Genomic DNA, 122,257 nt, shown 5'->3' on the forward strand with positions numbered 1-122,257 from the left:
AACAGTTGTAAAAATTCTTTGCTTTGAACTGAACCTTCATTGTGTTTTGAATATATTCTTTGCTTTTACATGGACATAGGATGTTAGTTCAGCAGCTGTTATCAAATCATTTATTTTTCACAGAGTCCTGATTATCCCAGATCATTTAGCAGTAGATGACTACAGATCCAAAGTAGAGCTAAAATACTTTCTTTTTACCCCTTATCATGTCAGACTGTTCCTCCTCGAGCTGGAGTTATCAGTGCCCCACAAAGCCATGTCCGTTCCTCGGGGGGAAGACCAGTACCCGAAACTCAGACCAAACCAGCTGAACCACCACGGGGTGAGTTTCCTTTGTAGGTTAAATATAAATGTCACAATTCAGTCAAGAGATACGGTCTCTGGTTTGAACGCATTGTTTTCCAATAGATGTCTCCACTTTTCACTAGAAATTAAGATTCTTGAATGTAGTAACACTTGGCAGTTTCTGTTAATCATCCACGAGTACTGTAAACCCTCACCAGATAATAATCTCAAGATCACCTGAGATCTTGACCCGTAGATTTCCTGGTATCAGGAGAAGCTATGATCAGAGTGCAGTATTTTGGTCTGGGCACGGTGATGTGTCCCTTCATGTTGATCACTGGACATTCTCTGGATTGGTAGTTCTGTAATTGTAAGATCTGGAATAGAATTTGTTTGACTCTTAAAACCACTTCCTAAATTCACAGTTTACAAACCCCCTTCATTAATATTAAAATATACATTTTATAATAGTGACTTCCAAAATACTTTTTCAATACTGCTGAGGTACATTTAGGAATGACATGGCTTCTGGTTCTCTGTTTTGTATAGAGTCACAGAATGGTTTATGTTGGAAGCAACCTTAAAGATCATCCACTTCCACCCCCCTGCCCTGGGCAGGGACACCTTCCATTAGAACAGGTTCCTCCAAGCCCTATGCAACCTGGCCTTGGACACTTCCAGGGATGGGGCAGCCACAGCTCCTCTGACTAACCTGTGCCAGGGCCTCACCACCCTCACACAGAAGAATTTCCTCTCAATATCCAATCTAAACTTGCTCTTTCAGTTTAAACTATAATAATAATTTGTGATGGAGATCTGCTGAGCTTCTGATGATTTCCAATCTTGTTGCCATGAACACTTGCTCTTCTTAGAGCCACCTGCAGTTCTCTCTGGTGCTTCCACAGCCATTTCTCCTCATCGTGCCATCCTTAAGGACTTCTGTTAATTCTTTATGATGAAAATCACTCCAAATGTACTTTTAGGCTCACCGTTGCTTCCTGAACCACTAAAGCCTCAGGCTGCTGCCCCTGCTCAGCCCAGCACTCCTGTGCTAAGGATGCAGGAGCCCCTGATTCCTGTGGTATCACATCCATCTCAGGCAAGTGCTCCACAAAGCCTGGAACCCCCACAGCCGCCTCCTCGTAGCCGATCCTCTCACAGTTTGCCTTCTGAACCTGCTCCATCCCAGCAGCAAGTAAGTAAAAACACTTTGGAAATACATTTTTTTTTTATTATATAAATTAACACAGCTTGTTATGAATGCTGCAGACTTGTGAGGAACTCCTAAAGCAAACACATAAACGAAAATAAAGGTCAAAAGAGTGGATTCAGAGGTCATCAGGTTCTAGTAGGGTAATAATTGCTTACGTATCCGTGAATAACTAAATACTAAATATTTAGTATTGTCCATGAATAACTAATACTGAACATTTAACTTAGGGTTTCTTGTGACAGTCTTACAACTTAAGGAGATCTCATTCTTAAAATTATGTTGTCATCTGGCAACTTTTTGTGGAAAAATAGTCTAAGAAATTTAATTTTATAATGACACTTGCATGACATAAGTAGCAAATAAGATTAGTAAGTAGCTAACAGGTTTTGAATAAGGTCATTGCATGATGTGGTGCTTTATTGTTGATGATCATTCATTGGAGAAAGACAATACTGATAAATACTTAACAAAAACAGATTCTTCCCTATTCCCCAGTGTCAGTTGAAATATAGAAACATATCAAAATAATTTGAAAATTTCATCCAGTAACATTAACATTCTGTTCTGTGGGACGATTTAGAATATTATTATAAAAGAACACCAACTTTTTCTAGGGAAAGCCATAGTTTCTTCCTACTGCTTAAAAATGCAGAATCAGGTTTTCAATGCTGCTCAGATTTTTGCTTATGCCTACACCTGAAGACCTCTTTTGCTACAGCAGTTAGTTAATGCCTATTTTGTACCATAGTAAAGCAGCTAAATTCAGTCCTTGGTGAGTTGATTTTGCATTCAAATTTAAAAAAATCTTTAAATGCTTTACCTTTCTTTCTACTGAACCTCTCTGTCTGCCTGTTAACTGGTTTTCATTTTGGAAACTTAGGCTAAAAAATACAGACGTTTCTGAGGAAAGTTTTTTAAATAAATACAAAGTCTTTTGAGAGGTAGTGGATTCCAAGCCCATCCTTCTATGCAAATCTTGATTGTGATATTGAAGAACCTGAATCTCTCTTATAAAAATAATTGCTTTTATACAGTGTGAATATTCAGGATTCTATAGATTACCAAGCAGTATATTAAAAGAGAGAGTTAGTTATTTTAAATAGATGTTCTTTATTGTAAAGTAAGGAGATTTTAATTTTCAATAGAATGAGAAGCCTTATGGTTTTTCAGCTTGAAAAACTGTTACTACAAGTGAGTGGCTGTCCCAACACAGTTCCTAGAATGGGAGTTATGGGGCTTTTCCTGTTAATAGGTGGTTAGAATTAGACCATCAACGCTCAAATTCTTATAATCCATCTCCAAAAAGTAGCTCAGTCAGCTGCACAGTGAGTCTCTGTATGGAAAAAACTTAGAATGGGCTTGAGTTGGTTTTTTGATTCATAATGGTCGAGCTTACAGTAGAATACAACAGAAATTCAGAATTTAGTCTAGTGTATAATAAATACTTGCAGTTTGTATTCATAGCTCAAAAAATGGCTTTGTGAAAATTTGTGGAAGTATTTTTAACATGAGGTTGCTTTGTTACTTGAATTTTCTTCCTAACTTTCTTTCCTTTGATGTCTGTTTCTCTTTCACAAGCAGGAGCAACCATCAGGGTAACAGGTATCTGACTATTTACCAATCTTGTATGTGGTCTCCATCTACTCAAGCAGAAAAGATGTATGAATCTTGTTTTCATACATCTGCAGTCCCATCCATGTTAAAAACCACCTGTCTGCATTCATGGATTGACTGTCATACCATAGTTTGCTTTTCCCTTTCATAATGCATTTAAAAGTGAGACTGCATTTATTAGTGCCAGAGCAAATATTTTGCTTCATCATCTTTTATGAAACAATTGGACCCTGACCTATGTTGCTTAATCACTGCTGAATCTCCTGGTTTCAGTCTATTTGGGGAAAAAAATATCAATTTTGGCATTAAATATTCTCTTAAGTGTAAAATTTTTTTCAAAATAAACCCCATATTTCACATCTTTCAAAGAGCAGAGAACTTACTACTACCCAAAGTAAAATAAATGGTTTGTTACAATTTTAAAGGCATTTGGTTCCAGAATTATTCAGATCAAATTTTTACTTACAATAAAGAGCAATTGGGATTCGTAGTTTCTTTGGGATCTTGCACTTCAAATGACTACAGGACATAACCAGCTGGTGCCCAGCTGCATTTGATTTCTATTCTTTCTGCAGTTCTGTTTTTCACATTTTCCCCTCAGTTACTCAGTGCCTTTGGTTTAATATTATTCTGCAGAACACTGACTATATATACACCCCATTCAAGCTACAACTGAAATTTTTTAAAAATAAATTGTTATGCTGCGTACACTGGGGAAAACTTGAAATATTATTATTATTATTCCCTAGAATCCCTAAAGTCTGTAGACTAATTTTATGGAGCTGCTTAGGTAGTGGATGTGTGGAGACACACTTCAAACTATGCACAATAAATGCAGTGAACCCAAGATGGATAAAGATGGAGGTCAGGCTGTAGTAATACTATGTATTAGCTCACACCATAGTTCAACAAAACACTAGTTAACAGAATTTTCAAGCTAAATACCCAAACTCTTTGGGTATATTAAGGTGATGTGTTAAAATGACAAACTTTTTTGTGAAATTTGAATTCTCAGGAGCTGTTTTAACTTAAGCTCAATTCATTAAAAAAGGGGAAGCTCCAAACCCTGTTCTGTCAGTATGCTGACTGAAAAAGTAGATATTCCACCTTTTTGGACAGTTCTTACAAGGTAAAAAAGTTGCATTGTTGTTAGAAGAGATGTAAAAAACAGAAATATGTTTTTAAAAGCTGAGAAGTTCTGCGGAGAAAACTCTGTCTTCTCCATTCAGTATTATACTAAACAAGGATAACTTGCCATTTTAAAATATGAAACCAGTCCCTTCCCATGCCAGGAAGCACTGGAATGCCTACGGATGCCTGTGTCTGCGTAGAAATGTCTGACATGCACATACTAATGACACTAATGTTTCCTCCCATTGTGATGCTTAAATACTGCTTGTAACATCAGTGTGACAAACAATGTAACCTGGAGGTCTTTGTTTTGTAGCTGTGCTGGGTTATCACTTGTTTAGAATACAGTAGCATTTCCCAAAGATTTTTCTTATCCAACATTCACTTGGACTTGGTGCCTTTCACTGGAATTCTGACCTGTAGGAAGTCGATTCCAGCTGTGTTGACCACCAGTGTGGTGTTTAACAACTCATAGGCTTTTTCTCAGAGAAGGGATTCAGGGTTGTTTCCATTCTAGTTACAGCTGAATTGTGTTGAAGTTTCAGCTGGAAGAGTGAGAAAGGGCGGGGTCAGGAATAACCTGGAATCAGCCACAGGATTATTGAGCACGTTGTTTCCTTTGCAGCTGAAACCCAGCTGGACGTACAGCTCCAACCCTGGCCCCCAGCTCAGCAGTGACCCTTTTGAAGACCTGTCATTCCAGCTGCTCATGTCCCAGATGCAGACATGTGTCCGAACATCACCCGCTCCAACCTTAAGCCAGGAGTTGACACCTTTGCCTTCAGCAGCACAAAGAAACGCTGATAATTTGAATACTATAAACTGCATGCCAGCAATGCCTCCTATTCCAACCTTCCACTCATCCCAGGAGCATAAGCGCACCTCTCCAAATCCATTTATTACTGGGCTGAACTGCACAAATCCATTCACTGAAAGGACTCCTAATGCTGGGAACCCGTTTAGGATGGAAACGCAAGGGTCCGGAATAACCTCACAGGTATGGGAAGGACCTGCGGTTTCCCATCCTTTCCCTTCCCTGCCCCGCCCCAGCTGTAACACAGCCAAGCCTCTATTTTCTGTGGATGCAGCTGAAAACACGTTTTGCTTGCCAAGTAGATCTCTCAAGGCAGAAAATGTGCAGCCCAAGGGGTGGGTGACATTTGATGAGGACGAGAACTTCAATCTGAAGCTAAAGCCATCTACAAGTGTCCCGGATTTTCAGAGACTCGGCTCCAGGAAGTCAGCCGGATCTCCAGGTTTGCTGGGCACTGAACAAAAGACTTTCCTTGGTTCAGACTTTAACTTTGGTGATGACTGGAATAAAAGCTCTACTGATTGCTTCTGTGCAATGCCAGCAAGGAGACCCCCTGCACCCCCTGTACCATCCAGAGCAACCAGCAACAGGTCCCCTGCAGATCCCTTCGCCTCCTCAGCACCCCAGGTGTCACCAACTCATGATTTTACAGAAAGATAGTTGTTCAAAGATACAACAGGTTGTATTTGTTGCTACATTTATCCAGTAGAATAATTGGGTATTTGAGATTATTCTGTGTGCAATAATTAAGTGTTAAATGCACTGAAACTTAACTCTACTCATAAACAGCCACTATTGCTTGTGTATAAATTTTGAATGTGTATATATGGTAGAGCACAAAAAAATTGTCTGAAATTTATTAAAATCCTGATGTAATAGTATTTGAACAGACAGAAAAAGAGAAGAAGGATGAGCTACTGATGTCATTAAAATCTACCAATCCTGGACATAGATTTTGCTTAGGGAGCTCTCTCATTTCTGGTCCCCCTTGTGGAATTCCACAGAAAGAGGCTCCCTGCTGGTAGCCTCCCCCCTCCCTTTTGACTGTTTTGTTTATTGTATTTATAAGTATTTACCAAAGAGCTGCCAAAGTTTATTGAGATTTGAATGTTGAAAAGTATTGTTTAGAAGTTGTTTTAATTTATAACAGAGGCTATGGATATTTGTAAGGCTTATATTTGAATTTGAGGCACAACGAAAGTAGTTTACTTTCAAAATACAAACAAAACTTTGCATATTAATATATTCAACTAATTTTCTGTGTCAGTACATTTCAGCTATTAAATCCTATTGTGACATACACTCACTAGCACTAATTCAGAATAATTGTTCCATATCATCTATTTATTCATTACTATTTTAACTATATTTTTTTTTCCAGAAATTAGAAACAACATATAGAAAAAGTTTTCCCTCAACCTCCTGAAAAAGATTCCCCTTGGGTTTTGAGATACAAAGCAGTCTTTACCAGTTGCAGACAATATAGTCTACCAGCCAGGGAGTGAAACAACACACTAACATTGTATTTACAGTAGCAAAATACTCCAGGGCAGTGCGCTTTTTAAATTCTCCAGTGCTATCAAGACATGATCTATAAAATAACGCATTGTTCCTTTGAGCAGTCCCTGGTTAACCATGAGCTGCAGCTGTGTAGAGCAGTGATAGTGAGTTTTATATGGCGCTTTTTTCTGTTCAGGTCCCTCAACTTGTACATTTGGAACAGCAGTGGTACCGTTTGTGCTTCGGTGTGTGAGTTACCTTGTTTTACGCTGTTGCTATAAACATCTGTGTGATCAGTGTTTTGGTATATTCCTACATTGGCAAGCCAATTTTGGGGGGAAACTTTTTGCTGGTGGGAGTCACGTGATAAATATGTTGTCGAATATCTAACTGCAGTGATTAAAAACTACTGTCTGAACTGTACCTGGTGTTAGGCACCTCTGCACTTCACAGGGCTGTGGGACTGGAGCAGCACCTCCAGGGACCACTGGGAATGCTCTGGAATTCCAGTATGTCTATAAATATATATATATATATATATATATACACACACATATATATATATATATATATAGGTAAGCTACAGTAACGCCGTGACGTGTGTTGTTGGATGGGAGCGACGACCAGCAGCAGAAGCCCTGAAAACAGGAAGAATTGAAGTGTGATGTGACGCGCTCCCCCAGTGTCACTGGGCGCTGTTCCCGGTGCTCCCGCACACCTCTCCATGGCTGTATCTCCCTGCCCGGGGACACCCAGGTGTCCATGAAGCGAACGTTCCTGCCCCTTGGTCCGGGTGCTCGTTCTCTCTCCGTGCCCCGGGGCCGGCCCTGGGACCGCCGGCCGGGGCGCGCGGGCCCTTTAAGGGGCGCCCCGGTGGCTTCCCGGGAGGGCCGGAAGCGGAAGCGCCGCCGTTGAGGCAGCTCCGGAGGGTCCCGGCGGATCCGGAGGGTCCCGGCGGATCCCGAGGATCCCGGCGGATCCCGAGGATCCCGGTGACAGCGGGGGCGGCCCCGGGAGCGGCCCCTTCGTACCCTCAGCGCGTCCCGGGTCACTGGGCGCGGCCGTCACCCCGCGTTGGCTCCTCCTCGCCGGTATCCAGGGACGCGGCTCCGTTGCTGAGGGGCTCCGCCGGGCCCGGCCATGGTGCGGCTGCACGTGAAGCGCGGCGGCGAGAGCCAATTCCTGCTGGAGGCGCCGGGCAGCGCCCGCCTGGCCGAGCTGGCGCCGCTTGCCGCCCGCATCCACAACGGGCGGCTGAAGGTGCAGCGCCTGTGCTCAGGTACCGCCCGGGAACGGCGCCCGGGCACCGGCTGGGCAGCGGGAACGCGCCTCCTCCTCCCTCAGCAAGGGCGGTGACCGCCCACCGAAACCGCATGGGAATTCCCGGCCTTGGGATTTTAGTGCGGGCACTGCATAGGGCTGGAAACGGACCCGCTACATGAGCCTGTGGTGGCTGCTTAAATCAGGGGCTGGAAGGGACTTAAACATCCAGTTCCACGCTCCCACACGGGCAGGGACACCTCCCGCTAGACCACGTTGCTCCAAGCCCGGTCCAGCCTGGCCTTGAACATTTCCTGGGATAGGGCAGCTACAGCTTCTCTGGGCAGCCTGTGCCAGGGCCTCACCACCCTCACAGGGAAGAATTTCTTCCTCATATCTCATCTAAATCTACTCCCCTTCAGCTTAAAGCTATTCCTCCTTGTCCTGTCACTCCATGTCCAAAGTTCCCATTTTGGCAGTGGAAAGGACTCCTTTGTGACCAGCAGTGTCCCTTTACACGTGAATGACACTGTTCCCTACCACGTACTTGGTGCAAAGCATCCCCTGCCATGTGATGGAGTGGCAGATGTGTCTGAACTGGTGCTGAGTTCAGTTCTGAGGCAGTTTTAAAAAATGTTTCTGCCCCTGCTGCGGGGCTGCCAGAGCTGAGATTCCCCTCAGCTGAGCCTGACCTGGGGGGTGCAGCCCACCCTCACCTGCTGTGCTCCAGCCACTGGGTTTGTGGCATGTCTGAGGCCTTACTGAGCCTGCTCTGAAATTTAAAAGAAAAAACAAACAGCTAAAGCTGATTAGGGAAATACCAAAAAGAAAAGTGTTGTGGCCAGCAGGTACCATCGAGGCTTGAATCCCTGCACGTGTATTTGTTATATTGTTGTATATGTATAGGAAATGTATGAATTTTGACATAACTACAGCATCTGTATCTATCTGTCTTTATATCCCTTAATATTTATTCCCTGTACTTAGCTGTTTAAACTGAAGGCTGGGGTTAAGGTTTGCCTGCACACACATCATGTGAAAGGCTTTTGAAAATGGTCTGTAATAACAAAGACTTTTAATCTTGTTCTCTAAACACTCAAAAGAGATGGAGGAGCTGGCAGTGCATGGTATTTCCTTGCCTTACAATATGCAAGGACTGACAGATGAGCAAATTGGAGAGCTGAAGTTAAAGGATGAGTGGGCAGAGAAGTGTGTCCCAAGCGGTGGGAGCATCTTCAGGAAGGATGAAATGGGACGGAGAAATGGGCACGGTAAGTCAATGTAAAGATTTGTTTCTTTCCCTGCAGACACAGACCATCTATAACAAACTCCTAATTCTGGACCTGAATAGCCAAAGTATCGGTTACATACCCAGGAGTTCTGTCTTGGGTTAGGGCCTGGGGTAATACTGATTTAAAAGCCTACAGAGCAGCATATCTCTTCAGCACACAAACAATCACCAGGAGCAAGTTGAGTGTCCATTGTAATTTACTCTCCCCATTTTGAAAATGTACACTTGAGAACTGGTTTTCTCCAGTGACTCCAAGATATATCAACAGGTTGTTTTTCTAATATTTCTCCTTTTTTCTCATTGACTGGGACTCAGACTCACTGAACACGTGTTTGTTAGTGAGAGGACAGCTTTATAATGTTGACAAATTCAGAATATTGAACGTGTGGATATATAGGCCAAACCAAATGCCATCAAGCACCTAAGTGGGAAATAAGCTGGGAATGAGTATGCTTTAATTGGATTTTTGTGTTTGAGGACAGGCTTTTTATAGCAATTAAAATAGATAAGTGTGATGTGATATGAAATGAACAGAGTATTTGCAAAACTGCCTTTGCTGTTAGATTGAGATTTTAATTAGAAAAAAGTCAGAACACTGTGAGCTGTTGTGCCCAGTAAAAGCACATCTGCCAGTATGGTTCCCAGTAGTCCAGCAGGGAAAGGGCCTTGTTTTATGTTGTGGAGGGTATGGGATTATGGTTGTTGCTTTCTACTCAGTAGCTTTCTACTCTACCTGTGTCCCAAATGAAGTTCCAAGTCACAGAATTGTGAAATCACAGAATGGTTTGGGTTGGAAGGGACCTTAAAGCTCATCCAGTTTCATCCTCTGCCATAGGCAGGGTCACCTTCCACTAGAACAGATTGCTCCAAGCCCTATCCAACCTGGTCTGGAACACTTGGGGATGGGGCAAATACCAGTCACATGTCTGGGGAAAAGTAAGTTTGACTGTCCCATGAGAAATACTGTTTTGTCTTGTAAGTTAGTGAGAAATGGGAATGAACAATCCAACTCATAAATAGGCTGCATCTTAGGAGTGTCTCTCCTGCTTTGTGATTCAACACTGTTTCATTCGCTCACAGTGGATTTTGGACAGGTTATGTGCTTGGTTTCTTTACAGTAAGTGTGGACCATGAAATATGTGTCTCTTATTTTTAGCTCCAAATGAAAAAATGCAGCAGGTTATAAAGAAGACAATAGAGGAAGCCAAGGCACTAATCTCTAAGGTAAATTTCCTCAAGTGGTATGTGGGACTTTCTTAATTAGTGCTGTGGGGTTGGGCAGCTTAAATAAAACCAGACTTCTTTCAGTGCAAGGGCTGCCAGCTCTTGAGAAATACCATGTAGTGATGTGAATAGTCTAATAAAAACTGACATCTCTGTTAATTATTTCCTTCGTGGCTTTTGGCAAGCTGGTTCAACAGGTTAAGGAATCAGATCCTAAACTCCAAGTGAATGCTGGCAGCCGAGCCCACGTGGAATGATTAAATCGCACTCAGGGTTTCCCAACAATTTGCTATTGATGTGTTCTTTGGGTGAATACTTGTCGTGCTTTCTGGTGAAAAATTAACTGGGTTCTGTGCTCTTCCTGGAGTCAACACAGCCTTTTGTGTTATATGTATACTTAATTGAAAAATGTGTTCTAATCTCTTAGATTATGACAGAATGGTTTGGGTTGGAAGGGACCTTAAAGCTCATGCAGTTCCAACCCCTCTGCCACGGGCAGGGACACTTTCCACTACACCTGGTTGCTCCAAGCCCCATCCAGCCTGGCCCAGGGATGGGGCAGGGATTAGGCTTTGGTTTGACAAGCACTTGGACTCATGCTCAGTCCCAGTGAGTCTGTTCAAAGACAAGTGTGAGGCCCTTGTGGGATGGTGCTTTCAGGTATTCAGCTTCGCTTTGCCAAATCTGTACATGTTCCATGTTGTGTGTCAACACTTGTATGACTTTGAAACACAAATTAAGTAATATTTATTATAAAATTTCCTCGTTGAATGAAATTAAAGATAGTTTGGGAAGTGGTTTGTTATGTACATCACTTTATAATGAAAATGAAGAAATGTGCATTTTAAGTTTTACAGGCTAGTTAACCAGATCGAGAGTGTCCACAAGGAGGCAACATTCTCGTACCTTATTATTTTAAATACTGAAACTGTTAAATCCATAGAGAAAAGCTTTATTTCTTCTCTTCCAGATGTATTATGTTTCTCCTTTATGCCTTGTGGCAGGGTTTGGAATGACCTCAAGTGTTTGATCATACAAGTCTCTCCAGTAGCTGTGCAATAGGACAAGAGGGCACGGTCTTAAACTGTGCCAGGGGAGATTTAGGTTGGATATTAGGAAGAAATTTCTTACAGAGACAATAATCAAACATTGGAATGGGCTGCCCAGGGAGGTGGTGGAATCACTGTCCCTGGAGGTTTTTAAGATGAGACTGGATGTGGCACTTAGTGCCATGGTCTAATAACCACGGCAGTGTTGGATCAAAGGTTGGACTTGATGATCTCAGAGGTCATTTCCAACCCAGTTGATTCTATGATTGATTCTATGAATATACCAAGCTTTATGCTTCTGCTCACATATGCTCTATTTTTTCTTTCAAGTTTTGGGCCCCTTCTTTATCCCTCACTTGAATTCTTCTGGTTTGAATCACATTCATGAATCACAAGTGCTTGGAACCAAAGCCTCTCTGTCTGATTTCTGTGGTCATACATGTCCTGGATTGAGTCCTGTGTCACACAGGCAGTTGGTGCTAAATGCCTCCTGCACAATTTAGTGGAGATCTCCTATTTTTGTTTCCTCCCCCGCCCCATGTAAGCAGGCTAAACAGAGGGGCCAAAGGGGAGTGATGTTCGCCAAAGTCCGTATTCCAACAAGGAAATTTGCACTTCTGGTATCTTTATGCAGTCCATTAGCTCTGCTCAGATATCCCACCTCTGAAACTTTGAACTGGCTACAAAGCAAAGTCTTCTGCAGGTTTGCTTAAATTGCCAATGATCCCTGTTTGTATTTCAGAAACAAGTTCAGGCCAACGTGTGTATTAATATGGAGATGGTGAAAGACGCATTGGAGCAGCTCCGAGGGGCTGTGATGATTGTGTATCCAATGGGATTGCCTCCACATGATCCAATTAGGATGGAGTTTGAAGATAAAGAAGACTTGTCAGGAACTCATGTATGCAGTAATGTATTCCCATTCTATGTAGTCCCTGGGTTAAACTTGTGCTATGCTGTTCTCCATCGTATCAATGAAGGTTGTTTTCACTTGCATTACAAATTTTGTTTAATATTTTAGTCTCACGGTTTACGTAAAAACACACCAATAGCTTAAGTAGAAATAAAATTATTTCTAGTTAAAATAAATAAATAAATAAAATATTTCAGCACTCAGGTAAGTCTGGATCTCATTTTAAATAGCTTGTCACCTCCAGTATGGAGAGCTGATTGCCCATAGTATTCACAGGAGATAAAGATTGAATGGAATATGAATGAATGCCATAGATGAGCATGAGGAGAAAGATGTAGCAGAAGTAGGTTTTGAAAAAAAGCAAGAAACAAATAGAGCAAGAAACAACACCCCTAACACTTCACCTTGTTTGTACGTCACAGGCTGGACTTGAAGTTATAAAAGAATCAGAAGCACAGTTATGGTGGGCAGGAAAGGAGTTGCAAGAAACAAAGTTGCTGTCTGACTATGTAGGAAAAAATGAGAAAACAACCATCATTGTCAAGATCCAGAAAGTGAGTATTGCTAGGAGATGTCTGTATAAGTTCTTCACCTTTGGCTGTCTGTACTCTGTGGAAGAGAATTGTCCATAGGTGTCTAAAATGGATTATATTAGTCCTGGCTTGAGTGTCTTAAAATGGCACATCTATTTTAAGGTTTGAATTTATTATATTCCAAATTTTTCTTTAGTAATTCCTTTGCCTGTCAGTTACATCCTGTAACTGGTATTATTACTTACTCCATAGCACTTTTGTGAAGTACAACAAAGAGGTATTTAAAAATAGATGAAATACAAATAGAAAAGTCTTATAGCAAATCTTGTCACCTGCAGGTGTCTGCAGTGCATCCCTTGGAGATAAGTCAGGTGATTTATGTGTCATTTAGAAGACCAGAATTTCTTTCTCTTTCCTCTCAGGGTGACTGAAAAACGGTGTGGCAGCTTAACAGCCACTGAGGTGTAGGTTCCCAGGGAAGTTGCTCGTTTAATTAGTTGATGGACCTCTTCAGAGGATGTGGAGTAGTGCAAGGGTTTCTCTCTGCCTAAACTGTCTCAGACACTTTTTGTTCTAGAGATCATTAGCCTTCTCCATGGAAGCTGCTCTGCTTGCTATTGCTGACAGTAGCTGTCACCAGCTGTTTTCTTCTCTGTGCATCATTTCTTCCAAGAGGACAATTACCTGAAAAATAAATTTTCTTTTATTTGTAGTATTTCGTAACTCCCTTCCTTCCCTGCTTTGCTAAGTATTATGCCATCCTGAGTCTGTATTAGTAGGGGAGCTAAAGATAGATGGACCTATCCTGAGATATCTAGAATGACCTTAAAACAGATTTATTGTGTCTTTTAAAGTGGAAGTTTAAGTAAACTAGACTCAATCCTGTTTGCATCTTCCACTGATGTCCGCAGAATTGACAGCATGACTCAGATGCTGAGATGAAAAAATAACCCTCAGTTGAAAAAACAACAATCTCTTCCCTGTGAGGGTGGTGAGGCCCTGGCACAGGTTGTCCAGAGAAGCTGTGGCTGTCCCATCCCTGGAAGTGTCCAAGGCCACATTGGACGTGGCTTGGAGCAACCTAATTTAGTGAAAGGTGTCTCTGCCTATGGCAGGGGGTTGGAATTAAATCATCTTCAAGGTCCCTTCCAACCCAGACCATTCTGTGATTCTATGAATGCAGCAGCATTTGTTCTTCTGTCCCGAGGGACCTTATTAAATTTGAGAAATCCTGTTGTCTGAAGAAAGGTTTTTGCTATCTTTGTGTAGCTTTTTGCTATCTTTTGAAGGTTTTGCTATCTTTGCAGCTTCTACTTTGTATCACAAATACCACCAACAGTAACATCTACCATTTCCCTTCCAGAAAGGACAAGGAGCTCCAGGGCGTGAGCCTGTGATTAGTCATGAAGAGCAAAAAGAGATGATGCTGTATTACTACAGAAAGCAGGAGGAGCTGAAGGTGAGTGTCTCTTTGGTGCTTCAGAGCTGTGGGAGCCTGGGCTGTGTCCCTCACTGCCTTCCTCTCCTCTCTGTTTACAGAAACTGGAGGAGGATGACAACGACTCATTTCTAAATGCTGAGTGGGCAGACAACCATGCTTTGAAAAGGCAATTTCATGGTGTAAAAGACATCAAATGGGGTCCAAGATGAAGCTCTGCAAACCCCTTCTTAAGCTGTTTGGTCAATACTCTTGTTTGCAGAGAGGATTGTGTGCAGTAGGTTCTTCTGTCAGAAGCTGAAGTTGTCACTTCTATAGCCTTGGGTGTTCAATAAAAGTTGACATTTCTCTGTAACTCCAGCAGCATTTGTCTCTGCAAAGAACTGAACCAATTCTCTTGAAGTTTCGTATTTTATTAGAAACTTGTAATTTGAATATTGAAATGTTAATCCATTTCCTAGATAACAGATCTACTAAATATGCACTGGAATGTTTGGTGTTGTTTGGAGTGGTCTTTATAGTTTCTTCTTATTCTTGCATTACTATTAGGTGGTGTGCCCTGTAACAGGTAATTTATTTTATGAGAAATCAGTTTTCCCAGGCTAATGCAGGGATAGTTAATGATTTTTATATGCTCATTCAAATTTCAACATAGCTAATCCAAACTATAATTTTTTTTAATTGAGTTAACCTCTTAACAATTTTTTAAAGGAAGTATTTTTGTATAAAGACAAATAACACAAAAATCCTTGTGGAATGCATAATTTTAATTCATTTGGTTTAGTTTTCACTGCTGGTATATAAAGGTTAACAGAAATCTATATACAAAAACAAGGGTCATTTGCAAGTAGATTGGATAAATAAAACCATGTTTAATAGGACATGATCTCTAAGATAGAAGTAAAAAATAATCATTTTCTGTATTACTGTGGTCAGAGACAGATGAAGTTAAAACTCTCAAGTGTTGGCTGAACTCACAGCTGGAAGACTGGATGCAGAAAAGATAATTAATGCCATTCAGTGAACTATTAATGGTGGTTTTACTTCAATCATTGATTTTATTTTTTTTTTTTTTTTACTCTTACAAAAGTTTGGTGTCTGGTAGTTTTTGTTGAACCTCAACTTTCCAGTACCATGGTGTTATTAAAAAAAAAAAAAAAATCTGCATGTGGGATTTTTCAAAGTTGCAGAACTTGCCCTGTACAGCTCTAGGGATTTTTAACCATTCCTGTAGCTGAAAGCTTTTTTTCCTAATGTGCTCCTTTGTCCTCATCAAAGGGTGGAGTGAAGAAAATCTGGAAATACTTAATTCTTAATGTCACTGGCATTGTAACCCCCAGTGGTATGGTGGATGTTTGTGATCCATAACTGGGATGGGGAACACTCCAGTGAAATCACCAGAAAATCACAGTTTGTTATAAAGGTTGTTGGTCACCTGGTCCAGCTCCTGGTCAGTCCTGCCCACACTGCTGGAAGTGTTGCTGTGGCTTTTAAGGAGATTTCTACAGATACAAACCCTTTCCCCTCTGCCTGTTGTGCTCTCCATAGTGGTTCCATGGGGATTGGTATGAATGCTGTCTGTTCAAAACAGGTTCTGCCTTGAGTAATTCTTTTGTTTGGACAACTATATGGAAGTGCTTCAATAAATAACCCAAATGACTTTGTAGATTAATGACTTAGGGTTGTTACACATTTGTTTTTCTCTTTCCCAGCAACTTCCTAAAATATTTACATCCTTTTGGCAGCCAGAAAAAAATGTAATGCTGTTTATGAGCTTTTAAAGCAGGTTGTGAGGCAGCCTGGCACTTTTTGTGTATGGGGGGGAGTTAAAGGGAGTTACAGCTCTGCTTGTGACAACAATTCCCCTCCCTAAAATCTCACCTCTGTTTAAGGAGCTGTCTGAGGACATGTGGGTTTTGTCCTGCCAACCTGGGAGGGAGATTCCCAAAAGATGGACTGTCCATATGCTCCCCAAGGTGGAGATCTGCACCAGGGCTGGGGCTTGCAACATGACCTTAAGCCAGTGGTGCTTGTTTATTGGAATTTCTGCACCCCAGAACAATTCCTTAGCAGGATTAATTCTTTGTCTGCTCCTCCTCATTTGAAAGTATCTTCTTTAAGTTACTTGTTCATAACTGCCTTGAGCTTTGTGACTTCAGCAGGGAGCTTCCCAGGTGTTTTGAATCAGTTACAGTGAATGCTTGAAAATATCCGACTGAATCCCTCTCACCGGTAGAGCTTTCATCTTCGATTAGCATTGTTTGAGGAGTTTGTTCTGGGAGCTCCCAGCCCTTTAAATAACTGATGTCATTGCTGGCTTTTGGCCATTGAATTTATTGTCCTTGATACCAGGAAAATATTCCATAGCAGAGGAGGCAGAGTGAAATAATGGAAGGAGTCAAGAAGTCTGGTTATCTGTCCAAGACTTGTTGAGAGTTACTCTGTCAGGGAAAAAGAGACTTTAAAATTACCATTGGACAGAGGATTCTGAGAGGGGGGGATGTTTGAACAGGACCTTTGGTTATGGAGCTTACAATATTCTCATCTCCTTTCTAAAAGTGAGGGCAAAGCAGACATAGGAAAATCCATTTTCTTCTGCACACCTTTGACTGATGTTCTCTGCTGTAATTGGTGCTGTTTTCTTCTTTAGCTGAGAAAACTTTCCGTAAGATCCGAGTTTTTACCACAGTATTTGTGGATCTGCTGGATTCATTTATTATGGCTGAAATTGAATGAACTCACTGCAAAAAGATTGAAGACTACAGGAACCCGGGAAAGCCTATAGGTATTTTAACTATCCAGGGATTTTGAGATGATGAGACAGAAACACCACACAGAGTTTGCACATTTTCTTTTAAACTGTTTATTTCTGGAAGTTTGAGAGCAGCTGTGCCCTTCCACAGGGAAAACCCATTCTTTGTCAAAGGACATGCAGAGTGGAATGTTGCTAAAATGTTTGTTCTGTGGCCATATCACCATCCTAATGAATGGAAGTGGTTTCCAGACCTAGTTTCACTCCTTTTCTCCTTTTCAGTTTTGCTTTCCCAGGTTGTCCCAGGCTCTGCTTTCACCCAGGATTCGGAAGGATTTATTTACTGCTTCCTGCAACCTCACCCAGGGATTCCTGGTGACAAACTCAGAGTATTTTCAAGGCAGGAGTGGGGAGTTCAAACAGCCATGCCAACACTGCATGTTGCCTTCCAGCAAGTTTAGGTGTTGATGTCATTTCATGTCATTTCCAAAGGCATGTTATTCCCACAGCCACGTGTGTGGCACGAACCAAATAGTCCATAAAACCGCCAGCTCTCCTCTGCAGTATTTTCTCCTTAGGCTGCTCTTCTGGGAAGTTGCAGGGATTTTACTGCTGTAACTCCATCCAGCCCTGAGTGCCCTCCCTGTAGTGCTGCTGCTGCTGCCCCATGGCACCCTCCCAAAAGATACCTCTGAGGAAATGGATTCCAGCTATGGCACTTCTGCTGGATTTTTCAGGGCTTGGGGCAGGTAAGTACATTCCTCATTAATTCTCTAGTTTCTCTACTGGATGCTTTTTTTGCAGAGGGTGTTTTTTCAGAAAGATTGGAGTAACTTCTGTTTCTCAGGCTTTTCCATGTTTGTCTTCACTCTGACTTTCAGACTGCTGTGAACAGTGAACATTTGGGAATGAGGTGAACCACTAATTGATACCTTTCCCCAGTTAGACTTGGAAAGTTTATGCAGAAAGAATAAAATAGCAACCCAAATTCAGACTATAAATAGTTTAGTCAAGGGAACAAATCCAGAGTGAAGCTTGACCTCCCAGCCTGGAGCAAAAGCTGCTTTCCCTACCCTACTGAGTTGCTCCTGGTGCTGGACTTCTGACAGGTTTTGTCACCATGTCTGAGGATCCATTTAAACAGGTATGCATTACTAAGCACTTTTTTTTTTTTAATTCAAAACAGATTCCCAGAGACTGTGGAATGCTCCATATTGGGAAGGAGGCACCTGCAGGAATCTTTCACTGTGCGCCTCCTGTTGTGGAGCCCAGCCCACTCTCCACAATCCAGTTGGATCAGTAAAAGGAAGAGGATAGGGTTTTTTTGACTAGTACAATCTGTCAGCAGGGGGAATTGTTGATCAGTCCCTTTCTGTCTGACTGGGAAATGGGTGGCACCTGACCCATGAGTCAGGAGGAAGGAGCCAGCTCCTGCCCAGAGCTGTCCTACACCTCCCCACAGGGCCAGGCAAAGGCAAACCCACCTTCTTCACCCTCAGGACCAAGGCACGGGGTTCTCCAGACAAAAATCTGTTCATCGATATTGTGCCATAGCACAGGCTACAATGACTTTCAGTGGGGAAGGGGAGAGCAGTCCCAGCGGGAGTGCAGCCAGAATCCTGGGCTGTGCCTGCCTCTCCTGCAGTTTCCCAGTGCTCTGAGTGACCTCAGCCCTCAGTCCTCTCCTCAGCCTTTCTTCCTTCCTCTGATAGGATGCTAATTGCTGCTGAGATTTTTCCAGCTGAGCACGGGATTGTGCCTTAGTCATCTGAGCAAGTCCCCTTCCTCCTTTAAAGTTTTCTCAGGCTTAATTTGACTTTGTATCAGTAGGAAATGACAAGTCATGTCAACTCTTTTCTTTCCAAGTGTTTCATACTGCTTGGCTCTACCTGGACGCGCAGCGTCTGAGCAGGGAAGCAGAATGAACCCATGAAGTATTCCCAACAGGAAGTGACATTTTTCCTCCTTTTGTTCAGTAAATTCCCTGTGGGCTGCAGCTAAAATATTGGAGACATTTTAAAGACAGGAAGCAGAACTTAACCCCCTTGTAATCAGAATCACTGTTACCAGAGGAATAGGGTTTATTAGGGAAAGGTTGAGTTAAGGAAACGGCAGAAAAGCTTCAGGAACTTGTGTTTAGTTTTGCTTTGTCCTGCACATGCCAGTAATAATACTCATATTTCTCATCAATAGAGCAAGTTTTGATGTAACTTATGAGCTGCAACACCCTAACTGGTTACAAGTGCCATCTAACGCAGAAAGTATTTCTCCATGTGATGTTTTTTTCCATCTTTTTTAATATTCCTTAACCTCCATGTGGCAGTTGATCCCAAATTACAGTGAAAAGTAATCCATAACATGAATTAAAACTATGAAAGTGTTTTTCAAAGAAGTATTTATAGACAGTCAAGGGTATGAAACTCTCCGTTTATTGCATGTATTTCATCTTATTTTACAAATAATTACATGGATACAAATGTTCCTTCACAGAAGGTACATTTCTTTTTTTAAAAAAAAAAAAAAGGGCTAGGGCATCATCCAAAATAAGCCATTTATTGTTCATTAATATAAAATGTATTCATATTTCTAGGAGGTGTCATATCCACACCACTGTTCATCCAGATTTCTTGTATGATCTGCTCCCTGCGCTCAATCCTTTCTGCCAGTTCCGCCGCCTCTGCCAAATTATATCCTGAGTAAGAAGGTCTGTAAAGTCCATCTATCTCATCCTGGGTGTCCAAAAGGGAATTCTCCTCCTCCTCCTGTTCACTGTTCTCGTACACTCTGGCACTCTCTGGCACCAACTGCTCCTCCTTCCTGTGTAATTTCCGGATGTCACTTGGGCACCACCAGCATATCACCAAGGCACACAGTGTGAGGATTAACCCCACACAAATGCTGGACACAAACAGGAGAGCAGCTCTTTCGAGGTGATCTGCAGGCAGAAAGCCAGGGCTTAAACACTTTACAAACCCTGCCAAGGCCTGGCTACCAACCCCAGCTGCTATTTCTGCAGCATTCCATAGCCATAATGGTGGGGAATCAGGGCTGAGGGGAAGCTTTTCCTGTCAGGCACTCAAACCTCCCTGCACTCACTGCCATCTCTGCCTCTTCTTTTGCTGGGCAAAAAAGCCAGCCTGATAATAACATTACAAAATAACAACAAATCCCATCTCTTTATGAGCAGCTCACTGGTGTTCCTAACCAGCTACCAGAATTCTGCACGCCCTTTTTGTTTTTTCCAGGCATCCTGCCAAAATGGGCCTTACCATCACTGCTCCTTGATGATCCCTGTATGTGTACAACCCAACATTCCCAAACATGCATGTCTCCAGTGCTGCTCACAGGTCAGGGCCAGGTTTTTAAAGCTACTGAACAACCGACAGTCCCCACTGAAAATATTCATTAAAATATATCTTGGCTGCAGTCTCTAAAAGAGTTTGGATCCTTCAAGATGGGAAATATTCCATAAATATCAATTATGCTGTAATTGTCCCATCCACAAGACTGATTATATTCTAATAATATCATTACCATAAACTGGGATTACTAGTTATGACCTTCGCAGGTGATCCTCCCTTTTCCCAAAATGTGCACCAGTCTCAGCCTCATTTTCCTACCTCTGATGTATGCAAATGTAGCCAGGTAGTTAGAGCTAAGAATAATTCCATCTTCCTTTGGAAGTCTTGATTCCTTTGGATCAAAGTCAACACCTATGACACAAGGAGGTAAAGCAAATTCAGTGAAGCTACTAAACTGTTGTTCACCCAATAACTTTTCAGCCAACAAGTCCACCCAGAACACAGGCAGGCCTGGGCCATGCTGCAGGAGCCTTGCACAATATTAAACCAAACAACGGTTGGTAAATTAAATAAATATAGAAATAAAGTATAATTAACAAAGCATTGAAAATACTGAACATTTAGAAAAGGGCAAATGCATTTAAAAGAATCTACTACCAACTGAAACCCCTTGTGCCTATTCCTATTGGGGTTTCTGAAATAATTTTAATTCCTGAAGCTTCACAGCTTTCCAATGGACTTCCCAGCCCAAGGGCTGCTGTGTGCTGCGTTACTGAGGACAGTGCACACACGAGCCACCTCCTTAACTCTGTGGCCTTCAAGAAGAGCAGGTGTTGGCATAACTCTTAAAAGATTATTCACCCTGTGAAACAACTGCAGTCTCACTTTTACTCTTCCCAGAAATGCTGGTTGTGGGCAGGCTGGGCGGGTCACTCCTCTCACAGCGTTGCTGTAGCTGCAGGGCTGTGCCTGCATCCCACTCCCAGCCTGTCCCGCTGCCCTCCAAGGGAATGAGCAGCTGTTTCAGCAGGGTTTCCACTACCTCGTGCCTCAGATGAAGCTCTGCAGTGGGAAAATGTCCTGTTTCAATCAAAGACAAAGGGAAGCAGCAAACCTTGTGTCTGTGATGGTACGTACCATCATTCTGGTTTATGGAAGACTTGTTATCAGGGACCCCGGGGTTGACAGCCATGAGGATAAATTTAGGAACTGCAAAGACAAAAGACAAATTGTGTACTGTTAGTTTTAGGAACCCTTTCCCCAGTTAATTACTGTGTACAGCCCAGGCACCACCCCCCTTGTTTTCAACCTCTCAAGGGGTGTGCCAACCCTGGACAGGAGACAAAATTGGCCTATAAATTCAGGATAAAGCGTGCTACAGTCAGATGCTAAGTTGCATCTAGATACTGGGTTTGGATAATTCACTGTAATTCTCAGATAAATGTTTAAAGCCTTGCGTGATGTCCTCTGCAAAGCCTCTGGGATGGAAGGTGGGGAGGATGGGAATAGATGAGGTAGGTGGGAGTGGGCTGCATCCTTTTCACTTCATTAATTTATTCCCTTGATAAGTGTTTGCAGTCTTCTTGAAGTAATTAAAAGCGCTAAAGGCGGGTGCATTGTGCAGACATTGAGGGTTCATATATTCTGTGATGGGTGAATGGGCCCTTCAGACACCCAGATCTCAGCACCTGTTCCTGTACTGTGTGAAGATTGATTGATTGATTTTCAGACTGATGTGAAGGGGGGGAAAAAAGGAACAAATTTCAAGTATGAACCTCACCTCTATCCCACACAGAAACATTTGCCAATAAATAGTGTTGAGAGAGTTAAATGGCACAGAGGAGACTGAGGTTTGCAACTTATCATAGTTTTCGTTTGGAAAACAACTAAGAATAGGATTTTTTTTCTAAGCAGAACTTTTTTTTCTGTATGGGCTCAAAGTCAGAGCTGCTTCCTTTCCTCATGAAGGAATATTTTTGGGACTCTTAGCTCCTGTTTGCAGTGGAAGGCAAACAGAGATAGGGGAGAATGAGCTCATTTCTATTTTGGCTCGTCCCTCATCATAATTCTTTGCTGTTTTCCAGCGGCAGAACACTTTCCTTGGTGTGTGGGGCAGACAGCCTGTACTCTGGATGTTCTGAACAAGTAAGTGCCTGTGTTGGGAACAACCTCCTGGGAGGATGCACCGTTCCAGTGCCGATGCGGGACCTGAAGCTCCCATCACATGGCCTGGGACTCCTTCACCTGTGCTGATGTTTCTCCTGCTCCCATCCCAGGGGGAACTTCCCAGGGCTTTGCTTGCTCCTTATCCCCTGTGCTATTCAAACATTTGTTGTGGGGAAATGTTTAATTCAAAACAGCATGAACAAAAAAAGCTCCTAGCTGCTTGCGTTGCTCCTTTTCATTATGAGGACTTTTAACTCGGATAGGCTGCACCAGGTTGCTGAATGGAGTAGCTGGTACCAGAACTGGAATTTTAATCAGGATAATCACATCAGTACTACAACAGCAGTACTTTGTCAGGTAGAGTGGGAGTCAGTCATCAAAGGCAGCCCACAGACAGGCTCTGGCATCCAGGGAGCGTGGATGCACCGTGGAGCATCAGGAGCCCTGAGAGAGCATTCGGTGACCCTGAAGCCCAGTCTCAGCAAAAGCCAGGAATGCCACCTCGGGCAGACAGGAGATGCTGCTGAGCAGGTCATCGGGGGACACTGAGACTGCGAGAAACCAACACCACCCAGCTCCTGTGATGCTTTTGCTGTCAGGAATTAACTGCAAAAATAAAACTGCAGCCAGACACACCAGGCCTAAACAGATCCTGACCGCTGTGGTGGGGAGTTACGATTTTTTTTCATGTTCCTGACCATGATGGAAACATTTTCAAGTGTGGCACAGCCTGTGGTCTGCTCTGCTGTGCTCCTGTCGCTTCAGGGGGAGGCCTATTGGCATTATCTTGGGAAGCATCAGGTTAGCAGGGATCTTCTAGTGAGGAGAAGGAATGTAAAATGTCATTCTGGAATATGCCCAAACTCTTCCCATGTTCATTAGATGATCTGTGAAATAATCAGATCTGCAGATCATTGGCTAATGCTTCAGATTGCACAGCTCAGTAGGATTTGGCAGAAGAAGAACTCTCCCAAATGTGCCAGCAACACACAAGACCAGTATTTATTACGCATGTGTTTTGCAAAACCACTTCCCTAAATAAAAGAATGCATAACTCCAGTGCAAACAAACTCGCTCTGCTTTTCTGGTGCACAGACGTGCAAGAAGGAACAACTTGTTGTAATTATCCTCACGCTAATTAAAGAGAATTCTGTTAACTTATTCATGAAGGGAACTGCACAATAATATAACGTATTAGTGCCCTCTCCAACAACAGAAAGCCTAATTACTGCACTGCCTCTCACAACCAACTCACAGGCAGACTGAAAATCTCCCATGCCAGCAAGGAAGCAGCTAAGGCTCATTTTCCTCTGATCTTCAGGTTCATGGTGATCTGGCCATCAGTCCTACACTGCTGTTCCTAAAAACCCATGCCCTTTGACTACTGCTCACTAGACATGCAGCTAAAGGACTCAGGTATGTCCCCGTGGAGCTGCTCCTATTGAAGAATTGTAAGGAATTCTGCTCTTCCCTTATGAAAATATATTAGTCTATAGCAAACAATATGGAAAACTGTTCCCTCTTGTCCAAGGAATGAGCTGAAATAGGCTCCAGTCCTGCAACAGATGTATAACCTCAAGCCCTTATTCTTCATGAACCTTTAGTTCCCTGTGCAAGGGAGAAGCTGTAGGTGTGCTCACGTGAATCAGGTTTCAGGACTGGGCTTGTGCACAGTCCTTCAATTATGCTGAACTGCTTTACCTGCACAAATGCCAGACAATGCCAGGTTATTTTTCCCAGCTCTGTTGCAGGTGAATTCTATTGAATTGTAATTTTGATAGTATTTCTCAAAAGAAACTAAATATCTACTTTATATTTTATTGTCAACTGCATTTTATGTAGGGAAAAAACCCTTAATGCCTGAGTTTTCATTAGATACAGCTCTTTCTATGGGGTTGTTCACATATTTTGGTGGTTCTTGTATGGCTGTGTCACAAACTTCCTGTATGAAAGGGAAGGGGAGATTTAGGAAGGCTCAGTGTCCAGATGTGTGTTTGTCATAGTTTTGCTTTGCAAGCAGAATGAGGCTTTAAAAATGATGGTGCCTTTGCTCTTACCACATGCATAGCTGACAGTGAGGGATTTTGTCACTCCAGGAAGGCATGGGCTCCCAAAATCCTGGCTACTGACAATGATTTTGCATCTCTGCTTCCCAGAACACCTCTTTGATAAAACCTCCAGCGCTGTGTAAGACAAACAGTCTGAAAGAAAAATACATACAATAAATACAAAACACTGCTGTTATCTGAAATGAGAGCTGCTGGATGCATGACTAGAGATACAAATCTGATCTCGGGCATAAGTTTGTCCAAGCAGGATTTCAGAGTTAAATGTTAAGATCTGTCCATGCAGGGAAGTCAGCTGCAATGAAAATGTGAACTTGCAGCAAGGTAGCTCTCCCATGTTGACTTCCAGGTGTAGTAAGAGTCATGTTGAGCTCCAAAGGGATGCCCAGTATAAGGTGTCTGTGTTCCCTTCATGATATCTTGGAGGAACTAAGTACATCCAAACACCATTCCATCTATTCCATCTCAAGACAGGTGTGCAAATCAAGGGAGATGAAATGCTGTTTGCAAGTCTTTCTCTTGGCCTCTGGGTTATTGAGATGAGTCAACTGCATGCCTAGTTTCAGTTCAACTCAGGTGAGATCAATTTTTGTGTCACAATAGCTCAGGCTACAGGGAAGTTTGAGGTATTAAAAGTGAATTTTGATTTATTATGAAGAGGTCAGAATGGGCTCAATATTTAGCCAGGGAAACATGTGGCAGCCAAAAATGGATTTTGCACTGAAACTGAAATCATTTGAGTGGGAAGATGTGTGAGTTACATTCTGTTTTTTTTAAAAAAAAAGAAAGAATGTCTCTAAATGTGATTAAATTCCTGGTATTGACATGTGCTAAACTCCAAGCCACAAAGCATAAATGCCCCTTTAGTTTGGTTTCTAAACAGAAAGGATGCAGAAATTACAAGTCTGGAGCAAGTAATTTTTCTGAAGCTGCTGCTTTCAGTCAGCATCACCGCAGGCATTTTGTGGCTTTCTGTGCATGATAGGTATGTCTCACTCCAGGCTTCTGAGGCAAGGGCACTCTGAAGGTCTGAAAATAAAGTTCTCTGGACATTAAAACAGTCCCTCTTTCTCTAACAGAGGATGGCATCTGGTCACCTTCCAACAAATGCTGAAGCTCATTTCTGCCTCTTTAGAGGAAGGACAGTGTTTGCAAAAGCACTCCAGAGGTTCCCCAAATCTGAAAAGAAGTGGAGGTTTGAGATGGAGTTCTTGACAAAGAAAATTGACATTTAATGTGTGAAAATGGTGCAGATTTGTGATTTTTAGAGTTAATCCCCTGACACCAACACTAAATAAGTCATATACCTGAGCAGAGCCATCAGGAGATACTGGGCTGATCTGTCTGACAAAGGCCTTGAGGGGTACTTTGGACATGGATTTTTTGGAGAGCAACTCTTCATTTGGCTTCTCAGAGACCTAAAATCCCAATGCCTGTGTGTCCCAAGAGGTTGCTGGGAAGGCAGGGAAGGCTGACCTAAAGGATTGGGCAGTTCTGATTAAGTAACTCAGCAGTTTTAGCTCCCCTCCCTGGTGATTTCAGATGAGTAAGGATACATTTGTGTGGACATTTTAGGCAGCCAGTAGCTTAGTTTGGCAAGTGCAAAAACAACAGGAGAGTATCAGGAGCAATTACTGGGTGATTCATAGATGAATGGATTGGGAGCACAACAGCAAACTGAATTATGTTTTCTACAGAATTTCCTGCCCTGGGAGCTACTCTTTGTGCCTTATAAAAACAGGAGGCTGCTGTGCTGATGGTTTTCTCCAAATCCAGTGATATGGCAAGTACATGTTTCATTTTGCCTTTGGTAGATGTTTGCTCTTGTTTCTGTGGGAGTTAATAGCTTCTTATCTTCTCTATCCATGTTGGATTTGGCTCCTCTACCTGGGGAGCCAGTTGTCATATGCCTGCAGGCTCTTGGCAGGCCCATTTTTGGAGAACCTCCAGGGATTGCCTGGTGTCACAGGTGAGTAAATGCAAACTGGTTGCATGGCTGGTTTGCTTTTGCAGGACACCACAGGAGTTACCTGGTAAGTCCTACAACATAAAAAAACCTATTTAACAACTTCCTGCATTCTAAAAATATTTTGGTTTTTAGTGATTCAGTCAAAAAATGTTCTTTTTTTTCCTATCTGGTTTATGTGCATCCTTGCTGCCTTCCCACTAGCTCTCCCAGCAGCTATGATGGGAATGACTTGAATAACATATCCTCCTAGTCAAACACCTTATTCCAGTGGCTGAATGAGGAAAGGACTCATTCAGTTCTACATCTTGAGTAAATGAGTCCCACAGAACAGCCCCAAAGAAAGCAGCAATGGGGAGATGAACATAAATACACAGAGTGGCTTCTTTCTGGCTGTCCAAGTGCTGCTTGAGCTGCACGTGCCTGTGGGGCTTGTTAAACTGGTACCATCCATTTACAATAAACTGCCTCTCGAAAGACACACTCCCAGCATGCTAAAAAGGCTGGTGGCATCCAGTGGTGGACAGGGCAGCGACGTGGGGCTGGGAAAACACTCCATTCCTCACATCTCTCTCCCAAAGTTGCCGAGGCTGTTGGTGGATCTTTTGTACCAGACACCGCTGTGGATGGCAGGGGTGTCAGGATGAGGTTCTTAGTGCAGTAATAAACCATCCAATCTGACTGCAGCTATTTAACAGTTGGAGTAGAAAGCCTTGTTTCTGGAGGAAAGGCTCTTTCAGCTCCCTAATTAGCTTTGTTTGGGAAAGTTTTGGCATGCAAATGACACGCTATAAATCATGGAGGTTTTAATGAGAAGCAATTTGTCTTCTGGTTTCTTAAAGCTTTTCTCAATTCAGACAGGAGGAGCTTTTCCTCCCTTTCTTTCCACCCTGCCACACAAGACCTGCAGATAGGTGATGGAGCATCTTGTGCCAAGCTCTGGCAACAGCATCCTGTCCCACCCTCTCCAAACATTTCCAGCTGCCCTGTTCTCCCACATCACAATGCACAGGGTGAGCACTGGGACTGGGAGGGCAGGGGATGTGTCTCAAATGTGGATCCACATGACATAACAAGTAACAGGCTGGTGAAGGACCAGGGCACACAAAAAAAAAAAAAACCTCCACAATTTGTCACCCTGACACTGAAGCCCAGCTGCTCCTTGCTTTCATCCCCAACTGCTCCTTATGCTGATTTATGTGTCCTGGGCTGTGCCCACCCCTAGAAGAATAAGGAGCTCGCTTTTAAAATCAACTGAAAGCAAAGATTTCACACCTCCAAATCAGGATGGCTTGTGCTTTGTGGAGCCCAAATATCAGCTCTCAGGATAAGAACTGACAAGGGAAAGCTGTGGAGTTTGGAGCAAGCTACGGCTGCAGACTCCTAAAGAAAGTTACCATAATACTATGGTAATTTATGCAAGAGCATGGCACACAGGGTTCTGCCTGTGCATCAGAAAAGGGCCATTTGAACCGCTGATTCCAGCAGAAACACACAATATGGTTAGCACCACTTAGGAAAAGTGTTGCTGATACCTTTATATTCCAGTTCCAAGTAATTGTCAGTAAACGAGGCAGGATGATGTGCCAAAAATCCTACTTACTGATAGTGCAGGCCATTCCCTGGAAGTGAATCCAGCACTGAGACTTCCTGAACAGCTGCACCCTTTCTCCCTCTCCCTGCAGTGCCTGTCCTGAGGCCCTGGAAGCCTGCAGGAGATTACCCCGTTGCCTGGTTTGATTTACAAGCAGCTCCAAGTTCAGAACTCAGTCAGTATTTTGTACAAAAAAACCCAAACCTGGTTTTTCTCTCCTCCTTGCACATGCATGTGCAGAGTGGGGGATCCATCCCACCAATATCAAGGGCAAGGGACAGGTGGAGCTCCCCACTTTCTGGGAACAGCAGGAACCAAATTCCCTGCTCCTGCATGTGCACAGGCAGGAGTTCCTGGGCTTGTTTTAAACTTGAGGGCCAAGTGTGTTTTTCCCAAACAGTTAAAAAATCTGAGCTATAAAAAACTAGACACAGGAAATCCCCTGAATTAATGGATGAAGTGATGTGCACCTCAGACTGCTTCAAGCACCTTCCAACAGCCAAATCTGACCTTCCCTGTTCATCTCAGCAGAAAGTTATTTGGACTCTAAAAATGGTGGCTGGTCTCTTCTTCCCTTCAAACAATCACTCCTCATCCTGCCACTGCTCTGAACACATCTTTTAAGGAAGTTTTGTCTTGACAAGATTTGTTGGGGCCAAGGGATGTAATGGCTCCTGCTGGCACCTTTTGGGGCCCCCAACACCTACCCAGCTTCCCAGTTTCCTCAGGCTGACATAGACAAGGACCTTTTCATATCTGATGTGTGCACACAGAGAGAGCTGACTTCAGGTTTGTTGTGGTGGAAGCAAAATCAAACTATTTTATCCTTACTTTTACATCCACAAAATTCATTTGACTGCTGTCTCCCCCACCTAAAGTGCCAAGGCAGTGTGTAAACATTCCCAGATCTGCCTACAGCCACTTGTGCCTTCTCTGCAGTTATTTCTGCTCTCAGGAGACTTTCCCAAAGGACTGGCTCACACTAGGAAGAGAGAACAGAAATCAAAAGCTTTTCAATCACTGTCAGTGAATAAGAGATGAAAGGCCCTTTAAATTGTCCACAATACTGATAAAAAAAAAATAAAAAAAAATTACAAAAAATCACAGCATCACAGAAACCTTTTATGTAAAAAAATTATGACACCTATGAACTAGAAAGAACCTGCAGGATTTTGAAAATCCCCCTTGCTTGTCTTGCTAACATCCCTTCCTCTTAGCTGAATCCCACTGGAAAGTGGGGATTAGGACAAAATCCAGCCCTAGGGTATGGTCATGCCATGGTGCAAGCTGTGATGAGAGTGTGTGAATTCTCCACCTCCCCTCCCAGCCTTCCAAAAGTGGGACCAGGTAGAAGAGAGGGCTGTGCTGGTCACTTGTGCTGGAAGGGATACACATCTGACCAGCCAATGCATACCCAGGTGAAATTTCTGGGAAGGATATTGCAGTATTCTACTTGCAAGTTGCAGCTGGAGACGACCCACTGGAGCCTCCTGTCAAGTATTTTCATGTATTAACAGGAGTAATTTATTATTTGAGAGGTGTTTGTTGACCTGAATCTTCCTTGTGCTTTCTATGGTAACCTGTTCTGGCGCAATCCTTTAACTTCTTCTGGCCAATACATTTTCTCTTTCCTCATGCACATGTTAGTACAAATATAAAATAGATAATGGGTCAGAAAAGGCAACAGCTCACACAGGAACAAACTGCTATGTTTTCCTGCTTTGGTGCTGTGCACAAGAGATTCATCAAAGCAGAACCATCTGCTACAAAACTGCACCCAGAATTTTCTTGTAAAGTTTTTGATAATCTCAGTAAAACAGGGAAGTTGCTCTCTGGAAATTCTGTACAGTCTTATAAGTGCCAGGCATTTGGACAGCTGCAGAAGCTGGTTTTCACTATTGAACTGGTTCAGAAAACCCACTGTACAAGTAGGGAGTCATGTTAAATGTAAAACTGAGGGTCAGAACAGGTGCTGCAAGGCCCATAGCAGAGATGGATTTCCTACATGGAGAAGAACCTTTAGGCTAAAGAAATGTTATGTTTTCTTGTGTTCCCTTTGAAGCAAAGCTCTGAAAATCTGTCAGCTGATTTGACCGGTGGCTCCCGGAAAAGTGATGGTTCAGAACACATCTGTGCCAGCCCAAAGCTGGTGTTTGTCACTGCTTATCACATGTAACATCAGGTAAACAAGATCTAGAGTAGTATCTAATTAATTCAATACCCAGTACCCCTGGCAGGACCATACCAGGTGTGGAGAGATGCAAAACTTGAGCTCAACAGAGACTTCCTATGCCTGGCATTAGGACCTACAACCTCCTAAAACAAAACTCTTTTGCATGGTGTAAAAAACCTGCCTCACAGTTTCTCTGTGATGCAGTGAAAGAACTGGAAAGGCTCAAGTACTGCCTTTAGGCTGAGAAGCACAAATGTGGGCAGAAACAACAACGAATGCGCGTGGGATCCAATTTAGCTTTTGGTGCAAACATAAACAAGTAAGTGGGCTCTGATTCAGGAAGGAAGAGCAGCTAAAGTAAGTTTTAAAATCGTCTCAAGTCATTACAATCATGCTGACATTCAAATTACCATTGCTTTCCCTGAGAGAAAGGTAGACAGGCATTTCAGAAGTCTAATCATGCACCCACTCACATCAGTAGGTGCTTAAATAACCACATAAGATTTAAGCTCGAGACAGACAGATCTGGAGTCAATTGGATCTGGGTCTTAAGTGCCAAGTCTTTTGTGATAACTGAATGTGAACTCCCATGCTGCACAGGTGCTCTTGGAAATTCTACTGCCTGCACAGAGTCACTGGTACTGTGCAGGAAGAGGCCAAGCACCTGGAAAATCTATACAAGGATCTACCTTCTGTAGATCTACTTTGTGTTTGTCTCAGGTTTTATGCTCTCTCCTATTACCAGTGTCATGGGTTGCTTTATAGAACACAAAGCCAGCACCAGCCAGGGCATTGCTCCAGAAGTGCTTGTACACAGGGGCCACAGCAAAGCTTGTTGCTGTTGCAAATTCTTTCTCTATTTATCCTGGGAAACTTTATCCAGTAAGAAGGGTTGGCAGAATTCTGGTCTGTGAACTGTAAGTGCTGACATTAGAGGCGGGTGATTTTTAGAGGTGACTGAAGTGCAAGACATAAGTATGAACCCAAGCCTTTCTCGATAAGCTGAGCCATCTCTGCCCTGCCTTGTATCATACACTGCCATGGTGAAGGATGTGTGGGTCTGTCAAAGACCTGCTAAAATGTTTCCTCCACAGAACAGACAGGCAGAACTAAGTCTGTGTGAAGGCCCACACAAGGTGTAAAATATAGACCTGGCAATATTAAATAGATCCCTGTCTAAGAACAGATCATGATTTTCAGCCAATGCATTTTTAATAGTATCTATATAACTAAATAGAAACACTGGCTTTCAGACAAAGGGCTTTTAAGATTAATTATTGATCTCTTCTTGATGTTCAGAGAAGCTTCTCATAGATTACACTTGTAGTATGTTTCTCTGGAGCAATTCTCAGCCTTTGCACAGGCTGGCATCAGTCATACAAGCCCTTCCCTGTCTGGTACTAAGGGATTTGAACAGCACACACACCTTGTGCTGGCCTTCTCCATGGCATGAAAATTTACCTTCATGCCTTCAGTGTCAACCACTGAACATATTAGTCAGTTCAGTACCACGTGCATAGGACATTCCTGCCTGCTGGACTTGGTGCCAAAGAGAAATCCCAGGCATATTTAATTTCCTGGTATACCACCACAGTCTTGGACTTCGGTGATACAGCAGCATCTAAGCAATGAACCCTGCCCTATGGGTCCTCTCCTTGCAGTCTGCAGCTAAGGCATGGAAGATTTGGCAGAAAAAGGGATCAGAAAAGAACGGAGCAGTAAAACACGGTGTTAGGGTCGCCTGATTGGTATTGGAAGCTGGAGGAAGAAGAGAGGCAAAGAGCTGATATTTAGTGCATGTCACCTAAGTTCAAGACAGGCAACAGAACTAGTTTTTGACGTTAATCATACTAAGGACTGATTAACTACATGAAAATTTATTACTTTTCTGCATTTCTTCCTCTATGTTCCTCACTCATGCTGGGTAATTCTTTTGCGTTTCAGAAATAATCTCTCTTACATTTCAATCACTGACCCTTTCAAAATGCCATTGCTCTTGCACCTGAAGCTTTCTCCCCATCTGTTTCCCCTCTTCTCTGTGCACCTGCTTGGAGAAGGTCTATGAGCAGTGTACAAACATACCAAAGGGGGGGATGTGCTCCGCCTCTGCCGAGCAGACGCTCTCCTCCTGGGCCCATCTGCCATAGGTGGCCGAGTAGATGATTAGGAACTTGGATTCCTGGCAGTGGAGTTTCAGTTCCTGGTTCTCACATGCTGATTTGGTTTTGTATTCAGCTAAAGTAGAAGCAAACAGCAATAAGGTAACATGAGGCAATTTATTCAGCTGGGCTGTTAATAGTAAATAGCAGCGTGACAGAAACCAGCTTTTCTGCAACTGCTGTTGCGAGTGACATGTGGCACCAGTACAACAGAGACAGAGTCAATAGCAGAGCACTTCCTCCAACTGAATGCTCCCATGTGATTATCCAGAGCCTTTGGCTCCTTTTTGAATTGAATAAAAAAATTAATTTTGCCAATCTCCTCTCCCAGTAGAACAGCCTCCCCCCTTCCTGCCTGATTTCCTGGCTTGCTTTCCACCCCTGCTCCACAGGAGAAACCTCATCCTTCCCTTTTGTGTCTCCCCAGGACACTGTTGCTCTACGCCCACCTCGGCTGCCCTGAGCACTCATCAATCATGGGCACGGCTGGCACCGCTCGGTGACAGCCCCGGGTGAGGGACAGAGAATGGGAGGATAAAGGCATGGGAAAGGGCTCCCCATCCCGAGCCAGGCACTGCTCCCAGCTGTATTTGCAGGGCTTCACCAAGGTCAGGGGGTTTGCCTGAGCTTCACTATCCAGCACGGGCTCATTGGAAAGTTTTGCTGACAAAGCAATGTGAATCAGGAGCCTGAGAAAAACACCCCCTCTCCCCTGCTCAGCTGGCACAGCCACATGGGCAGCACTCTCGGCACAGAGGTGGGGAAGTCAGTGAGCTCATCTCCCAGTCAGAATGGCTGATCCCTCCTGGAGAACCAGCTAAAACTGTATCTGGCCAGGGAAGCTATGGCTGGCCTAAGCAGCCGCTCTCCCTGTGGTATTTTACCTGCTCAAATCTTCCTGGTCTAACTGTGGTGGCAAACCTTTTTACAGCAGATAAGGCCAGGGAGAAGAGCTTTTTCTCCTCCTATTTTTTTGTCCTCAAAAATGTGAAAACAGGAAAAGGAGGTCCCTGACTGAGCAAGAGAAAGTGGAAACCTTATTTTTAGCGAATGATGTCCCTGTGAGTGGAGTGTGAGTGTTGGAATTGTAGAGAGAAAAACCTATCTATTAATTAAAAAAAACCCATTACTGTTTCATCCACAATAGAACAGATAAAACAATGTTCTTGGTAACAATCCAGTTTTTTCCATTCAAGCTCATCAACAGCCACAAGTTTAAGTCTAAAAAAGAGTTATTTTTAAAAAATACATGACCTGCTGCAGATTGTCACTTCTGCAGAAGCACCTGCCATACCACCCATAAAAATCATGCCAAAAACCAGGGGCTCTGCCCAAGGGCTGACAGGCTAAAGCTGTGTTCTGTGGCTGTGGCTGTGCTGGAGGGGCTCTGGAAGTACAGACAACAGAGACAAACTCCCAAGTGGTATCAGACAGGGTAAGATTTCAACAGAGATCTCTGCAGACATAGAGCAAAAATAATTCTAAATAGACGAAAAACAGCTATTTAGACAATTGCTGAAATGCCCACTTGAAGGCAAGGAGGCTGCAAAATATACAAGTTATACTCAAGTGATTTCCTGAGCAAGGAAGTTTTCCACTGCCAAGCCTAACAATATTGCTATCTTACCTACAAATATAAATTTCCTGTCATGAGAAACCATGTAGTTTGCACTGGAATTGGATTATTTCTCAATCTTGAGGGCAGCACTTGCTCTTAAATACATTTTTTACCAGCTTTTGTAAAATTCAGACCACAGAAAGCACTATGTAATCAAAGAAGCTCATTTCCAATGGGGAAAAATATTAAGCAGCTTCTGAAAGTAACAAACAGGTTCCCAATTCACTTCTGATTAGTAAAAAAAGATTTCTAATGATACAGACACAGCTATGATATTCAAATCCATCTACTATTAATAAGGCACTAATTGCAATATGTAAAAAAATTAAACTACTGATATATTAAAACAGATAATGAAAATTTTAAATGTCAGGCACTTTTTTCCGCTAATGGTTGGCCCAGTGTATCCCCCTGGGAGTTCTTGTGTCAGTGTTTTGCCAAATGTAACATCTGCCTCTCGTCTCTCTGCTCTGACTTCCACACCCTGCATGCATTGATTGGCCCTTAGTTTGCCTGCCACCTACTCCTGTTCCACCAGTGGTGTCTGTCTTGATGCCCTGGTTAAAGAAAATCCCTTTAGTGCTCCCTCCTGTGGTTGTGGGATAGTGTTTCTGAGTTGGCTGGTGAATCTACCCATAAATCATCATTCAGCTGTTTTCTTTGGGACCCATTTCAGCCACGCTGGGGATTAGCTGCCAAAAAAGGTGAGCCCCCAGGCTACTGGGGCTTGTTCTCATATACAATAGCAACAAGAAAAACAATAAAAAACACCAAGAAATGAAACCTCTCAATCATTCTTCCACTTTCTCATGTTTACAAAGCAGACTCCTTTTGAGGCAGGATTTGTCCCTTGACACATCAACATCAAATACCTGCACAGATCACAGGTGATTCTACAACATAGCCTGTAACAAAGTCAGCACATCTATCCTCTGGCCATCATTCTGTAAGTGGGAGGCATTTTTGAATCTTTGAAAGCTTTGGTCCCAGCTCCTTAAGTATTTTTGCATATTCCTCACTGTGATATCTTCTGCATCATCTGGATCCTTAGCCCCAGCATCTGGTTTTGCTGTTCATCCCTGTCTTTCTAATATGACATTATTAGACAATAATATGACAATATGACATTGCTATTTCTCTAAAAATAGTTTCCAAAACATTTTTCCTTTCTAGTCTGATGTCTGACGGGTGGTCCTACCAAACTACACTGGTCATGACACTGGCAGCAAGCACCCTGAAACTGCAAATACAGTGAGAGCTAAGGTAAAGTAGAAAAGAACAATTTGCTATCAATCCAAGAGCCCCAAAGCTCCACACAGATTTATGCAAAGCCTCGTGCAGTGGCATTTTAACCAAAACAAGCAACAAAAGACACAGAAAAACACATTTGCCTGATGTCGATTACTTACTAGGTTTGCATTTAAAGGAGACAAGGAGGAATTTAGTGGTTCCTGGACAGAGATCAGGCCCAAAAACCCGACTATTGACAAGGAGTTGGCAGGATCTCAGGTTTTGGCATTCATCCAGTACTTTCTAGAACAATGGGCAAAAAGGATAGGCTTGAAAACAAGGTATGAAGCTACACAGCAATGAGAACACTTAGTTGCGCTTTGTTCTATACAGGAGAGAAATCACAACTTTTTGGCTATAAACATGCAAGAAACATCTGTATCACTGGACCCAGGCCATATCTCTACTGGACTTAAGAGTCATGGCCAAATTTATGGGATCACATTCACCACGACAATGCTCACGGCAAATTAGGATGTTACCAATTTACTGTTGTTACTTTTCCCTTTGCCCCCAGAGGAGTCAGCCAAATTTCCCCAAGTGCCACCACAGCCTTGGTAGTGCAGAGCCCAGAGAAAGAGGGAACACACTGACCCCCCAGCTTTTTCCCTGAATGTGCCTGAGACATACACTCCTGAGCACATTCATGGGAGTGCAATGTCCAGGTGAGGCCTGGCAACTCGAAAAGAGGTCTTTTTAACCATTTTGTATTGATCTATGTCTGTGTACCTGATCATGCTCTGTAATAACCTTCACTTGAGAGAGTTCTAACTAATGGCTTGGTGTGTTGAGGGACACTGAAGCACAACCCTATGTTTAAGCCATGTGTTCGACCTCCTGCTTAAGAGACATTTGCTTCTTGCTTGCAGTTACACACATGATCAGATACTTGCTCAACTTGCCACTGAGCAAATTTCAGAATTGGTTTGATTGCAAAGCACAGATGTGCCTGTCTACCCTCAGCCTCCATGTCTTGTTTTGCGGGGGTTTTTTAACACTGTTGTTCTAAGGCCATATTTATTCCAAATTTATTGGCCCAGCAATATAAACTGGTTCTCTCTGTGCTGCTTCTCCTGGGATTGGCAACAGAGAAGGACAATAAACAGGTCAGCACAAAGGGCCATGTGGGCCCTCTCTAAGTCCTGCAGAAGGTCTGAGTACTCCTACTGCTCACACTGGTGCTCCCACTTCAGTGGGTTTGGAACTGAAGCTGCAGAAAATAGGAAGACATTGCCCAAAGTGAGTCTGTGTCCAGTTTTTAACACAGTCACAAGCCAAAGCACCTAAAAAAACCCAGTTTAAATGTGGCAGTGTACTCAGGAAATTCTTACCTTCAAAGCTCAGTTTAGAGAGGGCTTTTCTGACACCATTTTTGGATAGTCTGTGGTGTTGTGCCCAGGCTTTTGATTAAAATCACAGCAGGCTGTGACAAGGAGGGTGTTATCCTCAGGTCACCCCACCCTTAAGAGGACTAACTGTAAGATACCATTCTCTGGTAGTTATAGCTAGTCCCATAAAATGTATGGGAACTTTTGCATTGTTTCTCATCAGAAGTGGTCTCAGTCATACCAAGAGGTCAAATCACAAATTTACCACTGTGATAGCAGAAGCTGCATTCCTGTTTCCAGACTGAGAGAGTTGGCAGTGGCTGGATCTCTGCTGTCATCCCTGGAAGCCATCCCTCCCAGCAGCAATGACACACATTAGCAGTACATTGCAGTGATCCTGTAACACTCGCACTGACAGAAGGAAAGGACTTGCATCCAACACTTTTTGAGCATTAAATGCACTCTAAATTAGAGTTTAAAAGAGAAGGGAAAGCACAGCAGGCCTAATTTTATAAGTCAATTCTTCTTTTACAGAGTTGCAAGTCAAACAAATAACTCCTCCTTATTTGGGATGGTTCTGGAAGGGACCAGTGAAATAGAGTTACATCTTTAGCAAGTGGAGAGCTGTCCCCTACTGAGTCACCTTCTGTTTGCACCTCATCTGAATCATCTCCTGTTCATCTGTTTGTATTTTCTCCTGCTTAATGCAAACAGCAGCAGCATTTTCTGTCATGTTGCTGTGCACAAGCACGCAGACACAAAAACAAACAATGACACTCAAAATAGCACCAGGCTGTTAATATCTGGAGATGGATCCAGCTCTGCAGGGATCCCTCTAATGGGAGGCCGATGTAAAACGTGCCTGTTGTGCTTCCTCCTGGCTGCAGGGCAGCATCACACCCCACTGTGGGACTGCAGATTGGCTTCCAAAGGGAAGAGGAGGAGGGGTGAGATCACTGGTGCTCTTTTCTAAGAAGTCAGTTTACAAGATGTGTCTCTTCTCCTTGACAGAACAGGAACTCCCTAAGATGCAGAACGTCTCTCACGTTCTTGGCCTCACCAAAATGCTTTCATGCCTTTGATCAGTGACAGTGCCTGAATGATGATGATAGTTTATACAACAGTTATCCCATGCTGTGTTTTTTATATTCATGGAAAAAAACTGCCCATGGAGACCTCACAAGCCCAAAATAATCATTGGTGTCGCTTTGCTGTGGTCAGTAAAATGACACCAAGGATGCATCTGGCCTACTGTTTTTGGTGGGGAGAGGCACTTTCATGCGGCCTGTAGGTAATGTTTGGAATGTCTTTAGAAATTGCAGTACATTATAGGCACTTATAAAACTGCCCTAATACTGATTCTGGAGAAAGGATATTACTGCCAAACCACTCTATAGAACTCTTCAACCACCTAGGGGCAGGAACAGACACTCCCTGTTGTCAAGAAGGAATGTATGTGTCTGCTACAGGCACAAATGTTGGAAATACTCATCATAGTTTCAGATGTTTGCAGAAGCTTCTGTAGACCATCTGCAGCAGTTTCACCAACAGAACATGTTCAGAATCCACTGATTACTCATTTTTGCAATGTTTTGCTGAATTTGGCCCAACACTGGGGATTTTTCACTGTAATGAAGCAGTGATAAGTCAGATCTTCTAATTCGTGTTACGAAAGTCTCCACAGTGGAAAGTAATAATTGATGAAGTATAAATGATTTTAAGCTATTCTTAAGCAGGCCCAGCAAACAAACGATAAGATATTGCTGATACAGATCAGGTATTCACAGAAATGCAGATATCTGCAGAAATACTTATGATTTGCTGTTTAGCTGTCACTGTGCCTTTTCAGTGAGGAAAGACAGGCATGGAACAAGCCAGATGCCAACCAGAATACCATTTTATTCAGTGGATTTGTAACCCAGCTCTGTCCAATGGTTGTATTCTCTCCTGGGGACAAGGAGGGCCTGTGTGATAGATTAAGGTTGGTCAACTCAGTCACAACGCCCTTGATTGGAAAGGAACTATTTTAGGGAACTTCGAGAAGGGGGTTTCCAAGGCAATCTACAAAGCTCTCACAATCCTATGGTAATATCCTCCTGACCAGACAAATCCTTTCAGCTGTAACACTTTTGATGGTAAACTGACATAGGTACGGTGTCATTTCATTCAACGTTGCGAACACTTGCATGGAAACATTAAGAACCTTTACAACGTGGGGTACCTGCAAAGAGGTGGGTGCCACACAGTTTCTCGGTTCTGCCATCTTTGTTTGCGGCTCCTGAGTGCTGCACATGTGGGAGTCTTGCCCGTAAAATGCTGACTGAACACTGATGGTTGAGTGCCGAGGACAGTGCAGGCTCAGGTGCTCCCCATCGCAGGCATAGGCTGTGTGGTTCTGCAGGAGCTTGGTTAGGTAACCTAGAAAATATTCAGCTGTTACAACTAGTACAGGAAACCACAAGCTCGTCAGACAAAAAGGAAACCACAGTCAGTCTCCGGAAAGGGCACTGTAGTCAAGGTTATACACCTGGCCTGCAGCCACACGGTTCTGTGAATGGGTCAACCTTTCGTGCTGGTAAAGGTCAGGGCCAGGACACGTGGGGTGGTGTGGCCATGAGTCACAGCCCTCCCAGCACTCCAGCAGCAGCAGGATGTGTTGTCATGGACAATCCCTGGCCTCGGGCCCTTGCCAGTCATGGCTGTGCTCAGTCTTAGGTGTGTCTGCAGAGGTCAGAAGGGGTACTACTTGGTTTTGTGGGCCAGGCTTTTGCATTCCAGCTGGCTAAAGGTACTCCTTACACCTTGTCTTAAAAGGATGCTCTGCACTTCTGGACTTCTAGGCAGTTGTGTTTCACTCAAGAATAATGGAGAAACTGCCCCACACACATTTTCTTGTTTTGGTGGCTGAATCGGGGGGGAGAGGCTTATCATTAAAACAAAAACTAGTTTTCTCAAAGAAAATATTGAAAAGGAGTTTGCTCATGCCATTTAATTTCCACACTTCTGCCCTTTATAAACCTTTCCCCAAAGAAAAGCAATTTTTAAAGAAGTTTTTTAAATAGAAACTTAAGAATTCTAAGCAAAAGATATGAAACTTATAGAATTGTGGAATGGTTTGGATTGGAAGGGACCTTATAAATCACCCAGTTCCAACCTCCTACCATGGGCAGGGACACCTTCCACTGGGTTGCTTCAAGCGCCATCCACCTGTCCTTGAACACTTCCAGGGATAGGTCAAACATTTCGGTTCTCTGGCATTTTTTCCAGCTCTGACTGTGCAACTAGATAAGGAAAATCAGCTCCCCTATCAATTACTAAGTCTGGAGAAAGGAGAAGCCTGCTCCACTACTGCCTTTGCTGTTCCTGATCTACCCAGGAATCATGTAGATGCACCTTCTAGTGCAGCAGAACTGTACGTGAGTTCTCCACCTCCCCGACCTCAGTCTGAGCACTGGCACTGGAACCAGGGCACAAAAAATGTCATGCCCTGTATTTGCAGTTTGGATCTCAAGGAGACCATGGCCAAGCCACAATCCCCATGGCCACTCAGGGGTTAAAAAAAACCCCCAAACCCACAACCAAATCTATCTCCTACATTTTCTGTGTAATTGAGATCACAAATACTTGAAGTTCCGTGCCAGAGCCACTCCTCTGCCAGCCTGCTCCTGGGAGGTGCTGAGTGTTGCCAGGAAAATGGGCCAAGTGCCCAATTGCACCCAAGCGACTTTACCACGGCCTGATGCTGCAAAGGGGCCTCCAGTGGCCTTTGTTGCTGCTGAACACCTTTGGCATCACCATCGTGGCATAAAGGGCCTCAGTGTCAGAGCATTCAGCCCCACGTGAGTTGTGGGCATTCAACACCTTCAAAGATACAGCCCGATATTTGTAAATCATTTCAATTCTTCAGGTTTCAAGTTACTTGGAACCAAGAGTGCCACATAAAAAACAGTGCAGTATTCCCTAAAGAATATCAGCTATGCTGTGATTTGGATGAGTTCCCTGGCATCTTAACTGCTACTTTGATCCTGCAAATTCCTAATCCAGTATCTAAGCACCTTTCTCCAACAATTGCAACTATTCAATCTTTAAAAAAAAAATATCTTTATAAAAAATTTGCCCTGATTCCATTGGAGCACTATGGTTCACTTGTAAAATCAGCATTAGATGGACTGGTGAAAATAAGACATCAAGCTCTCTGGCCTTCCCAAGTAGACATGACTCTGCTGTTATTAAAATCCTCATGTGTTTGCACACAATAAAGGATAAAAATAGTAATGGAAATTGCTGAAACCTAATGTTCTCTGATAAGAGGAGTGGTGACGTATGAGTATCTAAACCGCTCGTCTCGCATGGCAGACCACGTAAACCTGCATTTTTTATTACTACACACACAGACCACGCAGACACAGGTGGAGTAGCCCTTTGCAGCTCACAGCCCATGCTGAGGAAGAATTCCCACTCTAAAAATTGTGATTTCCTCTTGCTCTTCCCTGAAAAACTCCAGGTTCTTTGCTCTCCTCATGCTAGCCCTCTGCATAAAACAGGGCACTGCCTGCCCTGCCCTCAGTGAGGGAATGAAATTTTCTCAGCAGCTGCTGCCTCTCACCTCGTCCCAGAGCACTGCTTGCACTGGAGGGAGCCATTCCCAGGCTACTTTCCCTCCTTCCCTGGGCAGCAATGCCTTGTAGTCACTCTGGTAGGAGCTTCATCTCCTTGAGACCATGAGCATCCCTATATTGCTTACTGAATTCTGCACAGAAACACATTTTCAGAAATCAGAACACTTACGAGTTACGGGGTTTCTTCCCTGAGCAAACAGAATCTTAAGCAGACCATATAAAAAAAAGTTAGATGACTTAATGTTGTTTATTTTCCTCATTGTTTTCTGGGTTGTTGGGTGATGGAGAGGGAGGTGGAGTTCAGCTGCAGCAGTCACTTTCTCATGTGTTATCTGCAACGAGGAGGACAATAGAGCTCCTCTTTCTATTTTTCAAAAATAATAAATTTCACTCTTTAAAACAATATGAAACTTTATACAAAAAAATCCACTACTGTGAGAATTGTCTAAATTAGAAAAACTTGGCAATACTGCAGTCTCCCAATAATATCTGTGTGAAAGCTCCAGTAGGAACTTTCCCATTAATCCAAGACACACATTCATAAGTGACGTATGAGGTGCTCTGCATACAAAATCATGTACTAAATGTTACAGACTGGCTCAGAAGTTAAGCCTGAAGCAACGGGCAACAAAAAGATCCCATTGATTTGAAGGCCAGAAGGTATCATCCCACGCAACTGTTTGCCTAACCCAGACTACTCACTCATTGTAACTTTGTACTGAGGCTCAAAACACCAGTGCAGAATCCAAGCTTAATCCTTTCTTCCAGAATTAGCCAAATTAGTCACAGTTCTTTCTGTGGCAGCTCTTTTTTTGTAATTGTGATGGAGGGCAAAATGTTACCCACAAAAGACACTGTTTATAAAATTCACGATGCTGTTTCTTGCCTCATCATTTTATTCTTTTGTGTCTAAGTACGTTGTAAACATCCTGTTTGAGTCATTCTAGCCACACCTGATCTCACAGTCTTTTATCAGTAAGAAATACACTTGGGCAGAAGCACTGCTTATTCTACTCCAAGTAGCACAACAGCTTTACTCAGCAGATCCACATACCTGCTTAATAAATGCTTTTACTGCATAGTCACTCATTTGATTTAATTTCCCTCCATGGCTTGTTTTTTTCAGTGTGCCTTTTTCCACTCTTCTTCTCAACCCTCGTACCCTTTGCTGGAGACCACCATCCTACTAACTTCATCCTTTCAGTTGTACTGCAGGAGATGGCATGAAAAGTTCATTTGCCATGCAAGGAAAATATTTTTTGTATAATCATTGTATTTTATCTATTATCTAAAGCTTTTTTGATGTGAGGATAGATGTTTACTTGAACAAATTAGTGATAATCTAGTTTCACTGATAAGCTACTGACCATGAAAGCCCCTTCCATTTTCAAATGACTACTTTGGTTTCAGAGCATCCAAAGCTGTTGCTTTTCTTAGAATCAGTCCTTGAGTTTTCAGTTGCCCAATTCTAAAAGACGTGAAGCTTATGAGATCATGACTTCCGTCCATCTGCCATTCCCTTATTCAACTCAACAACTTTTAAGCTCAATGGCCAGTTTCGAGCCTGAAGCACGCAGGGCTCAGAGAAATAACGTTCCTTCAAGTTTCATGAAAATTGAAGCCTGAGCTGCCACGTCAGAGTAAGAAGTGCCACTTTCAACTCAGTCTAAATGATTAATGCTGAAAGTCAACTGGCAGCTGGAGAGCCACAGGCCTGCTGCCAATGGAGCAACTTGTTTCTGCTGGCCTTAGTGACAGATGAAGGACTAAGAAAATACTTAAGTTAGTAGTGAAAATGCTTTTGGGATAGTCTGACAATCAAAGCAGGCATCAGTGATGAAGGTATCAGTCAGGATTTCTATGCTTTCCATGCTTTATCAACATGAAAGCTTTCCTAAGACTTCTTTTTTTCCCCCTCATAGTTATAGCTCATGGATCATAACATGGATCATAACCATCTTACTGAACCTAACTCTCGTTGTCGATCAAATCTGAGGGTCAAATTAAGCAAGAGCTTGGTTCCACTTAGGCCAGAGAAAGGATCAGGTAACCAGAAGATAATTCAGCATAAGAACATGTTCAAGGTCTAGTTTGAACAAGGTTTAGTCAGTGAGCAGCAGCACAGACAAGGAACCAAGCCATGAGCTCTGTCTGGAAAAACGAAACGAAAACGTCCTACAGAAAGAATAGACCTTGTGGAACTTTTTGATCATTGTTTCTCCAGGAACCACACAACCTCTTCCTCTCTGTGCCACTCAGCTCAGACATGCAGTTATGTGAATTAAACTTCCGTGGAGTGGGAAAACCCATGAATCCTGCACTCGCAGTCCACATGCCCATTCTCAGCCTCTCAGACCCTTCCACAAGCCTTCTCTTTCCTTCAGATGTACACTTTCATGTTCCCTTGAGCTGTCTCCTAGGAGCTATGCTTACTGTTGTTGTATCCCAATGGCTTTCTAAGGAAATTGGAGAGATTCCTATGCACTTCTAAACTTTTCTCACTTACTTTTTATTTCTTTTTCCCTTTTGTCTCTCTGGATTTCCAAAGATTTGGGTCTGTAGTAAACTCCACACTATGGTCAGTTATTCCATGAATCCAGAGGGGCAAACGCTTGTCCTGGGACCTAATATGGAACTACAGTAGAAAAGGAAGATTTTCTCCCTCCTATCTAAAGATGCTGACCAAGAGGGACAATGCTATTAAGGGAGACTGTGAGGCTCTTTTCTGCCCTTGCCAAAATTCCTTCTTTTGGCTGGAGACAGTAACCTCTTCTAGTGCCATTAACAAGAAGTAACAAGAGAAAGGCTCAGTGGGCAACTGCTTCTGTAGACAGAATGAGAGAATCATTATGCCCAAGAGACAGAGAAGTTATAATATTCCCAAAGACTGCAAGTAGGAGAACCTCAGGGACTAGCGGAAAGTATTTCTCTGAAAACTTGGATTTATGAACGTGAACCTCCATGTTCAAGTTCCCCAAGAAGGCCGAGGGGAGCTTTTCATTGCCAGCTCAGAAAACAAAATGCAGGTTTTGTTTTGCAAACAGAACTCAGACTCAAACTCTGCGTTTCTTGTATTCTCATTTATATTTGACACTCAAAAAATCAGAAATCTGGCGGCTCACGGATCTGCAGTGCTATGATGGCTTTACAGTACAGCGAGTCCAAGCTAGAAAAGCAAAAATGCACCCCAGTGCACTCCCATCACCTGATGATTTTCTTTATAACAACATTTCTTTGACCCCAACTCACTTTCAGCCTGAAGAAGAGTCAAAAATGGCAAAATTATTCTGAAAAAATAATGCTTGTCTTCCCAGATTAAACACTATGAAGAAAAAGAAACAAATATTTGTGGGTTGAGACCCTCATCAAAAGCCCAGTGAAACCTGTGGGAATCCTTCCAGTGGCCATAGGCTTTCAACTAGACGTTATATCATGAGTGATTTTTAAAAATTAATTCTAAATTAAGAGTCAAACCTCACTGGTATTTAATTTGTTGCCAGAAGCCACACAATAGGCCTTTGAAGCAAAACTCCTAAAATGCCTAGTAATTCAGATGAAATGACTCACCAATGCTGAACACATAAGGCGCAACCACGCCTCCTCCTGCTCTTCAGCTCCCTTAAAACACTATTTTCTCTGTGTTTGGTAATATATCAAAATATTTCAATTTTAATTGTAGATTATGGCTGGCAGATGACAGAATTCTGATAAGTGGTGACTGGTCAGACAGTGCCTTCTCTGTCTGGGGACACTTCCAACAAAAGCTGAGTATTTATTTGGAACAAGTCTGTAACCCCTTTCTCTAATAAAGCTGAGACTGTTTGGAAGCTCTGTCTCACTGGGAAGGGTATCAGCAGCAGATGGAGTAGGAAGGCAGGGGGGAACTAGTCCCTCCTATTCATTTTGAAATAAAATGGCATATGATATGTCAGGTGCCAGCAATCTGCACAGGGAGAACTGCCCCAAAGGTGTGAGAATCTGAATGACAGACCCAAACATGTTGGTCCCTGAGCAGTGAAGCTCAGGAACTCAAGTTTCCCATAGGTTTGTGTCACATCTAAATTTCCCAACATCTGTTGTAGGGGCAGGAGCACCACACTAAAACTCATTTTAGGAGAGCTTCTGAAGCAATATCCTTCCTTAGGGATGGAAGTAAGGCCCAGCTGCTTAGACTCACAAAATGTGTAGGAACTTAACAGGACCAAAGCTTTTGGATAATTAAATCTCATCAGTGGATTTAACAAAAAAATATTAGCACAACTAAAATGTGACTTCATAAGTTACACTTCCTCAGGAAAGCAGTGAGATCTGCAGGGACAGAAGCAAAACTTTGGATCTTAGCACCATGACCTCAACTAAAATCTCACTTCTGACATACACCTTTGTTTCACAGAACAAATCCCAGATCCAAACCCACTCCACTAGGAAATGCTTTAAACCAGACTTTGAGGTTTAACTGCCATATTACTGAAATGAAACATGTTTCTAAAATGAAATGTTTTCCTTTAAAAAAGCAACCAACACTTTTGCCTGACTTTTACAAGGCAGTATTAAGAAGATGCATCATTGCATCACTCCTTTTAGCACTTCTTTAAATATCCTGGTTGAAGGACATGCTCCAATTGCCACAGTGAGTCAACAGAATGGACTCAAGAAAATTTATATAGGATTTTATCTGACCAACACAAAACCAGCAAGAAAACCTCTGCATCATTGTGGTTGGTCCTGATTGATCCTGCCACCTTACTACAAACAAAGCATTTGTTAGAGGCATTTGTTTGCTTTCCTTTTGCCTGGGGGCAAATCTGGTATGGGTGAAAGCCACAAAACTTAATGGAAACTTTTAATGCAGAAAGGTCACAGAATCAGATTTTGTTTCTTGGGTGAACTGGTTTGCTTTTTCATTAGATCCATTTGTTTTCTATGGTTGGGTCAGAAGATCAAGTTTATGGAGTTAAACTGATGCCCAATTCTGTGTGAACTGTTCTGGAAGAAAAGACAGAAAAGTTGACACCAGTGGATAGAGATTAAAAAGTTCTGCCTAAGCAGTGGCGCTTTTTCTGTTCACATCCAGAAAGTCACTCTTCAGCCCAGTTATGCAATCACACAGTTACTTCATTTTTGATCTTCAGTTACAGCCACATTTCTTGAAAGCTGCCCAGAAAACCTGGCTGGGACTCAGGTAAGGAAAGGGAGATTGAGTGGTGAGTGAGTGAAGGAGGCCAGGTCAAGCCTGAGCCTGACCTTAAAGGAGCATGGAGAAAAGAAAGACAAGGAAGTGGCATCAAAAAAGGGGAATGGGGGTTCCTCAGTGTTGCCAGGGAGAAGGAGCGTGTTCCCAGATGGATAAGAGGTCAGTTCACTTTGGCAGCAGATGGGGAAAAGGTGGGAGAAGGAGCAGTGACAGGACAGAGAGCCAAGGCCTCTTCCCTCTGCCAGCAGGGAGGGCAGGGGATGAGAGAGAGAGAGAGCACTGATTCCTGCTGTTGGGAAGACACTCAAAATGCCACCGACCCCAGCCAAACCCCCTCTCCCTCAGCAGCTGGACTTTCTAGAGCACCAGGACACAGATGTAAGTGAAGTAGAAGTACAGTATATAAGTTTCCTGGTTTTGCCAGCTCCTTATTTTTGCCTATTTTGGGAATCAGTCCTTGAACATAAAAGAGTTGTGAGGAAATGGCTGTCATGATGCCTTGATTTCTTGAAAAATGACTCCTGTGACAGTCTCCTGGGAGCCCAGAGTATTCAGAATTTTAGTTCCCAGAGACTGGAGAACTAGCAAAATTCACAGCAGTCTTCAGCCTCCTGGACTGGGACCTGATCTGAAATGTGAAAGCTGCAAGTGATCACTGAGAAAAGCAATGGGAAGACAGAGCTTGGTCAAGCAGGAAAATAAATAAATATTTTGGTGAAAAGATCTGTTTTGAAGAGCACGCATGAGGGGAAGAGAATTCTCTAGGTGTAGGATCACACCAATATGCATGAAGATCTAAGGAAAGAACTGCGAATTACATCTCTTCTTCCAAACCTTCAGCCTTCAGTTTCAAATTTGGGCACAAATGCTTGGACTCCACATTTAAAAATTAATCACATAGAGGACTGCAGACCTCAGAGCACATCTCCACTTTCAGTAACCAATTGAATTAATAAATATAGAATCATAAGGGTTGGAAAAAACCTGCAAGATCATCAAGTCCGACTTTTAAATTTGTTAATTGCTGCCACCAAACTGCTAAAGAATCATAGATTATGCAGATCTTTAGGTATGGTGTGCATCAATAGTACTTTCAATATTTCCTGCCATTAGAAGGAGAAACTACTGAGTCATTCTCACAGGGCTGGATTTTGAACTGCTGCTGCTGTCTTGTTTTAGAACACTTATCTTCCCTAGAAAATACTAATTCACATACTGATCACAAAATATTATTGCACCATGAAGAAATGTCTCTTTAAAAAAAAAATCCACCAAGAAATTTTTTTTCATAGTTAAAAGCTGGACAGATGAGAACGAGAACACATTGCTCTACATCCTGGAAGAGATACAGACCACAAATACAAGTCAAACATAAAAAACCCTGTAATAATAACAACCCTTCAGTATTGACATACACTGTTCTCTGATCCCCTTTCCAGAACATTGAACAGATCCCAAGAGGGAGCATCTCTGGGTTGTTCCAAGCAAGCAGCTGGCTCTGGTGACTAACAAACAGGCTCTGGGCAGGTTAGAACTGCTGGCACAATTTAACACTTGCATAAAGAGAACAACAGAGATGACACATACAGGTGTTGGAAGCAGGCAGCAGTCTGGGAAGGGATTCTGGAAAGCTGGGGTGGAGAGAGGGGGAGAGGGGAACGCAGTTTGGGCTGCTGGGGGAGAGACCTGATGCTGAAAACACACAAAGCAGAAAATGCAATGACCCAAAAGAAGTGTGTAGCTGGTAATTTGAGTATGAAAGCCTAAAGTCTGTGAAAAGGAGGAAAAGGTGAAGCAACTGGCCTTCCAATTCTCTGTGCACTACTAAATTCCCAAGATCAGATCCAATCCCACAGAACACACTGAAGGAGCAGGTCACTGTTCCTTTTGCTCTGACATGGGCTGCCGGTGGAAACTTGTAACCTGCCTCCTGGAAGCTTTGGCCTTGGAAGGGCAGGGTTAGACCTGGCCCTTTCTAGGACAGGAAAAGTGCAGGTGGTTAGTTACAGTAAGAGAAGCTTCCCACTCCTCATCCCTCAGGATACTGCCCAGGTGCAAGGCTCTGTTCTTTAAACAGGGCAGATTTGTGTCCATGTACATTCAACAGAGTTTAGGAAAATCATGTCGCTGTTCCTGCCACAGGAGGGAGCAAATAAACAAAATCAACTCCAGAAGCTCATCTTGAAGCTGCTGTTACACAGCTTGTAATTCTTTAAAAGGCATTAAACAGCTTGGGGATGGCACTGCAGGGTGTCATCTCACCTCTGGCAGCTCCTGGTCCACAGCACCTCCTTTTGAAGCAGCTAAAAACTTCTCCATATGCTCTGGATACCTTTTTTAAAAAAAGTTCCAGTAACATTTTGATCTTTTCTGTCATTCTGGGTTAGATCTCCATGTTAAAAGTAAAATGTGAGCAGAATGTGTTCAGGCCTGGGAACTTACCAGTCTGGAAAGAATTCTGGAATCTGATTTTCTTTACTATATCTTATTTGCTGAAATGTCTGCATGACATCTCTCTGGGGTGAGCCAGAGTTTTTTTCTCTGGTCATTCTACCTATTTGGAAAGTTCAGTGCACAATGAATACTGAATACAGCTGTACTTCTGAAATGTATCTTGGATAACCTTATCTAAATAACTTCATTTGAAAAGTGAATGGACTTTTGTGAGGGGAACTGTCCTAGATAAAGGGATATTTTTTAACTCAGCAGCTATTTGAAAGGGAGAATTTGAACATTTATTTTATGTTCTTGTGGAGAACCACCATGTGCTTCCAAAACTAACATCTACAAATCAGCAAAGAAAAACACCAAAGAATGAGACAGTAAGAATTTAAAAGCCTTTTACATGTGAAAGGAATCTAATACAAGAAATGTAACTTATCAAGGATGTAACTCTGGTCTTTATATTCAGTGGCTGCTTGCTTAGAAATGTTCAGGCTTATGGTGCTGGACACAATAATAAAATGACAAACTGTATTTTCCTATTGCTGAGAAAATAGTTTTTACAGAACCCTCACCAGCATTTTGAACTGTAATAACACGAACTACATTAATATGCACAACAACAAATTTTGGTTGTTAAATATATACTAACTTTTTTCCAGTGCACTCAACTGGCTTTTGGAAAGTTCTGCTCTTTTCACTAAGGGTAAGATTTGCTTTCTGCTCGAGAGGGAGTTCCTTAAGCTTCCAACTTCCAGGAATATGCTGTGTTCACTGTGACATATAGAAAGGAGAGAAACAGCTCTTCTAAATAACTTTCTAACAGCAGTGGGATGGCCTGGAGCACTAGGAAAGGTACAAGAGTGCGGTTTTGTCAAACAAAAAACAGAGATTGCTTCTTTGTCCCAGTGGGAATAAATTTTCCCAGTTTCTGCAGTCATTTCAATTTGCACTGATGCAGCAGCCTCGCAGGGGTCACGGCTGGGATTTCTGGGTGACAACTGGTGCCTCTACTCCCTGGCAAGGGACTCCTCTCATCGTGGCGCTACGAGGCTTCTCCCCCAGCAGAGAGAAGTGCAGCACTCGTTCGCTATCGGAGTTCAGGACGGCTCCCTCAGGGCCCGACTTCAAGTCTCCAGGAGAAAGTGGGAACCTTTCCAGGGACTTCCACGCACTTTTCGTCAGGCCCTGGCCGATCCACGCGCAGCGTTCCCACGGCGCAGCGAAAGCTTAGCTCCCCGCGTCCCTTCCCACCTGGACCCCCTGGAAGCCCTTAACCCTCTCCTGCACCCTGCCCTCCTTCACAGCACATCCGACCCACACTCTCCCCGGGGTGCAGGCCCGGGACACGGCCCGAGAGAAGGAATACGGAGCACGGAGCCCGCCGGGAATACGCAGCTCCTGGCGCCGCTCCGGGCGGGGAGCGCGGGATCCAGCGGCCCCTGTCCGGGATGGTGGGGTACGGCGGGACGCCTCGGTGCATGCGGGAGGCTGGCAGCCCCTGCCAGCCCCCTGCCCGGGGGTGCCCGGCCCCCGCCCAGCCCCTCGGCGCCCCGCAGCCCCCGCAGCCGCCGGTCGGTGCCCGCCCCGTACCTGAGAAGTCGGCGAGCGCCGCGACCTCCGCGCCGCACACGAGGACCAGGCAGGAGAGGAGGCGGAGGAGCCGCCCGGGCTCTACCTGAGCGCGGCGTGGCAGCTGCCCCGCACCCCCGTACCTCATGGTGCGGGAGCGGGCGGCGCGGGGCGGGGGGGCAGCCCCGCAGACTCACATGGCGGGGGCCGGTCCTGGCTGGCGGCGCGGCCCCCCCGGCCCGCCGGGCGCCCTCGGGGCTGCCCCGACCCGCGGGAGGAGGAGGAGAAGGAGGAGGAGGAGGAGGAGGATGGCGAGGGCGGAGCGGCCCTGCCCGCGGGAGCAGGTCCGGCCGGGACGCGGGGGCGGCGGGGAAGGGACGCGGGATCCCGGCGGTGCCGCGCCTGGCACTGCCCTGGGCGCGCATCGTGCGGCCGGGCTGACTCAGACCCGGGGCACCTCGCCCGCCCTCTCCCGGCTCTCCCCACCCCTCTCCGGGCAGTTCGCGGTCCCGGCGCCTCCCTCCTGGCCCAGCGGCTCTATTTCGCCTTCTCTCCCCCCCCCATTCGTGGTCGGCAATGGCTGGACGACTGTCACAGATTTACACACACAGCCCGACTCGTGATATTTCCCTGCTTGTATTTTTCCCAAGACAGGTGCAAGGTGCTCCCCGTCACTCCCTGTGTCCCGCAGCGCACCTTCCGTGCTTCAGACCTCGTCTCCCCTCATGCCAGACCCTGCCAGGTTTGCTGTTCCAGCCCAACTCCCGCCCTTACACCTTGGCTCACCTGTCTCCGGGGGAACCCGGCTGATAACTATGCCTTGCAGGATCTCTGGACGAGGGATTTCAGTGAGCAAACAGCCACTGCCTCTTCCATGTTGCAAAAGAACTTCCCCTTTCTCAGTTTCCTCACGTTGTTGCCTGACACCACCTTAGCCAGTAGCTTTAGGACTTGAGTTGTTCAGCGTAGCTGACTTCTAAGTGTGTAGGCTTGGCTTAAAGTTTTCACTGCAAAGTGAGAAAACATCTTGAAATTACTTTGAGAGAGTTCAAGTTGTTCCCTGAAATCTTTTGTGAGAGTGAAAAGTAAACCAGTGGGAAGTTCAAACAAATTGTCATGACAACCTGCTAAGCCACCTTCAAATATAATTTGGAGCTCCTTTTAAAGGTATGAGAGACTAAAGGGAATAAATCAGGACACTCATTTCCCAGTTCCTGTAAGAGCTGCCCTCGGAAAGGGGAGCCTAGAACCAGCACTGGAAATGGGTCATGAAAGCATCCTCTGCCCTGGGGCTGTGGTGGGGTATAAAACTAGTAGACAAGAACACCCAGCTGTTTACATCCTGCCATGCATGTTCACACACCTTTCTCCTGAAAAAAAAAAAAACAACAAAAAAAATGAGTGAGTGGGTGAGAGATGATGGAACCAAACTAATTCTGTTAAATCTGTTCCTCTCCTCCTGTTCCAACTGAAGTTGGATCACATCCAGATTTGAATTTCCAAACTGGCACCTCTTTCTGGAGGTTACACCGAACTTTGACCAACTTGATCTTCATGTTTGAATCTGAATCCACTTTTGTTCCTCACCCTCTACCTCTTCACACACAGAAAAACAACTGGGTAACACAGTTATGCTTCCTTGGGCAGATAAAAGCAAACCAGGTTTCACATGAACCTGTCTGAGGTCAGGGACATTCCATCAAGCTTTACTGAACTCAGATAAATGGGATCAAAGGTGCGAAAATAACGGCATAAAACGGCTCTGAAGCATCTGCAACTGCAAACACAGATGGGAAGAGGGAACAGTAGCTCTGCCAGGTGAGGCTTTTCCTCCTGGCTGCTTCAGATAAGGACAGTGTTTACCTCTGAACTGAACCCGTTACCCTCTGCCTTCCAACTGTAGTATTGGAAGGAGACTTGCAGGAGCCTCCAGCTACTCCTCTCATGTTGCCCCTTGGTCTTTTCATACCTGGTCATTCAACCTGACGCTTCCTGTGCTTGCTGTCTCAGGTCAGTCCCATCAAAGGCAGAAATGAACGCCAGGGGAATAACTAGCACAGATTTTTACCCCACCGAAGAAAGCATTGGGGGGCCATACCTGGAGATTCTAGAAAGGTGTTTAGATGATTAGGGTGAACTTATCTGTCTACCTCAACTTCCTACTTGCCATAACTTCATGTCTACCATAATTTCAGGTTCTCAGAATTGCTCATTAATCTCTGGAATGTAGATGTCAACTCAGTCCACTGTGAGTGACTCTGAGTACACAATGGATCTGTGAAAAGTACACAATCAATGCAGAAGAATATATAAAACATCAAAAATCACTGGGAAATATCCTGTACTCCTGCTTGAAAGGCTTTAGATCCATCAGAACTGTTGCCTAATGAAAACATGTGAATCTTCTCTTCCCAGTGAATTGCTTCTTCTAGTCCAGTGGTGCTATAAGGAAGGGACCATCCCATGGTGCAGGAATGAGCCTGGTATGCTTTTGGCACTGTGCAGGTATAACCCAAAGGCAAAGGCAGTTTCCAAGAGGAATGATTGAATTGGGAGAGGTTCAAAATGTAGGTAACCTCCAGGGAGGTGAAGCAGTGAGGGTTGAATAACAACACAAGAGGCAGTTGAGTGCTCCTGTGTGTAGATATCTGCCTTTTAGGGAAGCCTTCCTGTGGAGGAAAGCAACTTATGGACACTGTGGCTGACAGGAATTGAAGCTTTCAGTAAAATGGCATTGACATTTATATATATATATATATATATATATATGTATGTGTATATGTATTTATATCTATACATATATATCTCCCTCTGAATGGGGGCTACTTTGCTATTCAACATTAACCTAAAGTCTGTAATATTTTTAGTAATTCCTGCTATTCCCTGCTATGGGTAGTGCTTAAATAGTAAACTTAGAGATGGCCATGTAAAACACAACGCAGGAAGGGAGAAAGTATTTATCCTGATGTGCAGAATGTGTCTTTCTGCCATAGCCTTGAAAGCACCTTTACAAGCTGGCAGTGCTCAGTAGTTGGAAGACAATATAACTAATCCAGACATGTTCAGCATGTAGAATCTCTCAGCCTTGGCATTTCTTCATTAGCAACAGGAGTTAGATTCCGTTTTTTTTTTTTTTCCCCCAAAGAAAAAAATCATATGAAAGTCCTTAAGTTAGAATCCAGGCTAGATAACACGTCTGCTTCACACAGTTTCTCTCTTTTGAACTTGGGCCGAAAAGAAACCATTTCACAGTGTCAAAAATGCAGGAATTGTGTTTGTTGCATGAAAGCTTTGCAAGAGCAAAGCCAAAATCTGAGCACTTAATTCCCCCCGCCCCATACTATTCATTTTTCCCTGAACTTCAGCCAAACTTCCAATTTGAAACTCATATCATGGCTTAGTGTATGGAAATTCCAATAAAATGAGTGCTGTCAGTTAGGAAGTAAACAATGTGAAATAATAAAAGTTAGAGTTAGTTGGACTAAAATTTTCTATTAGTGAAAAAAAATCACAAGATCTATAGCACAGTAACAAAAGTTGTCAGAATTATATAATCAAAGAAATACTTTTACACACACACACACATACATATATATACTTCTCCCCATTATACCTCCTACTGCTTTTTCTTCTCCTTTTCTCTCCAATATTTTTTGGGGGAGATGACATAAGTAACTCTCATTCTCTTCTCCCAGAATAAAGTTTGCAAGAAGCTCACTAATCTTCTCTTTGGCTTTTGTGGGTAAACAAAAAAATAAAATCTAAGTACAGAATCACAGGATTTTCCCACATTTTTAAACATTTTATATTCCAGCATTCTGACACAGACAGAATCTACAGGACAGTTGAAACTGCTCTGTTTCTATGGAAATCAGCGTCAGACCAGTTAAAACAAAGCACATGCTTTACAATAATCACTAAATAGCAATTATTTAAAATAACATAGCACATTTTTCACAATTCAAGCTCTATTTCTATGGATACAAGAATGAAAATAGTGGTAGAGAGGCCTCTCGTATTTTTTCTAATTCTAAATGGGTTTTGGATGCTGTAAGTTCTCACAGGGTGCTACAGATTTTAAGTTCTAACAAGATGTTCAAGTGTGCAGTAATTTGAACTTGAGAGGACCAATTCTGTAAGCCACAGTGAGGAAACATTCTCATGCATCCAAGTAGAAGTTTGAGTGAATACAGAGTACAGTACTTCAATCAGCAAGTTTAGAAGGAGGGGAAATATTTGCTGTTTTCTGCCATTTTTTGACTTGCTTCAGAGAGAGCAAAGTTAGCTAACAAGTACTGAGTTTTGTGGCCATGAGCTGCTTCTTGGCCAAACTAACACTGACGTCATAGAGACCCCAACCACTTCACAAAAAAGAAGTAAGATGTAACCCATGAAGCTTTTAAAACCAATCTCCTCATGTTTCATTCTGAATGAAATCTCACTCCAGTTTCCTCACCACACACAGCACAAAGGTCCCTGCTCCTCATCCTCCCGAACGCTGCCAGTTGTGCTGGCACTTCTCCTGTACACAGATTATTTTTCTAGCAGTGCACCTGGCACTTGTATAGACACGAAGTAAGAGGCATGTCCCATCTCACAGAGCTTACCTCTGGAAACAAGAGAAAACAAGACCTAAGGTGGCGGAAGAAGAAATACACCAAGAAAAAAGTCCTGGCTTTGTTGCTCGTGCCCTCTTAAAGGAATCTCTCATCACTTCCTGATATGACTCTTACCCAAAAAGGCTTTGTGTCTTGCTTCTCAGCTTAGGAAGGACATTAGGACAGAGTTGCTGAGTGGACCACAATCTTGGAAATCAGTCTGTTTGTTTAAGTGCCTTATTATGGATTTATGAGCCTGCCTTTGACTGGTTGTTGTCACTGTTTCCCCTTGAATATGTATTAAAGCTAAGATTTTCCAAAATGACTAATGATTGTGTGCTTGACATTTAAGACAGCAGCTTTTTAAAGCCACAGAATCAATGTCAAAGCACTGAAAAAGTGGTGGCTTGTCCAGGAGCCTTGAAAAAGTCAGGACTCAAGGTCTCTCAAGTTAGGTACGCAAAGGCATGGAAAACTGGTAGTATTTCAGAAATGAATATGATTATATGTTCATCTGGCAAGAATCACAGAAGTATACTTCAATTTACTGAAAACTGGGCACCTCAGGAGTTACTACTTGACTCATCCACTGCTTACATCTGTTGAACATGTAGGCACAATAGAGCAGATGAACTTTGTCTGAGACTGATGTCTCAGTCTTGGTCTCCACGAATGCAGCTTGCCGAAAAACAGACTTGGAGGAGGAAAATTGTCATAGATACAATAGAAAAAGAGAAAGAAAAGGATATAGGTTTCCAAATGCACAACAGCAGAACATGTAAGTAACCTGTCTTGAAGTAAAACCAACAGTGAAACCAACCCTCCCCATCCTAATTAAAGCCTCTAACAGCTACTGAGGCAGTGAGGGGAGAGAATAATTGAGCTTCAAGTTGAAACTAAAATAATTTTCACAAGCTTTTTGCAGTATTTTTTTATAGTACATCTCCTATGAAAGATGGTGTGATGGTAGCTATCAGGTTTGTGAGTCTGACAGCTAGGACTTTTACCTTGAAAATCTCGATATGGCTACTTCAAGCCTTTGAAAAGCTATGCTAAATCAAGGGGGTTTTTTTCAGTTCTATGAGCTCCAGTGTTCCTTTTAATCTCCTCAAAACCAAAGAAACTCCCTCCTGAAAATGTTATATACTTTCCAGATTATATGCCTCCCAATTTTTGGAATTGCAAATGTGCTTGTATATCTGCTTACCTTCAATTAAGTTTCAAGAAAACTGTAAGGTTGAAACGAAGGATTCTTATCATGAAGAACCCATCAATAATGTTATATGGAAGAACTGAACATTCCATGCCTTTACGTGAATTGGTGAATTCCAAAGATGGCACTGCCATCTTAACAAGCAGAAAAATAGTTTGAATGTATTGAATTTAAGTATTTCTGGCAATAGGAATTACTGGCACAGCATGATGTACCTCACAGCTTTCTAGCCATATTCTACTAAGTTACTTTTAAAAGGCCCTTTTACCTAATATCTAGCAATTCATATTTTCGCATTTCCTTTTTTTCCCTCCAGTCTCACGTACTCCTTTTATTTAACCCTTTAGTGCCCTCTAACATCTCCTTCATACTCCACCACCTGTTCTCAAAATATCGCAGCATCCTCCATCAACATGAAAGCATTTGTTACTCCTAAACCTTAGAGCGTCTGCGAATGTTGCCCTCTTCTGGATCACGGTGGTTTTTTTACAGTATTTTACTCGGAACAAAAAAAAATATTGATCTACATAACTGGTCTACTCTGGCCTCCAATCGGGAGGCCTGGAGACACACCATCTATAATGCTGCCGTTTCCTTTGAGAACGCACGCAGGATCACTCTCGAGGAGAAAAGACAACGCAGAAAGAATCGTGACACCTAAGGAGTCTTTCTGCTGTGCCTTTTGCAACCGGACGTGTCTATCTCGTATTGGCCTCATAAGCCACCAGCGTGCTTGTAACAAACGTGGACGGAGCCTTCCCAAATCTTCGTTCGCGAAGCCTAGCCATGATTACTCGGAACAACCTGGTCTAGTGGAAGGCGTCCCTGCCCACGGCAGGGGGGTGGAACTGGATGAGCTTTAAGGTCCCTCCCAACCCAGACCACTCCACGATAACTATTTTTAACTCTTTTTGCCACCTCGGGCACTGACTGTTCTGACAGTCCCCGCTCAGAGGGGCTCAGCAGCGCCGGGCTGCAACACCCGCCGGTCCGCTCCGCCTGAGGGCGGGACAGCGCGGCCCGCACCGCCCCCGGCCCGCCCCGCCCCCGGCCAGCGCTCCGCCCGCCCCTTCCTGCGGGCCGGCGGCGGTTCCGGGGCGGCACTGGCCGGGCTCGGGGACCGCATGGCGGGGAAGCGGAGCGGGCAGCCCGTGGCCGGTCCGCCTGCGGCCAAGCGCGCCTGTGACCCGCGGGACGATGAGTTCAATGGTGCCCGCTTCAAGGCGCTGCTGCGGGACCCCGCGGCCGCCGCCAGCGGTGAGCGGGGTCTGCCCGGGCGGGGGAAGGCGGGCGGGAGCGGCTCGCCGGGGCTGCTGCGGTGCCAGAGGGAGCTGGCGGGGATGGCAGTGACGGCGGTGGCGGTGGCGGTGGTGACGGTGGGGGTGCCGCGGACATGTGCCGGCCCAGAGCGGGTCCCACGCGTGGTGGTGGCTCCCCGGGTGACGCTCCGGCTCTGCAGGGCTGGAGACCTTCGTGTCCGTGGCCAAGACGCTGCCGTCGGCCGAGGTGTACGATGTCGTGGAGGGATACGTGAAAATCTCCATGGAATGCGCTGAGATATTCAAGCTTCTGGACGGAGAAAGGAGACCTGAAAGCGAAGTAAGCTGGGCGGGGGGGGTGTTGCAGTTTGGTGGCTGGCAGCTGCGTCCCACCCTGGAGAGGAACCAAGAGAAGGTCCCCCGGGCAGTGGTCACGGCCCCAAACCTGCCCAGAGATCAAGGAGCGTTTGGACAACGCTCTCGGGAGACAGAGTGGGACTGTTGGGGTGTCCTGTGCAGGGCCAGGGGTTAGACTGGATGATCCTTGTGGGTCTTTTCAAGCTCAGGATATTCTGTGGTTCTGTGGATAAATGCTTTGTGGTGTAAATAAAGCCCTTATAGTTTAGTATGGTTTTGGTTTGGCTTTTTTCTGAAAGTCACAGTGGCAGAAGCACTTATCAAGTGGGAAATACCATTTTCAGTTCCAAGTTGTTCCTGGATTTAATGATATGCACAACCAAATAGTCTTGTCCAAATCAAGCTGTTGAGGTTCTTTAAACGTTATCAAAAGACCTTTTGTGAAATAAGAGGATCAATAGAAGCAGTTAAGAAAGCATAACAAAAGTAGTCCAGCGAAAGTAATTGTTTTCAGACATCTAGACATCTCCCTGATACATCAGTATTTCTAGAAAGCCACTGGTAAAGTTGACCTCATTTTTCTCCTCTCAGCTGGACACAATTTTTCCTCATCAGAATATGGCAAATAAACAAAGAGTCAAATAACTCTCTTCACTGTGAATGCTGGGGCAGCATTGCTAACTTAAATCTGTTTACAGCATAGAGTTGGTGTTCTTTTTAACCATCAGTTGTCAGTCTTTGCCCTAAATTATTATTTTTGTCTGTGTAATGACAACCTGTGTCATGTTCAGTGACACACTTTCCTCAAGATCCTTTTGCTAATCAGGGCTAATGTATGTAGTCAGCACAGTCACAATGCTGTGTGGACTCTGAATTCTTCTAGAAGGAGTTAGTTGCAAGACTGGAGCATCTCGGATGGTTTTCTCCAGCATGTTTCATCGCTCTGTTGTGCACTTCCTGGCAGTTGTCTCTTAAAACATTGGTTCCTCGAAGCTTTGTGTTCTCAGAACTAGTCTTTTCAAAGAGGAATTCTAAATTTGGAAGAGAATTCAGAAGTTAATGTCACCTTCATATGTGGAAGCTTTCCTCATGCAGTGCAATTACTCTTTTTATTAATGGTGGTTATTAATGTTTGCTCAGATAATAATTTCAAGTCATACCTGATATTGGCAGATATTAACATACTTCTTTATCCTGCAGATGCTGTTAATCTTTCAAGCTCTAGAAGCCATTTTACTGAGGACAGCCAGTGACCTCTCCCATTTTTCTGTTGTGGGAATGAACATTGTCAAAAAGTTGATTCATTCATACATGAAACTGGTCTATGCTGCTTTGTATTCTGAAAATCACAGGTAAGTCTTCTCAGTGCTGTTGTGGAGAATCTCTGTTTATTGACCCTGAGGGACTGTCTGGATCTTGCACATATGTACAAGATGTTGCAAAATTCAGCTGACTTACTGCTAGTCACCCACCTTTATTTAATGATCCTGTTCCACGTGTCATAAAGTAATTGCCTGTGGAAGTCTTTGCAAGGTGAAGCTCTGATACAACACAGTCTGATGCTATAGGATACTTCCCTGAGGCTAAAGTTTTCGTTGGTTGGACCTGTCCTAGTGAAAGCTGAAGCAGGTAGACGTGGCCATCCTGAGTCCTTTTATTTTAATGCTACTTGGTTTGTGGGGTGAAACATCCTGAGGGGAACAGGCTTTCTTGTGGTTCACAGAGGCTGAACAGTCTGTCTTGTGACGGCAAAAAGAGCTGCTAATGAGTGGTTTATTTTCCTATGTTTTTGGAGTCAGATTTCCATGTTTATAATAGATTTTTTTTTCTTTCAGACTGGCTTTTACTCTGTAACTTTTCCTGTCTGTTAAATCTGAAGTCATCTTAGGTCATTTGAAGTATTCCTGTGTAATCTCTTTCAGTCTAAACAACAATTTCTCATGCCCAGTGGGCAGGGCAGAAGAAGTTCTGAGTGTCAGAGACGTTTTAGTACAAACCTGGGAGGAAGGGGAAGGGAGAGAAAAGAGTAGAGACTGCAAATGGCTTGTCCAAGGCCAAGGACTTATCTTTTGGTCTTTGGGCAGGCCAGAATTGGAAAAGCATTCTCTGATTTCCAATTCACAGACACAGCTTCCTGCACCGCTCATTTGATCTCATTGCAGCGTTTTAGCTGTACATAGAACCTGAAATATGGGTGGATAGGTGTACTGTAAATAAATTTTGAAGCTATGCAAGATCTGCTCTTCTCATTAAGCATTTAAAGGTTCCAGCTTCTGGAACAATCCTAGAACCTGCACAGAGGAGGGTGCAGATTTCTTAATGAAATATGCTCTGCATTTTCTGTGCTACCTCTTTGATGTGCAGATGGATTTAATATTTTGTGGTGGTATGTCTAGATGGGATCTCTGTTTTAGTCGTGTGGCTTTTCTACTGATTGTCCATGACAGAAAAATGATGGACAGATTCCAAACCCCTTTATGGGTTGTGGCTGTTCAAGTGATGGAGGTCTGCAGGCTTGTACCCAGTGGCCTGGTCATTCCCACTGAAATAAATTGCAGACTCCTGTGAGTTTGGGAGTTCATGGAAGGACCTTTAAGCGTCATCTAGTCCAACTCCCCTGCAATGAGCACGGACATCTTCAAGTTTTTAATTTTGGTACTTTCTTCCTTTTAACCTACTTTATAGAGGGAATATCCACCTCAGATTATAGCTTAATTTTTGGAAAGAATGTAAATAGGCATTCCCTTCTTCCTTCTTTCCTCTCCCCTCCTTCCTGGTTGCCATTATCGCTGCCCAAAAAAATTGATTTTGGTTGGTTTAACTTCTCTTCTGTTTTAATCTCTTGATTTCATCATCCTGGAAATAACCTGCAGATTTTCCTCTGCATTTTTTTTCAGGCTGAGCCGAGGGTGCCTCACGCTGCTGTCGGCAATGGTGGCCCAGGGCCCGGATTCAGCAAGGGATGTGTATAGCCACTTTGATTTCAATAACAAATATCTGCCTGGACTGCTGAAAAAAAGATCTAATAAGGTAAATTAAGATGCTGTGTGCCATAGGATAATGCCCAGTACTAGCACAGAGGAACTGCTTTTGAAAATATAGGCAAGAGTTTTAAATAATCTCTTGCTGGAAGTCCTTAAGGAGAATATGCAAGTGAGTAGAAAAAGTTACTTTTCTTTTTTCAGAGGAAACTATTTTTTGTTTCCTCTCCATTTGCTAAAAATAGTCAGGATTGACCCAAACCAGTGTTTTAGAAGAAGAACATTTATGTGTCATTCCAAATATAAGTGTATAATAAATCTAGTATTATTTTCTGGATATTAAGGTGACTTCTAGAGTGAATGTGTACATGTGTGTTCAGTTTTTGTGCCATCTGTGGTGACAAATCAGAGTGTTTTTATATAAGCAATCAAGTAGAAAGGAAAAAACCCAAACACATCTCTTTTTCCTGCAACCACCTTTTATAATTTTGGGACTATGAGATTCCATGGTTTTTGACCTTACTGCAGAAGTTATCTGCAGGAGTACCTCCACACCTTACTTTTAAATGCTTGGGTTTGGTCTTTTGAGCACAAGCTTATTAGATATGCAAGTAATGTATGAGGCAAAAAGTGTCCAAAACCAGATTAAAAGTCTTAACTTGTGCATGGTCTTCAGTGAAATTATGTCACAACTGGCTGTTGGAGGTGAGTTTTTACTATAAAAATATCAGGCCCAAACCTTACAGCAAAATCTTATTTCTTTCACTCTTTTCATCATTCACTCATTTCTTCTTTCAACCCTTTCATGAGTCCCTGCCACATTACGTTTTACCTACTCAGTACCTGCTTTCAGACAATTTTACATGCAACTTAATTTTGCACGTTAAGTTTAGAAAAATGATAAATCAGGGAGAGACTCTGTCATGGAATGTAGTGATAGGGTGACAGGTACCTATTTTTAATTGAAAGAGAGTAGATTTAAATTAGATATTAGGGAGGAATCCTTTCCTGTGAGAATTGTGAAGCCCTGGTTGCCCAGAGAAGCTGTGGCTGCCCCATTTCTGGAAGTGTTCAAGGCCAAGTTGGACAGGGCTTGGAGCAACGTGGTCTAGTGGAAGGTCTCCCTGGCCATGGCAGGGGGTGGAATGAGAGGATCTCTAAGTTCCCTGCCAACCCAAACCCTTCAGGTACTCTGTGTTTGTATGCTTTTATAGACAAAGGCTTCCACTGTGCCTGAATTTGTAGTTTTATAACATATCAGCCCCTTTACTTAAGGGCTTTTTGAGAACTGACCGAGTGGTGCAGAAGTGAGGGTGCTCAGTGATGCAGTGTGTGCGAGGTTTGGCATGAAACTACTGTTCATATATGATTTTTCTATTAATTTATGGCCTGTCTTACATATTGAGAATTGAAAAGTCCATGAAATAGTACGCTTTCCTTCTTATGTTAAAGCGATCTGCTAATGCAAGAAGCTTTCTAGCTAAATATACTGTGGATATATTGCAAATAATTGTATGTGTATGGCTATTGTGTTTATAATTGTTGAATTTATGTGTTTATAGTACTTCTCAGGATAATCAACAGTTGCATTATTTATTTTTGTGGTTAAGTACAATCTCTGTGCTGAGAGTATCTTGTATTTCTAGGGGAGAACTGATGTCCGCATGGCCTATATTCAGTTTGCTCTCTCCTTTTTAATTGCTGGTGACAATGCAGTCTTGACACAGGTGCTGGAATTAAAAGGTACTTTGTAATTGCTTATTGTTTTTGTGTTTTTAAGGCAGAGTCTTTTATAGAGGATAATAGATGTGATCTAATAAAAAATGTGAACCACTTAGCACTAATAACGTGAAAAATATATATTTTTAATCTTATTACCTGAAAAACTTTAAACTTCTTTGGTATTCTAATGAGTGCCTCTTCTGCTTGAGAACAATATGCTGTCTGCTAAAACTTTGCAAAAATAGGAAGTCTGTGGTGACACAGATGAAAAAGAATAAATGTTTTGAGGTCATGGAGTCAATAAGCAGAAAAAAGCTTCATGGCCTGCAGCCTTGCTCATAAGACAGTAACAGTGGATATGTTGCATTAAAAATTTTTTAAATAGTGTTAAAGACTCTGTGTACTTCAGTTTCCTTTCTCATGTGAATTGTGACCCTAGGTAAGGTTATGAAAGAATTCAGTAGGGGTCTAAAAATACTGTTAAAAAATGTCATTAAGTCATTACTGTTAATTTCTCCTACTTGAGAGATTGAGAACTGGTCATAATTATTTATTTCTTTTGTTCCTGCTACCCTGACAGTTGTTCATTCTTTCAGGCCAGGGAATGGCAGTGCATACCTAGACCCAGTCAGCACAGCTGGCTTTCCTTCCCCTGCAAGAGCCCCAAGTTCTCTAGGAACTGAAGGTGTCTAACTTTGGGATGCACAGGGCAGCCAAAGGATGATGCATGTGGTTGGAGATGGAACCTCAAAATGTTTGAGAATCACTCAGGAAAACAATTGCAAGTCAAGTAAATAGCAGTTTACTCAAATTTAAATACTGCATAGCACTTTGGGACCAAAAATATATTTGAAGTTGACAGATGCTGTAGCAAGAAGTGTTAATCAGCAAGTTGGCAAATTAGCTAGTTAGGATGAGAGTAAGTTTGGCAGCATCCTTTGCTCATCACTATAGGTATGGGCACATCATCCTTCTGAACTCTGCTTGCAGCCTTTTGGTTCATCCTGAAATATGACTGCAAGGTAAATAATATGACATTGAAGAGAAATGGATACGAATTCCCTGAAGCATTTTTTATGAAAAGAGCTTTCACGTTTTCACCTAATATTTGAAATGTCGTCTTAGATTTCATTCCAGGTATTTTTCGCTCTGAAATAAAGGAAGATAGAGTTTCTACTGTAAATCTTCTACTCTCCACACTGAGAACTAAGGTATGATATACCCTCAAAATTGTGTTGTCTCACGTTTTCTGTTTTCTTTGCTGCTGGAAACAGTTCTGCAGTGATTTCTCACAAAATGTTCAGCTCTTTATTAAGACGTCTTTGTTCTGCAGCTACAAGTTTGTAAGTGTGTCTGTTACTGATAATATTTGTTGGAGTTTGGCAGGTTGGTAGCGTGGCCGTATTACTGTTTTGGGACTGAAGCTTGTTCTGATTTTCCAGTGCCTTCTTTTAAAGGAAGTCATTGCAATAGCTTATGCTTGGATGCTAATTTCAGCTCATCTTCAGTGTGTGGTGCCCAACAGATTCTCGTGGTTTTGTGGGTTGCAACTGCCAGTGAGACTGGTCCTTCAGTTAGTGTGTTTCCTGCCGAAGTCGGGAGATCAGCTAGATCTGAGTGGGTTTTTTAGCTCTAAGCTAGGTAATGATGTACACTTGTCTTTTCAGGAGAAAAAGGATTTTGTGTGCTATCAGTACAGGAACTGTCCAGGAGCTGTCTGGTTGCAGTTGAAGGGTGTGTGGTACCGTTCCCCTGCCAGCCTTGCAGGGCTCTGTTAGAGCCACATCCTGTGGTCCTGGTTAGGTGGTCTTTGGACTTGCTTACTGCTGGGATGACGGGAGATAAGTTTGGTCAAAGGTGTTTCTTTGTGGAGTAGAGGAAAAGGGAAGTCTTGTAATCAGAGAATTTGTTGTGAAAAAGAGAGGGTACATTCCACCTGCTGCCAGAAAGTACTGCTGGAAAGGTAAATGCTTCCCTTTGATGGCGTTTTTTTTGATTCTTTCATGGCAGACAGAAATTCCTTTGTGCTATAACAAGGTTGAGACAGATAACTGGAAAGCAGGAATTGCTGAAAGGTGTGAGAGTTGGGTTAGTCATGGCTGCCTTTCCTGTGCTCTGTCACTTACCTTCTGAGCATGGTCCTGCCTCTTCCCTGTGAGGCACCAGCTTGTTGCTGCTGTAGGAATGGCAACTGCACCTGAGATGTATTTTATTTCTATAAAAATGTTTTTAGAAATGTTTTTAGTTCCAGTATCTATGATTTTTGAATCTCAATTTTGAACTACTGTAACAATGTTGCACAAGCTATTGTATGGCCAGTTGAGAAAATGAAGGAAAAATAGTTTCAAATTTAGAGTGTAACCATAAGAACCTGCCTCATACTCAGGTTTTCACAACTGGCAAATTAAAGAGAAAAATGTTCTTTCATTTTGCTATTGCAATAACAGGGAAAAAAAGGGAGAATAAAAAAGCTACCATTTAAATGTAAAATAAACCTCCATGCAGCTTTGTTTTCTAAGTGAAGCTTTTCCTGTGTGGGAATCATACATCATGTGCTGTTACATTATTGGTGAGCCCCAACACACTATATGACTCCTTCAGTTGAGCAAGGAAAATAAGAATTAAAACAGTGCCAAGAATAAAACACAGCAGAAGAACTTTTGGGAACTTCCTCCACTGTGTTTTCTCTTTCATTCAAACTTTATTTGCAGCAGGCTTTACCATCTCTACCAGCACGTTTGGATGATATTAGTCTGTGGGTGTAGTATTCTAAAGGTGTTCTGTGCTTGTTAGTTGAACTTGAAAGTCTGTTCTGTCTGGCATGTGCAGGGTTTGCAGAGGCTGGTGTAGAGTCAAGGTGGAATAGGAGTGTGAGAGAAGTGTTGACAGAAGCAGAAGCAAAACCAGAACCTTTTGTCAGCCCTCGTGAGGAGAGCCAGCTGTGTGTGTATTAGAAGAATGAAGCCTGTTGCTAGTTTACCATTACTTTGTGTTAACTTGCAAAAAATAGAAGAGTTGTTAAGTTTTTCTCATCATTTTCAGGTCGTTCAAAATAAAAATATCACCAAAACCCAGAAGGTTCGCTTTTTTACTGCAGAAGTGTTGATCCACATTGCTTCGCTTTACCGGTGGAATGGGATTACTGATGTCAGTCCTGGACATTTAGAGGTCTGGTCATTTATTTCCTTGTTACTCTTAGTCTTTGTGCTGCCTTTTGTTTTTCCCCCTTCCTGCAGGCCACAGGTTTTGAAACAGCTCCCAGTTGCTCTGAACCTTGATGAAGGTTGATGATGGCAACTCAAGAAGAGGGATCTGCTGAGGCTACTGAAAAAGAAACCCCAAATTTCTTTTGCTTTTCACTGCTTGAGGAGGAGGGTTTGTTTCCCCTCCTTGACTGCCAGGACTGTAGTGCAGATCTGTTACCCTGGGAGAAATGGGTTTCTTGGGTAGAAGGACTGCATTCCTTTTCCTGGACACAGCTGTGTCTCTGTAGGAGAATACATCGGGATCAGTGTTCTTTCCACAGGCCTCATTCCCGTTGTACACACTGCCCTGATATGACAGTTAAACTTCCAGAATTGTTGCCAGCCAGACTTACAGACTTCCACTGGGTTTTGTCTACCGATTTTTCACCTTTGTGTCTGCCCTCTTATATTACCAGATGTTTATGCCATTCCAGTGTTGATATCCAGTAAACCCCTTTTGGGGGAGATCTGTTTCTAGTAGGTATCTTCTTGGAGCTGTGCAAATCTCTGACTCCATTCATAAGCCTGCATTTCAGTTTTGAAATAATTTTAAGTTCTTACAATTCCATGCAGTCTTTGTAAGTCATATGGTTTGGGATTTCCTAGCCACAGTTGTCAAGAGTCTTCTTATTCATAGGGATCTTCAGTTGTGCTGGATGTAGAAGATTAATGTAATCACAGAATGGTTTGGTTTGGAAGGGACCTTCAAGTCCTGAAGTTTCTATTCTTAATCTGAACAAAAGCCAAACTGTCTTTTAGGATTTCTGTAAAAGGAGCTTCATAAAATGTAGAATGAAACTGATGGAAGGTTTTCTGCTGTGATACCAAATCCTGTATGCTTTTTTTACTCCTTTTTGGTTTTTGTAGGTGACTCAAGGTTCTGAAGAGGTGGGAAAAACGATGGTACGGGAACTCGTGCATAATTTTTTAATGGACCTCTGCTGCTCTCTGAAACATGGCATAACGTTCTATGATCCAAGTCTTGGAACTTCTGGCAAGTAAGTCACTGGACAAGGTGGGATTGTACATGGATTTTGTGCTAGGAACAAGAGAGACCTCACTAGTTACCGTACCTGCTCTGAAATGTCTGGTATTAATTCAAAGTGATTACCATTTGTCATGCAGAAAACACGGAGGTAAATTCAGTTCTTACTTCTCTGAGCATAAACTCAGAAATTATGCCAGGAGTGTGAGAGGTCTTGCCGTCAATTAACAGTTAGAGGAGCTGCAGAGTTCACATCCTATAGGAAGTGTTAAAATAAGGGTTTCTTATTTAAACTTTTTTTTTGCTTCAATAGGGGAGGAAATGTGGTACTTCTGCACTTTCTGCTTGGTTTAAAAACCGCAACAGAAGATGACATGGTTGCTGATCTCATGGTGAATGTTCTCAAAGTATGCCCAGATTTATTGAATAGATACTTCAAGGAGACCCAGTATTCCTTTGTTCCTAGAATGAAGTCTGCTTGGATGGACAATATGAAGTTACTCAAGAAGGTAGGAGTGTGGAGGATGGTAAAAAGCCATGCTCGGAGCAGGAAGCTGTATAAACATTCAACTAAACTGGGAAAGAAGGAATTGGTATAAGAAGCAGTGGGAAACATCACATCAATGACACTTTTTTTGAGATGCATCATTAAAGCTCAGCTGGAAGAACCTTCAGTCCTGCCTGGGTGTTCCCCTCACTCTTTGTTTAGCTTAAAATGGGCAAGCAGGACCTGGAATCTGTTTGTTGAAAAGTGGTGGCCTTTAGCAGAGATGCAGGTTACATTCAGAAGTTTCATGTAGTTGTATAGGGGTCTGGAGGATGCTCTGTAGCATTTCTGCATAAAAATGGACATTTATTGTTGCCCTTACTTTTGACAAGTCAAAACCCTTCTGTAAAATGCTTCCCAGCAGAAGCTGTCATCTCCAGGGCTATGTCAATGGGGCTTAAATAGTTTTGTGGTTTGTTTTTTTTTTTTTTTTATTTCAGATCTATGAGGCTCAACCAGAGATCTCCAATTCTTTTAAGACTTCAGAATTTATCCCTCTTCCCAGGTTGCTTTCTATGGTGATGGTGACAACAGTCCCTGCAGTGTGCAATAAAATAATGTTCACCCAAGGGTTAAATGTAAGAGCATCTATAGTATTTCTGTGTTTTTTTCTGTCTCAGTTAATGCTGTTTTAAGTGTATGATCATCCAAAAAGTTTTTTAAGTTGGTTAATTACATGTAGTTTGTATTGTCTGTCCCAGCATAAATCTGGCTTGGGAAAGCACTGGAAAATGAATTAAAACCATTGATATTACTTTTAGGTGCCTTTCACTGCTCACTAGTGGTTTAGGCTGGAAATCTGAAAACCTGTGGATTCTTTCCTGCAAGCCAAGATTTAGGAAATAAATAATTTGTTGACAAATTTTAACACGTAATCAAAGTACAGATCATATGCAAAGCATAAGAGGAATCACTCAAATGTCATTAATTCAACTTCCTTCTTTCAGTTACCCAGCACAGCAGTGAAGCACAGCATCCTGTCACTGGTGTCCATGGTGCTGAGAAGAGCCTTGAAGAACATTGAGTACTGTTTGACTGAGGAAACCTGGCAAAGGTCAGAAATCTACACCCTGTCAGGGATGCAGGAGTTTGTGCAGCTGTACAGAGAAGCCATCAGCAAGGTACAAGGGAAAGAGAAAACTGGGGTCTAACATGAGTCCTTCTGCAGTCGGCAGGTAACTGCTCTCCTCTGCATTTTCTCCCCATGTGGTTGCAGCCTGGGAGCCAGGAGATGGTATCCTGGGGGAGGAGAACGCTGTGAATGAAAAGGTGTTGGTAACTGGTGAGGTAGTAGCCTATATTTCCTAGCACAGTTGGTTGATGGGAATGCAAATAAAATTTTGTTGTGAGAGATTTGTGACATTGACATCTGTAGTGCTGCAGATGAATTCCAAGAGCAGGAAGGAAGTTCTCCTCCTAGTTCAAGTCAAGGTACTCAGAAGTTACTAGACAAGGTAGCACTTGAGTTGAAAATATACCATGAGGAAGAAGGACCAACCATAAATTTTTCACAGGAAACTATTTCAATAACATATTCTTTCCAGTACTGATATTCTTCAGAAGTGAAAGTACACTGTTTGATTTCAGATCTTTTCCTGATTGTACACAAGATCAGTTCTAACCTTTGTTAAGAGCAGCAAATCCTCATGTTGGTTGATTGTATATATTTTTATCACAGGAGCTTTGTCTTACGCAGGAGAGCTGTTGGAATTTTCCCCTTTTTTGCTTTTAGCTTTTACCAGACATGAACAGTATCGTGGCTGTCTGGCAGTCCCTTCTGAAGCAAGGGAGAGAACACCATGATGGCCTAGAGGAGAAAAAGGAAGGTGATACTTCCACTGGGAAGACAACAACTGAGACAGCAGAAGTTGCTGAACAGCACGGTAGGCAAAGCAGGTGTAGTCAGCCCTTCTTATCTGTGTGTGAATGGTTGTTATGAAACCCTTATCCCATGTAAGGCTGGTAACTTCAGCAGAGTCCAGATCTCATTTGCGCATTTACTGTTCAACTTGTCTTTGTTCAGTTCTTTGGGCAGCCTAAGATCACAGTTTAATAAATAGGGTGCCATTGCTACTAGAACTTTAAGCAGTTTGACTCTCTGTTGTCACAGAATCAGAGCATGGTTGAGGTTGTAAGGCATCTCTAAAGATCATCCTGCCCAACATTTCTGCCTAAACCTGGTTGCCCAGGTCCGTACTCATATGGTTTTCGTGTATCTCCAAGGATGGAGATTCCAGAACCTCTCTGAACAACCTGTGCCAGTGCTCAGTCACCCTCATAGTCAGAGAATGTTTTCTGATGTTCAGTGTGTTCCTGTGTTTCACTTTGGGCCCACTGCCTCTGTTCCTGCCACTGGGCACCACTGGAAGGAGCCTGGTTCCATCCTTTTTGCACCCTCCTGTCAGGTGTTTATGTGCATTAATGAGATGCCCCGGAGCCTTCTTTTCTGCTGAACAGTCCCAACTCTCCCAGCATTTCCTTGTAGGAGAGATGTTCCAGTCTCTTTGCCATCTTTGTGAGCCTTTGCTGGACTCTCTCCAGTGTGTCCATGTCTCTCTGGGGAGCCTAGAACTGGACATAGTGCTCCCAGTGTGGCCTCACCAATGCGGACTGGAGGCTGGAGGGGAAGAGTCAGCTCCCTGACCTGCTGCCAGTGCTCTGCCTAATGCAGCCCAGGGTACTTGTAGCCTTCTCTGCAGCACATCACTGGCTCATGTTCAATGTGGTGCCCACTAGGACCCTTTGATCCTTTCCTGGAAGCTGCTTTCCAGTTGGGTGGCCTCCAGCATGTCCTGGTGAATGGGGCTGTTCCTCCTTGGGGGCAGGGCTCTGCAGTTCCTCCTGTTGAACTTCACCCTCCTGCCTTTGACCTTCCTGTGCTAATAGGATTTTCTCAGCCACAAAATAAAACTGGCAAAGAAAACTGATATGCCTGAAAAATAATTTTTGGAGGGATTCTTGTTTGGCCAAGGTTTTTTACCATGAGGTCATTTTTTTGAAGCGATTAGGTAGTGTGGCTACACAAATCCTTGTGTTGCTGTAACACAGGAGTAGAAACATGCAAAGTGTTGAAAGAGGGAGAGAGGGTTGGAGTGAAGGCTTCAGTTTTCCTCTCACAAACCCAGTGTCCCTCCCTTGGAAGGCTTGTTTCCATAGTCCCATTGCAGGGAACAGGGAGCTTCAGTACTGTCTGTGGCCTGCGATGTTTTATTTGTAGGCTGGAGATAAATCTGCAGCCGGTTTTGTCCTTCACAGGGCATATTCCGTAGAGAGACTTCCTGGAGCACAGGATTTTTCAGTGGATGTCCTGTGCGTGGCTTTGGGCAGCAGAATACTTGTCAGCACTGACACTCCAAGGCTTGGTTGGCTGAGTGCCTGTGGAAACCACTGGAGCAGCTGATTTCTGCAGGACTGTAGCTGTAGTTTCTCTGCTATATTTATACTGGGGTGATAATGCTGTGTCACTTACTCTCAGCTCACCCATTGCAGCTTTATGTGCACCGTGACCACCAGAGAATTCTTTTCTAATGGGAGTTTAGACTCAGGCAAACAAAGTTTATCCATGGCATCCATCCAGTTCTTCATAGCTCCCTGAGGGAGACCAAGTTAACAGGAAAAAAGTAGGTGTTAAATGTTTTGGCTGCCCTTCATGTACTTTGCTTCACTTTGTTAGTGACTGGATAACAAGTAGCTATTATGCGTCCTCATGTTACAAACTGAAAAAACATTTAGCTGCCAAGGTGGCTTTTCCTAAGAAGTAAACAGCTGCCTTATGTGGTGTTGGTGTTTCTCTCATACAGATACTTGTCTGCCTCTTGCCAAGAGGTCACATTGAGAAGGTATTATTTTGAAAGGAGGAAAGTAAAGAAAGAAAGAAAGAAACCTTTAACTGAAATAATAAATTAGCAACAAACTATAGTGTACTGTCTCCTGCACTTCCCCAGCCAAACCTACCTGACATGAGGTAAAAGTAGTGTGCCCGGAAATGGGCAGCATGACCATATCCTTGCCTTCACTTTTTTTTCTGTTGTCCAGCCCTGTATGAAACAGCAGTGGGACTGATGGGATTCTTACAGCGAGGGCTAAAACAGTGAGGTTGTGTTTTATATATGTGAGCACTTTTCAGCCAAATTAGAAATGTCAGCTGTCAATTTAAGCACTGAATAAGCTGATTTAGTTTTGAAAGTACTCGCACAGGAATGCTGGGGTAGGAAACTGGGGAATTCCATGAGTGTTTTTCTGATTCTTCTTGTTAAGAAGGTTGTAGATCATTTCCTAGGCAAGTCTATTGGAAATATAGTTAGTAATTCTCATGCTGGGTAATGGAGGTGCTACACTGTGCTCTCTTGTTATGAAGGAAGGAGAAGCTAATTCTGGAAACACTTTGTTCAGGTTCAGATGATGCCGAGACGCTGTTTCTGAAAGCTGCACTTCTTCAGGTCATATGCCTTTATCAGAAGGTTGTGCCCCACTTGGTAGCACGGAGCAACTTTGATTTTAGCAAGCTGCTAAAAGGTACGTGATGGGTATTTCTGTTTCCTTCACTGTTTTCTCTGGCTGTTCACAAAGCCCACCGCAGAAGGGAATATTTGCTCTTCTGTGGAGATAAAGAGCTGTTTTCCAAAAGTAACTCATTTTAGTTTCTTCATTGTGTTGGCATTTATTGTTGATGTTTCTTCAGTGCTCTGGCACTCTGCCCTCTTAAATTCCGTAGCTGCTCTGCTACACTCAGCTGTGTTATGCTGTGCTACAGTTTTCCTCTTCCTGTGCCATATTCTTTATGGGGTTTGAATTCTAATCTTTCTGAGAAAGGCTTACCTTCAACTCTTAGATTTCTCTGTTAACAATCCCAACATCAAAAAGCTATTTCTGAACTCCTGTTAACTGTGATGATGAAGAATGTTTTTAACAGCATAGTTCACAGAAAGTTTGAGATGGGAGAGAAGCACATCCTAATTCACCAGTGTCCCCTGAAAACTCTTGTAACAGAGATTCGGCTTCTTAAGGGACCTATTTGTCCCTTAAGTCCTGTGGGACAGAGCCCTGGAGGGCAGAGGGGCCCAAGAATGCTGGCTGATATCCAGGGATCACCTCCTCTAAGCTCAGGAGAGATGCATCATGGCGAGGAGGAAATCTGGCAAAAATGCCAAGAGGCCTCCATGGAAGGAGCTACTGAGCAAAGTCAGAGGGAGAAAAGAAGCTTTCAGAAGGTGGAAGTAAGGACAGGTGGCCTTGGAGGAATATAAGGAAATTGCATGGGGAAGCTGGGGACAAGGTTAGGGAAGCCAAGGCCCAGTTAGAATTGAGTCTGGCCAGGGATATCAAAGACAACAGGAAGGGTTTCCATAGATATGTTGCTAATGAAAGACTAGGGATAATGTGGGCCCTCTGTAGAAGGAAATGGGAGACCTGGCTACCCTGGATATGGAGAAGGCTGAGGTTCTCAATGACTTCTGTGCCTCAGCCTTCAAGGGTGAGTGATCCAGCCCTTCTGGCCATGTCAGGAAAGGCAAATGCAGGGACTGGGAGAATAAAGACCCTGAGCCCGCTGTAGAAGAGGATCAGGTTTGAGACCATCTAAGGAATATGAGTGTGCACAAGGCCATGGGACCTGATGAGAGTCATCTGTGGGTCCTGAGGGAACTGACAGAGGAAGTGGCTAATCCACTATCCATAATATTTTGAGAAGTAGTGGTAGTCCAGCGAACTTTCCACTGACTGGGAAAGTGCACACATAACCCCCATTTTTAAAAAGGAGAAAGTGAAAACCCAGGGAACTACAGACCAGTCAGTCTCACTTCTGTGCCAGGCAAGATCATAGAGCACATTCTCCTGAAAACTGTGCTAAGGCACATGGAAAGCACAGAGGTAATTGGTGACAGCCAGTGTGGCTTCACTAAGGGCAAATCATGCCTGACAAATTTAGAAAGGTCCTCCAATGCTGCTTGTGGTACAATTAATACAGCCATGTACAACTCTGGGGGAGAGAGCAGAGGGTTGTTTGGGCATCACTGCTGACTGTGGGCCATCAGAGCTTGTAGGCCACCCAGCTAGAGCAACTATCTCTGTGTTAGGCAGGCCTGTGATGTGTAAGGATGGGAGTTATGTAAATGCCTTAATTAAACTCTGTCAGGGAAAAAGGGGCTTTAAACAAAACCCCCCTCTAAATCAACTGTCTGATGCACGAGGTTTTTCCTGCCTCTGTCAAAGCGTGTTTAATTGGTTTGTCTACTTGGTGACTCACCGAATCACATACCCTGTTTATCCCATTATTACTTATCCCATTATTACTTACTGGTCTGCCTACTTCAAACTGGACAAAAGGCAGGACACCTTTTTTGTCAGGCAGAAATCTCTTTGCGGGTCTGTTTGGTTACATTATGAAATAATGAAGTTGAATAGGTTGGAAAGTGAAGTGTCATTCTCAAACAAATGTAATGAAATGAGCCTCGATATTGATTTTGAAGAAAGGTGATATGGTAGAAAATGATGGTGTAAATTAATCATGAGACTTTGTTCTCTCAAATGTCAGAGTGAGAGTTCTGTCACTCCTTCCCCCCACCTTGATGAAAACACACACACCAAATGCAGCGTGTTTTTCTGCCTCATAGCAATAGTTCTTTAAATGGCTGGTGGAGTTTATTGTTTGGTCTTACCATTGGTTAGCCTTTGTGGTGACTGTTTATTGTCCTCTCTCTAAAGTGGGCCACAGTATCCTGCACAGACTACGAGAAGCACATGGACACCAGAGCTTTGTACAGCTGATCTCCCCATGTAACTTACCTCCAGGTCAGGTGTGGGCAGGTCAGGTTTTGATCACACTGTAAGGGTCTGCACAGCTCTGTGATCTGTGAGGTGAATAACTGAGGTTATGCCATAGCAGATGTTGGGAGTAGGTGATAAAAGTGATGTAGGGAGAGACACGAGTTTAAAGTTCTATTGTCTGGAGCAAATATTGTCATAGCCTGAGTGTTAAGATTTATTGTTGACTTAAATTCTGTGGTTTGCTTTCCAGTTTATCCATCCTTTGTACTTCCTGTAGGTCACAGCTTTTCAGAGTTGCTGGGACTGATAGGTTTTGTATTCCCATGCAGCAGTGATGGCTTATGCTGGGGCAGTTGTTGGACTCTACCTCTGAGGGCTGGATTCCCACCTTGGATGGGCCAAACATAGTTTCAGTGTGTCTAGGGATCCCATGATATGAAAATTGGTGGATTGCCAGCTTGTCTCACAGTGACTGTTTGAAACCCTAAAATATGAGGAGTGTTCCTGAGATCTCAGGAAGATGGACCAGACTGAAGTTGGTTGTATTGCTTTCACATCTCAGGTATCGTCACTGAAAAGGGCCTCCGGGAAGAGGTCCCTCCTCTCCTGCAGCACCATATACTGAGAGTGGCTTTGGAACTTCCTGCAAATAAATTTGCCTGGTTCAGAGTACAGGTAAGAGACTTTGATGCAAATTTACGTTTCCTTGGCCTTTCCATCTGGCACTGCCTAGTTTTAAACTAGTCCCAGTCCAGTCATTTTAGGAGGCAACCTTTTTGTAAAAACAGTAGGAATTGCAGTCTTAGCATCAGTGAAAAATCCCCTCTGAGTTGGAAAGGTTTTATGAAAGGTGAGCAATTTTTGCTTCTCTGATGAGCACTGGACAAGGTTCCCTCAGCTCTGTATGTCTTTGGAGAGGGGCACGAGTGAGAATGTGCTGATTTCCACTTGTCTGGAAAGCCTGAGGTTTCAGACCAAGGAAATGAGCTGCTGATGGGAGCCATCTTACCTGTTCCCAGGGAAGATTTCAACATTTTTTAGTGCTCTCCATGATTCCTGGAAACCTTCAGGTCCCTAGCTCTCTTTTTTACTGCAGGCTTGTGAAATAAGAACACTGTCGAGAGCCTGCTTGTCATGTGAGGAGAGAGGAGTGGGCCAAGCTTTGAGGGGAACAGAGACTCCCATGGATTGTGATAACAGGAGTAGGAGATGTTTGGGGAGGGAGGTGGTTTTATCTTGGACCCTTGTATTGGTTGGTGTTTCTGTTGCTGGTCTCTTCTACTTTCCAAACAAACATTGTGCAAATGAGTACAATGATCCTGGCTCACTGAATGCAAGGTAGTATAAATGATCCCATTCGATTCTGGCCTTGGGATTTTTGGACAGGTCTATAAAATAATGTCTTACATATCTGCTTCAGTGCTACATAATCCTGTGCAGTGTTGCTGTAACAGGGGAATTTTAATATACTTTTCTTTTAGGACATCTCTGAGACAGAGAAGGTGTCTGGTGAAAAATCAGTCTTCTATTTACTGATGAAAATGTTTGTTACAAGTAACCATTCTCATCTGAAAATTTCCACTAAAAAACTGATCATCAAGGTAAGCATCAGAACTGAAATATCAGGATATTCACTATATTCCACTGGTCTGAAATTTCAGAATTGTAAAATATTTTCTTAAAGCAGATACTTTTACTGCATAGTTGTGTGGCCAACAGAGTCTTCTTTCCTGTGACTGTTCTTAGAATTTACTGTCAGATAACTGCCTGTTAGCTAAATATTCTATGGAAGAAAATGCTGTCAAGTGACTTTTCTGCAACAGTTGATAAAATATTAAAGAAAATGTCTTTAATGTTTGCTCACTCCCCTAGGCTAAGTTAATTCTGACACTGTGATAGATCAATGTAGTTTGTGCCTGCAAAGGTCTTGACATGGATCAAGAAGAGATGATTTTTGGAATTTATTTCTTATCCTCATTTATTTAATCTGTACTTCATCACTCCAGCCTTCCTAAAGCCTTAGCTAGTTTGCTCTGGCCCTGCAAAATAGTTGTCTTTGTTACAGTCCAATACAAGCTTTGATGCAAGGAGTACTTTTGAATTAAAATCCCCTTCTGTACATTTAAATAAGTCATGATTTTTCAGAAGTGCGATCAACTACAAGCCCATAAAGAAACCAGTGGCTGTTGTTTTCAGTATCTTCTTAAAACAGGACATCTTTTAGTTATCTAAGTAGGGGTAGAGACCTAAATTAGGAAAAAGTGCAAAGAGAAAATCCAAGCAGCTGTTCTGGGCCCTGGACAGGGCTCTTCCTGCAGTTAGTCCTGTATTAGTGGCACACAAGTTTGTACAGCTTTGTGCATTTAATCTCTGCATTTAGCTTCAGTCACAGGGTGCAATTGTAATACTCAGTGCACTGAACCGAAGTTACAGTGGTTGAATTGGGGTTTAGGTTTTCGATGCTCTTGATCCCTGCAGGGGATTAAATTCAGGTTAACTCTGTCTCCCAGTAATGAATGTCTCACTCAAAAGCTGCCCAGTACTGTTTTTGTGGTGTATTTGAATTCTTTTGCTGAATGGGGGTGGGGGCTGCCTGATTCAGTCTCATGTCCTCTTTCAGGTTCAGTCCATTGCATTTTCGCTTAAGGTAATGCAGGGGCAGGGAAGTCAGGGCAGTTATGTCAGCAGAAAGGCTGCTAAGAATAGATGTTAATGGGTGTGTTTTGTTTATTTTTCAACACAGTGCCATGTAATAGAAGGCATGTTTTTGGATTTCACATTCTGTTCCTGCCAGTTTTCATGAGAACTGTACATTTCTATTTTGAGACCCTGCCACAAATAGTTAATTATGTTAAAATGAATCCTTTTCCCTTCATTTTTTCTTTATTTTAATGAATTATCCTGTCAGATTCATGTAAGCAGCAGTTATTTTTATAGCTGTTGGTGTTGTACACAGATTAAATAGAAGAAGAAATAGTAGAACAAATGAGTTGTGATAGCTTCCTTTGTATACAAAGAGGTTGAGAAGAGAGCTACAGATACTTCTGTTCATCAACCCGCTCCTCTTTTTTTCTTTCCAAGGAGAAAACATGAAATTCTTTACAAAAAGATCTGTGGTTTGGGGAGTATTGTATTTTAGGTGTTTTGGTTTTTTTTACACACCTGTTCCTTTGTTTTCTGGACAGGTTTTACGTGACAGTGGAGTGTTTGAGTACACGTGGAAGGAACTTACAGTTTGGCTGGAACACTTGGATAATACAAAAGAAGACCAAAAGGAAGCAGTGATTCAGTTTTTGGAAAGGGTAACAATGTCCAAATTAGCTGGATAAACAATACCAAGAATAGTGTTAGTGGAAACCAGGGATTTTGTTGCTGTTTTTGAGAAATCTGTCAAAGACCAGTGAATGAATTCCAAGAAAAGCAGTGTTTGTCATTCTTTATACAGGGCTGACATCTTTCTTGTCTTGGTGGGAGGACAGCGAAATGATTTGCAGGAAAATTAAATCCCAAAAGAGAAGTTGTTATTATAGCATTGTTGTATGTGTGGGTAGCATTTATCTCCTCCTAAAATGGCATTACCTGCCAAAATTACCAGACCTCAGTAAATTGTAATCTTTTACTATAAAAGTTGACATTTCCTGTTTACTCTTCAGGATGTTAAATGCTTCTTTTTCAATGCAGTTTCCCCAGGGACTCAGTCTGTGGTAGCACTTCAGGTGCCAGATTGCAGTGGATATTTCTTTTTCCATCAGACCCAGTGTACCCTGTATGGCAGGAACCACAGGCAGATTCCAACAAAAAGTTGTCCTCCTAAAACTTGCCCACCTTCCAACCACTTCTAGCACATGGGCTTTTTTAACAAGGTGTGGTTCCCATACACTTAAGAGCCTGTGCACTTACTTTTCTCTCTCAACCTTTGTTGGCAGGTGCTGCTGAAGCTGGTGACAAACCCCTATCCCTACACAGACAAGGCAGCAGACCTGGTTCAGGAAGCCAGCATGCTCCAGGTCAATATGTTTAAACAGGACTCTGATAACATCAGCATCCCCATCTCTCACATTGATGGTAAGTGGTAACTCCTCAAGGACGGAGAATTCCAAGACTCGGTGCCTGTGTTCCTGGAGCGCTGCATTCTAGCTCTGTTGTTTTCCAGTTAGTCTGAATCCTCTGCTTACATTTTTTTCTTCACTTAATAGATGTCCTGGATATGGTGGATGTCATGATTGAGGGCAGTGATGGCTTAGATGAGGAAATTGAGTTCACTTTAAATGAAGACATGATTATTCAAACATTTCCATTCAGTGCTGTTGTCCCTGCTGCATTAGAAGCCAGGAATGTACTGTTGCTTCAGTCTGAAAATGGAACAGGTACAGACTTTTGTTTCTATGTATCAGCTCTGCCAGTGGAGTGGAAGTGGGATGATTTTTACCCAGTGAACTCCTCAAGACATTTTGTTATCTTCATGCCAGATATCTTCATATCAGATCAATGGTGCTTCCTGCTCCAGAGAAGAACTATGAGGTGCTTCTGTCCTTTTTTTCTTGACCCTAAACAGGAGACACTGTCCTTGCATGGACAGTCTTGGTCTGGAAGCAGTTAGCTTCAGTAACAGAGTGTTTTAAGCACAGAGTGTGCAGATATGAGAGGAAGGTGGTGTCAATAGCTGTAGACAGCTCTTCCACAAAGACCAGGCAGTGGGAGAAAGGACTGCACTGTTGAGTAGGAAATGGATGCGTTTTCCAAGGAAAACTTCTTCAGAGACGAAGCTCTGATGGTGAAGCTCTGGTGGTGGTGTTGCAAAGTTCTACCACATCCTTGAGGAAAGTGTTGGAGTCACAGGGGCATCAAGTGGGCTCTGAACAGGATTTGCCAAACCCCACAGCACCTTGCTAAGTTCTGTGTGTATTTGGCTATTGAGTAGCAGCTGGGGTGGGACTGAGAAGTCCCAGTTCTGAAAGAAACTCCTCCCACTTTACCTCACACATGTTAACCTGGCTGTGTGCCCCGAATCGGTTCTCTTAGGTGGTGCTTGGCTGGGGTCTTTATCATGTTAAAATACAGGCCTGTTTAGCACAACACAGTGAAGGCAGAACTAGTTTTATGCTTGTCTGGAAGGAAACAGGCCAAACTGAGCATGTATCTGAAAGCAGGGTGATTATTTACTTCAGCAAGAACTACTGAATGGATGATTTTCCAGGTAGCTTGGTGGGTCAGGAACACTTGTCTAGCTTACCACAAACACCTTTTAATCCTATTCAGTACTTCCCTAAATGATGCTCTGGGGCCTGCTACCCGGGCCCTAGGGAAAGAGGGTTGCCCCAGTGTCTTTGTTCATGTAGATTATTTCTGTCAATAGAAGTGTCATTTTTTATTTTGTTTTTTCTAGGAGCACACATCGTGGAGTACCTTGTTGCTGTTTTCACTGACCTCCTGCACTCTCAGAGAGAACCTTTGGCCCTCTGCTTGATGTTCCAGCTCTATGATAAAGATCTGAAGTCCCTGAAAGTTTCCAAGTACCCTCAGCTCTACCAGTTTAACCAGTACTATAAACTGTGGATACCCCAGCAATCTCAGGAACCTGTGGTATGGAATACCTGAAGTCACTGAATGCTTGAGCCAGTATTCCTATAAAACCTCACAGTTTATAAAGGTTACATTTCCATCAGAAAGTACATTTACATTAAGCTAATTCTGTATTGCTTCTTGATCACGTTGGGACACAATTTTGCTCGAGGGCTTTTCTCTAAGGACACAAGAGGTCTGGGTGGTTGGGAGGTGATGCTAGGGCTCAGGCTCACAGTCACAGAGACACAGCTCCTCACCAGGCACAGCACAGCCTGATGTGTGACGTGGCCTCAGGAGCCAGTTCACAGTGGCAGAAGTGGGTTGGGAATGCACAGGTCCCCTGTGCTGGGTGTGGGTGAGTTAGCCCAGCAGTGAGCGAGGGCACATTCCCCTCGGGACAGCTCTGTGATAGCAGGACTTGTGCTCCTGGAGCTTCAGCCAGGTTTCAGCTCAGAGCTCATTTGAAAGCAAAGGTAGCTGAAGAAATCTTTGATTCGCGGTCATTGTTATTTTCCTCTTACGCTTTTTTCTATTTTAAACAGTTCAAAACCCACAAAGAGGTAAGCAAAGAACCTTCTGTGGCCCTGGATTCTGTGTTTACCACTTTGCTAAAGAGAGCCTACGAGAGAGGAAGCAATACCTTACTGGAAGATGGTATCCAGACAAAATTGAGAGACCTGGCTTCCCAGCTCCCACCCGAACAGCTTTCGTTGGGAGTAAAGCATGTGTTGCTATACCTGAAATCCACAGTGGAGAGCTTCAGCAGTGTAAGAGCAATATTATAATAATATTGTGGGTTTGTTTGGTTTATTTTAATGCAGAAAGTACAAATGACCTGGCTGTTAAAACTTAGGATTCAGTTCTGCAGCTTTTTCCTGTACTTGGCTCTCACTGAGGCCACAGAGCACCAGACAAAGCTGCACCTAATTTGTAAATAAATGTTTGTTCTTCTGGATTTACTTTGTGTGGGTTACCTTACTGATCTGTGTGAGTGCAAATAAACCTGAGAATTTAAACCTGAAATAAACCTGGGTGTCTCTAAAAAGCCTTTCCAGAGGGTAAAATTCACTGGCCTATGTTACACCAGAAGTCACAGTATAGATGAAAATCTATAAATATTTATTTGGCAGCCTGAGACTTTTCCTAGAATCAGGTTCCTACAGAGGGGAGCGATTCCTTCTTGCAGAAGATGTTGTAATCTAAGTAGCTCTTAGTTAACTTCCATTCCTGTTGGATAATTATCCTGCTGCTCCCATCCTTCTCTTTTCTCAATTTCCAAGGTATCTTTATTTTCACAGCTTAGTAAAACTTCTGGTCCTCAACTTGTTGACCTCTATGTGGACCTGCTGAACAGCTTGTTGTGCCGGGGCAATCAGATAGAGTTGGATCATCAGCAGAAACGGGAGGAGCATCAGACTGAGTCAGATCTCTTTGTGGATGAGGAATCTCTGATCACAGAGGAGTCTTCAAATGACAAGGTACCAAATCCCTTGATACACAGGCATCTGTTAGTAAACTTTGATTTATTCTCTAGGGAAATAGTCATAAGTTTTGCTTAACCACAGATGCTGTTAAGGTCTCAGAGAAGAACTTAGCAACACAGAGCATGTGGACCAAAGTACTGTTACCAAAGTACTGTCTGGAAATCTGACCCAGCTGCATCATCCACAGGCTCACTCCTGAGCTGTCAGGAACACAGTCAGGAGAGGTCCTGAAAGAGACACCTTTGCAGAAAACCCTTTGTAAAGCCTGGTTATGAAAATTATGTTCTTGGAGGAGTGATTTTTTTTTTCCCTTCTTTCATCTGTTCTGTGAATTTGTGGAGATTAGAATCAAACTGTGTTGACAAAATATGCAGATTTCCTCTGGAGATGTGGAGAATCCTCAGTGGAGGCTTGCCTCCCCACAGCTTGAACGGTGGAAGAATGGTATATATGTACTTGTAGTTCATTAATATTTTTATCCTCTGGGCAGTTAGTAGACAATTTCGTGTTCAATAATTGTAATTAACGAACTGTGGAAAATAGACAGATGAATGCTTTTATTTTTTTGCCTCAAACTCTAATTTTCCACTCAGTGATATTGTTACAACCATCTGTTACAGACCCTGGAAGATACACTCATGTTAATTTTCGGACATCCTGTGCTGGAGAGTTGGTTCCTGGCTTTAGAACTACGTTCTGTTCCTCAGCCTGGTTTGAACCCTGTCACTGTGAAACTCCTGTCAGCTCACCTCAATTCTGGTGTGCTCCAGCTGCTGAAAACAGGTGGCCCCATCTTTCAGAGCATCACAGCGGATCACAGACATGTGTTGTCCAAGTATTTCGAAGCTATCACAAAAAGTGTCTTGAAAGAGCTACAGGCTGTGGGGAAAGACAGCAGCCAGATCTCTCCCAGGAAGTCTCACCAGCTGCAGGCTCTGGAGGAGTTGCACATATACATGAGTGCAGCTCAGCTGAAGGACATCACTTTAACCATGCTGCGACTTCCTGAGACAAGCTTGACTGCTCAGAAATCTGAAAAATCCCCTAAGAAAGGGAAACAGTTGAGCTTCTATGGACAGATTTTGGTTCAGCTCCTCACAGACAGCTACCAAAGGCAGCCTCAGCAAAGAGAGCTCCTGCTATCCACAGAGCACATTAGAGCTTTGGGGGTATTGATGTCAGCATCAGCCAGCAAAGATTTGGAGAAGGTTTTCCTTCAGGCTCTCCAGAATGAGCCAGTCCTTGCCCACGCAGTCGGTGTTGAGGTGCAGGTTCACTGCCTCAACCAGTGCTCCCACACCTCCCTTGCCATTGTGGCCATGCTGATCAAGCACTCAAGGACTCACCTGCTGCAGTTTGAGCTCTGGTGCCTGAGCAGTGCCACTGGGAAGTACCTCAGGAAGCACATGGAGAGCTTTCTCCCACTCATTAATGTATATTTGCAATGCAGAGACCAGTATGATTTCACCCGACCTTCCTCAGGTAAAGGAACCACTGATCTCTGTTTGATTTGGGAGTCTTGGATCCTCTGCACAATAAGTAGAGGTGATAAAACTGAGGTATCTGTCCTCTGATGACTCTTGTAAGCACCTCTGCAGCACTAAGAGCTGTGCTGAGGGTTGGCTGTTAGAATGAAGCCAAATGTTCTTACAGTTACTGCTGCCCACATTTCTCTTTTGAAGCCCTTATGCTTGGTGTGTGTGAAAATCTGTCTTTGTGCTTCTCTTGGTTTAGTACAGGAAGTAAAACCTTTTGCTTAGGCACAGATGGAACACACCAGGCAGATGGTTTTGCAGAATCTGAGCTGTAACTTTTACAGAATCCAAAATTTTCTTCTAAAACAAATCTCCAACTATAGCTTTGCTACATGCCCTCCTAAGCTGGCAGTCCAGACCTTTCCAAACTCACAACAGCATTACATTGATGGATGAGAGTGTTAAATTCTCTACCAGCAAAACGAGGAGATAGGATTCAACTTGAAAGAACAGGATCATTTTGGTTTCATTTCTCCTGTTGCCCAGAAATATAAATAGCAAAGGAAACAAGCTGACTGTAGCTGTAGCTGTACCTACAAGGTCAAGCAGTGAAAAGACCTTGTCAGCACTCAGGAAAGTAAAGGATGGGCAAAGAACTAAGCCTTTCTCTAGCACTTCTCTGTAGCAGATAAGCAGCTCCTGTAGCATCATTTCCGAGAAACTGAATAATCTGGGCCTGGGTTAGAAAATGATTTGGGATTAGTGTGTTGTTGCTTGACACCTGTAGGTGGTGGAAACTGTGACCTCTGCTCTCCCTGCAGTTGTCTCTGCTGTTACCCCTGTCCTGAGGAAAGCTCTGTGGAAGGAGCTCTGCGCTGGAATTCAGGACACAGAAGTGTCGTGTGAGACTACTGTGAAACTGCAAATTCTTTCAAAGTTGTTGCCATCTTCAGAAAGCAAAGGGCTGCGCAACCTGATGGACCAGCTTCCTGCTGCTTTTGAGAGAGCAGGGAATGAAGAGAGGTGGGCAGTGTGTGTTGCCCTCTCAGGGCTCAGGTTGTCCTGAATGCAAATCATATGAGCAGTAACAGCATCCTCTCCTCACAGAATCTGTCGCTCTGCGCTTTGGCAGCAAGACACTTTTAACATATACAAAAAGCAAATTAAACATGAACGAAAAAATAAATAACTATCTCTCTGCAGTTGGACAGTGGCAGATGCCATATCCAGAGCGCTTGAAAACTCAGAGGAGCTGCATTCCTGGAGGAGATGCCTGTTATCAGCCTGCATGAAGGGGTTAGTTGCCATGTACGGCAGCAATAAAGATGAAAGCAAGCAAGAAGTGGAGAGGTCCATGCTGCTGAGGCTGGAGGAATTACTGGTGAGACTTCTTATCTGCTTTGCCAGAGTGACACTGTGTGCATATGTGTGATTGGACACTTGTGTCTTGGGTAAACATAGACTGGATTTGATTTCCTGTTTTATAGATTGTGGTTTCCATGGACTTTTAGTAGCTTTTACAGTGTTAACTTAGCTCTGCTAATCCTTTATAAAAAGCAGTTTTGAGTTCTTGATGACTGCTTTCTGCTAGGAGTCCCCTTTGAAGACAAGAGTATGAGGTATTCAGGAGTAAAAAATCAAAAGTTGCCAGTGGACTTTTTTTTTTAATTAAAAAAAAAAAGTGATAAAGATGCTTCTGCTGAGACCCACCTACTATGGCATCTGCAGTCTGGGGCAGAGATCCTTTTGATCAGTTGTTGTAAGGAACACATACACCCAAGCCATCTCCGTGTGCCATGTGCACAGCTTGCTTAGTTTAAGGACACAAAAACCTAGTACCGAATCCCTTGCTTTGACTTGCCTGCTTTTGATTCCTTTCACACTTCAGGAGTGTAAAGAGTTTCGAGACTCTGGGTTTTTTGGTACCTACAGACCTGCTTGCTTTTCAGTTACATACAGCCCATATGCTCCTCTGCTCGCAGACCAACAAAACAACCCTTGCATTTTCATTTGAACAAGGAGATAGGGTTGTTGTATCCAAGAGCTTTTTTCCCTGCTATCCCTTGATCATCCCACCTGAGTTTGGCTTGCATGTTGATAGCGTGTCCCTTGAACAGAAATTGCTGGTGTTGATGAGCTGTAGAAGCTCCGTGTGCCAAATGTAAACACCTGTTTTGACTTGCTGCACACACAGCGCATGGTTGGAGAAGTGGACCCAGATGACTGGTACAGCTTTGTGAAGACAGGACTCAAGTAAGTGTTTCCATTTTAATTTGCTTTGATTTTACTAAGTTTGCTTTCTTTGCAGAGTTCTCATTTCTGAAACAGCTTTTTATTTCAAGCAGGTTTCCTTGAGTTTGGTTGGGATCTGACTTTTCTGTGGTCCTTGCCTCCCAAAGGTACCGCTACAGAGATGAAGCATTTCTGAAAGCCCTGAATGTTGCCTTACAGTTACTATACAAGAAAGAATCTTCACTTAGTCAGAGCTTAGTCAAGCTCTCCAAACTTCACATGATGGTCACGCAGCACTCTCTATTTTTATCAGTCATCCTGAGGTCAAGAGAAGAAGATGGCATGAACATCCAGACAAGAGGTTTTTTTTAATCTTCTTCTTGCCTTTACTAAATATAGTTAATCTTGTCTTTCTTGCATTATATTTTCTCCATCCACTAATCTATCCACCTACATGGATACTTGCAGAGCTATTAAACAGTTCCAGAATATTAGCATTTAGTTTTAAATTGTACCTGTTCTTGGATCCAAATGTTACATATATTTTATTGATGCTGGTTTTAAACACTAATATTTCTAAAACTACTGGAAAGTAGGTTTGGGTTTTTTGTTTGGTTTTTTGGGTATTTTTAAACCAAGTTGAAGTCTTGGATTGATTCTTTTGCTTTCTGTGAGGCAGTTAGTATAAGATCACAGAAGTGCATATAGGTCCTGTGACAAGAAACCTATTTTAAAATAGGTTGATACAGGAGATTTTAAGTTGATGTTGCAAGTTGCATCAAAAAATGTTAATTTAAATGAGGTGTATTTGATACCGCAACTTTCATGAGGAATATCCTTCCTCATAAATTGGAATATAAATTGGATGCTAGTTCATGTGTAGGATTGGCTTTGTTTCTTCATTGCTGAAATGCTGCCTGACCATTAACCACATTTAGTCTACCTAGACCTCAGCTTTTCCCCACAGCACAGGGGTTTGAGATTCACTGATTAAAGGAGCTGTGTAAGAAAAAGGGGAGGAAATTTTCAGGGCAGCATGTTGATAGCAAATTTTGTGTGTATTGGTGAGGAACATGTAAACAAGCTTTCAAGTTTTAAATCACCTGAAAAGAGAAAAATGCTCTTGTCAAGTCGCAAATTTAGTGAAATTAAAAATAAGGAATAGCTTTTGCTGCTTACTGTATGTGTCTTACCTTTAGAATGTATTTCACTAGAGCAGCAAGATGGATCCTTTGAGGCTAACTGCAATATTCCAGAAGCTTGATGTCAAGAGTGTATTCACTCAGGCTGTTGCTTTATGAGCTCTTCAGATTCCTGCAGATAACTAGGGACCAAAGCCTGTGCCTTCTCAGATACTGGGAGTAGAGAAATCTGGAGTCAGGTTTTGAATGTGCTATGGACACCCTGTTTGCCTTTGAGTAACCTGATCACTTATTTTTTCTGTTTCTTAGTTAGTTATAGAATAAAATGGGTGATTTTTATATGCTACAGGACAGAGTTCCTGTAGCTCAGTAACTACCTGAACTCTGCAGTGCTGATCCCTGTTGGAATGCACAGTGCAGGAGCATTTTTGTAGTTACTGCAGCTGGGGTGTGAACTAACAAGTTCTTGCTGTAACTCTTCAAGTACCTTAGGGAGGTTGCTGGGATGTCTGCCTGTTCCCTGTGTAACTCATTCCAGGTACCCTCCTGGGAGAGGAGGGAGTGGAGGTATGGCAGGGTAGGGGACAGCGCTCCTTTTTAACCAGAGAGCAAGTGGAAAAGTTTCTGCATATGTGCCACACTGGGGCCCTCACCTGGCAACATGCCTTGTGTGTCCAGCTTGGGAATACTGGTTTAAGATGTTCCACTTCAATGGAATGCATCATAATTGTCCTTTAGTGTAGTTGGGGAAATGGGTTCTGGTATTTCTAGAGACAGATCTTGATGTAAAATGTACAGTCCTGTCTGTGCATCCATTGTAGAGGGTCTGGGGGGTGTTTACATGTGCACTGTGTGACTGGGAGCTGCCAGGCTAAAGCTGTGCTCGTTCCAGAGGCGCTGGTGGATGTTCTGCTGACAGCTGTGCAGCTCAGCCCCTCTCTGTGTGAGAGCAGCCACCTCCCTGTGCTGCTGGGGGCCTACGGGGCCACTCTGAGTGCTGTAGGTGAGTGTGTTACCCTGGGAAAGGCATTTCCTACGTCCGGCTTTCATCTCCATGGGTGACTAACTTCAGGTTCAATCATGATTTTTAGATCAGAAGATACTGCTGCTGCTTCAGTTGTATGAGAAGAATAATCAAAGTCTTATAAACTCCAGGTAGGCTGAGCACCTTCCTTAGTTGGAGTAACTACACACCAATAACCAATAAACAGTCTCACAACTGGCATTTTTCCAGGGTCTTATTTTTGACTGAAATAAACAATAAGCATCGTCAAAGCTAGAGGTGAATTTTGCTTTTAGAAACATTTTTCCTATGAATTTCCTATTCTTAACCTTGTTTCTCATGTTTTGCCCGAACATTTGGGTGTCTGTGGGTTGGGTGAGGAAGTGCCTCATTTCAGGAGTCCCCTGCTCTCCCTCCTTACTACGCACCATAGGGATGTCCTCAGAGATGGAGGCCAAAGTGTAGGACTTCTGGTCATTAGAGTAGGACTTCTTCCCCTTCCTGTGCCTGAGCAGTCCACAGGAAAGCCTGTTGCAGGAGTTCTTCCATACACTGATGGTTTTGGTCTGCCTTCCTCACATGCACTTTTCTGTCCTGGGGGCAGAAATATTTCCAGCAGTGCAAGAACACTGGGTTAGGCAGCTGGAGCAGGTCTGAATCCCTGTCTCTTAATGCAGCTGCTCATTCTTACCTGCACTTAGAGCTTAAATATAGAGGCACTTTCTGTGAGCAGGTACATTTTGACTTGGATTGACAGGGTAGGACAGAGTTAATGAGACACTCTCAAACTGAATTCAAAAAGCTTTGTGATAGATGGAAAAGGTGTTGAGTTCAGGAAATGAGTTCTAGTTTCATGTTGCCATGGGGTAATAAGTACAAGTGAAGAGAAAATTTAAATACCTATTTTGAACCTGTAATTGCTTTCTGCTCAGTGCCAGCAGTCTGTTTCCTAATGCCTTTACCTTTAACAATGTTTAAGAATCCTGCTCTGGGGTCCGGCTGCTGTGGAGCATCACAGGACTTGCAAGAGTCTGGGGAAGTCCCTCTGGCAGCAGCCAAGCATGGAGGAGATTCTGTGTCTGCTAGACCGAGAAAAGATGATGAAGACAATTCTGTCATTCCCTCAGCATCGCCGACTGCTGCCATCACAGGTGCTTTTGCTGCAGGCTATCCTTGGTTATCCTTCTTTGGATGTGCAAAAAGAGCCTTTCACTTGAGCCATTCCTTTCTTGCATTCATGTAATACATTGGAGTTTGTTTCCACCAGCAGAGTAATTTCAATTCATAGGATGGCTGGAGTTAATTCTTTAGGAGCACTTTTCAGATGAGTTGCAGTATAGGGGCCACATCATGTTGGCAGGTGTGATTGTGCATTGCAAAGATTGTCATGTGTGTGAGACCAGAATTGGAGTATCCAAGGATGCACTGACAATAGGCTCTCCAGTCTTTCCTGGAGTTTGCTGACATGCTGTTGGTGCTGGTGAGGAGAAATAGTTGTGAATAAGCCCTGGTAGTGAAGGCCAGATTTAACCACTTGAGTGCATGTCTCACCCTGTGTTGCATTATATTTTACAAGGTGTAGTATCAACTGGTTTATCCTGGGATGAGGTGGTTGGGGAAGTTTGAAACCAAGCTGGAAATTGATGTTGTTCCTTACAAATACTGGTTTGGATTTGGTTTCAGGAAATACAAGAGTCACTATATAAAGATGAAACTGTCAAGAGTCTTGATGACTTCTATGATCCTTGTTTTCTCCTTCAGCTCTTCAGTGAACTGACCAGACCAGGTAAAGCGGATGTTTCTCTTGGGTATTTAGTGTCAGGTTACTCTGCTGCAGGAGCAAGTAGTACAAGGAATTTGTGTCTGACTTTCAAGAGAAGGAATGTACTGCAGTGAGGGCTGTGACTGAATTGGCTGGAGATCTGGCCTGTTACAGGCTGTAGTTATAGAACATGGAAACTTCAGCCAACTCACTTTCCAGCAGACAGAGGTGCATGGGGCCAGTGTGTGTTATGAATAGGCTGAGAGCCCTCAGAAATCAAAGGGACACAAGTATCCTAAGGAATTTCCTAACCAGCTCCCTCCCTGTGTTGGTTATGGTTAACCACTGTGTAGTTACAGCTAGATTTGGCTTTCCACACCAATAATATCAGAAGCACTTGGCAGGCTGTTAGTGTCTGTCAGTGAAACCACACTCACAGTCCTTTGTTCACCCAGACCTTTGCAGTACAGCACCTGTTTGGGTGTTCTTAGCCTGTCCTTAGCTATGGTTTAAACTGTACAGCAGGAACAAGAACTGTCTTTCAGTCCTCTGAGGAGAAAAGATACCAGAACTATTTGACATTTCGTAGGAGAAGGGATTTCAGGTGATCCAGTAAATGTGCTGGACCTTTGAGATGGATGTGGATGAAGAGCACGGACAGCCAATGTCTTTGGAACTGGGTGTAATAGTTGAAAAAAGCACAATGCCATCACCACCCACCACCTGAGCTGGAGAGAGGCATCTGATGGTTCTTGCTCAGCCTCAGCAGCACTGCAGCTGGTGCTGACCCTCTTGTGTGGCCACTTGTGTGGGAAGCAGCGAGACTGAGAACGTCGTGTTCTTGTGGAGCTGTGGAGACAGTGGCTATATTGAATCTGAAACTGGAGAGGAGAAAAACAACCCTCTTTACTGTTCCACACTGAATGAGAGTCGGTGTTGTAAGAGGGGCACTTTTAAAGGGCCCAAGTGATTTATGAGTTCGAGTCCCATGGTGCTTATAAACTATGTCATCTGCTCTTGGAATTCCCAGCTCTTTATTTATTTGCTCTTTGTACTGGCTGCACAGTGCCCTGTGCACAGATGTAACATAACTGCTGTGTTTATAAACACGGACTTCTTGCACAGTATTTAATGCTCACTGAGGAAAAAGTCATTCTAGAGTTGGGCAGATAGCAAGTTCTATCTATCTTCAGCTCTGATAAGCATCTTGTGGAAAGCTTTTCCATCACGGTTCTCGAGGTCCTTTAAACAAGCTGTATGTCAGACATAGAATTAACTTGGTGGTTTTTTAAATAATAACTCGTCATTTTATGTTAATTGTTGAACGCAGTCTCTATGCAAGATATTACCACTGCATGTTTTTAGTGGAAGAAAGTTTTCCAAAGAAATCTGTGGACTGCTGAAGTGAGAACCTTGTATTTCATTACATGGCACCACCCCATGAAATCACCCACTTGGTGTGACTGGTTGGTGCCTGTTAGTAGTTCTCCAGCAGCCTGAAGGAGAGCAGAGTGGTGGCTCTGGGACAAAGGGCACTGGACTGGTGGGGTGGTAGAGACTCTGCTGTTACCTGGCCCATAACTAGCAGAGCTGGGTAGGAATCTGCCAGGCATGAAATGGAGTTTTAGGAGTTCTGGCAATTGAGAAGATGAGGGAAACAGCCCAGCTGCTGATGCAGGGACAGGACCAATCTGTGATTTGTTTACATAAAGAGATATATATATATATATTAGTTTGTGTGTGCAGTGATGGGGGAGGAAATCAGTGGATCAAATATAGGTACTTATAAGTAAGACTACAGCCCCTTCTTAAATAGGAATATTTGTTTCTGGAAGCTTCCTCTTGACCTTCAGTGTGAATGAGGAGAAAATACCTTAATATTATTGCTAAACTCAGCACCATGGTACATTTGCACTGTAGCTGGTAAAATACCATCAAAAGGTGCCATTGTGTTCCTTTCCTGGTGAATGGAATTGAAATAGTCAGTTTTACACCAAGTCTTTTCTAGCCATCAGTGGGTAGAAATGGGACAAACTCTTCAAAACACAGAGCCCTTAAATGAGAAACACCAAATCCTGATGGCAAAATGCTGTGGAAGGTAAATGTTAGATTGAAGGGAGTGTTTCCTGTTTTCTGTTGGGCTGGATTTTGTTTTTCCCAGAAGGGCACAGAGGTGCAGTTTGGTACTTTGCTTGGAACAGGCCTTACCAGCAGAGTCACTCTTACCTGCACAGGGACAACTGCTGTGGCCAAAGGACTATTTATGCGTTACTCTCCTGCCCTTTCTGTTGCAGAAGCTTTTTAGTGCAGGTAGGCTTTTCATTTGCTGATCTTTCTTTTAGGCACCCAGAAAATGCTCCGGGGAGGTGAATTCTACCTCTTGTTCTTCTTTGTACTCAGCTTTCCCTAAACAGTGAGATATGATATATCTTTACAGAGTTTACTCCTAACTTGGCATGCCCTAGGCAGGCAGGGTCATCTCTGTCTCACATAAATGAGACTGACTTCATGAATTCCAGCTCAAGTAAAGAATTCCTGTTCAGAGTGATTTGCAGAACACCTTTGTTAGCTGGAGGAGCCTTCAGCATGTGGTGAGGTCATAGTTTGTCAGGGTAGAGCTAGAAATGGGTGCTTATGAACAGGAATGTTAAGGATTATAGTGCTGTTACATACTATGGGACTCACCAGGGGCTTTGCTGTGTCTTTTTTCCCTCTTCCCACAGAGTGTGTCGTGGCATGTCACAAGTTTGTGGAAGTCAATGCCCTGGGTCTCACAGTAGCTGCCCTGAGCAGCTACGATTCCAACATGAGAGCGGCTGCATATTTCGTCCTGGCTTCCTTCCGCTCCCACTTGGAAGGAGCTCGCTTTCGGGAGAAGAGCCAGGTAAGGCTGAGCTCCACTGCCAGTCTGCCAGATGAGACCTTGAAGGTCATGGACACTCCTTTGCTCATCCATGTACATGCACATGGTGAAAGTGCTAAAAGCAGCTTTTTATCCTCTTTTCCATTGTTTCTCCTCTATCGCTTTATGTTTCTTCCTGTTATAATCAATAGACAGAAAAAGTGGGGAAATGTGTTTTAGACATTCTTAGAAATTTTGTTTGTAGGAATGGAAATCCTGATGGAATTGATATTTGAGTTACAGCCTACGAAATATCCTGAAAGCTGACTTAGGTATTCATGCTCCTATTATATTTGTTCGGTTTATGGTTCAGACTTTTCTCTTCTGGGCTTTTGTAGTTGCTGTATCTCTTGGATACTGTGCAGAATGGAATCAGGCAGCCCAACCTCAGGTTCACCTTCTCCCTGACCCTCTACATTGCTCGTGTGGCACAGCAGATACTGAAGCCAGGTACTGTAACCTCCTGTGCATGTCACTCCTCAGGCGAGTCCCTGTGCATGTCTGGAAGAGGGGAGGGCTGTGACACTGGTGGGAGCCATGATCCTGCATTCCTGTATTTCACAGAAAAGCTCTCAGTATTGTGTAGGCTGCCTTCCTGAAGCAATGGGAAGTGCTATTTGTATTTGTGTACAAAACCAGTCTGATACGCGGTGGTGAAACCACCACCTCCTCGTAATTTTGGGGTGGAGGTGAGCAGAGGATGTGTGAGGGTCCTGCTCAGCAGATCAGAGTAGATTGGCCCAAGTGTTCTCTTGTCCTTGGATGCTGAATCAACTGTTGCAAAGAAGTCATGGCCTCAGGGAGCAGGGCAATCTGGAAAGGACCTTGTGAGGTCTCCAGCCCAACCTTCTGCCCAGAGCAGCTGTGAGGGCAGAGCGCTTTGCTGGGTCTTTGTCCCAGAAAACCTTCAGACCTCTAGGCTGATCCTAGAAAACCTCCAGGGCTGATGACTGCATAGTCCCTCAGGGCAACTTGTTTCACTGCTCGTGGGGGGCATGTCTCATCTGTAGGATAAAAAATTAGGCTTGAAGTGTGTAGAGGTTTTGCCTCTTGCTTTGCTGCAGATTTCTGTTCTGTCAATGCAGTAGTGTTGGATTTGGTGAAATCAGTGTCATGGTGAATGTTTATCTTCTCACCTGCTTTGTGCTCATTCAGTCTGAGCTTTTCATTTTGGAGAAGAGAAGAGAAGGGATGCCCAGCAATATAACGAGGCCTCCTGCAGTTCCTGGGCTGTTCTCACAGCTGGAACATTGCCCAGTACAGCTGCCATTTACTGTTCTCTGTGGTTGTGTATTGGGAATGTGTTCCTCCTCCACAATGACAGTTATTTCTCTTCACAGAGGAGCACATGTATATAAAGGTAAACAGATTCCTTCTGTCACACCAGTATTTGGACCTGAAGAAAGTTCCAGGATTTTTCCAGCTTTTCTACAGTTTTGATTTTGAGGTAATATAAGGATCACATCGTAGGTATCCAATAATTCCTCAGAGAATAATAGAAAAAAGCCATTAAAATACAAAAAATCTCCTTCTCCCATAGGTAGTTAATTAGAGGCATCTTTGCTTTGTTTCATGTTGGAATTAAAATTATTTCCCTGTTTCTTTGTTGTTTTCTTAATAGTAACACACAGTGAAATAATTCGTTGTGCTGTGTGTTCTCTGTGAGCACACTAAACAGAATATTTTGCCCTAGCTAGCTTACATTCATCTTAAGAGTTTAGATTATTAACACTGAGCTCAAATGAAGTATTTTAGGAACAGAAACTTTTAAGGTTCCATTTTCAGTGCATATTTGGGCTGCAGACTTACTGTTCCTGATGGATGTTAGTGATTAAATTTGATAGGGATGGAAATGGAGAACAAGCTGTGGTAAGCCTTGAGCTGGCACTCCCAGGGAATCAGGTTTTTGTGCTCTTAGGAGCAGGTATTGTTTGGAAATGTCTTATGGGGATATTTTTCTTTATGGTTTCTAGTACAAAACAGAGCGTGAGTGGATCCTCAGATTTCTTGGGGAAGGACTGCGTGACAAACATTGCTATGAGCTTTATGACTACCAGAGGATTTTTCAGGTCATTCTCTCCTTTTTCAACAGTCCTTTGTGTGATGAGGGCTCCCAGGTAAGAATTTTTTTTAAAAAATGCCCACCAAAAAACCCCAAACCCCAGAAGTTTGCATGACTTGGAGATCTCAAACAAGCACAAAGCAGAAAGGAGCAGCTGACTCTTCCCTTGTGCTCTAGAAAATCTATTCCTTGTTGATTTTGTGCATGTGTGGAGGGGGAAATAATTGCTTATATAGAAAGTGGAGTCACATCCTTATCCACTGAAACTGGAACAGCTCCCTGCCATCATGGAGCCTCACTTGTGTACCACAACTTTGCTCCTACATTCAGAGCCTTTGCTTTTTTGGGTCTCTGTATTCCCTAACCAGCATGTTTGTTACCTGTACAGTGCTGCAGTAGGAAGGGAGCTCACATTCCAGAAGCTCTCAGGTTTGTGAGCATCCACCCTGAGAAATCCAGTCTGTTAAAAGTACCTCAGATATGGAAATCTTGGACAAAAATATAAAATTGTCCTGCTACTTTAAGACTTCTTGTAAGACTAGCACCTGTGGTATGAAGCTTTGAAAGGAAGACGTCTTTTCTTCCCCAGGGTTGCTGAGAACAATTGGTGTTGGTGATACATTTTACCTTGAAGCTGATCAGATACCAGTCCAATTACTAATTATGCCCTTCTAAAAGTTTTATAATTAGATCCTGACCATTTCTGAATTTGTGAAAGAACAAGTTACATTTTCTGTTTCAGAGTCGTATTCTGGAGATACTGCAAAGTGCTGCTCGTGTCACCAGAGCTGCCTATGAGCTGATACAGGATCACAGCCTCCTAACCTGGGTCCTGCACATCCTAGAGAAAAGGTAACTAGGGAAATACTAGAGAAATGGGAACAATTCTACTGTCCCCAGTAGCATAATTTTGTGACTGAGTATGAAAACCAAGGTGACAGATGGAGACAGTCAGGGCCGGTCATGTTCGGCACCAAGGGCTGTACTGGCAGAACTTGCTGAACTCTGAAATGTCCCTTGTGTTTCTGAAAATGGAAACAAGATGCTTTCAGGTTGTGGAAGGGAGGGATGGTGGAGGGGGCTTTGTGTTTTTGAGAACACTTCCTTGAAAAACTTAGCAAAACAGTGCCTTGTTTTAGTGTGTGTAACTTTTAAATTTCAAATGCCCACAATTCACATCCTGTCATAGGACCTGCTGCACAGTGATTGGCACAGTAATGGATTTGAGCTGTCTAGAACATTTCTCCTCCTGCTCCTTCCTCTTCCCCTTGCCTCTCCTTCACATACGTGGGCACACACACACAAAATCTCTTCTGCATAGAGTGCCCTGACAGGTTCATGCAAGGCTTAGCACCAAAAGTGCACAAGAATATGGTCCCCTGTAGGTGATGGACCAGTTCCTGGTCAGGCTCTGCCTTCCATATGGGTTTTCTTTTGTTTTTCAGGTTTCTGGAAAACAAGGTGATAAATAAAATTATTTCCTTACTCCATACTCTGTGGCTAACAAATTTAGGAGACAAGAGAGAAAGAAAGAATCAATCCCAGGAGAGCAGGAAATTTCTTCCTATTCAGCTTGTAAATGAATTTCTGTATGTTTTGATCACGTTAGTCAAACACATTCGGTAAGTCCTTTGGTTTTGTTTTTAATCAGTTTGCATCTCGTCCTCTCTACCCTTTGAAATTTATTAAGGGCAGAAAAATTTCTTGATCTCTGGTAGTTCCATGCTTTTTTTCACCTTCTGTTTGGAAGTTGAGTAGTGAATTTGGATGAGATTTCTTTGACAGGAAGGTTTAGCTGTTTGATGACATGGGGAATAAAGTAACATTTGATGCACAGTTGCTGTTAAGTTCTGCATCCTTAATTCCTGACCATATGGACTGTAAGGGGAAAAAACCTTGTACTTATTAATTAGCACACAGAAAAATACATGGCACTTGTGTTTTCTGTTCGTAGGACAAATCTAGATCTGGCCAAGCTGACTCAGTTCTTCAGCACCCTCAGTTCTGTGCTGGAATATCGTGCTGTGGTTGTTGAGGCCTTCAGGGAGATGAGGCGTTTCACGGTGAATGAGGGAGTCCTCTCCAACAGGGAGGTGCTGCTGCTGCTGCACAAGTGGAGCCTCATCGACAAAGACTTGCAGCTGCAGGACGACCTGCAGGCCCTTGCTCAGAAATACCAAATCAAAGAATTGCTCAGTAAGTGCTAAAATATTTCGGAGGAGGAAGCCTTTGTTGAGGCTGTCACAAACCAACCGTATAAGTGAGGCAAACTTCCCAGGAAATAGTGTTAATAACTTTACTTGGATGATCTGATATGGCTTGGTGGGAGGAGGAAGGGAAATGGAAAGCAATTTTACAGGTCTTCCTTGCAGCGATTTCTAACACAATTTGGAAGCTTTGGAGAAACACAGTTTTAAAAAGGGAAAGAGCTTTAAAATGAACTTAATTGCAAATCTGGTATCAGACTTTGAGAAACTATTCTTAAATCTTAAAAAGAAAAAGCAGTGCCAGGAGGCTTTGTGCTCAAAGGTTTGAATTGTTCTCAGTGTGGATGGGTGATCTGGAAGTGATACGTGGGTAAAAAAAATAAAGCAAGGGAAAATTAAATAGTTAATTATTCAGTGTTTGAAGGAAGGAAAAATATGTCTGGACTTGTGTGAATTTTCTTGTGATATCTCTGAATAAAATGTCCAAGGAACTTGGTAGTGAGAGGTGTTAAAACAACGCTGGTTTCCTGCAGCTACAGCTGCTCTTGGTGCACATTAAAGCTTCTATAGGTTTGTTTAAGTGTTCTGTATCAGTTTAATTATGAAAGTATCACATATTTAAGGGATACTGTAAAAGCTTCAGTTTTTCTGAAGTTTTTCACACCCTTTAAAACTCCTCAGAAAGACACGAAGAGAGTTGCTGTAGTGACATCTGTAACTTATTGTATGTGTGGGTTTAAAACACAAGGTGTTGCTCCAAGCCTCGAGGGCTTCTCTCACCTCCAGGCTGGGTGATCCCGTTCAGAGCAGTGTTCCAGCCTGGAGCCCCTGGGAGCTGCCCAGAGCCCATTTGAATGGCATAGGCTCCATGAGGCAGCAAAACGAGGCTGGTACTTACCCTTTTAGCTACTGAATCAACACAGGAGACCACCCTTCTCGCATAATTTTGTACCAGGAAAGTACATAGATACCTTTAGAGTATCTGATATTTGTTTTGGTGGTGTTTTTTTTCTTACAGAAAATATTAAAGACAAGAACAAGCCCCAAGCCTCTTCTCGTGCATATCGTCACATTCGGAAAAAGAACGGGGTTGAAGAAGATGACGCTGCTGCAGACCTGGAAGTGTCTGAACTGGAGAAATGCAGAGACCATCTGAATTCCATATTCGCCCACTGGGAGCCTGTTTTCCCAGCGCCACCTTCCAAACAGGGAGGGGAGCCCCTCAGGCCCACTGACCTTGGGGATGACTCAGTCAGTCTCACCTGTGCATCCACTCTCATGGTCACGAAATGGCTGGTGAAGTCCATGGTGGAGTACAGCCTCAGTGAGCAGAACGTGTCACTGATGCTGCGCTGGCTCCAGGGTTGTGTCGTGCCACAGCCGGCGGCCATGCGGGAGATGCTTAGGGATGAGACACTGAGGAAGAACCTTTTCAAGTTCTACACCCGGGTCTGTGAGGCTCAGCTCTCCAAAGAGCTCCCTGTGCTCAGCTCCATCATGCTTCAGCTCATGGATGCTCAGGGCCTGGCCAACAGCTTCCATGAGCTTGTGAAATCCTTGTGCCTCTCAGCCATGACAGAAGAGGATGAGAACAAGAAAGGTAACTTGTCTCTTCCTTATTATCTCTCTTGTTACAAGGCAGTGATGGGAGGAAGTAGGGAGTTCCATGGGTTTTTTTAATTCAACAGACCATTCTGAAGTTTGCCCATGTCCACTGGAGCTCATAACCTTCCAAGGCAGAAGCTGTACGTGTGATGGGATGAGCTCAGGGTGGGCAACATAGAGAAGGGTCACACTTGTGGGGCTTTCTGACAGTACAATACTCATACTCCCACAAAGAAACTTCCCTTTCGAGGACTAAAATGGAGTTCAGTTCAAAAAATACCATTCCAAGGGGAAAAATAGTCTGCAACAAACAAGTCCATGTGGTCATGGGTGCTGATCCATGTACTGGTCAGTGTTAGCCAGATTGACAGGCCAGATTTCAAACTGTTTTATTTAAGGAAGCTGACAGGAAACTGGTTTGTTTCCTTCGTGTGAGAGGAGTCATTGGCTTTGCATGGGCAAAACCCCCCCCAGATTTTCCATCTAGGGAAACAGGAAACTATTTTAAACCATAAGTCTGGAGGTAAATGGTTTGATATTACTATGTGGAAGTATCTGTTCTGATTTTTCTTAATTTGTCTTCCACAGCTGTTTGTGTATTCCTGACATCCGTTTACATCAAGGACATGTGGCTTGGAGCACGGGAGCCAGATATGTTAATAACTCATGTCAGATTGATCTGCACTAGTGCAGATGGTGAAATAAACGGTGATGACTTGGAAACTCAGGAACAAGGAGAAGAAACTATTAGGTCTCTTTGCAAAACACTTTACTTGGCAACATCAGGGCATTAATTCAGGGAACTGACTCTTAATCTTTAATGTTCTGTGCTCTGCCGTTGTCGCTGTGAGCCGTGAAACCCTCCTGAGCTGTCCCCATACAGACCTAACTGGTTTGGTCATAAAAATCAGTGTTTTGTTATTGTTTACTGAGCAAACTCAGAGGGGGAAAATTGTATTCATTGTCTCTCAGTGGGACATTAAAGTTCCAGTTTCCCTTTTCTTGAACAGTATGGGAACACAACATTTATATAATTTTTATTAAGGCATTTTTAACTTTATGAAGAACCAAAAAGACTCTTTCCTACACTCTGGACCTGTGTCCAGACACAGTTCCAGTCCCTGTGTCGTTGGAGTCCGTCCTCTCTCCAATATAAAATGGGGAAAAAAGGCTGCAGAACGTCCCACAATGTGGTGTAAGTGCAAAGAAGGAGGAGCTGGAGATTTAGCCATGATGATTTACTATTTCTTGAAGAACCAAGTTTATTTCATACCAAAACCAGTGTGAATAAAAGACTGAACACTGGAATCATGGTGGTCTGTGATTCTTCTTGGTTTTAAATGATATGGCTTTTGAAAGCATTTATATCGGAGCTGGTCTATTTTTATTATCCTTGGTTTTTCTTAAATTAAAAAAAGCCCTGACCATCATGGCTGCTGGAACTTGCAGCAAAGGCCCATCTTCTCTCCACTTGGAACTGGTGGGAGATGGAACTAAAGCCCAAGGGACTTGCTGCTAATTGATAATTTGTGGGTTTTAGTGGGAATTCTCTGTGAATTCTGATAGATAGTTCTGGAATGTGGCCTGGAGGGCAGGTGAACACAACAGTCCAGATCTGCAAACACCCAGGACCTGAAGCTTTGAAATGTAAACCAGGATTTATTAAATTGTCTCACAAATACATGCTGTGCCCAGGTCCTTTGTACAAATTCTGTAGAGGGAAAAATCAGAACTGCGCGTTCCTTGTGACGTGTATTGAATTTGTTGTGGTTTTTAAATAAAAAACATGAGACCCAAGTAATGAGATTGCTTTTACATTTGAATATTCTTGTCCTAAAGAAGCTGTCAGCTCTGTATCAGGACTTGAGTTTAAAATAATATTTCTTAACAAAGCTGAAAGCCCCTTGGAGACTACATTTTGTTTCAGGGGGCTGACATCAGGAAATGTGTGTGAAGGAAAAAACCCTTTTTTTCCTTGATTACAAAAACCAAACAGGCACAGTGAAACCAAAGGAGTTCCAAAACAAAAGATGTCTTTCCATCTCACCTAACTGTCAAAGAAAATACCCATGACACAAAGGGAAGGGATTTTTTGGTTGTCTCGTGGGCCTGAGCACACCCCACAGTGGTTTATTGTATGATATGTTGAGATAATTAAAGAAATGAGGTAAGAGCATTCCCCCAACCCACGGATAAGGAGGGATCACAGTGTGAATGTGGCACTTGGGGACGTAGGTTAGTGGTGGCCTTGGCAGTGCTGGGGAACAGTTGGATTTGATCTTAGAGGGCTTTTCCAGCCTAAACAATTCCGTGATTCTCTGATTCTAATGGAGGACTCTGGGGGCAGGGGAAATAAAGTGCTCCCTGTGGAAAGCAAAGCATTGGGAAGCTTTGAAATGGGTACGTATGGAATGTCACGGGAGCAAATGCGTTGCTTTCCGCCCCCCCCCGCCCCCAAGTTGGGTGCTATAAGCCAGGGTTGTGTTTTGCATGGTATTTATTATTGTTTATATACTTCATACTGTATTTTCAGGTAATTTGAAAGGTAAAAAATAAAAAAGGTCTTTTTAGTGGTTATGTGCTCCGAGCCATGTTCCAGTGCAACCCATGGAAGAACACCTGTTGTCATGAATGAGAGCATCCACATCTTCCAGAAATCCCCTTGAAATCCCCTTGTGGAGTGGAGGATCTTAAAAAACAGGGTGATACAAGTCTGTCCTGAGTCAGGGAGGAGGATACTGGAGCAGGCAGGCCATGCAGAACTGGTCAGGAGAGAGGTTCCAGCTGAGGGCATACAGGTGGGGCAGGAATGGTTGAAGCTGCTGCATCCTTAGGAGGAAAATGGGTCTGGATGGTCAGGTTTTCTTCAGAGTGTCTTTGGTGACACTGTGTGACTGCAGTGGAGTTACTATTGCAAGTAATTCCTAATTTGCAGTGGGAGAGCTGGTGCCAGCAAGGGAGTGGATTCTTGTCTCCTGTGAGAACTCCCTCAGCTCTGGCAAAGGGTGAGGGTGCCCCATGAGGAGGGGGAGGCTGTTGTGGCCATCTGAGTTGGCTAATGGAAACACTTGGCTCTGATACCTCTGTCCATGCTGCACCATCAGTTTCTGCAGCCTTTCCTCGTTTCTCCACACTCAGTGTGGAAAACCACCCGGCAGCCTTCACACGTGGGTGGGTTTCTGAGCCCAGCACCACTCAGTCAGTTTGCTCACAAAGCAAACTGCAGCAGTGCCTTATCTCTGGGGCTAAATAAATCTGAAGATTTAAAAAACAAACCAGCAATACAAACAGCTGCCTGGCGGGTTTGGTCTGTCTCTTGTGTTCAAGGCTTTGATAATGCAGCCCAACCCACCCACTCTGGCATCATCCTGGCCCACACTCCCACATGAGGCTGTTCTGGCAGTGCTTCCCTGGAGGAGTTTTTGCTGCCTGCTTGGGGATGTGGAATTTCTATGCTTCTCCTCAAGTTTCAAATGAGTTTTGTGTTGTACTTAGCCCAGGAACTTGCTGTGCAGCCTTACCTCTCATCCAGCCCTCGCTGCCTTTCTCAGCTTGACTCTGCAGACCAGCTTTGTGCTTCCCGGAGCTCCGAGGGCATCTCAGCCTCTCCAGTTCTGCCTGCGTTTGGTGGGGAGGAGAGCTGGGAAGAGCCAAGGCCACTGAAGGGAGAGGGAATGTGTCTCTTCTGACTCTGCTCCAGCTGAGCTGGACCCATCCCCTCCACATCACCGAAACACTGCCGTGACCCGCAGTAGTTCTGTCAAACTATTCATCAGCCTCGTGTAGAAATGTAGTGTTGTTTTTGTGGTTTTGCCAGCATTTTCCTTTGATATAAAATACATTCTCTTGATATATGACACATATTCCCTTTTTCCAACACCTTGGTAACTGGCAGATACCATTTCAAGACTGTTCAACACTGACAGTTTCTTTACCATTGACCATTTCAAAAGGGAAGCAAAAAGCAATTGGTTGTTGGTAGCAAAACTGTATTTCCAGGTAGCAAGTAAAGTAACTGTTTATTCAGGAAGATAATTAGTGCAAACCACCACATGCCATTCTCTTTTTAAAAGCTCTTCTAGATAAACAGTATTTTAATAAATTTTAAGTAACGAAATATTTTTTTGCAAAAGTAAATAAAGGATATGTTCTATTCTTGGGGCGAGTGCTGAGCCATTTTACTCAAATATGGCCATTAGGACCTCCTCTTATGCATCCAGGGTTTTTCAGGTTTGTTCTTTGTTGAAAGACATTTTCCTTTTTTTCCTGAATCCAGGTGATTAACAGGCAGTCACAGCACTGAGCTTTTCTCTGCAGCCATGGGAACTGCGCTGCTGGGTTGGTTTGACCTCTTCCAGTTTTACCTCAGGCTCAGATCCTTCCAGGAATGCCCATTTCATCCGAAAGGGAGATCAGTGTTTAAGAAGCAACCACATCTGAGTATGGGCTCCTGAGGTCATCACAGTGAGGCTGTTCCTCGTTGGAACTGCTTTCTTCCATCTGGCTCCCTACAATCACTTGTCTGGAATGTGTGGACAGAAAAAAGTACAGCTATCAGGAATGTGTTTGGAAGAGAGACAGTCTCAGTTTCAACAGGAAGTACATCAAAGTTTTAAGAAATAAAGAAGATGCTGCTTCTAACACAGAAGACATTGAATCCAGCAGGAGAGAAGCTCTTGGACTTCAGCCCTCTTCATCCACCATGAGAACCATGTCCTTGCCTGGAAATGGAGTATGACCAACAGGAAAGGTATGAGGTGTCTCCCCTCTCTCCCTCAAGATGGGGGTCCAGCCTTTAATTCGGTCCTTTAGTGAGACTTTTAAAGAGGAAAGTAGAAACTTTGCTATGACGTTCTCTGTACCAAGGGTGAAGGGAACTGTCACTGCTGCTTCTGGGGAAGCAAAGAGGGATAAGAGCTTCCTGAGACTGTGAATGGGTGTCACTGGGGACAGGAACAAGAGGGATGTGAGATATTTGGGAAGGATTGCCTGATACTGGGGTTGGGGAAAAACAAGACAACTCTAAGGGCTGGTGGAGAACTGACCAAGGAAATGGGATAGACCTAGAAAAGAACAGATAAGTCTCAAGTAGCAGGAAATGTACAAACAATAACAACTCAAAGATGTGTGGTTCTGCCAGAAAAAGAAGTTAGTGGTGGGGTGGAAGGGGTGATACGAGAACAGCAGAGTGCACCTGCCTCCTCTCCTCCCTGAGCCCTCTTGCCAGCAGTTTCCCAAATTTCACCCTTAAAAAGTAAGTAGCAGATGAGTCCTGGCCTAGAAGCAGTAAGTTCTAGTTAACAGGGCTGAAGACAAGATCTCAACTGCTACTGTGTCCTTAGGCATTCAAAGGTGGTGAGGAAAATTACACTGGGAAGAAAAATGTAACCCAAAAGTGACAATGGAAAATTTTTGAAAAGCCTTATTAATGTCCTGGAGCCATCCTGGCTTCAGAAGGGAGAAAGAAGACATTTTGGACTAAAAGCAAGTGTTTAATTGGCTACATAAAGCTAATAACCAAAATCTAAAAAGCAAGATAAAGCAAATGGGAGAAAGAAGTGAAATATAAACTTTATAACCTCAAATTTATATTACTTGCAAATGAAAGCTTAAAATATCTGTGCCTGACAAGACTAGCCCAACAGAGATTTTGCTTAATGGTAATTCAAAAAGCAGAAACAAAACCCCAAAGTCTCAGCAACAGGCCCAGCACAGGTTTGAGAGTTTCTTTGCTATGCTGCCGGTGTATTCTATTCATTTCTCTTCTCTCTCTTTGACAGAAGCAAGACAAAAAAACTCTTACCAAAACAGGATGTTTCCAGTCCATTAAGTAGCTAAATACCATCAGTTAGCTATCCATGTTTTTAAATCAGCTGGAAAACTTGCATCTCAGAGACCCAGGGACTGTCTGAGGAGAACTCTGGCAGGGTCTGTTAATCATTAGCCATCCCTGGGACAGCAGGGAGGTTGGAGGAGGCCGGAAGAGTTCCAGAGTCCCAGTACTCAGAGTACTGTAAGGCAGTGCTGTGACTGACCTCAGCCAAGACAAAATCACAGAATTAAATCTGAGATAAGATACAACTGAAATAGTGATTCGAAGGGCAGTGCAGATCTAGAGAAAGCCAAGTACAGTGAAAAATGTCTGATGTCATTTTTTGAGGGAAGCATGATTTGAAAGATAAAGGCAGCTTCATGTCCGTGATTACTGTGAGGGTGATGAGGCACCACATCTAAACACTGAGTGGAGTTTCTTCCTGCAGGAGATCTGTGTGGAGCCAGCAGAGCTCATGCTGCCAAGGAGCCCAGAGGCCCTGGAGTGAACCTCTCTGAGAGCAAGAGGCTGGGACGAGGGATGAGATAGAGAGATCTTCCAACTCTCTGGGCACCCAACTCGGGGTTTTTTTTCCAACATTACACTGTCTGGACAGCCAGAAAATTTGGGTTGTGCGTGGCTGCCAGGAATGTATAGCCTCCAATGAAATGCATGGGAGACCAGTGTTCCTCTGGAGAGGTCCAGGAAGGAACTTGCCCTGTCCCCCTTCCACTGTGTGAAGGTCCAGCCTTAGCCAGGAACTGTCTCCAGCCACTAACCCTCACTTTTCTGCATCATTTTGGATGGTAAGAAACAACACTGAAGCAATTGTTAGTACTGGGTCTGGATCCCAGCAGTGTGATCCTCAGTTGCCTTGGCACGCTAATGGGTTTAAAATCATTGGTCCCATGCCCCAGACCTTTTGTCTTATTTCTGTGAGATAATGTAATGGTGACAAAGGGGACTGGGACCTGGATTCCACAACCTCCTGCCCTCTTGCGTCTCAAACTCACCCATCAGACTTAGCACCAAATTCTTTGGTATTGCAGAGCAATGTGTGGTGCAATCAGATCACGGAGTCAGATCCAGGACCTCTCAGTGTCTCTAACCAAGGATTAAGCTGTGGCATAAGTAGATATAGGCCTTTTGGAAGACACTTTGACACTGGCTTGTTTTCTGTGTGGAGATGCAGGTTAAAAAAAGCAGACTCTGCTGTGGAGGGTGGTGTGCCCTTGCCAAAAGAGGAGACCCTGGTGTTGCATAGCAGTGGTAGAGATGCAAAAATTGTATCCAAAGAGGCGAGACCAGCAGGATGAGAGAAGGGATTCTCCCTTTCTGCTCCACTCAGGTGAGACCCCAGCTCCAGCTGTGGGGACCACAACACAAAAAAGACATGGAGTTGCTGGAGACAGCCCAGAGGAGGCCATGGAGACGCTCCGAGGACTGGAGCAGTTCTGCTCAGGAGACAGGCTGGGAGAGCTGGGGGTTTCAGCCTGGAGAAGAGAAGGCTCCAGGGAGACCTCACAGCCCTTTCCAGTGCCTAAAGGGGCTCCAAGAGAGCTGGAGAGGGACTTTGGACAAGGGTCTAGAGGGACAGAACAAGGGGTAATGGCTTCTCATTGCCAGAAGGCAGGGTTAGATGGGATATTGGTAAGAAATTCCTCCCTGTGAGGGTAGTGAGGCCCTGGCACAGGTTACCCAGAGAAGCTGTGGCTGCCCCACCCCTGGAAGTGTTCCGGGCCAGGTTGGATGGGGCTTGGAGCAACCTGGGCTAGTGGGGGGTATCCCTGTCCATGGCAGGGGGAGGTGGGACTAGATAATCTTTAAAGTCCCTTTCCACCAAACCCATGCTATGTTTCTGTGATCCTATGAAAACACAACCCTCAGGGACACCCCAGGGATCTAGCTGACCTGTGGTGGGGGTTTGCTCAACATTCCCCTGAAGCACAAGGTGCGCTCGTAGGACCCGCCTGGCTCCTCTGACCTGGCCCTGAGCAAGCTGGGAGAGCACACAGTACCCTGCATGTCCCTGGGAGTGACAGAGAGATGGATGAGAACAGAAATGGTGAAGGTAAAAGTTCTCCAGCCTTGACCAGTGACGTGTGTGTGTGTGTTTGTTGGGTGAATGTATCAGAATTATCACAGGGAAAGAGACAGGAGGTTTCCATACAGATATCGGGTGACTGTCATGCCAAGGGTAAGGGGTGGATGACATAACAAAGAGGATGACAGGGGAGGCTGGTGGAAGTTTACAGGAATGATTTCTTCCAGACACCCCGTTCGGTTTCGTTGCTGGAACTGGGAGAAGGGTAACTGAAATGGGGCTTAAAAACCAAATGGAACTCAATCAAAAAGGGCAAGTTTTGTGTGTGTGTGTTGAATACTCCCTTCAGTCCTAAAATTGTTTTCTTACAGTACGTTTCAAGTTTAGAAAAATGAAAAGTCTAAGCAAATCTCATCCAATAGTGCTTTTCATTAATGATTCCCGGGCACTCCACGAAACAGTCCTAGACTTGCCTTGTTCACAATAGCTCTTTTGAAGGCCAAAATTGAACATATCAAGGATAAATATGGATATTTTTAAGCCAAGTATTTCACTCAGTAACATGATGAAAAAGTGAAAAAAAATCTTAAAAATCAATACTTTGTTTAAGTCTCCCAAACACACTGAGATTTTCATGTATACAGACTTCTCCTGCCAGTTTTTTAGGAATAGTAAATTATTGGGAACATACCTCCGCTATCCTGCAATTTTATTTCCATTTCCATGTTTCTTGTGTTGTTAGCCTGCCTCCTGCTTTGTGGTTTAGTTGGGTAAGCTGCCTTTTTTAATGTTGTTGCTCCTTGAGAAACCAATGGATTTGAGCTGTGTTATGTCACCTGCAAACCTCATCAGTTCTTTTTATGCAGGTGATTTATGCAAACAGTGAATGGCTGTGGGTCAAAAGACACTCCAATCAAATAATTACGTAAAGAGTGTCATCTCTGTGCAATTATAAATGTTGTATGTAACTGCTGGATCATTAAAGGGAGTGAATGTCTCAGGTTATTTTATCACACTGATCTGCACTTACTTTATGTCTGGTTGTACTTACTTTACTGGAGTTGATCCGGAGCGGGACATACACAGTAAAATAAGAAAAAGTAACGTCACGAAGGCAGCAAGTCCGACCCAGAAGGCGATGACAATGGAGTCTGTGGACACAACACAGTAATCCTGTCACCACTACCACAGCAAATATAAAACACAGCAATATAATTTATGGTCTCTAATAAAGGTTCTCAATTGAACCACTTGATTGGTTCAATTTCTCCTTTTAGGGAGAGGCATCTGAGTGCCAATTTGTTAAAGGTCGTGAGAGCCTCCTAAGAGTTTATTGTAACAGGGCAAGGCCAGGGCTGAGGGATGGGTTGGGAAAAAGCATCCAGTCAGTATGCTGGTGACTAGAGCTGTGCAGATATTTGGATATGGTTCCTTTTACATAGTCACAGTGCAGGATGCAGTGTGGTGCTGAAGCCTGAGCTGTTACTGCCAAATCCTGATTTTAGGGGAAAAAGTACAACGCAGGATCTTTAAGATGATGCCCCAAGGGAGGGAATTACAGCCTTGAAAGCATTTTATACCAAGAGAAATACCAAGGAAAGCTTGTTCAAAAGTGTCTGTGACCCTCACAGCACATCAGTGCAGTGGAAGAGGATGTGACCCTTGCCCTGTTCAGCTGCAGTGCTTCTGTAATCATCATAGAACAGTGCAAAAGGCTGCCTGCTTTATCAGGACCAAGTGGTTTCTTTAAGGAACAAGCAAGAGGATTCCCAGTGCCAAAGTATGTGTTCAAAATGGGGAAATGGGAGTATGAGGTGGCTGGGGGAGCAAAGGAAGCTGCTTTTTAATGAAGGCTACAGTGCTGTGTAAAGTACTGCCTGAGCCATGGGCTTGCTGAGAGATGGGATGAATCCACTCCTGCCCCAGGAGCACATTCGGTCACTGTTTCAAAAATGCTCCTTCCTGGGATCAGGGTGGAGGTGGCCAGTGCCCAGGTTAGGGCCTCGGGAAGGTTGGGTGCTCTGCCCTGAAGTCACAGCTGGCGACTCACTTCCACTGGGGTGAAAAGGAAGGGTCACTGACTCCAGAGACAAATATTGACCAAGACAAAATAAATCTTTCCTCTGAAAGGACAGAAAACACTATGTTCTTTGAAACAGGTCCAGTATGTTTGATTGGATGTTTCTTCTGTGAAGAAGTTCATCAGAGCTACAAAGAGATTAAGGGAGTTAGCCCAGCCCCTTTTAAACCTCAAACTGGGGCTGGCCCAGTTGTACCCTTATCAGAAAGCTGAGTTTTGGCTGGGCTACTGAGAAATATCAATGTGGAGGGGCAGCTTATTTATTCTTCCTCTGTTAAAGAAAGTTTTAATGACCTTTAATTCAGAGAACGTTAAATTAGCATGTGAAGGCAAATATTCTGACATGCTCTTCGCCAACTTATTATGGAAAAAAGCAATGGGGTGATAGTGGCCAACCACAGCTCCTAAAGGGAGAATTAGGGGACTTCTGGTAAAAAAAAAATCTAAAAAGCAAGGTCATGACCCCAGGATATATTGAAAAGCCCAAAGTTTTGAAGTGTTCAGAGCCACTGGGACAGAAATGAAGAGTTTGGATTTACACAATTCTGTATCAGAACTATTTTGGTTCCTTCTTTTAAGAGCAGATTTAATATGTTTCATGGAATTCACTGAAGTTAAATAAATTTACTCTAGGTCTCAGGGGGAGTTTGAACCAAAACTTCCTGGTTTTAAGTTCTGCAATTAGGATATTTTCTTAAAAAAAGTGGAATAATATATTTTAACAATCAATAAAAAGCTTTCCTATTGCTAAATTTTACCATTACCTTTTTGTGTGTGTGTGTGCATGTTTTTAAATAGCTTATTAGCTCATGGGCCACTTAAGCTTTTTAATTATTTTTATACAAAATGGAGAGAGCTGCACAACATTATTAATAGAAAACAAGACCACGATTTTACAGCTGGATTTAGATGCATTTTCATGGAACAAACAATCTCACAAAGCTTCAGAGACCAGCCACATAATGGAGGAAAGGAAGTGCAGAGATTCAGATCTCTGTTTTACATTAAATAAAAACAACCAACAGGCAAAATTGAATCAGGGAGCTCCAATCCCATCCCAGGGGTTACGGGAACTGCACGATTCACCTGGGCTGCCCCAGCAATGCTCCTGAACAAACACTCAGGTCCCATTGCAGTCACTCAGCAGAGACCCTCTGGAACATCAATATTTATTGGGTTACTCTGATCCTGGAGGTAGCCTACATTTTTACAAACTTGGAATGCTTGTTGCTATCTGAGCAGAAATGACCACATTTCATCCTCAGTGCAAAAGGCAAGGACTTGCTGAACTTAATCCACCTGCACATCCCAAGAACATGAAGGCAATAATTCCAGCTGTGGCTTCTGGAGATATAAGAATGTAAATATTATGCAAACACAGGAAAACCTACAAAGTACAGTCATTGCTTGACTGATGCTTTTACTCAAGTTAAAAACTAACCAGCTGTGGGGTTGTTTCCCTTGGTGTTTTCTTTTTAACTGGTAACCCACTGTTCTCACAGTGGTATTTGGAGAAGGAAGAATAATAGTACCAAGAGGATGCAGTCTCCATTCCTCCTGGACTGCTGACATGGCAAAATGTCAGTTTTCATCTCCTTAGAATATAAAAACACCTGAAAGGTGGCAGACTTCTCAGCTTCTTTATGGAGAGAAATAAGTGGAAAAAAACAAACAGTAAGAGATTGATTTGCCCTGCTTTTAATGGAAATAAGGATGATAAGATCACTCATAGGCACATGGGGTAATTTCTTCCACAAAACTCTCAACAAATTTAAATTAAACAGAGGTGTGCATTTTGTCTCAGAAGTAGAGTTTCTATGAATTTCAAGAAAACAGGCAGCTGAGTAGAGAGAAATACCCAGGGAGGAAAGTGCTGTAACACAAACACCACCCTTATTATATACCAGGCAACCCAAATGGTAGAAAAATGTTATTAAGGAGAAGAAAAAAGTGGAAAGCTTAGATTCCTGATTTTTGGTGCAGTTTGGGTTTTCCCTGGTGGAATTTGGGGGTAATTATCTGCCCTAACTTTCAAATTAAGAGAATTAGAGAAGCTACTCTAATTCTGCTGGGAAGCCTGGTCCCAGCAGAACCAAATGTTGCTCCAAAGCATTACAGAGCAAGATTTTCTGTGCGGAAGGATGTGGATATTTACAACACCTGCTGTAAGGTGTGGTGCTCTAAGTTTGGAGGCAATAAACTCTCAGCCAGAAAAGCTCTCCTAGAGGCAGTGCAGGGTAAGTTTCTGCTCCCTTTTCCTGTTCTTGCTCTCCAAGCAAGCAAAGGACAAGCAGCTCCTAACATGGGCCAGTTCAGTCTTTACTGACAGAAAGGCAGTTTTTTGTGCTAATTACAGAGACATGACAGTATTCTGAAAGACCATCACATTTTCCTTACAGACCAGATCACTGTAATAACCCTGGGGAAAGCAATTTTAGTTTCTGAAACCACATCTGAACAGTTGCAGCTGTCTTCAGTAAACTAAACAGCAATAGATAAACCCCTTAACTTTGTCACTTAACTGAGGACACAACCACAGGCAGAGCCTTGGCAGAAATGGAGGGAAAGCAAGTGCCTGGAGAGGAAGCGACTCAAACACCTCCCGCTCTCCCTTGATTGCTGTCAATCCATCCACTACACTCAGTTCATCCCTCAGAACAAAGCCTGTCATTTCATCTCAGCAAAACTGAACCAGTGGAGTTACATTAGGACAAAAAAAAATTACATGCCACTTTAAGTAACCATACAACGATGTTACGATTTCATCGTGCAAAATTGTGAGCTATAGCAAGGTGAAGGAGGTGAATACTATTTCATATCATATCCTTTGAAAATAAACTGCAAAACACAGCAGAATCAGCTTCCACAGCAGGATAGCATTTTCACAATAATGTATATTATTACTTTATCCATTCAGCAGCCCTAAATCAAAGGAGGAAAGATAAAAGAACAGCTTTTGTTCCTGGCTAGTGGAAACATCCATTTCTTTTACTAAGGCTCTCAATGTTTGTGAGTTGCAATGTAAACCTGAGGTTGCAAGACAAAACCACAAAAGTTTTATGAATATCTCTGCTCACTCAGTCAACTTTGTTGACAGTAGAGTACAGGTAGATAACATCCCAAATTACAGATTTGCAAGTCATCAGATTTCCCTTGAGCAAACAACTTCAAAAAATCTGTCCTTCCAAACAAGAGTTAGTATCAGCAGTCTTAGAGTTTCAAATGCCGGAAGCTAAAGTGCAGAGTTTCAGTGTTAGCAATTAACCAGTCTGAAGGCAGGCACCCATCTATACAAACCATGCCCCAGCACAGGCTCTATTGCAAGGAAACAAAACCAGGTCAGTCAGACAAGCTATGCAACATTTCACCTGTACTAGCTTAGCACCTACTACTCTACAATACTTACATTTATTAACCTTCAACTTGCTTCCATCTACTGGAATTGGATCTATGTAATCCCAATAATATTCATACGACCAAAAATACTCAGAGGAGTTTGTTCTGTTAGCCATGCCAGCAGTGCATTTTAAGAGAGCTCAGAGCTCCAGCCTGATACTCTTGCTTCATTGTACTTCAGTGCCCTCAGAAAGAGAATTGCATAACTGACGCCTGTGTCAATCACTCAGGGGTCCCACAGCTCAAGGACTGCTTTGGGACTGAAAACATCCAGTGGCAATGAGTATTAATCTGGCAGAGATGTAACAGCAGTCCTTAAAATGCAATCCTCTTTTCCTTACGGATAATTATGTTACTCCTCATCACAGTTAAACTGAGATGGATGTCAAGTAACCCAAGAATGGGATGGATAAGTGCCAGCTAGGTCACAAACCCTTCCCTCTCAACCCCTCTCAGCAGTGCACTGCTCCTAAGAGCTCATGAGCACAGCTGGGCTGAAAGACATTCCTGAATTTATCTGGAGGTAAAGAACTGGGGTCTCAAGGAGCGCTTGAGCATCTGAGGACACTTGGCTTGTTCATCTGGAGGAGACTGAGGTCAGAGCTCATCGCAGTCTGCAGCTTCCTCACAAGGGGCAGTGGAGGGGGCAGCTCCGATCTCTATTTTCTGGGACCAGTGACAGGATCCAAGGGAATGGCTGGAGCTGTGTCGGGGAGGGTTAGTCTGGATATTAGAAAAAGGTTCTTCCCCCAGACGGTGGTCGGGCACTGGACCGTGGGTAGTGGTCCCCAGGCTCCCCAGGGCAGTGATCACGGCCCCAAGGCTGCCAGAGCTCAAGGAGCATTTGGACAACGCTCTCAGGCACATGGTGGGATTGTTGGGGTGTCCTGCGCAGGGCCGGGAGTTGGACCGGATGATCCTCGTGGGTCCCTTCCAACTCAGGATATTCCATGAACTAGGCGCGATTTGATAAAACGCTTCGTAAATAAAGGATGTGTTGGAATAACCATACATCTTGCTTGGACTCGGTGACCTTAAAACGCCCTCTCCTTCCCGGGCGAGACGGGAGGTGCCCGGGGGGCGGTGCGGGGGCGGTGCGGGGGCGGTGCGGGGGCGGACCCGCCGCGGTCGGCCCGGGCTCCCCGCGCCGCGTCACTGCCGCTTCCTCGGCGGGCGATTTGAAGGCGATGAGGGGCGTCACTGCCGCTTCCTCCGCGCGGGGCGGTCCCAAGGCCATGGCGGGCGCCCTGTTCCCGCCGTCGGAGCTGGCGGCGGAGCTGGAGTGCTCCATGTCGCTGCTGGAGGTGGGCGCCGGGAGCGCGGAGCAGCAGCAGCAGCCGCAGCGGTGGGGGTCGGGCGCGGAGGGCTCGGACAGCGAGCTGCCCATGGTGTTCCTGTGCGCCGGCTGCAAGCGGCCGGTGGGCGACACGCTGAGCTGGGTGTCCAACGACGAGGAGAGCGGCTGCATCCTGCTGCGCAGTGAGTCCCGGCCCCGCCGCCCTGGCGTGTCCCCTCCCCGCGGGTCCCCTCCCCGCATCCCTCCCTTTCTCCCTTCCCCTGTGCAGGTGCGGCCGCCAGCGTCTCGGTGGACCACAAGCGGAAGGTCTCCAAGCTGCCCGACGAGTGCGGATGGTGAGACGGTGTGGGGGGGTCCCCGCCTGGGCACTGCCCTCCCTGTCCTGGGGGAACCGGGAGCTCCCGGGGAAGGCGCTGAGGACAAGCCCGGTAAAACGGCCCGGCGGGCGGGAGTGCCCGTGTGTCCCCGGGGAGCCCCTGAAACACTTATTGCGGGTGGTCTGTGCGAGGTGCTCGCGGATTAGGTCTGTTCAAGGTGCTTATGGACTAAGGGAGAGGGACTTCTCTCAAGGGCGTGTAGTGATAGGACAAGGGAATGGCCTTAAACTGAAAGAAGGCAGATTTAGATTAGATATTAGTATTCAAAAAATCCAGGCATTTGGAAACACATAAATAGCCAGGAGGCAGAGAAGCTAACTAAAAAAAAAATCAACTTTTATTCGAATAAAAGGGAGAGTTCACTGAACAAACCTCAGCGAGGTCACTCAACTTGGTAGGGGACTCAGCCTCCCTTTTATCCTATCTCACCTGAAATGCAGATCCCTCCCTGTTTCTCCATTGGCTGAGATACTCCAGGGTTACAGGCTCCCCTCCCTTTTCAGCGTACATCACATCAAACTATACCTTTCATATGGAGTTGTCACCTACTTCAGAGCTGGAGGAGGGTTACTTATTCCTTGCAGCTGATTGATTCTCTTGTTCCTAAGCAAACTACACAGATCAAAGGCTGCATAACCAGTAACTTTCCACTCTCTTACTAAACCAGTTATGACTATTACAAGTTTTGCAAGAACACTCTGTTTATTCCTTGTATTAGGAAGACATTCTTCCCTGTGAAGTTGGTGAGGCCCTGGCACAGGTTGCCCAGAGAAGCTGTGGCTGCCCCACCCTGGAAGTGTCTAAGGCCAGGCTGGAGAGGGTTTGTAGGAATCTGATCTAGTGGAAGGTGTCCATGCCGTGGCAGGGGGTGAGAGTGGATGAGCTTTAAGGTCCCTTCCATCCCAAACCCTTCTGCCATTCAGTGGTTCTGTTAGTCTTGCTGAGGTCAGCCAGCCTAAGGAGCCACTGGCAATGCAGGCTGAAAGATGAGTGCCCATAATTACACTGTGTAAAGCTCTAAAAAATTGTAATGCATGAATTTTTTTAGAACAGGGATGGAGAAAGGTGCTTCCTTTTATTTTCTCCTGAATAAATGTTACATGTCTTACTTACAGCGTGGTAGAAACCTTGTTCTGCTCTGGCTGCTCGAGGACACTTGGAAACATCTACAGGTGCACCCCAAAGCATCTCGACTACAAGAGGGGTCTGTTCTGTTTCAGCGTTGATTCTATTGAAAGGTACATGCAGAATGTTTATGGGGAAGCCTGACAAACCCATTTCACTGAGCCGGCATTTCACTGAGGGGTGCTGCTGTTGTGTCTGTGGCATATCCAGATACAGCTGTTTGTGCTGCTCTGTCCCACAGTGATTTTCTGTATTACTGCTGTTGGCATCATAATGCTCAAGAATGAGAAACATCACCTGTGTAAGACAAATCCTAGAAAAAAATGCAATACCCGGGCTGCCTTTTGTGTAAGAAATTGCATACCAGCCAAGAAAATAACACTAGGTACACGGCACAAGAGGGTTCCTTCTCATTTAATCAGAAGAGAGTTTGTAAAACAAGCCTGCAGTCATGGGTAGCACCAAAAAGACCTGCCTATTAGCTGTTAGAGGTTAGCATTGCCAGCAGGAAACGTGGGCAGAGGGCCTTAGGCACAACTTGGTGTGGGGTCTAACCTGTACTGGCCAAGTCTGCTCTGTCCTTGCTAAGGTGGGCAAAGTATGTGCTTGAGACTCTCACTTAGCCATCTTAAAAACTGTCCGGAAAATGAAGGTGTGCTTGGGTTTAATTAGTTTATAGCACTTTAAAGTGGTCTTAAAATGTTCTCCAATAACTATATCCTGAACTAAGGCTCCACACCAGAGTTCTTTTGTGAATGCATATGCTCTAGTAAACAGTGATTTTTTTTCTGTCTGGGCTAGCTTCAATGTTTCTGGTTTTTTGTTAGGTTCCCATTTATTGTGCTGTATCGATGTGGCTGTTCACCCTCTTACTCTGGACAGTTGTTTCAGGTTTTTTTTCTTCATTCCACAGCTCTGATACTTTGTTTTTCCCATGGCAGTAAAATTCTCTGAAGCACTAACCTGGCCACAAAAAGGCACTTTCTTGGGCAGTGATGGCTGTGGCTGCTTCTCCCAGCCAGCGCTGCTCCATTCTCCATGTCTGTGTAATTTTTTGCTGTATCTTGAAGCCCCAGAACCCATGGCTGTCTTTCGGGGTTCTGGAGCAGCACTACCTTTGGCTTTTTGCCTTCAGAGTGAGAAGCTCATGATCTAAACTGTGGCATTTCAGCTATATTCTAGGATCCTCAGAAAAGCAAGCTCTTACTGATGAGGAGCCGCTGACTCTTGAAAGTCAAGCTGTCTTGCAAGAGGTGCTGGAAAGGGTAAGATTTAACCTTATATCATTCTTTGTTTAAATCACTTCTGTGAAATCTTAATATCCTTCAATAGCTTCTACAAAACAGCTTATTTCACCCAGAGCAATCCTGTGAGTTATAACGTCTGTTGTACTGCTCCATGCCATTAGGATCTTGTGTTATGCCAGATTTTCAGTAACTTTTCCTTTAATTTTCACAGTAATTGGCATTTTCTGTTTATCATTCACAGCATTAGATTCCTATTTATATCTCAGTAATTTGATACTTCATTCCTAATTAGTTCTGATTCACTTCTCCAGATCTTCACTTAACTTATAGCCATGTCTCTTTTGCCTTTTGTGCAAATGCTTTTGCTGTAACTTTGTATTGAAATATTACATCATAAATCAAGTTGATGTTTTACTCTACTGAAAACTTGTGACTGCAGGTAGGGAAGGTTGGGAGCAAATAGCATAAGAAAGTTGACTGTGGAAGGTGATGGTTGTCCAGCAAAAGGTGAGCGTGTGGCTCTGACGCCAAGGCTGGAAAAAGTTACGGAGCAAACGTTAGAGTCAAGTGAGCTTTCAAACTATGAAAGTAACCGAAATAAACTCAAATAGGATTGGTAATGTGAGATCAGACTTGAGCCCTGTCTGTCACCTACACTCGCTCTTAGTATTGTGAAATTCTGTTTGCAATCAAGTCCCTCTCCCTGGTTGTTTTGCAGGCACACACTATATTAAAAGCTCTGGAGACAAGACTGACAGCTATTGAGTCGTGTGTGGCTCCTCTGCCCAAGAAAGTCTGAAAGAAATTACATGTTTAACTGCTGAAGACTGGAGAAAGTGAAACTTGTCCTTGTAATCCTCTGGGATCAGTGGAAACATTGGAAAAGCTGTCAGAGAGCTGAAAGACATGAGTGGCTCGTGCTGTAGTGGAACAGTGCTGAGTAAGCATCGTAGCCATCCTAGCCAACCTCTTCTTTCTCTTAAAAGGATACCCCAGATAGAAATAGATTTTTTTTTTTCTTAAGCAAGACTTGTCATAAATCAATCTGTAGACTTCTGGTTTAATGTAAATATTTATTTAAATTTTTCTCTCTGAAAGCAAAGAATTTATCTCCTGACTTCCCCGATATTCAATATCTACTGAACTGGGTGTGCATTTTGCTAAACCAATGCAAAACCTCCCTGTGATGCTGTGATGTCTGAAGGAACAACATTAAATCACTTTTCCCTGTCTTGTCTCCACAGCCTTTGCTCAACTCATGCTCGGAGACAGGAATGGGTCAAAAACTATGGTTCTGTAGTTTGTGTGTTTTGTGAGGTTTTTTTACAAGTTCAAAGCTAAAATGTGACATCAATAAAGGCTTTAACAGCATTAGATAAAATGGCTTTTCCATGCTATAATGCTCCACTTTTGAAGCTTTACGCTTAACTGGAAATATTACTTATATTTAAGAATTTTATGTTTGCTTACTAAACTTGTGAAAAGCTTTTAGTTCATTCTTACTTCGAATTCACATATGGAGAAAACGCTGCTACGCTTTCTCTAAGAGAATTTCTTTTAATTTAGTGAGAAAATAAGACATTTTGGAAAAAGGTTTTACAGGGGTGGCATAACCAAGGCCATAAGTATTTCACCAAAACACCCAGCACAAAGGCCCAGTTCACAAAAGCATCCACCACAAAACAATCAGTACACCATCTTAGTAAAACACAACTCATTGGTTTTAAGTTACCCACAAGAGAAAGAAAAGACTAAAGGAAGAAAACAAAGAAGTAAAGAAATAGAGAGGAGAGAGGAAGGAGAGAAAAATAGTTACCCCCACGATCTGATGGCTCTCATGGCGGCAACCAGAAGAGAAAAGCTCTCATAGGGTCTCGTGCTCCCACATTTATATAGTTTGGTCCTGCCTCCCAGGCAGGATATCCAGTCATTGACCCCTCAGTGCCTTCCAGGCCAGAGTGAGGTGTGTGTAGCCAGTCACAGGCTCCAGGGGTGTGGTGTGGGTGGGCTACCAGGCAGGTCTGCCTTGGCTGACAGCCCGACCACGTGGCTCTTGGAGCTGCTGTGTGTGCTCTGTGGGCTCAGCCGTCCGTGTTGGCTGCAGGCCTTATACCATGTGCCTTGTGGCTCTGCCATGTGCTCTCTGTGGGCAGGCCTTGCCAGGTACCTGCAGGCCCAACCACACACTTACGGCCGGTTGACTCTGACCCACATGAATATATAATTCAGTGAGATTCGAACTCAGTATCTCACAACTGCAGTATTGAAAGTCAGATGTTTTACAGCTTCAAGGGGAGGAAACCAAACCAGGCTGGTGGCAGCACTCCTTTAAGCAAAACTTGGTGTATATTTGAGCCATTAATTCAAAATGCTAACTAGGAACACTTGCCAGCAACTTTTTTTGTTTTAATGCAGATATTTCAGTTATTTGTCTTTGGTCTTCTGTGCATTTGACTAATTGTCAGCGTTTCTTGTACAGGATGAGTGTTCCACCTAATGTTTTTCAATAAAAGCAAGCAGCTGTAGTCTAAAGCAAGAGTAATTTCAAAAAGTGGGGGTGTTTTTATTACCCAACACTACCTAATTTTTCCTATTATGAGGTTCTACGTTTTCTTCAAAAACTCTGAATTCATTTCCCCATTCTGCCCCACTGGCAGGCACTGTTTCTCTTAAAAAAGCTTCCGCCCTCCACCTTCACTGGTATATTTTGAAGTGGTGCTCAAGTTTAGCCTGTAGTGATGAGTCTCATATTCTTTTGTGCTTAGGTAACTAAAAGATTTTGTTACTGACATACCTGCTAGAGGAGCTTGTGTTACTGCAGTGTAATTTTTGAGGCAATTTCTGCTCTTACAAGTTTTTAAATGCTGGTCAACAGCAACATTCCTTATGCTGGATGCCTGAAGAGAGCCATGGACTGCCCTTTAATTGAAGGTTGGTTGGTGTCAGAGGTGAGAGGTTGAATAACCCAACGTTTATCAAGCTGGAGGTGGTGTCTAAGTGGCTTCTTGTCTTTGTTCAATTGTGAGATACGTGGCAACCTCCATTGGTTGTTCTTTTGGTTTGGCCATGTCCTGAGTCACCATGGTATCAGGCGTTTTACCCTCGTCTTTCCCTTTTCCCTGGAAGTGCTGCACCATGCCGAGCAGCTTCCGGTAGGCAGTAACAAAGCTCCACATGCAACTATGAGCTACCCCTCCGTGGGTCTACCACGACCTTTCTCCTTCACAGATTTCATCATTTTCATGGGGTTTAGGAGTTGTTCAAGGGTGAACTTCCATGTTGGAACAATTTTCTAAGAATTTACCCATATCCTCCCACAACCCATGCCACTCGAGGTTTCCCACCCCTAGGGTGGGCTTCTGGATGCATCCTTGACAATTCCTGGCCCTATCTTCTTCATATATTAGTAGGCCATAATGGCACAAACTTGCACGCGAAGCCCAAAGAGCAAGACATCTCTGGCATCTAAAGAGGATTTAAACTTCCGAGAAGCAATTGTAGTGGACACCAAAAGGGGAAATGGATTATGGGCTGGGAAAACATACCCCACTGTGTTTCTCAACAAGGATCGGTGCCATTATCCTTAAATCCCCAGAGGAAACAGCTTAAGCTAGAGCCTTAAGGACATACTCCAGACGAGACTCATAGGTGGTGAATTTGCAGCATCATAAACCCAACACATGAACTGGAAAGCAGTTATCACCACTTAGGTCTTATCATTCGAGCTGAAGAAAACAGCCAAGCTGGACAGGCCTCTCGGCGTGGTTATGTGCCAAAGAAAAGCTGCTAGCTCAGGCAGCACGGGGCCTAGGGGCTCCGAAATCAATACACAGACGGATTACACAAGAGTTGTTATCCCTTTTTCACCTTTCTCGTCGTCGAGCCCCACGTTGGGCCCCAATAAATGTCTCAGTTTAACAAGACAGAAATGTTTGCTGAGGAGGGCAAGATAGGAGAAAAACCAAGCTCCTCCTTCTGAATAACCATAACTTCGAAATTAAGAGGCTCCAGTCGAGAAGGTGCGGAAAAGAAAATAACAGCTCTTTAGTAAAGAATACGCATATATATATATAGGTAACACCACAAAACAAGCAGCAGCCCCGTAACCAAACTCCCACCGAAAACAAGGAGCCGCTTTTCGCCCCTCGGCGCAGTTACAGCCACGCCCAGCAGGGGGCGCTGCCGGGCCCCGGGAGGTGCCGGTTTTTGGGGAACGAGGGAGCGGTTCCCGCTTCCAGCCGAGCCCACGCGGCAAAGGGCGGGTCTCAGCCGCGGCAGCTGGGCCGAGACCCCAGGGCGAGCCCCCCACAGGGACTATCTGGCTGTATCGCAGAGTGGGGGCGGCTGAAGCCCCTCCGCAGGCAGCGCCAGCCCCGGGCAGTCCGCGCCGCGCCCGGGCTCTGGAGGAGGCAGCCGGCAAGGGACGGAGGTGCCGGTCCGTCCAGCGAAAAGCAGGGAGAGCGGGGGACACATGGGAGCTCCTTTGGTCCTCAGCAGCTCCGAGGAGGCGTCCAGGCAGTGGGCAGAGGCGAAACCAGGACCTCCCTCGGGGCTTGAAGTAGTCAAAAATGACCCAGCCAAAAAGATGAACCCCCAAACCAAGCACCTCCCAGCCAAAAACTGCCAGCCCGTTTCCCTTCTGGCTGCTGCTGCTTCAGCTAAAGTTACACAGTAAAAATCTACCTTCCTCCCCTGCCTCGGGTAGAGGAAAGCAAGAATCCTGCTTCTTGCAGAGAAAAAGTCATCAGTGTTTCAAGGGGACGATCCAAGCCCGGAGACCAATAAAGCCTGAACTTACTCCACCCTAGACAGGCTGCTGGTGTGGAACATTCACCAGGAGCTAAAAAAAAAAACCCAATAGACCAAACCAACAAACCAAACAAACAAACACCCCCCCTCCCCCAACTCCTATAACAGAGTACCTAGAATTTCGCAATCAGAAGGGGTAGGTCACGGAAAGCTTTCTATCTTGGCACACTTCTCTTTTTTGGGCTGTAGCTGGAAACTGCTCAGTTTTGATCTAGGCTGTGAGACTGAGAGTTTGGATGGTAGGAATAGGTGAGAAGTGCAGCCATGAGTTTGGTATAGTTCTCTGGTTTCTGGGAAAGAGTAAAATCAGCTGTGAGTTTTCCTTCTTGGACATTTGGCATGGGCTTAGCTGCTGGACTCTTTATGGTTAGCAAGTGAGATCTGCGAGAGTGAAGAGAAGGTGACAGTCCATCTGTGGGAGAAGGAAAGAACTGTAATTTTCTACCAGGAGACCACCAATGGAGGTGGTTCCACCTCCAAAAATGATTATTTCTAGGGATTTCTCCCAGAAAAAATGTGGTTAATACCTGCCATGCACAGCCTGTTATCTGCCCCTGAAACACTGGCCCTACGCACTTTACTTCCTATGGGAAAGAACTGTTATTTCTTTTCAGGAGACCACCACCAAAATTTTGAGTCCACCTCCAAAACTGAATACATCCAAGGATTGCTTCCAGACAAAAGGAAAGACACTGGGAAGGGCTCTACCTAACCACGGGAGACACCATACCTTAGACAAACCATAATGATGAATTCTAGAAATAAAAGCATATGGCTTCCAACATATCTCATTTGAAGTGCAACCCATCTCAGCTTGTGATTGTTGAGTACCAAGAATGCCTGATAGGAGAGCAATTCCTGAGCAAGGAGCAAAACACAAATAATGTTTCTGTTAGGTGAGGCTTTCATCATCCCCTCACCCTGTGTGCCTTCTCTGCTGTCTACAAAAAAGCATGGGCCACTCTCTTATTCAGTAGAGGTAATAAGGTCCTTTTTATTATTCCTGTTACTGGTTTTGGTTAAAAAAAAAACAAACCCAAACCCAAAGGTGGCTGGGTTAAGCCGTTGAGACATTCACCTTCCCCATCAATTGAGTTTGGACTCACAGGTTCATCAGCTTCTTGGGATGACACCTGGACATACACAAGTTAAAGTTTTCTGGTTTTATGGGTGAGCAGGACTGATTTATTTCAGAGACCAGAGGAGTCTGAAAATTTTATGTAACTCTTAGCACACCTAGATTCACACACCATGTGTGTGAAAAATGGACCAGCCCAGTGTACAAGTGTCAGTGATATTCCCCAAACTTCCATGATCCACTATTAACCCAGATCTGGGGAGTCTGATTTCTGCTGCCTTTTATCCCTGTACCTGTCCCCTGCTTTTTACCTACTACTTTGTTATGAATGCCTTTTTTTTACGAAAAAGCCTTTATTATTTTCACATAGTTTCTAGTTGGTTATCCTGTATTCAAGTGAATGTAATAAATATATGTAAGGTAAGGTAAATATGAGTAGTTAAAATTACAGTGAGCAATTATGTAATTATACCAATAGTATTGTAACATCTGCATTTAAACAGATGCCTCACATGCTGATTCAATACACCATTTATCACTGCTACCTAAAAGTATCTAGTATGCTTGTATGACTTTAATGGATCCTTTATAAAAGGAAATCAAGTGCACCTTTAACAAGAGTTAGAGTGACAGGAATGAAAAGTCAGAATCAGTAAGGGCTGCTCACTGAAAATCTTTCTTGTTTCCTAGATCATTACCTGAAAAAGTCCCAAATGCTGACAGGGTTACATGACATGGATCTTCTGATTTATTACCATTGGGCTGAGAAAAAAAATTGCAATATGATTGAGAACTTTATCACCACCAAATGCATTTAAACAAAATCATGCCAGTTCACCCAAGAGCTTGAGACTTATGGCCTTCAACAAGTTAATAAAGTCGAATATATATTTTGATTAGTAAGCATTTTGTTTCTTCCCATGTCTCTCCCATCCATCTCCTCCTCTTTCACAGTAAATATGAAATAGTAGATTGTAAAAACTATGTGACCTTGTTAAAGTTCTTACTAGACTATTATCATATATCAAGAAAGCCTTAAATGTTATTTCTGAAGTTAACAAAATATACTGACTTACTTGTATTGTAATATTATTCTCATTCATTACTTATTTGATAATTTTTACGTTTTTTTGTTATTTTAGATTCTGACTTTCTTGACTTTGCTATTCATATGAAACAGTAGGTTTTCCACATGACAAATTTGATCATCAGTAGGATGAGAAGAATATCATGTATTTGGGAATATTAAAATTTAAAAAAAAAAAAATCAATAGAGTGAAATATGTATTACTGAGGAAACATCCTCAATAGTTTAGAAGATACCAAACTTTGATACACTTACCTTTCTGGATTATTAAGAAATTTCAACTTCATC

General features: G+C 43.6%; 6 protein-coding genes and 1 long non-coding RNA gene across 28 annotated transcripts in view; 4 read left to right on the forward strand and 3 right to left on the reverse strand.

The window, feature by feature from the left end:
• SYNJ1 (synaptojanin 1) overlaps nucleotides 1-6,980 on the forward strand; it is a 54,416-nt gene extending 47,436 nt beyond the window's left edge. For 11 of the 16 annotated variants that reach the window (XM_017807929.1, XM_017807931.1, XM_017807928.1 and 8 more), the window contains 3 exons: nucleotides 214-322; nucleotides 1,269-1,480; nucleotides 4,869-6,980. In XM_017807929.1, coding sequence (XP_017663418.1) covers nucleotides 214-322; nucleotides 1,269-1,480; nucleotides 4,869-5,717 — 1,170 coding nt within the window. In that variant the 3' untranslated portion in view covers nucleotides 5,718-6,980. Of the gene's footprint in view, nucleotides 1-213; nucleotides 323-1,268; nucleotides 1,481-3,076; nucleotides 3,101-4,868 lie in introns of all 16 variants that reach the window. The other 5 variants (XM_017807937.1, XM_017807942.1, XM_017807939.1 and 2 more) reach the window with 2 other exon arrangements.
• The window catches only part of LOC108493953, a 10,729-nt gene extending 3,315 nt beyond the window's left edge, over nucleotides 1-7,414 (reverse strand). The window contains exons 1-2 of the long non-coding RNA XR_001873669.1: nucleotides 7,276-7,414; nucleotides 6,982-7,195 (exon numbers count right to left, since the gene is read on the reverse strand). This is a non-coding gene — a long non-coding RNA (uncharacterized LOC108493953). The remainder of the gene's footprint in view (nucleotides 1-6,981; nucleotides 7,196-7,275) is intronic.
• Nucleotides 7,415-7,440: 26 nt separating this feature from the next.
• On the forward strand, nucleotides 7,441-15,941 carry CUNH21orf59 (chromosome unknown C21orf59 homolog). Its single transcript, XM_017807946.1, has 7 exons — nucleotides 7,441-7,836; nucleotides 8,921-9,088; nucleotides 10,265-10,332; nucleotides 12,124-12,282; nucleotides 12,717-12,848; nucleotides 14,191-14,286; nucleotides 14,367-15,941. Exons 1-7 carry the CDS (start codon nucleotides 7,698-7,700, stop codon nucleotides 14,475-14,477), a joined length of 873 nt encoding a protein of 290 aa, XP_017663435.1. The 5' UTR covers nucleotides 7,441-7,697; the 3' UTR covers nucleotides 14,478-15,941.
• Nucleotides 15,942-19,531: 3,590 nt separating this feature from the next.
• EVA1C (eva-1 homolog C) lies at nucleotides 19,532-51,394 on the reverse strand. Of its 3 annotated transcripts, none has more exons than XM_017807945.1 (8): nucleotides 51,293-51,394; nucleotides 38,901-39,097; nucleotides 35,471-35,594; nucleotides 32,367-32,519; nucleotides 24,543-24,686; nucleotides 21,457-21,528; nucleotides 20,638-20,730; nucleotides 19,532-19,952 (listed from the first exon to the last, which is right to left on the reverse strand). In XM_017807945.1, the coding sequence occupies exons 2-8, from the start codon at nucleotides 38,970-38,972 to the stop codon at nucleotides 19,570-19,572; spliced, it is 1,041 nt and encodes a 346-aa protein (XP_017663434.1). In that variant the 5' UTR covers nucleotides 38,973-39,097; nucleotides 51,293-51,394; the 3' UTR covers nucleotides 19,532-19,569. The 3 variants fall into 3 exon arrangements, with proteins under 3 accessions (XP_017663434.1, XP_017663432.1, XP_017663433.1); XM_017807943.1 differs by lacking the exon at nucleotides 51,293-51,394 and adding an exon at nucleotides 50,528-50,651; XM_017807944.1 differs by lacking the exons at nucleotides 24,543-24,686; nucleotides 51,293-51,394 and adding an exon at nucleotides 50,528-50,654.
• Nucleotides 51,395-57,441: 6,047 nt separating this feature from the next.
• On the forward strand, nucleotides 57,442-98,922 carry URB1 (URB1 ribosome biogenesis 1 homolog (S. cerevisiae)). Its single transcript, XM_017807896.1, has 39 exons — nucleotides 57,442-57,574; nucleotides 57,777-57,916; nucleotides 59,134-59,285; nucleotides 60,831-60,963; nucleotides 62,561-62,657; nucleotides 63,762-63,847; nucleotides 65,679-65,804; nucleotides 66,749-66,879; nucleotides 67,180-67,375; nucleotides 67,854-67,991; nucleotides 68,361-68,534; nucleotides 69,146-69,296; nucleotides 71,806-71,928; nucleotides 74,741-74,853; nucleotides 75,660-75,779; nucleotides 77,364-77,480; nucleotides 78,105-78,243; nucleotides 78,375-78,545; nucleotides 79,565-79,761; nucleotides 80,286-80,510; nucleotides 81,042-81,221; nucleotides 81,848-82,709; nucleotides 83,524-83,725; nucleotides 83,906-84,083; nucleotides 84,897-84,955; nucleotides 85,102-85,295; nucleotides 86,969-87,079; nucleotides 87,168-87,231; nucleotides 88,059-88,230; nucleotides 88,763-88,865; nucleotides 91,565-91,725; nucleotides 92,082-92,193; nucleotides 93,084-93,190; nucleotides 93,717-93,860; nucleotides 94,548-94,657; nucleotides 95,251-95,427; nucleotides 95,760-96,001; nucleotides 97,031-97,612; nucleotides 98,206-98,922. Exons 1-39 carry the CDS (start codon nucleotides 57,442-57,444, stop codon nucleotides 98,409-98,411), a joined length of 6,828 nt encoding a protein of 2,275 aa, XP_017663385.1. The 3' UTR covers nucleotides 98,412-98,922.
• Nucleotides 98,923-100,096: 1,174 nt separating this feature from the next.
• Nucleotides 100,097-111,149, reverse strand: MRAP (melanocortin 2 receptor accessory protein). 5 transcript variants are annotated; one of them, XR_001873664.1, is made up of 3 exons: nucleotides 110,002-110,012; nucleotides 103,421-103,535; nucleotides 100,097-102,139 (listed from the first exon to the last, which is right to left on the reverse strand). XR_001873664.1 is itself a non-coding variant. In XM_017807900.1 (3 exons), the coding sequence occupies exons 1-3, from the start codon at nucleotides 111,063-111,065 to the stop codon at nucleotides 102,037-102,039; spliced, it is 309 nt and encodes a 102-aa protein (XP_017663389.1). In that variant the 5' UTR covers nucleotides 111,066-111,149; the 3' UTR covers nucleotides 100,097-102,036. The 5 variants fall into 5 exon arrangements, 1 of the variants encoding a protein (XP_017663389.1); XR_001873666.1 differs by lacking the exon at nucleotides 110,002-110,012 and having other exon boundaries at nucleotides 100,097-100,379; nucleotides 101,139-102,139; nucleotides 103,421-103,656; XR_001873665.1 differs by lacking the exon at nucleotides 110,002-110,012 and having other exon boundaries at nucleotides 100,097-100,446; nucleotides 101,139-102,139; nucleotides 103,421-103,656.
• A 991-nt stretch (nucleotides 111,150-112,140) lies between these two features.
• On the forward strand, nucleotides 112,141-117,527 carry MIS18A (MIS18 kinetochore protein A). The gene is made up of 5 exons (XM_017807898.1): nucleotides 112,141-112,428; nucleotides 112,515-112,581; nucleotides 113,739-113,861; nucleotides 114,920-115,013; nucleotides 115,714-117,527. The coding sequence occupies exons 1-5, from the start codon at nucleotides 112,185-112,187 to the stop codon at nucleotides 115,792-115,794; spliced, it is 609 nt and encodes a 202-aa protein (XP_017663387.1). The 5' UTR covers nucleotides 112,141-112,184; the 3' UTR covers nucleotides 115,795-117,527.
• The last annotated feature ends 4,730 nt before the right edge of the window (nucleotides 117,528-122,257 follow it).

The sequence above is a fragment of the Lepidothrix coronata genome, unplaced genomic scaffold (genome assembly GCF_001604755.1).
Source record: "Lepidothrix coronata isolate B3197 unplaced genomic scaffold, Lepidothrix_coronata-1.0 Scaffold21, whole genome shotgun sequence".
Classification (NCBI taxonomy): domain Eukaryota; kingdom Metazoa; phylum Chordata; class Aves; order Passeriformes; family Pipridae; genus Lepidothrix; species Lepidothrix coronata.

Coding starts and splice junctions, on each gene's coding strand:
- CUNH21orf59 (XM_017807946.1), top strand. CDS start 7,698: ATGGTGCGGCTGCACGTGAAGCGCGGCGGCGAGAGCCAATTCCTGCTG. Junction 9,089..10,264: donor GGGACGGAGAAATGGGCACG/GTAAGTCAATGT, acceptor TCTTATTTTTAG/CTCCAAATGAAAAAATGCAG. Junction 12,849..14,190: donor TCATTGTCAAGATCCAGAAA/GTGAGTATTGCT, acceptor TTTCCCTTCCAG/AAAGGACAAGGAGCTCCAGG.
- URB1 (XM_017807896.1), top strand. CDS start 57,442: ATGGCGGGGAAGCGGAGCGGGCAGCCCGTGGCCGGTCCGCCTGCGGCC. Junction 75,780..77,363: donor CTAAAAAACTGATCATCAAG/GTAAGCATCAGA, acceptor TTTTCTGGACAG/GTTTTACGTGACAGTGGAGT. Junction 93,861..94,547: donor TGTGTGATGAGGGCTCCCAG/GTAAGAATTTTT, acceptor TTTCTGTTTCAG/AGTCGTATTCTGGAGATACT.
- EVA1C (XM_017807944.1), bottom strand. CDS start 50,654: ATGAGGTACGGGGGTGCGGGGCAGCTGCCACGCCGCGCTCAGGTAGAG. Junction 39,098..50,527: donor GGCGCTCGCCGACTTCTCAG/GTACGGGGCGGG, acceptor AATATTTTCTAG/GTTACCTAACCAAGCTCCTG. Junction 35,595..38,900: donor TGGCACCCACCTCTTTGCAG/GTACCCCACGTT, acceptor CCATTGTTCTAG/AAAGTACTGGATGAATGCCA.
- MRAP (XM_017807900.1), bottom strand. CDS start 111,065: ATGGCTAACAGAACAAACTCCTCTGAGTATTTTTGGTCGTATGAATAT. Junction 106,625..110,959: donor CAAGTTGAAGGTTAATAAAT/GTAAGTATTGTA, acceptor TTGTGTCCACAG/ACTCCATTGTCATCGCCTTC. Junction 102,140..106,524: donor TCCGGATCAACTCCAGTAAA/GTAAGTACAACC, acceptor CACACATTCCAG/ACAAGTGATTGTAGGGAGCC.
- MIS18A (XM_017807898.1), top strand. CDS start 112,185: ATGGCGGGCGCCCTGTTCCCGCCGTCGGAGCTGGCGGCGGAGCTGGAG. Junction 113,862..114,919: donor AGCGTTGATTCTATTGAAAG/GTACATGCAGAA, acceptor GTGGCATTTCAG/CTATATTCTAGGATCCTCAG. Junction 115,014..115,713: donor TGCAAGAGGTGCTGGAAAGG/GTAAGATTTAAC, acceptor GTTGTTTTGCAG/GCACACACTATATTAAAAGC.